The 120,802-nt window shown below is 44.4% G+C and overlaps 3 protein-coding genes across 6 annotated transcripts; 2 read left to right on the forward strand and 1 right to left on the reverse strand.

Annotated features, from left to right (window-relative positions):
• Window positions 1-654: 654 nt before the first annotated feature.
• Window positions 655-28,293, reverse strand: rab10 (RAB10, member RAS oncogene family). Its single transcript, XM_029774716.1, has 6 exons — window positions 27,606-28,293; window positions 21,011-21,071; window positions 15,103-15,241; window positions 7,008-7,097; window positions 1,136-1,237; window positions 655-845 (listed from the first exon to the last, which is right to left on the reverse strand). The coding sequence occupies exons 1-6, from the start codon at window positions 27,730-27,732 to the stop codon at window positions 759-761; spliced, it is 606 nt and encodes a 201-aa protein (XP_029630576.1). The 5' UTR covers window positions 27,733-28,293; the 3' UTR covers window positions 655-758.
• Window positions 28,294-33,104: 4,811 nt separating this feature from the next.
• On the forward strand, window positions 33,105-67,500 carry kif3ca (kinesin family member 3Ca). 3 transcript variants are annotated; one of them, XM_029775028.1, is made up of 9 exons: window positions 33,105-33,308; window positions 35,156-36,358; window positions 55,376-55,477; window positions 57,480-57,602; window positions 62,847-62,965; window positions 65,515-65,640; window positions 66,841-66,940; window positions 67,068-67,219; window positions 67,322-67,500. In XM_029775028.1, the coding sequence occupies exons 1-9, from the start codon at window positions 33,162-33,164 to the stop codon at window positions 67,407-67,409; spliced, it is 2,160 nt and encodes a 719-aa protein (XP_029630888.1). In that variant the 5' UTR covers window positions 33,105-33,161; the 3' UTR covers window positions 67,410-67,500. The 3 variants fall into 3 exon arrangements, with proteins under 3 accessions (XP_029630888.1, XP_029630710.1, XP_029630797.1); XM_029774850.1 differs by lacking the exon at window positions 33,105-33,308 and having other exon boundaries at window positions 34,649-36,358; XM_029774937.1 differs by lacking the exon at window positions 33,105-33,308 and having other exon boundaries at window positions 34,649-36,358; window positions 65,515-65,631.
• A 1,452-nt stretch (window positions 67,501-68,952) lies between these two features.
• On the forward strand, window positions 68,953-112,270 carry LOC115207710 (microtubule-associated protein RP/EB family member 3). Of its 2 annotated transcripts, XM_029775242.1 has the most exons (5): window positions 68,953-70,132; window positions 99,796-99,905; window positions 100,021-100,166; window positions 110,055-110,096; window positions 110,164-112,270. In XM_029775242.1, the coding sequence occupies exons 2-4, from the start codon at window positions 99,800-99,802 to the stop codon at window positions 110,085-110,087; spliced, it is 285 nt and encodes a 94-aa protein (XP_029631102.1). In that variant the 5' UTR covers window positions 68,953-70,132; window positions 99,796-99,799; the 3' UTR covers window positions 110,088-110,096; window positions 110,164-112,270. The 2 variants fall into 2 exon arrangements, with proteins under 2 accessions (XP_029631102.1, XP_029631018.1); XM_029775158.1 differs by lacking the exon at window positions 110,055-110,096.
• Window positions 112,271-120,802: the final 8,532 nt, after the last annotated feature.

Raw genomic sequence — 120,802 nt, forward strand, 5'->3', positions numbered from 1 at the left:
CATAACCCACTAGTGTACAAAATGTTAATTCTACATTTTTTTTCTTCTCTTTTTTATTTTTTTACCAGGCGGCCTCAGCCAAAGATTAAAAAGTTGACTGACTTTCACTCTCATTTTGCAAATAAACAGGAAACATGATTTATCTTTTTATCAGAAACAAACTGATCTTTAGAAAGCTAAGAACATAGAGAATGTGTGGGGGGGACCAGACAAGTGAAGTGGTTTATTTCCAGGGGAGGAGAGAGAGGGGGGGGGGGGCAGGAGAGAGAGAAGAGAGAGGAGAGAGAGGAGAAAGAGGAGAGAGAGGGGGGGGGGCAGGGGAGAGAGAGAGAGAGGACAGAGGAGAGAGAGGAGAGAGAGAGAGAGGAAGAGGAGAGAGAGGAGAGAGGGAGAGAGAGAGAGAGAGAGAGGAGAGAGAGGAGAGAGAGAAAGGAGAGAGGAGAGAGAGAGAGGAGAGAGAGAGAAGAGAGAGGAGAGAGAGAGGAGAGAGAGGAGAGAGAGAGAGGCGGGGAGCAGGGGGAGAGAGAGAGGGAGAGAGAGAGGAGAGAGAGGAGAGAGAGGAGAGAGAGGAGAGAGAGGAGAGAGAGGAGAGGGCAGGGGAGAGAGAGAGAAGAGAGAGGAGAGAGAGGAGAGAGAGAGAAGAGAGAGGAGAGAGAGAGAGGGCAGGTGTTATGACAACAGAGAGAGGGGATGAGTGTTAGAGAGTTTGCTATTAGAGATAGAGGTCAGTGTGTGAGAGGGAGGGACAGAGGGCCGTTCTAACTGCAGCACTTGCTCTTCCATCCTGTGACTCCACTCCCACCGCTGATGTCCACATTCTCACTGTTGGGCTCTTTGACGGGCGTCTGCAACACACACCCACGTCACACACACATTATACATAAACATTACTTACACCACCATCATCACATATACATTATACATACAAAACATTACTTACACCACCATCATCACATATACAGTACCAGTCAAAGATTTGGACACACCTACTGATTCATTTGGACTATTTTCTACATTGTTGAATAATAGTGCAAGACATCAAAACTATGAGTAGGTGTGTCCAGACTTTTGACTGAAAGGTGTACACACACACACACACGTGTACACACGTGCTGCAGATACACACACCACCAACCTTTCTGAGGATGTCTTCTGCTAGTGTGAGGAAAGCCTTCTCAATGCTGATGTTGGCCTTGGCACTCGTCTCAAAAAACCTAATACCATGTTCCCTGGCAATCTGAGAGAGAGAGCGAAAGAGAAGGACAGGACTGTTTTATTTACTATAACTCAAATGTATTGGAAGGGAAACAAACACGTGCTGCATGTTGCAGTAGACCTTCAGAATAATAGAATAATGCAAAACATATCCTTGCCTATCCAGCGAAGAAAACGATGCTAGCCCACTGAATGAATGACAAATGGACGGAATGGCCGATAACTGTGCAAGTTTAGTTCACAATCTAATTTAAAATGAGGCCTAACTGAATGATGAGGTTGATTTAATATAGAACAACAACAGTGTAATGAGGTTGATTTAATGTAGAACAACAACAGTGTAATGAGGTTGATTTAATGTAGAACAACAACAGTGTAATGAGGTTGATTTAATGTAGAACAACAACAGTGTAATGAGGTTGATTTAATGTAGAATAACAACAGTAATGAGGTTGATTTAATGTAGAACAACAGTGTAATGGAGGTTGATTTAATATAGAATAACAACAGTAATGAGGTTGATTTAATGTAGAACAACAGTGTAATGAGGTTGATTTAATGTAGAACAACAACAGTGTAATGAGGTTGATTTAATATAGAACAACAGTGTAATGAGGTTGATTTAATATAGAACAACAGTGTAATGAGGTTGTGTTATGCCTATTTATCAGCGTTGGCGCTCATGTTAATCATTTGACAGCTCGCCTTGAGGAATGATAATGTTATCTTTTACGTTTTACTTTGTAAAAAGAAGCTGTTTCAGGACGGCTTGATTTATTGTAATTCCACTACTAATCTAATTTATTGTAAGGAAATGATTTACTGTAATTCCACTACTAATCTAATTTATTGTAAGGAAATGATTTACTGTAATTCCACTACTAATCTAATTTATTGTAAGGAAATGATTTACTGTAATTCCACTACTAATTAGTTTATTGTAAGGGAAATGATTTACTGTAATTCCACTACTAATTAGTTTATTGTAAGGAAATGAACACAGGCTACGTGTTGCTGTAGGCCTTTAGAATAATGAAAAACATATCCTTGATTTTATCCAAGTTGGTGAGCGGGAATCAAACGATGCCAGTCAGCCTGCACAACCAGCCAATCAAAACTACACCGAAACCAATTTCACACATAAAAAGAGTTAGCCTATAGACAAGATTAAAAATGGACAATAATCTGATGAGTGACAATATTATCAGTTGTCAAATTGTACACAAAGAGATGGGTGCATCTTATAAATGACAGATGCAGAGAAAGGAGCATCGCTTTATCAAATCCTCCTTCAAAGTCACGTGCAGATAAACCATTGTGATTTCTATATAGAATCTGAAAGAGCATATTCTGCCTTTTCTATGACACTTACCTTCGTGAAATAACTCATAATTCAATAGGTGCAGCTCTATTTCCCAAAGTCACTTTTTCCAAGAATATCCCTGCATTCAGCAAATTACCACTCCCGCAGCAGCATTGCATTGGCTACTAAGCAAACATTTGTAACATAATAGATGTAAAATATGCTATTTCTATATGCAATTCATTCTTTACAGTTGTTCATGCAATGGTGCTTTTGTTTAGGAATTCAGCAAAACATTTCACCAAACTGGACGGTTATAATATAATCTTTTTCATTTCTACTTTGTCAAACGAAAGTAGTTCCCTGAACTCCTATCGGATCTTGTAGTCATGGCAGATAATATTCCAATTTTTGGTGACTTTAATATTTACATGGAAAAGTCCACAGACCCACTCCAAAAGGCTTTCGGAGCCATCATCGACTCAGTGGGTTTTGTCCAACATGTCTCTGGACCTACTCACTGCCACAGTCATACTCTGGACCTAGTTTTGTCCCATGGAATAAATGTTGTGGATCTTAATGTTTTTCCTCATTATGCTGGATTATCGGACCACCCCATTTTATCACGATTGCAATCGCAACAAATAATCTGCTCAGACCCCAACCAAGGAGCATCAAAAGTCGTGCTATAAATTCTCTGACAACCCAAAGATTCCTAGATGCCCTTCCAGACTCCCTCTGCCTACCCAAGGACGTCAGAGTACCAAAATCAGTTAACCACCTAACTGAGGAACTCAATTTAACCTTGCGTAACACCCTAGATGCCGTCGCACCCCTTAAAACATTAGTCATAAGAAACTAGCTCCCTGGTATACAGAAAATACCCGAGCCCTGAAGCAAGCTTCCAGAAAATTGGAACAGAAATAGTGCTACGCCAAACTGGAAGTCTTCCGATTAGCTTGGAAAGACAGTACCGTGCAGAATCGATGAACCCTCACTGCTGCTCGAGCATCCTATTTTTCCAAATGAATTGAGGAAAATAAGAACAATCCAAAATGTATTTTTGATACTGTCGCAAAGCTGACTAAAAAGCAGCAGCAGCATTCCCCAAGAGAGGATGGCTTTAACTTCAGCAGAGATAAATTCCTAAACTTCTTTGACGAAAAGATAATGATCACTAGAAAGCAAATTACGGACTCCTCTTTAAATCTGCGTATTTCTCCAAAGCTCATTTGTCCTGAGTCTGCACAACCCTGCCAGGACCTAGGATCAAGGCAGACACTCAAGTATTTTTAATACTATATCTCTTGACACACTGATGAAAATAATCATGGCCTCTAAACCTTCAAGCTGCATACTGGACCCTATTTCAACTAAACTACTGAAAGAGCTGCTTCCTGTGCTTGGCCCTCCTATGTTGAACATAATAAACAGCTCTCTATCCACCGGATGTGTACCAAACTCACTAAAAGTGGCAGTAATAAAGCCTCCCTTGAAAAAGCCAAACCTTGACCCAGAAAATATTTAAAAAACTACTGGCCTATATCAAATCTGTCATTCCTAACAACATTTTTTGAAAAAGCTGTTGCGCAGCAACTCACTGCCTTCCTGAAGACCAACAATGTATACGAAACGCTTCAGTCTGGTTTTAGACCCCATCATAGCACTGAGACTGCACTTGTGAAGGTAGTAAATGACCTTTTAATGACGTCAGACCGAGGCTCTGCATCTGTCCTCGTGCTCCTAGACCTTAGTGCTGCTTTGATACCATCGATCACCACATTCTTTTGGAGAGATTGGAAACCCTAATTGGTCTACATGGAAAAGTTCTGGCCTGGTTTAGATCTTATCTGTCGGAAAGATATCAGTTTGTCTCTGTGGATGGTTTGTCCTCTGACAAATCAACTGTAAATTTTGGTGTTCCTCAGGGCTCAGTTTTAGGACCACTATTGTTTTCACTATATATTTTACCTCTGTGTGATGTCATTCGAAAACATAATGTTAACTTTCACTGCTATGCCGACGACACACAGCTGTACATAGTGTGAAGGTAGGCTTCCCTGTGGCTCAGTTGGTAGAACATGGTGTTTGCAACGCCAGCATGGTGTGTGCAACGCCAGGGTTGTGGGTTCGATTCCCACGGGGGGCCATTACAAAAAAAATAAAATGCATGAAATGAAATGTATGAAATGTATGTATTCACTACTGTAAGTCGCTCTGGATAAGAGCGTCTGCTAAATGACTAAAATGTAAAATGTACATTTTGATGAAACATGGTGAAGCCCCAAAATTGCCCTCACTGGAAGCCTGTGTTTCAGACATAAGGAAGTGGATGGCTGCAAATGTTCTACTTTTAAACTCGACCAAAACAGAGATGCTTGTTCTAGTTCCCAGGAAACAAAGAGATCTTCTGTTGAATCTGACAATTAATCTTGATGGTTGTACAGTCGTCTCAAATAAAACTGTGAAGGACCTCGGCGTTACTCTGGACCCTGATCTCTCTTTTGAAGAACATATCAAGACTGTTACAAGGGCAGCTTTTTTCCATCTACGTAACATTGCAAAAATCAGAAACTTTCTGTCCAAAAATGATGCAGAAAAATGTATACATGCTTTTGTCACTTCTAGGTTAGACTACTGCAATGCTCTACTTTCCGGCTACCCGGATAAGGCACTAAAACGTCAGTTAGTGCTAAATACGGCTGCTAGAATCTTGACTAGAACCAAAAAATGTGATCATATTACTCCAGTGCTAGCCTCCCTACACTGGCTTCCTGTTAAGGCAAGGGCTGATTTCAAGGTTTTACTGCAAACCTACAAAGCATTACATGGGCTTGCGCCTACTTATCTTTCCAGTTTGGTCGGACATACCTACACATACGCTACGGTCACAAGACGCAGGCCTCCTAATTGTCCCTAGAATTTCTAAGCAAACAGCTGGAGGCAGGGCTTTCTCCTATAGAGCTCCATTTTTATGGAATGGTCTGCCTATCAATGTGAGAGAAGCAGACTCGGTCTCGACCTTTAAGTCATTATTTAAGACTCATCTCTTCAGTAGGTCCTATGACTGAGTGTAGTCTGGCCCAGGAGTGTGAAGGTGAACGGAAAGGCACTGGAGCAACGAACCTCCCTTGCTGTCTCTGCCTGGCCGGTTCCCCTCTCTCCACTGGGATTCTCTGCCTCAAACCCTATTACAGGGGCCGAGTCACTGGCTTACTGGTGTTCTTCCATGCCGTCCATGGGAGGGGTGCGTCACTTGAGTGGGTTGAGTCACTGACGTGGTCTTCCTGTCCGGGTTGCCCCCCCCCGGGTTTGTGCCGTGGCGGAGATCTTTATGGGCTATACTCGGCTTTGTCTCGGATAGTAAGTTGGTGGTTGAAGATATCCCTCTTGTGGTGTGGGGGGGCTGTGTTTTTGCAAAGTGGGTGGGGTTATATCCTGCCTGTTTTACCCTGTCTGGCGGTATCGTCGGACGGGGCCACAGTGTCTCCCGACCCCTCCTGTCTCAGCCTCCAGTATTTATGCTGCAATAGTTTATGTGTCGGGGGGCTAGGGTCAGTCTGTTATATCTGGAGTATTTCTCCTGTCTTATCTGGTGTCCTGTGTGAATTTAAGACGGCTCTCTCTAATTCTCTCTCTTTCTCTCGGAGGACCTGAGCCCTAGGACTATGCCTAAGGACTACCTGGCCTGATGACTCCTTGCTGTCCCCAGTCCACCTGGTCGTGCTGCTGCTCCAGTTTCAACTGTTCTGCCTACGGCTGTGTAACCCTGACCTGTTCACCGGACGCGCTAACTTGTCCCAGACCTGCTGTTTTCAACTCTCTAGAGACAGCACGAGTGGTAGAGATACTCTGAATGATCGGCTATGAAAAGCCAACCGACATTTACTCCTGAGGTGCTGACCTGTTGCACCCTCAACAACTACTGTGATTATTATTATCTGACCCTGCTGGTCATCTATGAACATTTGAACATCTTGGCCATGTTCTGTTATAATCTCCACCTGGCACTGCCAGAAGAGGACTGGCCACCCCTCATAGCCTGGTTCCTCTCTAGGTTTCTTCCTAGGTTTTGGTCTTTCTAGGGAGTTTTTCCTAGCCACCGTGCTTCTACACCTGCATTGCTTGCTGTTTGGGGTTTTAGGCTGGGTTTCTGTACAGCACTTTGTGACATCAGCTGATGTAAAAAGGGCTATATAAATACATTTGATTGATAGAATTATACAAAACATATAATTGACTATCTAAACAAATAACTATTGTTGTTATTTTGTTTAAATATATATATATATATATATATATATATATATATATATATATATATATATATTTCCACGATTGGAGCTTACGTTTGCTGTACATTGCAGGTTGACATGCATCTGATGCAGACGCTGAAGGCGACGCCTGGCAACGTTCTCTGACAGGCTGACAGGCCAGGCGTGTCTACTGTGAATACAACATGGAGGCTATGGAAATGATAGTTTCTCACCTGCTCTCCCTTGGCTTTCGGTACCACCCTCTTGTCTTCCATGTCACACTTGTTGCCTAGCAGCATTCGCTCCACGTCCTCGTTGGCATGCTGAAACACATATTACAGACAAACTTACCCCAACACATCACATCGCACACTGACCCCGACGCATCACAGTACAGACTAACCCCATCCCAGTACAGACTAACCCCATCCCAGTACAGACTAACCCCATCCCAGTACAGACTAACCCCATCCCAGTACAGACTAACCCCATCCCAGTACAGACTAACCCCATCCCAGTACAGCCTAACCCCATCCCAGTACAGCCTAACCCCATCACAATACAGACTAACCCCATCCCAGTACAGACTAACTAACCCCATCCCAGTACAGACTAACTAACCCCAACACAGTACAGACTAACTAACCCCAACACAGTACAGACTAACTAACCCCAACACAGTACAGACTAACTAACCCCAACACAGTACAGACTAACTAACCCCAACACAGTACAGACTAACTAACCCCAACACAGTACAGACTAACTAACCCCAACACAGTACAGACTAACTAACCCCAACACAGTACAGACTAACTAACCCCAACACAGTACAGACTAACTAACCCCAACACAGTACAGACTAACTAACCCCAACACAGTACAGACTAACTAACCCCAACACAGTACAGACTAACTAACCCCAACACAGTACAGACTAACTAACCCCAACACAGTACAGACTAACTAACCCCAACACATCACGTAGCACAGACTGACCCCGTCATATTACAGACTAACCCCACATCGCGTCGCACAAACACTGAAGCATCGCCCTCTGAATTGCGGCATTGAACGCTTTAGCAGAATTCTCTCTTCACAGCTATATAACGTGTGTGTGTGTGTGTGTGTGTGTGTGTGTGTGTGTGTGTGTGTGTATACACTACCATTCAAAAGTTTGGGGTCACTTAGACATGGCCTTGTTTTTGAAAGAAAATCCGTTTTTTTCTTACATTAATATAACATTAAATTGATCAGAAATACAGTGTAGACACTTAACTTCTTTGGGATAGGGGGCAGTATTTTCACGGCCGGATAAAAATTGTACTCGATTTAAACTGGTTACTACTTCTGCCCAGAAACTAGAATATGCATATAATTAGTAGATTTGGATAGAAAACACTAAGGTTTCTAAAACTGTTTGAATGGTGTCTGAGTATAACAGAACTCATATGGCAGGCAAAAACTTGAGAAGATTCCATACAGGAAGTGCCCTGTCTGACAATTTGTTGTCCTTCTGTTGCATCTCTATCGACATTACAGCATCTGTGCTGTAACGTGACACTTCCTAAGGCTTCCATTGGCTCTCTAAAGCCGCCAGAAAGTGGAATGACGTGTCTGCTGTCTCTGGGCAAAGTACAGCAGCTCTGTTTGTGAGTGGTCAGCCTGGGGACAGTGAGACTGAGATGCGCGGTCACGAGACTTCTCCATTTTATTCTTTCAGCCTTTGAATGAATACAACGTTGCCCGGTTGGAATATTATCGCTATTTTACGAGAAAAATAGCATAAAAATATATTCTTAAACAGCGTTTGACATGCTTCTAAGTACGGTAATGGAATATTTAGCATTTTTTTGTCACGAAATGCGCTCACGCGTTACCCTTCGGATAGTGACTTGAAAGCATGAACAAAACAGAGGTATTTGGATACAACTATGGATTATTTGGAACCAAAACAACATTTGTTGTTGAAGTAGAAGTCCTGGGAGTGCATTCTGGCAAAGAACAGCAAAGGTAATCCAATTTTTCTAATAGTAATTCTGAGTTTAGGTGACCCCGAAGTTGGCGGATGTCAAAATAGCTAGCCGTGATGGCCGAGCTATGTACTCAGAATATTGCAAAATGTGCTTTCGCCGAAAAGTTATTTTAAAATCAGACATAGCGATTGCATAAAGGAGTTCTGTATCTATAATTCTTAAAATAATTGTTATGTATTTTGTCAACGTTTATCGTGAGTAATTTAGTAAATTCACCGGAAGTTTTCGGTGGGTATGCTAGTTCTGAACATCACATGCTAATGTAAAAAGATGGTTTGTGATATAAATATGAACTTGATTGAACAAAACATGAATGTATTGTATAACAATGTCCTAAGAGTGTCATCTGATGAAGATCATCAAAGGTTGGTGCTGCATTTAGCTGTGGTTTGGGTTTATGTGACATATATGCTTGCTTGGAAAATGGCTGTGTGATTATTTGTGTCTATGTACTCTCCTAACATAATCTAATGTTTTGCTTTCGCTGTAAAGCCTTTTTGAAATCGGACAATGTGGTTAGATTAACGAGAGTCTTATCTTTAAAATGGTGTAAAATAGTTGATTGTTTGAGAAAATTGAATTGTGGTATTTTAGTTGGTTTTGTATTTTGCGCCGTGCAATGCCATTGGCTGTTGGCTAGGGGTTCCGCTAGCGCAACGTCTGTCCTCAACAGGTTAAAACTGTAAATGATTATTGTAGCTGGAAACAGCAGATTTTATATGGAATATCTACATAGGCCCATTATCAGCAACCATCACTCCTGTGTTCCAATGGCACGTTGTGTTAGCTAATCCAAGTTTATCATTTTAAAAAGGCTAATTGATCATTAGAAAACCCTTTTGCAATTATGTTAGCACAGCTGAAAACTGCTGTTCTAATTAAAGAAACAATAAACCTGGCCTTCTTTAGACTAGTTGAGTATCTGGAGCATCAGCATTTGTGGGTTCGATGACAGGCTCAAAATGGCCAGAAACAAAGAACTTTCATCTGAAACTCATCAGTCTATTCTTGTTCTGAGAAATTAAGGCTATTCCATGCGAGAAGTTGCCAAGAAACTGAAGATCTCGTACAATGCTGTGTACTACTCCCTTCACAGAACCGCACAAACTGGCCCTAACCAGAATAGAAAGAGGAATGGGAGGCCCCGGTGCACAACTGAGCAAGAGGACAAGTACATTAGAGTGGCTAGTTTGACAAACAGACGCCTCACAAGTCCTCAACTGGTAGCTTCATTAAATAGTACCCGCAAAACACCAGTCTCAACGTCAACAGTGAAGAGGCGACTCCAGGATGCTGGCCTCCTAGGCAGAGTTCCTCTGTCCAGTGTCTGTGTTCTCCTGCCCATCTTAATCTTTTATTTTTATTGGCCAGTCTGAGATATGGCTTTTTCTTTGCAACTCTGCATAGAAGGCCAGCATCCCAGAGTCACCTCTTCACTGTTGACGTTAAGACTGGTGTTTTGCGGGTACTATTTAATGACATGCAACAATGTTGATAACAGTGCTATTTTCACTTAGCTTCTTAATATAAATGACACTATTAGTTTGTGTTTCTTACATCAGCAAACAGCTAGTTTGTCTTTTCTTAGCAAGTTGCCCTAAATCTTGTGAGATGCTAATTGTTAGCCGCTAATGCTAATACATGTACTGAGTAAGAGCAAACGTAGCTAGCTAATTCAGCCTGATAATACCAGTGATGGTGTAGACCTAAATCGGCATGTTGTTTGTGCAACAATATCTACTAAATCAAAGAGGAATATGCAAAGCAAGAACATGTTAGCTACATGAAGTAGCTAAGAGAAAACATGCAATGTAGCCAACGTTTATAGAGTCCCCTAGGAAACACTTAAACACTTTGTGACATGGTAGGAACTAATTACTCCTCGCTGGCATTTTAATCCGTTGTCATCTCAAACACTGTATTCAAAGTGCCCACCTTTATATTAGTACTATAGAATAGTCATTCTATTTCCATGATTCCTCATTCTATTTCCATGATTCCAACAGTTTGGCTTTAATTCGGAAGTCATTTGCAACATTTGGTTAAAAATAAATCCTAGATTATTTGCCCATATCGTAGCAGTGTGGAAATTCTCTTCATTGAGCAGTGGTGGAAAGTACTTAAGTAGTACCTGAAAGTATTTTAACTTTTTTGGTATCTGTACTTTATTATTTTTATTTCTGACAACTTACTTTTACTTTACTACATTCCTAAAGAAAATACTGTACTTTTTACTCCATACATTTCCCCTGACACCTAAAAGTATTCGTTACATTTGGAATGCTTAGCAGGGCAGGAAAATGGTCCAATTCACACAAGAGAACATCTCTGGTCATCCCTACTGCCTCTGACCTGGCGGACTCACTAAACAGAGAACATCCCTGGTCATCCCTACTGCCTCTGATCTGGCGGACTCACTAAACAGAGAACATCCCTGGTCATCCCTACTGCCTCTGATCTGGAGGACTCACTAAACACAAATGCTTTGTTTGTAAATGATGTCTGAGTGTTGGAGTGTGTCCCTGGCTATCTGTAATGATGATGGAGTGTTCCCCTGGCTATCTGTAATGATGATGGAGTGTTCCCCTGGCTATCTGTAATGATGATGGAGTGTTCCCCTGGCTATCTGTAATGATGATGGAGTGTTCCCCTGGCTATCTGTAATGATGATGGAGTGTTCCCCTGGCTATCTGTAATGATGATGGAGTGTTCCCCTGGCTATATGTAATGATGTCTGAGTGTTGGAGTGTTCCCCTGGCTATCTGTAAATGATGTCTGAGTGTTGGAGTGTGCCCCTGGCTATCTGTAATGATGTCTGAGTGTTGGAGTGTTCCCCTGGCTATCTGTAATGATGGGTGAGTGATGGAGTGTTCCCCTGGTTATCTGTATAGATGTCTGAGTGATGGAGTGTTCCCCTGGTTATCTGTATAGATGTCTGAGTGATGGAGTGTTCCCCTGGTTATCTGTATAGATGTCTGAGTGATGGAGTGTTCCCCTGGTTATCTGTAAATGATGTCTGAGTGATGGAGTGTTCCCCTGGCTATCTGTAATGATGTCTGAGTGTTGGAGTGTGCCCCTGGCTATCTGTATAGATGTCTGAGTGATGGAGTGTGCCCCTGGCTATCTGTAAAGATGTGAGTGATGGAGTGTTCCCCTGGCTATCTGTATAGATGTCTGAGTGTTGGAGTGTTCCCCTGGCTATCTGTAATGATGTCTGAGTGTTGGAGTGTGCCCCTGGCTATCTGTAATGATGTCTGAGTGTTGGAGTGTTCCCCTGGCTATCTGTAATGATGTCTGAGTGATGGAGTGTGCCCCTGGCTATCTGTAATGATGTCTGAGTGTTGGAGTGTGCCCCTGGCTATCCGTACATAAAAATAAAAATGCAATCTGGTTTGCTTAATAAGGAATTTGAAGTTATTTATACTTTTATTAATTCAGTATATTTAAAACCAAATACTTTTAGACTTTTACTCAAGTCGTATTTTACTGGGTGACTTTCACATTTACTTGAGTAATTTTCTATTAACAAATCTTTACTTTTACTCAAGTATGAAAATTGGGTACTTTTTCCACCACTGCAATTGAGTGCAGGAAATGCAGAAATGATAAAAGTGCTGAAATTTGTTTTGGTTGAAATTCAATTGAACAGTATAAGCCAATCAGAATGTATGTGTTGCCACCGTAGGATCACTCGCTACCCATAAAGCCCCCCGGGATCACTCGCTACCCATAAAGCCCCCCGGGATCACTCGCTACCCATAAAGCCCCCCGGGATCACTCGCTACCCATAAAGCCCCTTGGGATCACTCGCTACTCATAAAGCCCCCCGGGATCACTCGCTACCCATAAAGCCCCCTGGGATCACTCACTACTCATAAAGCACCCTGGGATCACTCACTACTCATAAAGCACCCTGGGATCACTCACTACTCATAAAGCAAATGTAAAACTTTTAATATTCAACTCAAAACAACGTCAAACCATCCCATTTTTTTTTTTTGTAATTGCGTGATGTAATATTTTGTCCATATCGTCCAGCCGTAATTGAGCCTATAATCAAACCCACAAATGCTGATGCTCCAGACACTGAACTAGTCCAAAGGCAGCCAGTTTTATTGCTTCTTTAAAATCTGCACAACAGTTTTCAGCTGTGTTAACATAATTGTAAAAGGTTTCCTAATAATCATGTAGCCTTTTAAAATGATAAACTTGGATTAGCTAACACAACGTGCCATTGGAACACAGGAGTGATGGTTGCTGATAATGGGCCTCTATACGCCTATGTAGATATTCCATTAAAAATCAGCCGTTTCCAGCTACAATAGTCATTTACAACATTAACAATGTCTACACTGTTTTTCTCTCTCGCATATATATATATATATATATATACACACACACACACACACACACATACATACATATACATACACACACACTTACACACACACACTTTTAAGTCGGAGGTTTACATACACTTAGGTTGGAGAAACTAAAACTTGTTTTTCAAACATTCCACATATTTCTTGTTAACAAACTTTAGTTTTGGTAAAATCGGTTAGGACATCTACTTGGTGCATGACAAAATACATTTTTCCAACAATTGCTTACAGACAGATTATTTCACAGATTATTTCTTCTGACCACAATTCCTGTTGGTCAGAAGTTCATATACAATAAGTTGACTCCGCCTTTAAATAACTTGGAAAATTCCAGAAAATGATGTCATGGCTTTAGAAGCTTCTGATAGGCTAATTGACATAATTTGAGTCAATTGGAGGTGTTCCTGTGAATGTATTTCAAGGCCTACCTTCAAACTCAGTGGCTCTTTGCTTGACATCATGGGAAAATCTAAAGAAATCAGCCAAGAGATCAGAAAAAAAAAATGTAGACCTCCACAAGACTGGTTCATCCTTGGGAGCAATTTCCAAACGCCTGAAGGTACCATGTTCATCTGTACAAACAATAGTACGCAAGTATAAACACCATGGGACCACGCAGCCGTCATACCGCTCAGGAAGGAGACGCGTTCTGTCTAAAAGAGATGAACGTACTTTGGTGCAAAAAGTGCAAATCAATCCCAGAACAGCAGAGGACCTTGTGAAAACGCTGGAGGAAACAGGAACAAAAAGTATCTATATGCACAGTAAAACGAGTCCTATATCGACATCACCTGAAAGGCCGCTCAGCAAGGAAGAAGCCACTGCTCCAAAACCGCCACAAAGTCAGACTACAGTTTGCAACTGCACATGGGGACAAAGATCGTACTTTTTGGAGAAATTTCCTCTGGTCTGATTAAACAAAAATAGAACTGTTTGGCCATAATGACCATCGTTATGTTTGGAGAAAAAAGGGGGAGGCTTGCAAGCTGAAGAAAACCATCCCAACCGTGAAGCTCGGGGGTGGCAGCATCATGTTGTGGGGGTGCTTTGCTGCAGGAGGGACTGGTGAACTTCACAAAATAGATGGCATCATGAGGTAGGAAAATTATGTGGATATATTGAAGCAACATCTCAAGACATCAAATGAAAGTTTCTTTGTCACATGCGCCGAATACAACCTTATAGTGAAATGCTTACTTACAGGCTCTAACCAACAATGCAAAAAGGTATTAGGTGAACAATAGGTAAGTAAAGAAATAAAATAACAGTAAAAGACAGTCAGGAAGTTAAAGCTTGGTCGCAAATGGGTCTTCCAAACGGACAATGACCCAAAGCATACTTCCAAAGTTGTGGCAAAATGGCTTAAGGACAACAAAGTCAAGGTATTGGAGTGGCCATCACAAAGCCCTGACCTCAATCCTACAGAAATTTGTTGGCAGAGCTGAAAAAGCGTGTGCGAGCAAGGAGGCCTACAAACCTGACTCAGTTACACCAGCTCTGTCAGGAGGAATGGGCCAAGCTTGTGGGAAGCTTGTGGAAGGCTACCCAAAACGTTTGACCCAAGTTAAACAATTTAAAGGCAATGCTACCAAATACTAATGTAAACTTCTGACCTACTTGGAATGTGATGAAAGAAATAAAAGCTGAAATAAATCATTCTCTCTACTATTATTATGACATTTCACATTCTTAAAATAAAGTGGTTATCATAACTGACCTAAAACAGGGAATTTTTACTAGGATTAAATGTCAGGAATTGTTAAAAACTGAGTTTAAATGTATTTGGCTGAGGTGTATGTAAACTTCCGACTTCAACTGTGTATCTATCGATCTATATGTGTGTGGGAATGTGCGTGTGTGTATAATGTGTGTGTGTGTGTGTGTGTGTGCGTGCGTGCGTGCGTGCGTACCTCATCGATGTTGCGGAGCCACTTGCTGATGTTCTCGAAGCTCTTGGCGTTGGTGATGTCATAGACCAGCATGATGCCCATGGCGCCTCGATAGTAGGACGTGGTGATGGTGTGAAACCGCTCCTGGCCAGCTGTGTCCCTGTTAAACACATGATATATAAACCTCTCCTGACCAGCTGTCCCCCTGTTAAACACATGATATATAAACCTCTCCTGACCAGCTGTCCCCCTGTTAAACACATACACAGTTGAATTTGGAAGTTTACATACACCTTAGCCAAATACATTTAAACTCAGTTTTTCACAATTCCTGACATTTAATCCTAGTAAAAATTCCGTCTTAGGTCAGTTAGGATCACCACTTTATTTAAAAAATGTGAAATGTCAGAAAAATAGAAGAGAGAATGATTCATTTCAGCTTTTATTTCTTTCATCACATTCCCAGTGGGTCAGAAGTTCACATACACTCAATTAGTATTTGGTAGCATTGCCTTTTAAATTGTTTAACTTGGGTCAAACGCTTCGGGTAGCCTTCCACAAGCTTCCCACAATAAGTTGGGTGATTTTTGGCCCATTCCTCCTGACAGAGCTGGTGTAACTGAGTCAGGTTTGTAGGCCTCCTTGCTCGCACACGCTTTTTCAGTTCTGCCCACAAATTTTCTATAGGATTGAGGTCAGGGCTTTGTGATGGCCACTCCAATACCTTGACTTTGTTGTCCTTAAGCCATTTTGCCATAACTTTGTAAGTATGCTTGGGGTTATTGTCCATTTGGAAGACCCATTTGCGACCAAGCTTTAACTTCCTGACTGATGTCTTGAGATGTTGCTTCAATATATCCACATAATTTTCCTCCCTCATGAAGCCATCTATTTTGTGAAGTGCACCAGTCCCTCCTGCAGCAAAGCACCCCCACAACATGATGCTGCCACCCCCGTGCTTCACGGTTGGGATGGTGTTCTTCGGCTTTCAAGCACCCCCCTTTTTCCTCCAAACATAACAATGGTCATTATGGACAAACAGTTCTATTTTTGTTTAATCAGACCAATTCTCAAAAAAGTACGATCTTTGTCCCCATGTGCAGTTGCAAACCGTAGTCTGGCATTTTTAATGGCGGTTTTGGAGCAGTGGCTTCTTCCTTGCTGAGCGGCATTTCAGGTTGTCGATATAGGACTCGTTTTACTGTGGATATAGATTATTTTGTACCCGTTTCTTCCAGCATCTTCACAAGGTCCTTTGTTGTTCTGGGATTGATTTGCACTTTTCTCACCAAAGTACGTTCATCTCTAGGAGACAGAACGCGTCTCCTTCCTGAGCGGTATAACGGCTACGTGGTCCCATGGTGTTTATACTTGCGTACTATTGTTTGTACAGACGAACGTGGTACCTTTAGGCGTTTGGAAATTGCTCCCGAGGATGAACCAGACTTGTGGAGGTCTACAATTAATAAATAAAAGCTGAAGTAAATCACTCTATTATTCTGACATTTCACATCCTTAAAATAAAGTGATCCTAACTGACCTAAGACAGGGAATTATTTTAAATGTATTTGGCTAAGGTGCATGTAAACTTCCGACTTCAACTTTATATACAGATACACAGTTGGATACCTGCTCATTCAAGGGTTTTTCTTTATTTCTACATTGTAGAATAATAGTGAAGACATCAAAAATTATGAAAAAACACATATGGAATCATGTTGTAACCAAAAAAGATTATTCAAAGTAGCCACCCTTTGCCTTGACAGCTTTGCACACTTCTTAACTTGTTGGGGATAGGGGGCAGTATTTGCACAGCCGGATAAAAAAACGTACCCAATTTAATCTGGTTACTACTCCTGCCCAGTAACTAGAATATGCATATAATTGTTTGATTCGGATAGAAAACACCCTAAAGTTTCTAAAACTGTTTGAATGGTGTCCGAGTATAACAGAACTCATTTGGCAGGCAAAAACCTGAGAAGGTTTCATGCAGGAAGTGGCCTGTCTGACAAGGTGTTGTTGTTCTTGCTTCTGTTTATTGAAGAGTCAGGATCTTAGCTGTAACGTGACACTTCCTACGGCTCCAATAGGCTCTCAAAGCCCGGGAAAAACCTGAACGATGACGAGGCAGCCTCTGGCTGAAACACATTATCGCCTTTGCCAAGTGGCCCATCAGAGGACAAAGGGCTTAGGCTCGTGCCCGAGTCGACCCAGTGATATATTTTCTTTCGGCTGTTTACCTAATTGCAGATTCCCGGTCGGAATATTATCGCTTTTTTACGAGAAAAATGGCATAAAAATTGATTTTAAACAGCGGTTGACATTCTTCGAAGTACGGTAATGAAATATTTAGAAATCTTTTGTCACGAAATGCGCCGTGCGCGCGACCGTTATTTACCATTGGGATAGTGTCTAGAACGCACGAACAAAACGTTGCTGTTGGAACATAACTATGGATTATTTTGGACCAAACCTACATTTGTTATTGAAGTAGAAGTCCTGGGAGTGCATTCTGACGAAGAACAGGAAAGGTAATCAAACCTTTCTAATAGTAAATCTGACTTTGGTGAAGGCTAAACTTGGTGGGTGTCTAAATAGCTAGCCCTGTGTTGCTGGGCTATCTACTTAGAATATTGCAAAATGTGCTTTCATCGAAAAGCTATTTTAAAATCGGACATATCGAGTGCATAGAGGAGTAATGTATCTATAATTCTTAAAATAATTGTTATGCTTTTTGTGAACGTTTATCGTGAGTAATTTGGCAAATTGTTAGTAAATTCGCCGGAAGTTTGCGGGGGGTATGCTAGTTCTGAACGTCACATGCTAATGTAAAAAGCTGTTTTTTGATATAAATATGAACTTGATTGAACAAAACATGCATGTATTGTATAACATAATGTCCTAGGTGTGTCATCTGATGAAGATCAAAGGTTAGTGCTGCATTTAGCTGTCTTCTGGGTTTTTGTGACATTATATGCTAGCTTGAAAAATGGGTGTCTGATTATTTCTGGCTTGGTACTCTGCTGACATAATCTAATGTTTTGCTTTCGTTGTAAAGCCTTTTTGAAATCGGACAGTGTGGTTAGATAAAGGAGAGTCTTGTCTTTAAATAGCTGTAAAATAGTCATATGTTTGAGAAATTGAAGTAATAGCATTTCAAAGGTATTTGAAAATCGCGCCACAGGATTCAACTGGCTGTTACGTAGGTGGGACGAATTCGTCCCGCCGGTCCTAGAGAGGTTAAACGCTTGGCATTCTCTCAAGCATCTTCCTGAGGAATGCTTTTCCAACAGTCTTGAAGGAGTTCCCACATATGCTGAGCACTTGTTGACTGCCTTTCCTTCACTCTGCGGTCCAACTCATCCAAATTGAGTCGAGGTCAGGTGATTTGTGGAGGCCAGGTCATCTGATGCAGCACTCCATCACTCTCCTTCTTGGTCAAATCGCCCTTACACAGCCTGGAAGTGTGTTGGGTCATTGTCTTGTTGAAAAACAAATGACAGTCCCACTAAGTGCAAACCAGATGGGATGGCGTATCGCTGCAGAATGCTGTGGTAGCCATGCTGGTTAAGTGTGCCACGAATTCTAAATAAATCACAGACAGTGTCACCAGCAAAGCACCATCACACGTCCTCCTCCATGCTTCACGGTGGGAACAACACATGCGGAGATCATCCGTTCACCTACTCGGAGTCTCACAAAGACACGGTGTTTGGAACCAAAAATCTCAAATTTGGACTCAAGAAAAAAGAACAGATTTCTACCGGTCTAATGTCCAATGCTCGTGTTTCTTGGCCCAAGCAATTCTCCTCTTCTTATTGGCGTTCTTTAGTAGTTTTTCTTTGTTGCAGCAATTCGACCATGAAAGCCTGATTCACGCAGTCTCCTCTGAACAGTTGATGCTGAGATGTGTCTGTTACTTCAACTCTGTGAAGCATTTATTTGGGCTGTAATCTGAGGCGAGTAACTCTAATGAACTTATCCTCTGCAGCAGAGGTAACCCTGGGTCTTCCTTTCCTGTGGTGGTCGTCATGAGAGACAGTTTCATCATAGCGCTCGATGGTGTTTCCGACTGCACTTGAAGAAACTTTCAAAGTTCTTGACATTTTCTGGAATGACTGACCATGTCTTAAAGTAATGGACTGCCATTTCTCTTTGCTTATTTGAGCTGTTCTTGACATAATATGGACTTGGTCTTTTGCCAAATTGGGCTCTCTTCTGGATACCACCCCTACCTTGTCACAACACAACTGATTGGCTCAAACGCATTCAGAAGGAAAGAAATTCCACAAATTAACTTTTAACCAGGCACATCTGTTAATTGAAATGCATTCCAGGTGACTACCTCATGAAGCTGGTTGAGAGAATGCCAAGAGTGTGCAAAGCTGTCAAGGCAAAAGGTGGCTACTAAAATATATTATTATTTGTTTAACCCTTTTTTGGTTACTACATGATTCCATATGTGTTATTTCATAGTTTTGATGTCTTCACTATTATTCTACAACGTAAAAAATAGTAAAAAATAAAGAAACCCTTAAATGAGTAGGTGTCCAAACGTTTGACTGTTACTGTTACTATATAAAATAACTAAATACACATTACTTGTGTGTAAATGAGAAAAAGGACAAGGGGCCTAAATGCCTTCTGAATGCACTGTATATAGTGGGTGTGTTTGTCACTAGGACAGAGCTCCAGAGTTCCTCTGTGGAGATGGGAGAACCTTCCAGAAGGTCAACCATCTCTGCAGCACTCTACCAATCAGGCCTTTATGGTAGAGTGGCCAGACGGAAGCCAAAAGGTACCTAAAGACTCTCAGACCATGAAAAAAAACAAGATTCTCTGGTCTGATGAAACCAAGATTGAACTCTTTGGCCTGAATGCCAAGCGTCACTTCTGGAGGAAACCTGGCACCATCCCTACGGTGAAGCATGGTGGTGGCAGGATCATGCTGTGGGGATGTTTTTCAGCGGCAGGGACTGAGAGACTAGTCAGGATCGAGACAAAGATGAACGGAGCGAAGTATAGAGAGATCCTTGATGAAAACCTGCTCCAGAGTGCTCAGGACCTCAAACTGGGGTGAAGGTTCACCTTCAAAACAGGACTACAACCCTAAGCACACAGCCATGACAACACAGAAGCGGCTTCGGGACAAGTCTCTGAATGCCCTTGAGTGGCCTAGCCAGAGCCCGGACTTGAACCCGATCTCTGGAGAGACCTGAAAATAGCTGTGCAGCGATGCTCCCATCCAACCTGACAGAGGTTGAGAGGATCTGCAGAGAAGAATGGGAGAAACTCCCCAAATACAGGTGTGCCAAGCTTGTAGTGTCATATATAAAAAGACTTGAAGCTGTAATCGCTACCAAAGGTTAAAGTACTGAGTAAAAGGTCTGAATACTTATGTAAATGTGATATTTACATTTTTTATTTTACCCTCAGAACAACCTCAATTCATCAGGGCATGGACTCATCAAGGTGTTGAAAGCGTTCCACAGGGATGCTGACCCATGTTGACCCCAACGCATCCCACAGTTGTGTCAAGTTGGTTGGATGTCCTTTGGGTGGTGGACCATTCTTGAGCACGGAAAACCCAGCAGCGTTGCAGTTCTATACACAATCCTGTGCGCCTGGCACCTACTACCATACCCCATTCAAAGGCACCTAAATCTCATCTTGCCCATTCACCCTCTGAATGACACAAATACACAATCCATGTCTCAAGGTTTAAAAAGTCTTCTTTAACCTGTCTCATCCCCTTCATCGACACTGATTTAAGTGGATTTAACAAGTGACATCAATAAGGGATCATAGCATTCACCTGGTCAGTCTATGTCATGGAAAGAGCAGGTCTCCTTAATGTTTTACTCAGTGTAGCAGGTGGTGATGGCGTTGACCCGCGCCGATGCATCCCTGTTAAACCTCCTCCACTCACCATATCTGTAGTTTGATCTTCTTTCCTTGGAGTTCAACAGTTTTGATCTTGAAGTCTATTCCTGGAAAACACACAGAAACAAAACAAACGCACATTAATATAGAGCAGAGCCCCTTAAAAAGGTCTGTTATAGACCCAACTCATCTTAGAAAGAAAATGGAAATAATAGATCTGTCACTCAACGCAAACAAGTCTGATAAGCATTATCCCTTCTATGTGCAATTTTTCTATGCTTCCCCAGAAGTTTACAATTTTAGAAACCAGGAAATGTAGTATTTAATACAGGCATCCTTTAAAAGCAGGAATGTCAACAGTAGGGCTGTCCAACTCAAAAAACAAAACATTGGCAGATGGAAAGTAGTCTTTTGAGCAAGCGCAAAATGTTTAAGTGTATTTTTCATATATAGACCTGTGTTTTACTTAAAATCAATTATATGCACAGAGATTGTTTGACAAAATAATTCAGACCCAAATGACTCAAGGGAGGGAGCCAGAGACCTGCTACCGACCAGCCTCCTACCTCCTGAAGTTGCCAGTAATAAGCTACGACCAGCCTCCTACCTCCTGAAGTTGCCAGTAATAAGCTACGACCAGCCTCCTACCTCCTGAAGTTGCCAGTGATAAGCTACGACCAGCCTCTTACCTCCTGAAGTTGCCAGTGATAAGCTACGACCAGCCTCCTACCTCCTGAAGTTGCCAGTGATAAGCTACGACCAGCCTCCTACCTCCTGAAGTTGCCAGTAATAAGCTACGACCAGCCTCCTACCTCCTGAAGATGCCAGTGATAAGCTACAACCAGGGGTCGGCAAACTGTTTCAGTCAAGTGCCAATTCACCAAACCATTTCTACTGATCTGCATGCCAGTTAGGGTTTTCATATGGATGTTTTCGTCGAACAGTTTCATTTCATTTATAATAACGTCTTCGTATCTCAAAATTATTGTTATGTGGTTAATAAAATATTCTAAATGAGAATTAAACAAATATAAAAAACTTCTATTGCCAACTCTGTAAAAACAGCCTACATAAAGCAAACAAATAAAAACATTGCAGCCTGCAAGTCGAAAATATGCTGATGAAAATAAATATGCTATAAATCACATTTGGATCTGTTGGGGCGGTATGCGAATTGGAGAGGGTATAAAGGTTTCCGGGATGATGGTGTTTGTGAGAGCCATTGCCAGCCTTTCAAAGCACTTTATGGTCATCTACCTGAGTGCTACAGGGCAGTAGTCATTTAGGCAGGGTTACCTTCACATTCTTGGGCACAGGGACACTGTTGGTCTGCTTGAAACATGTAGGCATTACAGACTCGGTCAGGGAGAGGTTGAAAATATCTGTGTAGACACTTGACAGTTGGTCAGCACATGCTCTGAGTACATGCCCTAGTAATCCGTCTGGTCCCTCGGCCTTGTGAATGACCCGTTTAAAAAGGTTTTGCTCACATCGGCTACAGAGAGCGTGATCACACAGTCATCCGGAACCGCTGGTGCTCTCATGCATGGTTAAGTGTTGCTTGCCTCGAAGCAAGCATGAAAAGCATTTAGCCTTCCATGCTCCCGAGTGGCGCAGCGGTCTAAGGCACTGCATCCCAGTGGAAGAGGCGTCACTACAGTCCCTGGTTCGAATCCAGCCTGTATCACATCCGGCCGTCCCATAGGGCGGTGCACAATTGGCCCAGTGTCGTCCGAGTTTGGCTGGGGTAGGCTGTCATTGTAAATAAGAATTTGTTCAGTCTTCATCGACCTGGCCAAGGCTTTCAACTCTGTCAATCATCGCATTCTTATCGGCAGACTCAACAGCCTTGGTTTCTCAAATGACTGCCTCGCCTGGTTCACCAACTACTTCTCAGATAGAGTTCAGTGTGTCAAATCGGAGGGCCTGTTGTCCGGACCTCTGGCAGTCTCTATGGTTGTACCACAGGGTTCAATTCTCAGGCCGACTCTCTTCTCTGTAAACATCAATGATGTTGCTCTTGCTGCTGGTGATTCTCTGATCCACTTCTACGCAGACAACACCATTCTGTATACTTCTGGCCCTTCTTTGGACACTGTGTTAACTAACCTCCAGACAAGCTTCAATGCCATACAACTCTCCTTCCGTGGCCTCCAACTGCTCTTAAATGCAAGTAAAACTAAGCGATCTTCAACCGATCGCTGCCCGCACCCGCCCGCCTAGCATCACTACTCTGGATGGTTCTGACTTAGAATATGTGGACAATTACAAATACCTGGGTGTCTGGTTAAACTGTAAACTCTCCTTCCAGACACACATTAAGCATCTCCAATCCAAAATTACATCTAGAATGGGCTTCCTATTGCAGTATTTGTGTATTATTTCTTACACTGTTACCCCAGGAAATCTTAAGTCTTATTACGTACAGCCGGGAGGAACTATTGGATACAAGAGCAACGTCAACTCACCAACACTACGACCAGGAATACGACTTTCCTGAAGTGGATCCTCAGGTGCATGTTCATTAAATTGTTTATGGTTCATTGAACAAGCATGGAAAACAGTGTTTAAACCCTTTACAATGAAGATCTGCAAAGTTATTTGGATTTTTACGAATGATCTTTTAAAGACAGGGTCCTGAAAAAGGGACGTTACTTTTTTTGCTGAGTTTATCTCCGTTAATTCCCAAATATTCCCACAGAAATTTTCCACCTCTTAATATTCCCCAAAATGTGCAACCTTATATATATATATATATATATATATTGATTTGTTTAACACTTTCTTGGTTACTACATGATTCCATATGTGTTATTTCATAGTTGATGTCTTCACTATTATTCTACAGTCGTGGTCAAAGGTTTTGAGAATGAGTCAAATATTAATTTTCACAAAGTCTGCTGCCTCAGTTTGTATGATGGTAATTTGCATATACTCCAGAATGTTATGAAGAGTGATCAGATGAATTGCAATTAATTGCAAAGTCCCTCTTTGCCATGCAAATGAACTGAATCTCCAAAAAACATTTCCGCTGCATTTAAGCCCCGCCACAAAAGGACCAGCTGACATCATGTCAGTGATTCTCTCGTTAACACAGGTGTGAGTGTTGACGAGGACAAGGCTGGAGATCACTCTGTCATGCTGATTGAGTTCGAATAACAGACTGGAAGCTTCAAAAGGAGGGTGGTGCTTGGAATCATTGTTCTTCCTCTGTCAACCATGGTTACCTGCAAGGAAACACGTGCCGTCATCATTGCTTTGCACAAAAAGGGCTTCACAGGCAAGGATATTGCTGCCAGTAAGATTGCACCTAAATCAACCATTTATCGGGTCATCAAGAACTTCAAGGAGAGCGGTTCAATTGTTGTGAAGAAGGCTTCAGGGCGCCCAAGAAAGTCCAGCAAGCGCCAGGACCGTCTCCTAAAGTTGATTCAGCTGCGGGATAGGGGCACCACCAGTACAGAGCTTGCTCAGGAATGGCAGCAGGCAGGTGTGAGTGCATCTGCACGCACAGTGAGGTGAAGACTTTTGGAGGATGGCCTGGTGTCAAGAAGGACAGCAAAGAAGCCACTTCTCTCCAGGAAAAGTATCAGGGACAGACTGATATTCTGCAAAAGGTACAGGGATTGGACTGCTGAGGACTAGGGTAAAGTCATTTTCTCTGATGAATCCCCTTTCCGATTTTTTGGGGCATCCGGAAAAAAAACTTGTCCGGAGAAGACAAGGTGAGCTTTACCATCAGCCCTGTGTCATGCGAACAGTAAAGCATCCCGAGACCATTCATGTGTGGGGTTGCTTCTCAGCCAAGGGAGTGGGCTCACTCACAATTTTGCCTAAGAACACAGCCATGAATAAAGAATGGTACCAACACATCCTCCGAGAGCAACTTCTCCCAACCATCCAGGAACAGTTTGGTGATGAACAATGCCTTTTCCAGCATGATGTAGCACCTTGCCTTAAGGCAAAAGTGATGACTAAGTGGCTCGGGGATGAAAACATCAATATTTTGGTGCCATGGCCAGGAAACTCCCCAGACCTTAATCTCATTGAGAACTTGTGGTCAATCCTCAAGAGGTGGGTGGACAAAAAAAAAAAAAGCACAAATTCTGACAAACTCCAAGCATTGATTATGCAAGAATGGGCTGCCATCAGTCAGGATGTGGCCCAGAAGTTAATTGACAGTATGCCAGGGCAGATTGCAGAGGTCTTGAAAAAGAAGGGTCAACACTGCAAATATTGACTCTGCATCAACTTCATGTAATTGTCAATAAAAGCCTTTGACACTTATGAGATGCTTGTAATTACACTTCAGTATTCTATAGTAACATTTGACAAAAATATCTAAAGACACTGAAGCAGCAAACTTTGTGGAAATTAATATTTGTGTCATTCAACTTTTGGCCATGACTGTACAATATAGAAAATAGTAAAAATAAAGAAAAACCCTGGAATGAGTAGGTGTGTCCAAACTTTTGACTGGTACTGTATATACATACACACAACCAAAAGTATGTGGACACCTGCACAAACGTCTCAATTCCAAGATCATGGGTATTAATATGGAGTTGGTCGCCCCTTTGCTGCTACAACAGCCTCCACTCTTCTGGGAAGGATTTCCACTAGATGTTGGAACATTGCTGTGGGGACTTGCTTCCATTCAGCCACAAGAGCATTAGTGAGGTTGGGCACTGATGTTGGGAGATTAGGCCTGGCTCGCAGTCGGCGTTCCAATTTATCCCAAATGTGTTCCATGGGGTTCTTCCACACCAATCTCGACAAACCATTTCTGTATTGACCTTGCTTTGTGCACAGGGACATTGTCATGTTGAAACAGGATAAGGCCTTCCCCAAACAGTTGCCACAAAGTTGGAAGTACAGAACTGTCTAGAATGTCATTGTATGCTATATTCTATTTAGTTAATTTATTTAAAAAGGCAAGTCTGCGTGAAGATGTCCCTTCACTGAAAGTAAGGGGCCTAGACCAAACCATGAAAAACAGCCTTGACCATTAATCCTCCTCCACCAAACTTTACAGTTGGCACTATGCAGTCGGGCAGGCAGAGTTCTCCTGGCACCACCAAACCCAGATTCGTCCTTCGGACTACTAAATGGTGAAGCGTGATTCATCACTCCAGAGAACACGTTTCCACTGCTCCAGAGTCCAATGGCGGCGAGCTTTACACCACTCCAGCCGATGCATGGTGATCTTAGGCTTGTGTGCGGCTGTTTGGCCATGGAAACCCATTTAATTATGCTCCCGACGAACAGTTCTTGTGCTGACGTTTCTTCCAAAGGCAATTTGGAAGTCGGTAGTGAGTGTTGCAACCGAGGACACGATTTTTACGCGGTACATGCTTCAGCACTCGGCGGTCCCATTCTGTGCGCTTGTGTGGCCTACCACTTCACGGCTGAGCCGGTGCTGTTGCTCCTAGACATTTCCACTTCACAATAACAGCACTTACAATTGACCGGGGGGCAGCTCTAGCAGGGCAGAAATTTTACGAACTGACTTGTTGGGAAGGTGGCATCCTATTTAGGTGCCACTTTGTAAGTCACTGAGCTCTTCAGTAAGGCCATTCTACTGCCGTTTCTATGGAGATTGCATGGCTGCGTGCTCAATTTTATACACCCATCATCAACAGGGGTGTCCACATACTTTTGGCCATGTAGTGTATATGTTTCAATTTTCAAACTAGTTTTCATTGCATGTGAAAACACAGAATCCTACTAATTACTCCACGTGCTTAAATTACATCACTTTTGTTTTGAGCTGACATTGGTGTGGGCTTCTAACGGGCACCTGGCTCACTGTCCGGTTGGCAACCCGGTTCCAAAACACGTCTACCCGGGCGCACAGGCCACATTAATCGAATCACCTCGGCTAAACCCCGCCCATCTCTGCAATTTCTCTTCTTAAAATCTGATTTTAAAACCTCACCATAATCTTAACCACACGGTTAACCTTATGCCAAACCCCAACCTTAAATTAATTCCAAAAATAAATGATGTTTGCATGAAATTTTTACGACATAGGCAATTTTGACTTTGTGGCTGTGGTAATTAGTGACAACCCTGATGCCGGCCTGGCATGCCAGCATTTCTAGATACATAGTTACACCAGTTAGCTACTTGGGAGGAAAAACTAAGAGGTTTACAATAGTCAAATGCAGCTAATTTCTTTAAAACTAGACTAATTAGTTGGCAGTCGGTAGCATGGCTATACCACGTATGTAGACAAACAAATGGCGTTAAGTGAAACTTTAGCAATAACTACTTCAAGGATAATACACCCGAACAAACGGGCTAGCTTGACTGGCATTGTGTAATTGTAACGTTTAACTAACCATTTAGTACACTAAAGTTAGCTAGGTAGTTATTGGTGGCAATCACTTGAGTTTAGCAAACTTGCCTGTGCCTTTTTTGTTAGCAGCTAGGTAGCTAACAAGCTATGTAACGTTAGCTAGCTAGCTAGCTAGCATCTTCACACTTTACGTGGCTAAAGTTAGCTAACTTAACTAGCTAGCTAGCATCTTCACACTTTACGTGGCTAAAGTTAGCTAACTTACCTAGCTAGCTAGCTACCGGTGGTTGAAAACAGCTGTTCCCCGGGAGTGTTGACACCCCATGTCCCGGTAACTCACCTATGGTGGAGATAAAGGTGGTGTTGAAGGCATCGTCTGAGAATCGGAACAACACGCAGGTCTTCCCCACGCCAGAGTCTCCGATCAGGAGGAGTTTGAAGAGCAGGTCGTACGTCTTCTTCGCCATTGAGAAAGTAGATGTGTTCGCCAGACAGACGAGAAGAGATCTACCGCAGGTCTAGAGCCAGCCCGTATATCTGCTGTATTATCTGCGTGTAATGTTGATATGTTGATGTCCAAGTTAGTTTGATAGTTAACTAAATATCGCGAGGGAGGGGTAGAGTGTCGCAACAGTATCCGACGAGTAGCTAATGTTATTTCCAAAACAGAACCGTTTCTCTTACCGCATGAGCATTTAAAAAATAAAAAAACAACAACAAATATATTCTCCCGTGTGATTCCCCTTTTTCCACTTTCTTTCTCTCACCCTGCCGAGACAAAATGGCTCCTCCGACTTACTCTTTCTTCAAACTACCACGGAGCTCATTAAATGATCGGCATACCCCGTCATTCCAAACATTTTGGGACTCTCGATCAAGAACAATTATAAAAAATTTGGAGGTCAAATTACCGATCTTATCACATTATTTGTTTTGTCAATGATTAGCCGAAACAGACTGTCGCCTTCGAATACAGCCACCTCGGCGACACCCTAGTTTACATACACGCCTACTTCCAACCGCTATGGTCAAAAATCCGCTCGGTGATTGGCTCTGGGAACTGCTTGTCAAATATACCGCTGAACCCGATTGGTCAGATTGTCAACTGTCAAGGGGTGGTTGACATGTAAGGACGGAAAATGTTTTTTGCATGGCCATTCCGGATCTTTCAAGGCTCAGACTCTCAGTTCATTTGACTGGTGGAACGTAAACTGTTTGATCCAAAATGGCCGCCGATTTTTCGTTTTGGCTGCCGGTGGCAGATATCTGTATGTAATGACGAGATGCCAATGTCTCTATCCTAACAATGGGAGATGTTGTCCAATGGCGGGAAGGTATGCGACAAGTTTAGGTCCAAAATAAGCCCATAGAAACGCAAGATTTTGTCCAGAGTGAAACCTCTCGCTTTGTCTCTTCCTCTGGGCAGGGTGTGTTGGCTGTTTTGGTGGCTGGCCAGACATTGGGTTGAGGTTAGGCCAGAGGTTTGACATCCCATTTGCTAGTCAAGCTGAATGATGTCATAAGTTATCCTGTAAATGGCACTGTGGTTTTCCATAACTCTAAATTCTGCTACTATAGTACAGTTTCGGTACTTTCCACAGGGCACAGACTTTTAGTATTATTCAGTCCAATAATAACACATCAAACATAACAGGGATATTTGTAATTTCCATCTTTTCTAAACAGACTGGAGTGGCAGCGGTTAGCGGTTTGCTAGCTGCCGTGATCCAGATGAAAGGGTTCAGAGTTTGCGGTAGGAATCCAGGAATATGGAGAGAAAAATAGGCCCGGTATGCTCAGGTTTGAAATGCGTTGTACGAACTGGCAAGATTACATGGGATTCCCTGTGGCTCAGTTGGTAGAGCATGGTGTTTGCAACACCAGGGTTGTGGGTTTGATTCCCACGGGGGGCCAGCACAGAAGAAAATAAATGTATGAAATTGTATGAAATGTATGCATTCACTACTGTAAGTCGCTCTGGATAAGAGCGTCTGCTAAATGACTAAAAGGTAAAAATGTAAATGGATGGAGAGGTTGGTATTGCTGCTATGACAACACTGTAATGGGATGGAGAGGTTAGTATTGCTGCTATGACAACACTGTAATGGGATGGAGAGGTTAGTATTGCTGCTATGACAACACTGTAATGGGATGGAGAGGTTGGTATTGCTGCTATGACAACACTGTAATGGGATGGAGAGGTTAGTATTGCTGCTATGACAACACTGTAATGGGATGGCGAGGTTGGTATTGCTGCTATGACAACACTGTAATGGGATGGAGAGGTTAGTATTGCTGCTATGACAACACTGTAATGGGATGGAGAGGTTAGTATTGCTGCTATGACAACACTGTAATGGGATGGAGAGGTTAGTATTGCTGCTATGACAACACTGTAATGGGATGGAGAGGTTAGTATTGCTGCTATGACAACACTGTAATGGGATGGAGAGGTTGGTATTGCTGCTATGACAACACTGTAATGGGATGGAGAGGTTAGTATTGCTGCTATGACAACACTGTAATGGGATGGAGAGGTTGGTATTGCTGCTATGACAACACTGTAATGGGATGGAGAGGTTAGTATTGCTGCTATGACAACACTGTAATGGGATGGAGAGGTTAGTATTGCTGCTATGACAACACTGTAATGGGATGGAGAGGTTAGTATTGCTGCTATGACAACACTGTAATGGGATGGAGAGGTTAGTATTGCTGCTATGACAACACTGTAATGGGATGGGGAGGTTAGTATTGCTGCTATGACAACACTGTAATGGGATGGAGAGGTTAGTATTGCTGCTATGACAACACTGTAATGGGATGGAGAGGTTAGTATTGCTGCTATGACAACACTGTAATGGGATGGAGAGGTTAGTATTGCTGCTATGACAACACTGTAATGGGATGGAGAATATTTAGAGGTTTTCATGGAGCTGTTTGTCTTGTTTCTGTTGACCACATCTTTGAGATTAGAGGATTTTTATGTGGTGATTTTAGGATTTTTTTTATTTCACCTTTATTTGACCGGGTAGGCTAGTTGAGAACAAGTCCTTTATTTAATCAGGTAGGCCAGTTGAGAACAAGTCCTTTATTTAACCAGGTAGGCTAGTTGAGAACAAGTTCTCATTTACAACTGCGACCTGGCCAAAATAAAGCAAAGCAGTGTGACACAAACAACAACACAGAGTTACACATGGAATAAACAAACATACAGTCAATAATACAGTAGAACAAAAGAAAACAAAAAGTCTATATACAATGAATGCAAATGAGGTAAGTTAAGGCAATAAATAGGCCATGGTGGCGAATTAATTACAATATAGCATTTAAACACTGGAATGGTAGATGTGCAGAAGATGAATGTGCAAGTAGAGATACTGGGGTGCAAAGGAGCAAGATAAATAAATAAATAACAGTATGGGGATGAGGTAGTTGGATGGGCTATTTACAGATGGGCTATGTACAGGTGCAGTGATCTGTGAACTGCTCTGACAGCTGGTGCTTAAAGTTAGTGAGGAAGATATGAGTCTCCAGCTTCAGAGATTTTTGCAGTTCGTTCCAGTCATTGGCAGCAGAGAACTGGAAGGAAAGGTGGCCGAAGGAGGAATTGGCTTTGGGGGTGACCAGTAAGATATACCTGCTGGGTGGCGTGCTACAGGTGGGTGCTGCTATGGTGACCAGTGAGCTGAGATAAGGCGGGGCTTTACCTAGGAGAGACTTGTAGATAACCTGTAGCCAGTGGGTTTGGCGACGAGTATGAAGCGAGGGCCAACCAACGAGAGTGTACAGGTCGCAGTGGTGGGTAGTATATGGGGCTTTGGTGACAAAACGGATGGCACTGTGACAGACTGCATCCAGTTTGCTGAGTAGAGTGTTGGAGGCTATTTTATAGATGACATCGCCGAAGTCGAGGATCGGTAGGATGGTCAGTTTTACGAGGGTATGTTTGGCAGCATGAGTGAAGGATGCTTTGTTGCGAAATAGGAAGCCATTTCTAGATTTAATTTTGGATTGGAGATGCTTAATGTGAGTCTGGAAGGAGAGTTTACAGTCTAACCAGACACCTAGGTATTTGTAGTTGTCCACATATTCTAAGTCAGAACCATCCAGAGTAGTGATGCTGGACAGGCGGGCAGGTGCAGGCAGCGATCGGTTGAAGAGCGTGCACTTAGTTTTACTTGCATTTAAGAGCAGTTGGAGGCCACGGAAGGAGAGTTGTATGGCATTGAAGCTCGTCTGGAGGTTAGTTAACACAGTGTCCAAAGAAGGGCCAGAAGTATACAGAATGGTGTCGTCTGCGTAGAAGTGGATCAGAGAATCACCAGCAGCAAGAGCAACATCATTGATGTATACAGAGAAGAGAGTCGGCCCGAGAATTGAACCCTGTGGCACCCCCATAGAGACTGCCAGAGGTCCGGACATTGTTTAATACTAATGTTCTGTATTATGTAATGTTTCATGTTCTGTGTGGACCCCAGGAAGAGTAGCTGCTGCTTTCGCAAAAGCTAATGGGGATCCTAATAAAATACCAAATCAGCTTCTTGATATGCCACACCTGTCAGGTGAATGGATTATCTTGGCAAAGGAGAAATGCTCACTAATAGGGATGTAAACACATTTTTGCCCAAAATTTGAGAGAAATAAGCTTTTAGTGTGAATGAAACACTTCTGGGATCTTTTATTTCAGCTCATTAAACATGGGACTAACACTTTGCATGTTGACTTCATATTTTTGTTCAGTGTTGTTCTTTTGGATCTTTGGAGGAGCGGGAGGGGTGGAGCTTAGCTACTGTACAATAGGGTATTGGAGGAGAGGGAGGGGTGGAGCTTAGCTACTGTACAATAGGGTATTAGAGGAGAGGGAGGGGTGGAGCTTAGCTACTGTACAATAGGGTACTGGAGGAGCGGGAGGGGTGGAGCTTAGCTACTGTACAATAGGGTCTTGGAGGAGCGGGAGGGGTGGAGCTTAGCTACTGTACAATAGGCTATTGGAGGAGCGGGAGGGGTGGAGCTTAGCTACTGTACAATAGGCTATTGGAGGAGACGGAGGGGTGGAGCTTAGCTACTGTACAATAGGGTATTGGAGGAGCGGGCGGGGTGGAGCTTAGCTACTGTACAATAGGGTATTGGAGGAGAGGGAGGGGTGGAGCTTAGCTACTGTACAATAGGGTATTGGAGGAGAGGGAGGGGTGGAGCTTAGCTACTGTACAATAGGGTATTGGAGGAGAGGGAGGGGTGGAGCTTAGCTACTGTACAATAGGGTCTTGGAGGAGCGGGAGGGGTGGAGCTTAGCTACTGTACAATAGGGTATTGGAGGAGACGGAGGGGTGGAGCTTAGCTATTGTACAATAGGGTCTTGGAGGAGCGGGCAGGGGTGGAGCTTAGCTACTGTACAATAGGGTATTGGAGGAGACGGAGGGGTGGAGCTTAGCTACTGTACAATAGGGTATTAGAGGAGCGGGAGGGGTGGAGCTTAGCTACTGTACAATAGGGTATTGGAGGAGATGGAGGGGTGGAGCTTAGCTACTGTACAATAGGGTATTAGAGGAGAGGGAGGGGTGGAGCTTAGCTACTGTACAATAGGGTATTAGATGAGTGGGAGAGAAGAATGTGAATTATTATTGATTTTTACATGAATGGGTGTAACATGGATCTATGATAATAATGTTAACAGACTATTATAGGGAAGAACTCAATTTCCCATGGTCCCCTTGTTGCCTTCTGCAGTGATGTGGGGTGTGTGTGTGTGTGTGTGTGTGTGTGTGTGTGTGTGTGTGTGTGTGTGTGTGTGTGTGTGTGTGTGTGTGTGTGTGTGTGTGTGTGTGTGTTCTCGTTCATCCCAGAAGCAGGCTCTCAGTAGCACACACAGTATCTCCGCTCTGCAGCTCCAGACATGAGGAAGAAGGATTATGGTAAATCCGTTGAAGAGTGTTTTGATTTACCGGGACGTGTGAAGGCGGAGCTTGCTTTGTTACGGATTGAACCCCCTACGGACAGACAGAATGCACCGGCACCGCAACGGAACCGTCGCCCAGGCGCGGTGAGAGGTCGTAATTAGGCTATTTATCTCTGTACTGAGCGACAGCTAGGCTGATTACGGAGCTAATACCACCGGGTAACGCGATCCATTCTGTGGATTAAATCATTACTGTTGCCGGTGAGAAACACACGGATGGATAGAATTAAAAATGAGAGTATAACATCTAAAAATTATTATATAATAATCGATATGAGAAGGCCTGGATGCCAGAGAGATTCTAGTTGAAAACAGACATAGAGAATTTTAGAAAATACATAAATAAATGTGTTTTAACTGAGAGACCAGCGACAGGTTACGATTATAAATATTATTAATATGATTAATTAACTGGCTAATGTAATGTTATTGGTAAAAAGGCTAAATTAAGGTTAGGCCTTTTTGTATACAGGTTCATTTACCCCACTAGGTCTGTAACAAGGAAGGACTTGAATAAGGCCCATTGTTAGATTATAGCCTTGCTGTTACTATAGTCATATAGGCCTACTGAATTATTGTAGCATTACTGTAATAGTGGATCACTTTATTTTACTGTTGGACTACAGAAATAACCAGTCAGTTCATTAGTAATAATATGATAAGAACATAGTAACTGCTCGAGGCCTATGAATTTGTTTAATTTGCACCATTTGGCACCATTCTATTGAAGGCAGTATCAGAAGGCATACAATAACAGATCAGATATCCCAGTCAGATCAATGCCTGATCAATTCACAGGAAACAGCATCCAGTAAGGAGAAAGATATGATATAATTGTAGATATTAATCTATAATATATAGTAATATAATAACTCATAGTCCTGATAGTAATAGATAATAACTCATAGTCCTGATAGTAATATAATAACTCATAGTCCTGAAAGTAATAGATAATAACTCATAGTCCTGATAGTAATAGATAATAACTCATAGTCCTGATAGTAATAGATAATAACTCATAGTCCTGATAGTAATATAATAACTCATAGTCCTGAAAGTAATAGATAATAACTCATAGTCCTGATAGTAATAGATAATAACTCATAGTCCTGATAGTAATAGATAATAACTCATAGTCCTGATAGTAATATATAATAACTCATAGTCCTGATAGTAATATAATAACTCATAGTCCTGAAAGTAATAGATAATAACTCATAGTCCTGATAGTAATAGATAATAACTCATAGTCCTGATAGTAATATAATAACTCATAGTCCTGAAAGTAATAGATAATAACTCATAGTCCTGATAGTAATAGATAATAACTCATAGTCCTGATAGTAATAGATAATAACTCATAGTCCTGATAGTAATAGATAATAACTCATAGTCCTGATAGTAATAGATAATAACTCATAGTCCTGATAGTAATATATAATAACTCATAGTCCTGATAGTAATAGATAATAACTCATAGTCCTGATAGTAATAGATAATAACTCATAGTCCTGATAGTAATAGATAATAACTCATAGTCCTGATAGTAATAGATAATAACTCATAGTCCTGATAGTAATATAATAACTCATAGTCCTGAAAGTAATAGATAATAACTCATAGTCCTGATAGTAATAGATAATAACTCATAGTCCTGATAGTAATAGATAATAACTCATAGTCCTGATAGTAATAGATAATAACTCATAGTCCTGATGTCGAAGGTGAAGAGTAGTGAGACGGTCAAGGTAGTAATCCGCTGTCGCCCGTTAAACCGGAAAGAGGAGGCGGCAGCGGCTGGTGGAGTGGGCGGGATCGTAGAAATGGACATGCGTCTGGGTCAGGTGGTCTTACGGAACCCTCGTGGTCCGCCCGGCGAGCCGCGTAAGACGTTTACGTTCGACTCTGTGTACGACCCCTCGTCTAAACAGCGCGACCTTTATGATGAGACGGTGCGGCCGCTGATCGATTCCGTCCTAGACGGGTTTAACGGAACCATCTTCGCCTACGGCCAGACGGGTACCGGGAAGACCTACACCATGCAGGGGGTGTGGCTAGAGCCAGAGAGGCGGGGCGTCATCCCCAACGCCTTCGAACACGTCTTCACCCAGATCTCCCGCTCCGCCGCCGACCGCCAGTACCTGGTCAGAGCCTCTTACCTGGAGATCTACCGAGAGGAGATCAGGGATCTTCTGGATCCCAACGTGCACGCCCCTCATGTCCCCAACGTGCACACTCACTCCCACCGCACCCTGGAGCTGAGAGAAAGCCCGGAGAGCGGCGTGTATGTGCGTGACCTGACGTCGTGCGTGTGTAAAAGCGTGAAGGAGATACAGGAGCTGATGAACGTAGGGAACCAGGTGCGCTCGGTGGGAGCGACAGACATGAACGAACACTCTTCCCGTTCCCACACCCTGTTCCTCATCACGGTGGAGTGTTCCCTGCCGGGGCCGGACGGACGGCAGCACATCAGGGTCGGCCGGCTCAACCTGGTTGACCTGGCGGGCAGCGAGCGGCAGGCCAAGACGGGCGTCCACGGAGAACGCCTGAAAGAAGCTGCCAAGATCAACCTGTCTCTGTCGGCGCTAGGCAACGTGATCTCAGCCCTGGCAGACGGGCGTAGCGCACACGTTCCTTACCGGGACTCTAAACTGACCCGGTTATTACAGGATTCCCTGGGAGGGAACGCCAAGACGGTGATGGTGGCTACGCTAGGCCCCGCCCCCCAACACTATGAGGAGACCCTCACCACGCTACGCTACGCTAACAGAGCTAAAAACATCCAGAACAAGCCAAGAGTTAACGAAGACCCTAAAGACGCCCTGCTCAGAGAGTTCCAGAAGGAGATCGCACGGCTCCGTGCACAGCTCAGCCACAGGGAAGGGAGGGGCAAACACAGGAAGGAGGATGGAGAGGAGGGCTGGGACGGAGAGGGGGATGAGGAGGGAGAGGAGGAGGTGGAGAAGGAGAGGACGCTGCAGGAGGAGAGGCTGGAAGAGGAGAAGGAAGCCATCAGAGAAGACGGATCACTATTGGCTGAGGAGAAGCAGAGGCTTCTAGGAGAGAAGGAGAGGATGATGGGAGATCTGAGGAAGGAGCGGGACGCCACCGAGCAGCTGACTGCCAAGTACAAGGTACCGTGTACACACACACACACACACACAGTGTTGAGTCAGCGTAATCCCAGTGTGTCAGATTTAAGGCTGGTGGTTAATCTGATGATCTGGAGATTAGGTCTATCACTACAACACTCCCCACTACACCCTAATTACTACACAGTGTTCTGAACCTAACCCTGATTAATACACAGTGTTCTGAACCTAACCCTAATTACTACACAGTGTGTGTTCTGAACCTAACACTAATTACTACACAGTGTTTGTTCTGAACCTAACCCTAATTACTACACAGTGTTCTGAACCTAACACTAATTACTACACAGTGTGTGTTCTGAACCTAACCCTAATTACTACACAGTGTGTGTTCTGAACCTAACCCTAATTACTACACAGTGTGTGTTCTGAACCTAACACTAATTACTACACAGTGTTTGTTCTGAACCTAACCCTAATTACTACACAGTGTTTGTTCTGAACCTAACCCTAATTACTACACAGTGTTTGTTCTGAACCTAACACTAATTACTACACAGTGTTCTGAACCTAACCCTAATTACTACACAGTGTTCTGAACCTAACCCTAATTACTACACAGTGTGTGTTCTGAACCTAACCCTAATTACTACACAGTGTTCTGAACCTAACCCTAATTACTTCACAGTGTTTGTTCTGAACCTAACCCTAATTACTACACAGTGTTCTGAACCTAACCCTAATTACTACACAGTGTTCTGAACCTAACCCTGATTACTACACAGTGTTTGTTCTGAACCTAACACTAATTACTACACAGTGTTTGTTCTGAACCTAACACTAATTACTACACAGTGTTCTGAACCTAACACTAATTACTACACAGTGTTCTGAACCTAACCCTGATTAATACACAGTGTTCTGAACCTAACCCTAATTACTACACAGTGTTCTGAACCTAACCCTAATTACTACACAGTGTTCTGAACCTAACCCTGATTACTACACAGTGTTTGTTCTGAACCTAACCCTAATTACTACACAGTGTTTGTTCTGAACCTAACCCTGATTACTACACAGTGTTCTGAACCTAACCCTAATTACTACACAGTGTTTGTTCTGAACCTAACCCTAATTACTACACAGTGTTTATTCTGAATCTAACCCTAATTACTACACAGTGTTCTGAACCTAACCCTAATTACTACACAGTGTTCTGAACCTAACCCTAATTACTACACAGTGTTCTGAACCTAACCCTAATTACTACACAGTGTTTGTTCTGAACCTAACCCTAATTACTACACAGTGTTCTGAACCTAACCCTAATTACTACACAGTGTTCTGAACCTAACCCTGATTACTACACAGTGTTTGTTCTGAACCTAACACTAATTACTACACAGTGTTCTGAACCTAACACTAATTACTACACAGTGTTCTGAACCTAACCCTGATTAATACACAGTGTTCTGAACCTAACCCTAATTACTACACAGTGTTCTGAACCTAACCCTAATTACTACACAGTGTTCTGAACCTAACCCTAATTACTACACAGTGTTCTGAACCTAACCCTAATTACTACACAGTGTTTGTTCTGAACCTAACCCTAATTACTACACAGTGTTCTGAACCTAACCCTGATTACTACACAGTGTTTGTTCTGAACCTAACCCTAATTACTACACAGTGTGTGTTCTGAACCTAACCCTAATTACTACACAGTGTTTGTTCTGAACCTAACCCTAATTACTACACAGTGTTCTGAACCTAACCCTAATTACTACACAGTGTTCTGAACCTAACCCTAATTACTACACAGTGTTCTGAACCTAACCCTAATTACTACACAGTGTTCTGAACCTAACCCTAATTACTACACAGTGTTCTGAACCTAACCCTAATTACTACACAGTGTTCTGAACCTAACCCTAATTACTACACAGTGTTCTGAACCTAACACTAATTACTACACAGTGTTTGTTCTGAACCTAACCCTAATTACTACACAGTGTTCTGAACCTAACCCTAATTACTACACAGTGTTCTGAACCTAACCCTAATTACTACACAGTGTTCTGAACCTAACCCTAATTACTACACAGTGTTCTGAACCTAACCCTAATTACTACACAGTGTTCTGAACCTAACCCTAATTACTACACAGTGTTCTGAACCTAACCCTAATTACTACACAGTGTTCTGAACCTAACCCTAATTACTACACAGTGTTCTGAACCTAACCCTAATTACTACACAGTGTTCTGAACCTAACACTAATTAGATCCAACATGGCGTAGCAGTCAGATGTGTGTTTGTCTTGTCCCGTGTCAGTAATTGTTTTCCTCGTTTTTTTTTCTCATATATATTTCATATATATTTTAATCTCACTTTCCATCTACGGACTGAATATACTCTCCAGCACCCCGCCTCACCCAATGTGGTACGGATCTGCTATTTTATACCCCCATCAGAGGCTAGCCAGTTAACTAGCTAGTAGTCAGTTAGCCACTGCTAGTGGTCTTCACCATTAACTCGGACACCAGCCAGCCTCAGCTCGGTCAATTCCTGCCAGTCTGGACAGCGCGATATCAACCCAGATCAAATCGGACTGCTTTTCTCTACCACATCTCCGGATTCCTACCGCAAGCTCTGGACCTTAACACCGGATCATCTCTGGACCATTCCACCTTTCCAGAAATAAGTCTCTCACCATTGCCGCTTGCTATAGACCCCCCTCAGCCCCCAGCTGTGCCCTGGACACCATATGTGAATTAATTGCCCCCCCATCTATCTTCAGAGTTCGTACTGTTAGGTGACCTAAACTGGGATATGCTTAACACCCCGGCCATCCTACAATCTAAGCTAGATGCTCTCAATCTCATACAAATTATCAAGGAACCCACCAGGTACAACCCTAAATCCGTAAACACGGACACCCTCATAGATATTATCCTAACCAACTCGCCCTCCAAAGACACCTCTGCTGTTTTCAACCAAGATCTCAGCGATCACTCCCTCATTGCCTGCGTCCGTAATGGGTCCGCGGTCAAACGACCACCCCTCATCACTGTCAAACGCTCCCTAAAACACTTCAGAGAGCAGGCCTTTCTAATCGACCTGGCCCAGGTATCCTGGAAGGATATTGACCTCATCCCGTCAATAGAGGATGCCTGGATGTTCTTTAAAAGTGCTTTCCTCACCATCTTAAATAAGCATGCCCCATTCAAAAAATGTAGAACCAAGAACAGATATAGCCCTTGATTCACTCCAGACCTGACTGCCCTCGACCAGCACAAAAACATCCTGTGGCGTTCTGCATTAGCATCGAATAGTCCCCGCGATATGCAACTTTTCAGGGAAGTTAAGAACCAATATCAAAATAAAATCAAATCAAATTTATTTATATAGCCCTTTGTATATCAGCTGAAATCTCAAAGTGCTGTACAGAAACCCAGCCTAAAACCCCAAACAGCAAGCAATGCATGTGAAAGAAGCACGGTGGCTAGGAAAAACTCCCTAGGAAAAACTCCCTAGAAAGGCCAAAAACCTAGGAAGAAACCTAGAGAGGAACCAGGCTATGAGGGGTGGCCAGTCCTCTTCTGACTGTGCCGGGTGGATATTATAACAGAACATGGTCAAGATGTTAAAATGTTCATAAATGACCAGCATGGTCAAATAATAATAATCATAGTAGTTGTCGAGGGTGCGACAAGCACGTCCGGTGAACAGGTCAGGGTTCCGTAGCCGCAGGCAGAACAGTTGAAACTGGAGCAGCAGCATGGCCAGGTGGACTGGGGACAGCAAGGAGTCATCATGCCAGGTAGTCCCGAGGCATGGTCCTAGGGCTCAGGTCCTCCGAGAGAAAGAAAGAGAGAAAGAGAGAATTAGAGAGAGCATATTTAAATTCACACAGGACACCGGATAAGACAAGAGAATACTCCAGATGTAACAGACTGACCCTAGCCCCCCGACACATAAACTACTGCAGCATAAATATTGGAGGCTGAGACAGGAGGGATCAGAAGACACTGTGGCCCCATCCGATGATACCCCCGGACAGGGCCAAACAGGCAGGATATAACCCCACCCACTTTGCCAAAGCACAGCCCCCACACCACCAATATACACAGGCAGTTAGGAAAGCTAAAGCTAGCTTTTTCAAACAGAAATTTGCATCCTGTAGCACTAATTCCAAAATGTTCTGGGACACTGTAAAGTCCATGGAGAATAAGCGCACCTCTTCCCAGCTGCCCACTGCACTGAGGCTAGGAAACATTGTCACCACCGATAAATCTACGATAATCAATAATTTTAAAAAGCATTTTTCTACGGCAGGCCATGCTTTCCACCTGGCTACCCCTACCCCAGCCAACAGCTCTGCACCCCCACATGGATCACCCCAGAGAACACTGCTTCTCCAGCTGCTCTGTCTTCATATGTTTTCTCTCGTAGTCCGAGAGCATCTGGTCTTCATGATGGTAGCACAGGGCTACTCATTTCTCCTAACTGGAGATTTTCTCTTTCTCCCTCTCTCACCTGTCCATCTCCACTCTCGCCTGTCCATCTCCACTCTCGCCTGTCCAGCTCCACTCTCGCCTGTCCAGCTCCACTCTCACCTGTCCATCTCCACTCTCACCTGTCCATCTCCACTCTCATCTGTCCATCTCCACTCTTGCCTGTCCATCTCCACTCTCACCTGTCCATCTCCACTCCCACCTGTCCATCTCCTCTCTCACCTGTCCATCTCCACTCCCACCTGTCCATCTCCACTCACCTGTCCATCTCTACTCTCCTGTCCATCTCCACTCTCATCTGTCCATCTCCACTCTCATCTGTCCATCTCCACTCTTGCCTGTCCATCTCCACTCTTGCCTGTCCATCTCCTCTCTCACCTGTCCATCTCCACTCTCACCTGTCCATCTCCACTCTCACCTGTCCATCTCCACTGTCACCTGTCCATCTCCTCAACTGTCCATCTCCTCTCTCACCTGTCCATCTCCTCTCTGACCTGTCCATCTCCACTCTCACCTGTGCATCTCCTCTCTCACCTGTCCATCTCCTCTCTCACCTGTCCATCTCCTCTCTCACCTGTCCATCTCAACTCTCACCTGTGCATCTCCTCTCTCACCTGTCCATCTCCTCTGTCAACTGTCCATCTCCTCTTCCACCTGTCCATCTCTTTATTTGAATTCCATGCTGTCACTTGTCCACTCAAGTAGCATACTACCATGCATCCCACTGCTGGCTTACTTCTGAAGCTAAGCAGGGTTGGTCCTGGTCAGTCCCTGCATGGCAGACCAGCTGCTGTTGGAAGCTGTGTTGGAGGGCCAGTAGCAGGCACTCTCCCCAGGGCAGTGATTGGGGACATTGCCCTGTGTAGGAAGCCATCTTTCAGATGGGACGTTAAACAGGTGGCCTGACTCTCTGTGGTCACTATAGATCCCATGGAGGGTGTCCTGACTCTCTGTGGTCACTATAGATCCCATGGAGGGTGGCCTGACTCTCTGTGGTCACTATAGATCCCATGGAGGGTGTCCTGACTCTCTGTGGTCACTATAGATCCCATGGAGGGTGTCCTGACTCTCTGTGGTCACTAAAGATCCCATGGAGGGTGTCCTGACTCTCTGTGGTCACTAAAGATCCCATGGAGGGTGTCCTGACTCTCTGTGGTCACTAAAGATCCCATGGAGGGTGTCCTGACTCTCTGTGGTCACTATAGATCCCATGGAGGGTGTCCTGACTCTCTGTGGTCACTATAGATCCCATGGAGGGTGTCCTGACTCTCTGTGGTCACTATAGATCCCATGGAGGGTGTCCTGACTCTCTTTTCAAACAACCGAAAGTGAGCAGGTGTAATCTGAATAAAGGGGAAAAGGCCCTTCTTGAACATAGGATGAGACATACGTACCAATTTACTAGAAAACCAGTTTGGATTTAAATGCAACTTTGACTGATGCCTTTATTGAGAGGTCTAATGCTTTAATATTTAATCATTTCTGCCCTCCGAATTCATATTCGTTATATAAATAGGCTCTTTTAATTTTATCTGGCTTGCCGTTCCAAATAAAATTGAATATTTTTGGTTCATATAATTTAAAAAGCAGGTCACTAGGTGTAGGCAAAACCATAAGCAAATAGGTAAACTGTGATATGACTAAAGAGTTAATCAGGGTGATTTTCCCCAAATAGACAGGTATTTTCCTTTCCATGGTAGCAAGATCTTATCTATTTTTGCTAACTTTCTATAAACATTTATTGGAGTGAGATCATTTCTTTCTTTTGGGATTTGTATACCGAGTGTGTCCACATCTCCGTCAGACCATTTAATTGGTAAACTACACGGTAATGTAACAGTTGTATTTTTTAGTGATCCAATACGTAATATAGTACACTGATCATAATTTGGTTTTAATCCAGAGATGATAGCAGAAGTATCTAGATCCTCTATGAGGCCGTGGAGAGATTCTAATTGTGGTTTTAAAAGAAAACATGAATCATCGGCGTACAATGACACCTTAGTTTTTAAGCCACGGATTTCTAATCCTAGGGGTAGGCCGTCTTTGTAAATAAGAATTTGTTTTTAACTGACTTGCCTAGTTAAATAAAGGTAATATTTTCTTTTTTTTTGAAGTTCAGATTTGGTCCGGCTCAGACCAAAAACCAATATCCGTGGAAGTGGAAATCAAGGCCGGTCCAGACTGCACAAAGAAAAGGCGGAGGCATCGATCCGTGCTTACTGAGGTGTACAGTGTTGCCTAAAATGGAACTTTATGAATGCCCATCCATGTGGTAGGCCCACCATTTGTAAAGCAGGCCATTGCATTAGCTTCATTAGTACTAATTCATGTGACTAGTCAAGTTGGCTATTTAAGCTCTGAATATCAACTACCTGACTTTATCGTGAGCCTATTTGCAATGTGTTTACACACCAGGAAATGCAGAAGTATTTTATTTTTCGCTATGATCAGCTTGTCAAAAATGTACGATACAAACTTGAAACCACTTTATCATGACAATGGGGTGAAATTCCTAGACAACAGTTGTGATTGTCCATATTGTCCATTTTACTTTGAGCTGTCCTGTTTTTAAGATATGTTTGCTAACGTGACAGCGCATTTTGTTGTTGTTGTTGATTGGTCGCTATTTAGGTTAGGCCATTTGATTTGAGAAACCTGCATAATGTAAAAAATAAAATAAAATCTCATTGTTACATGTTATCGCCAGCCTGTAGGCTACAGAAACGCCACAGAATAGATCTACTATATCCTTTATCTGCTACATGATTTATGTTAGATCATTTGTTTTAATGGAATGTTGGTGGAGCACTGCAGCGATGCGTCTCTCCAACAGCACCCTGGAGAAGCTGGTTGGTAATGGACAAGCATAATATTTTGCTCCCCTGCCTTTGACAAAGTGGGCACTGCTGCCTAATGAGCAGGCCGGATGTGTAAATAATCCTGCCTAATGAGCAGGCCGGATGTGTAAAAAATCCTGCCTAATGAGCAGGCCGGATGTGTAAATAATCCTGCCTAATGAGCAGGCCGGATGTGTAAATAATCCTGCCTAATGAGCAGGCCGGATGTGTAAATAATCCTGCCTAATGAGCAGGCCGGATGTGTAAATAATCCTGCCTAATGAGCAGGCCGGATGTGTAAATAATCCTGCCTAATGAGCGGGCCAGACGTATAAATAATCCTGCCTAATGAGCAGGCCGGATGTGTAAATAATCCTGCCTAATGAGCGGGCCAGACGTGTAAATAATCCTGCCTAATGAGCAGGTCAGACGTGTAAATAATCCTGCCTAATGAGCGGGCCAGACGTGTAAATAATCCTGCCTAATGAGCGGGCCAGATGTGTAAATAATCCTGCCTAATGAGCAGGTCAGACACCTAAGAACGAAAAACAAGGCCATCCGAAGAGGGCCCAACAGAGATACACGAGGAAGACCTTCAACACGTAAATACATCATTACATTACTTCTTATCCAAAGGAACGGCAGTTCGTGGAAAGGTATTAGTGTTACTGTGAGCGTAGTTTACAAATGTATCCAAGTGTTGCTTCTCTTTCTCTCGCTCTCTCTCTCTCTTTAAATCTCCATCTTGTGTAACAAGTGTCATGTTGTGTTGGTCCGCTAGGGACTTGTTGTCATCATATTAAGTTTCCAATCAATAACCTATACCGTGTGTGTGTGTGTGTGTGTGTGAATCTTATGTTATCATTTAGCTTGTTAGTGAATAAATAATCACATCAATTTGTGTGGTACGGAATGATCAGTGAGACCCGGGTTTGTGCAGATTTACGAGGTCTACGACATTCAGAATGAGACTGATATGAGGAAATGATGAATTAGTGACTGGTATGATATCTATATATTCTTGAGTTAATTCGGGAGATGGTAACTCATTAACTTCTTGCGGATTAGTGGGACGCTAGCGTCCCAAGTGCAATACACAAGTGCAATACATCAAAATAAAACTTAACTTGTTGTTAATCCAGCCTCCGTGTCAGATTTCAAAATGGCTTTACGGCGAAAGCAAACCATGCGATTATCTGAGGACAGCGCCCAGCACACAAATGCATAACAAATCATTTTCAACAAGAGAGTTGCGACACGAAAGTCAGAAATAGCGATATAAGATATGCCTTACCTTTGAAGATCTTCTTCTGTTGGCACTCCAAAAGGTCCCAGTTACATTACAAATGGTCTTTTTGTTCGATAAAGTCTTTCTTTATATCCATAAAACTCAGTTTAGCTGGTGCGCTTCAGTCAATAATCCACTTTGGTTTCCCTCCTTCAAAATGCATACAAAATGAATCCCAAACGTTACCAATAAACTTATCCAAACAAGTCAATCAACGTTTATAATCAAACCTTAGGTACCCTAATACGCAAATAAACTATAACATTTAAGACGGAGAATCGTTATTGTCTTTACTGGAGAAAAATACCAAAAAACGCGCTCTCATTCACACGCTTGGAAACACTACAGCCAAAATGGGAGCCACCTAGAAAAACTGCAATTTATGGCTAATTTTTCCAAAAACCAGCCTGAAACTCTTTCTAAAGACTGTTGACATCTAGTGGAAGCCCTAAGAACTGCAATCGGCCACGATTTCGCCCTATTATAAAAGTGCAAGCCATTGAAATCAGTGGTAGGATGAAATATTTTTTTGGGGGGTGGTTTGTCCTCGGGGTTTCACCTGCCATTTCAGTTCTGTTATACTCACAGACATTATTTTAACAGTTTTAGAATCTTTAGAGTGTTTTCTATCCAAATCTACCAAATCTATTATATGCATATCCTAGCTTCTGGGCCTGAGTAGCAGGCAGTTTACTTTGGGCACACTTTTCATCCGGACGTCAAAATACCACCCCCTATCCCAAAGAAGTTAAACAAACTTTTCCTGTGGTGCCCCAAATTCCTAATGAGTTAATTGTTACATGATTCATTTATTCAAGTAATAATTAAACGTAGTAGGTAATTATTCGATGAATGGCAGTTGTCGTGTCTTGACTACCATTAATGTGTTTGACTGTTATTTTATAAAATAATTACATACCACGTTCAATTATTACGCGATTCAATTAATCATATAACAATGAATTAAGTAGTAACAGGAAAGTTATTTAACAAGTTACTATCACCCGGCTAAACTCTAAAGAAATAAAAATCTCTTACATCAGTCAATTCATTCATTTTTATTTACCTTCAGTTTTCATTCTGAATGTCACAAAATTCTTGGATATCTGCACGAACCTGAACATAAATGATGAATCAGCGATATACATATTGGCTTAATTTTTTATTTACTAACTAACTAAATAAAAATGCAAATACTTTGCACATGAACAGCCGCTCATTCGAAATAATTGCAATGTACATATTTAGGTGTGTATATGTCTTTGCTGTCTCTCTGTTGAAAACACTCAATCCATCTACGGGGAGTAATTCGACAGGAAGTCTCTGGTTGTCCACCAGAGATCACCATGTCCTTTGTTGTTGTAGTAGATGTCGGAGAGTCTGTTAGAACGGTGCCTCCAGAGGTCTACCCCGCATAGTTCAGTGGGTTCTGTCCATTAAAATAGAGTTATCTATGGTGGTGAGAGTAAATTGTTCTTTGTCTTCTGTCGAGTTTCCTAGATTAACCTGTTAGGGCTAGGGGGCAGTATTTACACGGCCGGATAAAAAACGTACCCGATTTAATCTGGTTACTACTCCTGCCCAGTAACTAGAATATGCATATAATTATTGGCTTTGGATAGAAAACACCCTAAAGTTTCTAAAACTGTTTAAATGGTGTCTGTGAGTATAACAGAACTCATATGGCAGGCAAAAACCTGAGAAAATTCCATGCAGGAAGTGGCCTGTCTGACAAGTTGTTGTTCTTCTTGCCTCTGTTTATTGAAGACTGAGGATCTTTGCTGTAACGTGACACTTCCTACGGCTCCCATAGGCTCTCAGAGCCCGGGAAAAAGCTGAACGATATCGAGGCAGCCCCAGGCTGAAACACATTATCGCTTTTGACAAGTGGCCGATCAGAGGACAATGGGCTTAGGCGTGTGCCCGAGTCGACCCCATGCTTTATTTTCTTTCGTCTGTTTACCTAATTGCAGATACCCGGTCGGAATATTATCGCTTTTTTACGAGAAAAATGGCATAAAAATTGATTTTAAACAGCGGTTGACATGCTTTGAAGTACGGTAATGGAATATTTAGAATTTTTTTGTCACGAAATGCGCCGTGCTCGTAACCCTTATTTACCATTCGGATAGTGTCTTGAACGCACGAACAAAACGCCGCTGTTTGAACATAACTATGGATTATTTGGGACCAAACCAACATTTGTTATTGAAGTAAAAGTCCTGGGAGTGCATTCTGACGAAGAACACCAAAGGTAATCAAACTTTTCTAATAGTAAATCGGAGTTTGGTGAAGGCTAAACTTGCTGGGTGTCTAAATAGCTAGCCCTGTGATGCCGGGCTATCTACTTAGAATATTGCAAAATGTGCTTTCACCGAAAAGCTATTTTAAAATCGGACATATCGAGTGCATAGAGGAGTTATGTATCTATAATTCTTAAAATAATTGTTATGCTTTTTGTAAACGTTTATCGTGAGTAATTTAGTAAATTGTTAGTAAATTCGCCGGAAGTTTGCGGGGGGTATGCTAGTTCTGAACGTCACATGCTAATGTAAAAAGCTGGTTTTTGATATAAATATGAACTTGATTGAACAAAACATGCATGTATTGTATAACATAATGTCCTAGGGTTGTCATCTGATGAAGATCATCAAAGGTTAGTGCTGCATTTAGCTGTCTTCTGGGTTTATGTGACATTATATGCTAGCTTGAAAAATGGGTGTCTGATTATTTCTGGCTGGGTACTCTGCTGACATAATCTAATGTTTTGCTTTCGTTGTAAAGCCTTTTTGAAATCGGACAGTGTGGTTAGATTAACGAGAGTCTTGTCTTTAAAATGCTGTAAAATAGTCATATGTTTGAGAAATTTAAGTAATAGCATTTCTAAGGTATTTGAATAACGCGCCACAGGATTCCACTGGCTGTTACGTAGGTGGGACGATTTCATCCCGCCGGCCCTAGAGAGGTTAAAGTACTTAAACAGCTGCAGACTGAATGTTCTTGTGTCGTCTTCTTCTGTTTCGATAGAGAGTTTCAGAGTTTCTAACCAGAGTTTCAGAGTTTCTAACCATTCCGTACCTTTCGGCTCACGCTGTCGGTCACGCTGGTCTAATGTGGAGCTAGAATCATTTTACACGCCCGTAGCAACCTGGCAATTTACTAGTCTCTAGAGATTTAAATTTAATCATATGTTCCACAACATTTAGATGTGAATCTGATAACTGGAATGTATACATTTGTAGAGGTACAGTTATTTAGTTATACCGTCCTTAATGATATCACAAAACAACAACTGTTGGACGTGGTTATTCTTTAAATACCCACGGACCATTCCCAATGTTTGGATTACATAAATATTGTTTCATTATCAAGCCTTTTGGAATCTCCTTGTAACAAAATGTTTCTTTCCCCTCCATCCCACAGAGCCCAAAGGTAGAGTTTCTACAAGGTATTTACTACCGTCATAAAATGGCTAATTTCACCCCTCTCCCCCTCCCCCTCTGCGAGAGAGAGAGAGCGCTGTAGAGTGGACTCACTGCAACCTGATCCTTCAGATCCTCACAGCAGAGTTATGATACTAGTCTCTCAAAGCACTTCATTCCTCGAACACTACAGAGCCTATTTTACGACCTCCATAAAGCGCCCCCTCCTCCTCCTCCCCCTTCCCCTCTGTGGGAGAGAGAGCGCTGTAGAGCCACTGTAACCTGATCCTTCGTATCCTCACAGAAGAGTCATGACACAGTCATCACATTAATGATAGTCACGTGACCACAACTGTTTAATAAAACATGTTTCCTTGCCAACAAATTAAAGTTGAAATCATAAAACCAACTCCCTGAATCATTTGTTTCAGCAGTATGATTGTAGCTACTCACCTACTTCACCTCCTCTCCTCTTTCACCCTGCTGTTTCCTGTGGGTGATTACTCCTCCTCTCCTCTTTCACCCCTGCTGTTTCATGTGGGTGATTACTCCTCCTCTCCTCCCCTCCTCTTTCACCCTGCTGTTTCCTGTGGGTGATTACTCCTCCTCTCCTCCCCTCCTCTTTCATCCCTGCTGTTTCCTGTGGGTGATTTCTCCTCCCCTCCTCTTTCATCCCTGCTGTTTCCTGTGGGTGATTTCTCCTCCCCTCCTCTTTCATCCCTGCTGTTTCCTGTGGGTGATTACTCCTCCTCTCCTCCCCTCCTCTTTCACCCCTGCTGTTTCCTGTGGGTGATTACTCCTCCTCTCCTCCCCTCCTCTTTCACCCCTGCTGTTTCCTGTGGGTGATTACTCCTCCTCCCCTCCCCTCCTCTTTCACCCTGCTGTTTCCTGTGGGTGATTAGTCCTCCTCTCCTCCCCTCCTCTTTCATCCCTGCTGTTTCCTGTGGGTGATTACTCCTCCTCTCCTCCCCTCCTCTTTCATCCCTGCTGTTTCCTGTGGGTGATTTCTCCTCCCCTCCTCTTTCATCCCTGCTGTTTCCTGTGGGTGATTTCTCCTCCCCTCCTCTTTCATCCCTGCTGCTTCCTGTGGGTGATTACTTCTCTTCTATCACAGAACCAAAACAATAGCATCATCCATTACCCCTTAACTTCTCTGGGCTAGGTGGGACGTGACCGTCCCACACTATTCAACAGCAGGTGAAATAGCATGGCGCGAAATACAAAACAGCAAAAATCTCATAATTTCATTTTCTCAAACAATCAACTATTTTACACCATTTTAAAGATAAGACTCTCGTTAATCTAACCACATCGTCCGACTTCAAAAATACTTTACGGCGAAAGCCTAAAATTTGATTATGTTAGGACATAAACTTCACAAGAAAATGTAACGGTTGTCGTTGGGTAGAGAGGACCAAGGCGCAGCGGGTTGCATGTTCATCATTATATTTTATTAAATAAATGTGAACACAAGAAAACAAAGAACGACAGACCGACAGTTTCACAGGCTAATACTCACAGCAGTGCAAAATACAACTACCCACAAACTACAAACAAAACACAAACCTATATATTGGACTCTCAATCAGAGGCAACAGAAAACACCTGCCTCCAATTGAGAGTCCAACACCCAATTACCTAGACATAGAAATACAAAGAACTAGAATGAACCTAGAAATACAAAACATAGAACATAAACCAAAACCTTGAAAACATAAATAAAACACCCCTCTACAATACACATAACCCCCGAACCACATGAAACAAATACCCTCTGTCACGTCCTGACCAACCTACAAATACAAATAACCCCTATACTGGTCAGGATGTGACAGAAAATCCACACAGCCATTTTCCAAGCAAGGACATGCATCACAAAAACCAAAAGTGCAGCTAACCCTAACCTTTGATGATCTTCATCAGATGGCACTCATAGGACTTCATGTTATACAATACATGTATGTTTTGCTCGATAAAGTTCATATTTATATCCAAAAACAGCATTTTACATTGGCGCGTGATGTTCAGAAAATGTATTCCCACCAAAACTCCCGGTGAATGAGCACATCAATTTACAAAAATACTCATCATAAACATTGATAAAATTTACAACAGTTTTTGAAAGAATTATAGATACACTACTCCTTGACGCAACCGCTTTGTCAGATTTCAAAATAACTTTACGGAGAAAGCACATTGTTCAATATTCTGAGTACATAGCTCAGCCATCGAAGCAAGCTATACAGCTACCCGCCAAGTTCTGGCATCAACAAAACTCTGAATTAGTATTACAAATATTCTCTTACCTTTGCTGATCTTCGTCAGAATGCACTCCGAGGACTCCTACTTCCACAAGAAATGTTTGTTTTGTTCGAAATACTCCATATTTATGTCCAAATACCTCCGTTTTGTTCGTGCGTTCAGATCACTATCCAAAGGCATAACGCGCGCGAGCGCAGTACCAGAAACGAAAAGTCAAATAGTTCCATTACCGTTCATAGAAACATGTCAAACGATGTTTACAATCAATCCTTAGGGTATTTTTAAGATAAAACGTTGATAATATTCCAACCAGACAATAGCGTATTCATTACAGAGGAAAAAGGAGGGGCACGCTGGCGGGCTCGCACATCAAAGTCCTTTGTCCATAGGCAGTCCACTGAGCTACTGTTCTCTGCCCAGTAACAGGAGAATGATGGAAAAACTTTCTGAAGGCTGTTGACAGCCAATGGAAGCCTTAGGAAGTGCAACGTGACCCCACAGACACTGTAGTTTCGATAGGGATTCAAAAGAAGAACTACAATTCTCAGATTTCGACACTTCCTGGTTGGATTTTTCTCAGGTTTTTGCCTGCCATATGAGTTCTGTTATAGTCACAGACATCATTCAAACAGTTTTAGAAACTTCAGAGTGTTTTCTATCCAAATCTACTAATAATATGCAAATATTTGACTCTGGGCCCGAGTATTAGGCAGTTTACTCTGGGCACGCTTTTCATCCGAAAATGAAAATACTGTCCCCTATACCTTGACAGGTTAACCTGTCTGGATAGATATAACCCTAAACCTGTCTGGATACCTATAACCCTAAACCTGTCTGGATACCTATAACCCTTAACCTGTCTGGATAGGTATAACCCTTAACCTGTCTGGATAGATATAACCCTTAACCTGTCTGGATACCTATAACCCTTAACCTGTCTGGATACCTATAACCCTTAACCTGTCTGGATACCTATAACCCTTAACCTGTCTGGATAGGTATAACCTTTAACCTGTCTGGATAGATATAACCCTTAACCTGTCTGGATACCTATAACCCTTAACCTGTCTGGATAGGTATAACCCTTAACCTGTCTGGATACCTATAACCCTTAACCTGTCTGGATACCTATAACCCTTAACCTGTCTGGATACCTATAACCCTTAACCTGTCTGGATAGGTATAACCCTTAACCTGTCTGGATACCTATAACCCTTAACCTGTCTGGATACCTATAACCCTTAACCTGTCTGGATAGATATAACCCTTAACCTGTCTGGATAGATATAACCCTTAACCTGTCTGGATACCTATAACCCTTAACCTGTCTGGATAGGTATAACCCTTAACCTGTCTGGATACCTATAACCCTTAACCTGTCTGGATACCTATAACCCTTAACCTGTCTGGATAGATATAACCCTTAACCTGTCTGGATAGATATAACCCTTAACCTGTCTGGATAGGTATAACCCTTAACCTGTCTGGATAGATATAACCCTTAACCTGTCTGGATAGATATAACCCTTAACCTGTCTGGATACCTATAACCCTTAACCTGTCTGGATACCTATAACCCTTAACCTGTCTGGATAGATATAAATAACCCTTAACCTGTCTGGATAGGTATAACCCTTAACCTGTCTGGATAGATATAACCCTTAACCTGTCTGGATACCTATAACCCTTAACCTGTCTGGATAGGTATAACCCTTAACCTGTCTGGATAGATATAACCCTTAACCTGTCTGGATACCTATAACCCTTAACCTGTCTGGATAGGTATAACCCTTAACCTGTCTGGATACCTATAACCCTTAACCTGTCTGGATAGGTATAACCCTTAACCTGTCTGGATACCTATAACCCTTAACCTGTCTGGATAGATATAACCCTTAACCTGTCTGGATACCTATAACCCTTAACCTGTCTGGATAGGTATAACCCTTAACCTGTCTGGATACCTATAACCCTTAACCTGTCTGGATAGATATAACCCTTAACCTGTCTGGATACCTATAACCCTTAACCTGTCTGGATAGGTATAACCCTTAACCTGTCTGGATACCTATAACCCTTAACCTGTCTGGATAGGTATAACCCTTAACCTGTCTGGATACCTATAACCCTTAACCTGTCTGGATACCTATAACCCTTAACCTGTCTGGATACCTATAACCCTTAACCTGTCTGGATAGGTATAACCCTTAACCTGTCTGGATACCTATAACCCTTAACCTGTCTGGATAAGTATACTCATTGACCTGTATGGATAGGTATGACCATTGACCCCTAACCCGTATGTATAGCAATAACTGTTGACCCTTAACCTTTAACCTGTCTGGATAGGTGTCGGCAGTGGTAGTGCCAGGGAAGTGTGAGGGAGCGACACATGGCCTAGTGGACAGAAAAGATGGTGGATAAAATTAAGATGTCCCACTCATTTTTGAGCTCACGAGTGGCACAGTGGTCTAAGGCATGGCATCTCAGTGCAAGAGGCGTCACTTCAGTGCCTGGTTCGAATCCAGGCTGTATCACATCCGGCCGTGATTGGGAGTCTCATAGGGCGGCGCACAATTGGCCCAGCGTCGGCTGGGGTAGGCCATCATTGTATATAAAAATGTGTTCTTTAACTGACTTGCCTAGTTAAATAAAGGTTACATTTTAAAAAATGCAGTTTACCATATAATTTTTTTCTCACAGTTCAGGTCTGCTTAGTTCATTTACTTTATATGAACCAGAAAAAGGAAGAAGTGAGATGTTTCAAGAGAAGGAAGGAGAGAGGGATAGGCAGATAGAGAGGAAGGAGAGAGGGATAGGCAGATAGAGAAGGAAGGAGAGAGGGATAGGCAGATAGAGAGGAAGGAGAGAGGGATAGGCAGATAGAGAAGGAAGGAGAGAGGGATAGGCAGATAGAGAGGAAGGAGAGAGGGATAGGCAGATAGAGAAGGAAGAAGAGAGAGATAGGCAGATAGAGAAGGAAGGAGAGAGGGATAGGCAGATAGAGAGGAAGGAGAGAGGGATAGGCAGATAGAGAGGAAGGAGAAAGGGATAGGCAGATAGAGAGGAAGGAGAGAGGGATAGGCAGATAGAGAGGAAGGAGAGAGGGATAGGCAGATGGAGAGGAAGGAGAGAGGGATAGGCAGATAGAGAGGAAGGAGAGAGGGATAGGCAGATAGAGAGGGATAGGCAGATAGAGAGGAAGGAGAGAGGGATAGGCAGATAGAGAGGGAGAAAGAGGGAATGAGGGAGGGAGAGTAAGGGGGGTGAGTAGCAGAAAGATAATCACTAATCTCCATCTCTTAGCATGCTGAACTGCAACAGTGCAATATTGAAGAGTTAAGTGTGTGTTTTTCTGTCTGTATGTGCTGTGTTTTGACTGAGGGGTAGTGGAGAAAGCAGTCCCATGCATTATAGAACACAGACCCCTCTCTCTTTTCCTCGCTCTCTTTTTCTCTCTCTCCCTCTCTCCCTCCCGCTCTCTTTCCCTCCGTCTCTCCCTCTCTCTCTCTCCCCCTCCCTCTCTCTTTCCTTCCCTCTCTCTCTCTTTCCCTCCCTCTCTCTCCCTCTTTCCCTCCCTCTCTCCCTTTTTCGCTCCCGCACTCTCTCTTTCTCTCCTTCCCTCTCTCTTTCCCTCTCTCTTCCCCCTCTCTCTTTCTTCCCCTCTCCCTCCCACTCTCACTTTCCCTCACTTTCCCTCCCTCTCTCTCACTTTCCCTCCCTCTTTCCCTCTCTCGATCTCTTTTCCCTCCCTGTCTCTTTCTCTCCCTCACTCTTTCCCTCCCTCTCTCTTTTCCCTCCCTCTCTTTTCCCTCTAGCTCTCTCTCTTTCTCTCCTTCCCTCCCTCTACCTCTCTTTCCCTCCCTCTCTCTTTTCCTCCCCTCCTTCCCTCCCTCTACCTCTCTTTCCCTCCCTCTCTCTCACTTTCCCTCCCTCCCTCTCTCTCTCTCACTTTCCCTCCCTCTCTCTCTCTCTCTCTCTCACTTTCCCTCCCTCTCTCTCTCTCTCACTTTCCCTCCCTCTCTCTCTCTCACTTTCCCTCCCTCTCTCTCACTTTCCCTCCCTCTCTCTCTCACTTTCCCTCCCTCTCTCTCACTTTCCCTCCCTCTCTCTCTCTCTCTCTCTCACTTTCCCTCCCTCTCTCTCTCTCACTTTCCCTCCCTCTCTCTCTCACTTTCCCTCCCTCTCTCTCACTTTCCCTCCCTCTCTCTCTCTCTCTCACACTTTCCCTCCCTCTCTCTCTCTCACTTTCCCTCCCTCTCTCTCTCACTTTTCCTCCCTCTCTCTCACGTTCCTTCCCTCTCTCCTTTCCCCCAACTCTCTTTCCCTCTCTCTCTCTCTTTTCCCTCTCTCTCTCTTTTCCCTCTCTCTCTCTTTTCCCTCTACCTCTCTTTCTCTCTCTTTTTTCCTCTCACTCTCAGGAATTAACTAAGGAAACTGGAACACACACATATAAATTGCAACACAAAACAAAGAGCGTTTCAGTAGACTGCCACGTTTTCCAGTACCATCCCCTCTCTTCATAACAACTGCTCTGTACAGTATCTGTGTGTGTGTGTGTGTGTGTGTGTGTCGGAAGCTGATGGTATGTATGTATGTGTGTGTGTGTGTGTGTGTCGGAAGCTGATTGTGTGTGTGTGTGTGTGTGTGTGTGTGTGTGTGTGTGTGTGTGTGTGTCGGAAGCTGATGGTGTGTGTGTGTGTGTGTGTGTGTGTTGTGGTTGCTAGGCGATGGAGAGCAAGCTGCTGGTTGGAGGGAAGAATATCACGGATCACACCAACGAACAGCAGAAGACCCTGGAGATACGCAGACAGGAGATCGCTGAGCAGGTACACACACACACACACACACACACACACACACACACACACACACACACAAACACAAATAATTGCCTTAAAGGACAATTTGTGTTGTTGTTTTTTTATTCTTCTGGTTTGTCAACCTTATCTTCTTTGTCTATTTGTATGTATTATGGATCCCCATTAGTTCCTGCCAAGGCAGCGGCTACTCTTCCTGGGGTTTATTATGGATCCCCATTAGTTCCTGCCAAGGCAGCGGCTACTCTTCCTGGGGTTTATTATGGATCCCCATTAGTTCCTGCCAAGGCAGCAGCTACTCTTCCTGGGGTTTATTATGGATCCCCATTAGTTCCTGCCAAGGCAGCGGCTACTCTTCCTGGGGTTTATTATGGATCCCCATTAGTTCCTGCCAAGACAGCAGCTACTCTTCCTGGGGTTTATTATGGATCCCCATTAGATCCTGCCAAGGCAGCAGCTACTCTTCCCGGGGTTTATTATGGATCCCCATTAGTTCCTGCCAAGGCAGCAGCTACTCTTCCTGGGGTTTATTATGGATCCCCATTAGTTCCTGCCAAGGCAGCAGCTACTCTTCCTGGGGTTTAGTATGGATCCCCATTAGTTCCTGCCAAGGCAGCAGCTACTCTTCCTGGGGTTTATTATGGATCCCATTAGTTCCTGTCAAGGCAGCAGCTACTCTTCCTGGGGTTTATTATGGATCCTCATTAGTTCCTGCCAAGGCAGCAGCTACTCTTCCTGGGGTTTATTATGGATCCCCATTAGTTCCTGCCAAGGCAGCAGCTACTCTTCCTGGGGTCCAACAACATTAAGGCAGTTATATACAATAAAAATCATTACATGTCATTACCTTAAATAACACTTTTCACAACATGTGTATGCTGTCTGTGCCTGTGTTGAGGTGTCACCCAGGTTTCATCCAGAAGCGGCACTCCTAGTGGCCGGGGATTTTAATGCAGGCAAACTTAAATCTGTTTTACCTCATTTCTACCAGCATGTCACGTGCCAACCAGAGGAAATAAACTCTAGACCACCTTTACTCCACACACAGAGACTCATACAAAGCTCGCCCTCCATTTGGCAAATCTGACCATAATTCAAAAACTAAAGCAGGAAGTACCAGTGACTCACTCAATACAGAAGTGGTCAGATGAAGCAGATGCTAAGCTACAGGACTGTTTTGCTAGCACAGACTGGAATATGTTCCAGGATTCATCCAATGGCGTTGAGTACACCACCTCAGTCAGCAGCTTCATCACTAAGTGCATCGATGACGTCGTATCCACAGTGACTGTGCGTACATATCCCAACCAGAAGCCATGGATTACAGGCAACAGGGCGCACCGAGAAAAAGGCTAGAGCTGCCACTTTCAAGGAGCGGGACACTAATCCGGACGCTTATAAGAAATCCCGCTATGCCCTCTGACGAACCATTAAACAGGCAAAGTGTCAATACAGGACTAAGATTGAATCCTACTACGCCGGCTCTGACACTCATCGGATGTGGCAGGGCTTGCAAACTATTACAGACTACAAAGGGAAGCACAGCTGTGAGCTGCCCAGTGATACGAGCCTACCAGACGAGCTAAATGCCTTCGCTTCCAGGCAAGCAACACTGAAGCATGCATGAGTGCACCAGCTGTTCCGGACGGCTGTGTGATCACGCTCTCCGTAGCCGATGTGAGCAAGACCTTTAAACAGGTCAACATTCACAAGGCCGTGGGGCCAGATACATTACCAGGACGTGCAGTCAAAGCATGCACAGACCAACTGGCAAATGTCTTCACTGACATTTTCAACCTCTTCCTGACAGAGTCTGTAATACCTACATGTGTCACTCAGGGTTTAGTGCTGGTACCACTGCTGTGTTGAGGTGTCACGCAGGGTTCGGTACCACTGCAGTTCTCTTTACAGACATGTTATTATGTTTATGGTCTACAGTTCTAGAGAGAGTGACATCTAAATAAAGTTGTGTTTGTATTGTAGTGTTAATAAAGTTGTGTTTGTATTGTAGAGTCGTAGAGAGCGGGAGATTCAGCAGCAGGTGATGGTTCAGGATGAAGAGACTCTAGAACTCAGAGAAACATTCTCCTCCCTGCAACAGGAAGTGGAGGCCAAGACCAAGAAACTAAAAAAGGTAAAAACACACACACGAAGGGGAGACACACTTAAAGCACGGTATTGTTTCTCATTAACTGTATTGTTGTTGAAGTGTTTCAATAAAAGCAAAGAAAAGTGATATATACACATATCACACGCACACACCCATGTGCACGTCACTAATCAAATCAAAATCAAATTAAATGTTATTGGTCACATACACGTGATTAGCAGGTGTTATTGAGGGTGTAGCGAAGTGCTTGTGCTTCTAGCTCCGACAGCGCAGTAATATCTAACATACTACTCAACATATACCCAATACACACAAATCTAAGTAGGAATGAATTAAGACAACATACAGGTGAAGTCGGAAGTTTACATACACTTAGGTTGGAGTCATTAAAACTCATTTTTCAACCACTCCACAAATTTATTTTTAACTATAGTTTTGGCAAGTCGGTTAGGACATCTACTTTGTACATGACACAAGTCATTTTTCCAACAATTGTTTACAGACCAATTATTTCACTTGCAATTCACTCTATCACAATTCCAGTGGGTCAGAAGTTTACATACACTAAGTTGACTGTGCCTTTAAACAGCTTGGAAAATTCCTGTTTGGCCATAATGACGATCGTTATGTTTGGAGGGAAAGGGGGACGCTTGCAAGCTGAAGAACACCATCCCAACCGTGAAGCACGGGGGTGGGCAGCATCATGTTGTGGGGGTGCTTTGCTGCAGGAGGGACTGGTGCACTTCACAAAATCGATGGCATCATTAGGGAGGAAAATTATGTGGATATATTGAAGCAACATCTCAAGCCATCAGTCAGGAAGTTAAAGCTTGGTCGCAAATGGGTTTTCCAAATGGACAATGACCCAAAGCATTCTTCCAAAGTTGTGGCAAAATGCCTTAAGGACAACAAAGTCAAGGTATTGGAGTGGCCATCACAAAGCCCTGACCTCAATCCTATAGAAGATTTGTGGGCAGAACTGAAAAAAGTGTGTGTGAGCAAGGAGGCCTACAAACCTGACTCAGTTACCAGCTCTGTCAGGAGGAATGGGCCAACATTCACCCAACTTATTGTGGGAAGCTTGTGGAAGGCTACCCGAAACGTTTGACCCAAGTTAAACAATTTAAAGGCAATGCTACCAAATACTAATTGAGTGTATGTAAACTTCTGACCCACTGGGAATGTGATGAAAGAAATAAAAGCTGAAAGAAATAATTCTCTCTACTATTATTCTGACATTTCACATTCTTAAAATAAAGTGGGGATCCTAACTGACCTAAGACACGGAATTTTTACTAGGATTAAATTTCAGGAATTGTTAAAAACTGAGTTTAAATGTATTTGGCTAAGGTGTATGTAAACTTCCGACTTCAACTGTACGTATAGACGAGCGATGTCAGAGCGGAACGGACTAAGATACAGTAGAATAGTATAAAATACAGTATATACATATGAGATGAGTAATGCCAGATATGTAAACATTATTAAATGACTAAGATACCGTAGAATAGCCAAGTAAAGCCCCGTCGGCCAAACCCTCCCCTAACCCGGACGACACTGGGCCAGTTGTGTGCCGCCCTGTGGGACTCCCGGTCACGACCGGTTGTGACACAGCCTTGGATCAAACCCCAGGCCGTAGTGACGCCGCAACACTGCGATGCAGTGCCTTAGACCGCTGCGCCACACGGGAGTTGAATTCATTGGTTGATCATACCTAATGACCATGACGGATTCATGTGATCCTTCCTTAAACCCATAGAAAGTCCCACCCAGTTGACTACTTCAAAATGGTGAAAGTCCTCAATGTTGCTGCCCATGTTAAGATTGGCTTTTGGCCGCTAAAGGACTCTATCCATCCCTGTGGGATAACATCAGTTAGCTGTTAGCGACTCTATCCATCTCTGTGGGTTAACATCAGTTAGCTGTTAGCGACTCTATCCATCTCTGTGGGTTAACATCAGTTAGCTGTTAGCGACTCTATCCATCTCTATGGGATAACATCAGTTAGCTGTTAGCGACTCTATCCATCTCTGTGGGATAACATCAGTTAGCTGTTAGCGACTCTATCCATCTCTGTGGGATAACATCAGTTAGCTGTTAGCGACTCTATCCATCTCTGTGGGATAACATCAGTTAGCTGTTAGCGACTCTATCCATCTCTGTGGGATAACATCAGTTAGCTGTTAGCGACTCTATCCATCTCTGTGGGTTAACATCAGTTAGCTGTTAGCGACTCTATCCTTCTCTGTGGGATAACATCAGTTAGCTGTTAGCGACTCTATCCATCTCTGTGGGATATTATCAGTTAGCTGTTAGCGACTCTATCCATCTCTGTGGGATAACATCAGTTAGCTGTTAGCATGCTGGCTAAAGGTAATCACATCCCAGATATGACATCACACATCCTGACTGCAGGTCACATGACTACTGAACTTGAGATTAACATTCATCCATGAACCCTTACGCTACCCTGGCTCGTGTTCCGACACCGTATGATGACCTACGACCTCTCTACTAGACCAATGAGAGGGTGGGAGCCTGCTGGGGGAATGGACAGAGTTCTACTGTGTTGTAGCTCTATGCTAAGCTGCAGTGTGTCTGTTCTACTGGTTGTAGCTCTATGCTAAGCTGCAGTGTGTCTGTTCCATCTGTTGTAGCTCTATGCTAAGCTGCAGTGTCTGTTCTACTGTGTTGTAGCTCTATGCTAAGCTGCAGTGTGTCTGTTCTACTGTGTTGTAGCTCTATGCTAAGCTGCAGTGTGTGTTCTACTGTGTTGTAGCTCTATGCTAAGCTGCAGTGTGTGTTCTACTGTGTTGTAGCTCTATGCTAAGCTGCAGGTGTCTGTTCTACTGTGTTGTAGCTCTATGCTAAGCTGCAGTGTGTCTGTTCCATCTGTTGTAGCTCTATGCTAAGCGGCAGTGTGTCTGTTCTACTGTGTTGTAGCGCTATGCTAGGCTGCAGAGTGTCTGTTCTACTGTGTTGTAGCTCTATGCTAAGCTGCAGTGTGTCTGTTCTACTGTATTGTAGCTCTATGCTAAGCTGCAGTGTCTGTTCTACTGTGTTGTAGCTCTATGCTAAGCTGCAGTGTGTCTGTTCTACTGTATTGTAGCTCTATGCTAAGCTGCAGTGTCTGTTCTACTGTGTTGTAGCTCTATGCTAAGCTGCAGTGTGTCTGTTCTACTGTGGTGTAGCTCTATGCTAAGCTGCAGTGTCTGTTCTACTGTGTTGTAGCTCTATGCTAAGCTGCAGTGTCTGTTCTACTGTGTTGTAGCTCTATGCTAAGCTGCAGTGTGTCTGTTCTACTGTGTTGTAGCTCTATGCTAAGCTGCAGTGTCTGTTCTACTGTGTTGTAGCTCTATGCTAAGCTGCAGTGTGTCTGTTCTACTGTGTTGTAGCTCTATGCTAAGCGTCTGTTCTACTGTGTTGTAGCTCTATGCTAAGCTGCAGAGTGTCTGTTCTACTGGTTGTAGCTCTATGCTAAGCTGCAGTGTCTGTTCTACTGTGTTGTAGCTCTATGCTAAGCTGCAGAGTGTCTGTTCTACTGGTTGTAGCTCTATGCTAAGCTGCAGTGTGTCTGTTCTACTGTGTTGTAGCTCTATGCTAAGCGTCTGTTCTACTGTGTTGTAGCTCTATGCTAAGCTGCAGAGTGTCTGTTCTACTGGTTGTAGCTCTATGCTAAGCTGCAGTGTCTGTTCTACTGTGTTGTAGCTCTATGCTAAGCTGCAGAGTGTCTGTTCTACTGGTTGTAGCTCTATGCTAAGCTGCAGTGTCTGTTCTACTGTGTTGTAGCTCTATGCTAAGCTGCAGTGTGTCTGTTCTACTGGTTGTAGCTCTATGCTAAGTTGCAATGTCTGTTCTACTGTGTTGTAGCTCTATGCTAAGCTGCAGTGTGTCTGTTCTACTGGTTGTAGCTCTATACTAAATTGCAGTGTCTGTTCTACTGTGTTGTAGCTCTATGCTAAGCTGCAGAGTGTCTGTTCTACTGGTTGTAGCTCTATGCTAAGCTGCAGTGTGTCTGTTCTACTGTGTTGTAGCTCTATGCTAAGCGTCTGTTCTACTGTGTTGTAGCTCTATGCTAAGCTGCAGAGTGTCTGTTCTACTGGTTGTAGCTCTATGCTAAGCTGCAGTGTCTGTTCTACTGTGTTGTAGCTCTATGCTAAGCTGCAGAGTGTCTGTTCTACTGGTTGTAGCTCTATGCTAAGCTGCAGTGTCTGTTCTACTGTGTTGTAGCTCTATGCTAAGCTGCAGTGTGTCTGTTCTACTGGTTGTAGCTCTATGCTAAGTTGCAATGTCTGTTCTACTGTGTTGTAGCTCTATGCTAAGCTGCAGTGTGTCTGTTCTACTGGTTGTAGCTCTATACTAAATTGCCGTGTCTGTTCTACTGGTTGTAGCTCTATGCTAAGCTGCAGTGTGTCTGTTCTACTGTGTTGTAGCTCTATGCTAAGCGTCTGTTCTACTGTGTTGTAGATCTATGCTAAGCTGCAGAGTGTCTGTTCTACTGGTTGTAGCTCTATGCTAAGCTGCAGTGTCTGTTCTACTGTGTTGTAGCTCTATGCTAAGCTGCAGAGTGTCTGTTCTACTGGTTGTAGCTCTATGCTAAGCTGCAGTGTCTGTTCTACTGTGTTGTAGCTCTATGCTAAGCTGCAGTGTGTCTGCCCTACTGGTTGTAGCTCTCTGCTAAGTTGCAGTGTCTGTTCTACTGTGTTGTAGCTCTATGCTAAGCTGCAGTGTGTCTGTTCTACTGGTTGTAGCTCTATGCTAAGTTGCAGTGTCTGTTCTACTGGTTGTAGCTTTATGCTAAGCTGCAGTGTCTGTTCTACTGTGTTGTAGCTCTATGCTAAGCGTCTGTTCTACTGTGTTGTAGCTCTATGCTAAGCTGCAGAGTGTCTGTTCTACTGGTTGTAGCTCTATGCTAAGCTGCAGTGTCTGTTCTACTGTGTTGTAGCTCTATGCTAAGCTGCAGAGTGTCTGTTCTACTGGTTGTAGCTCTATGCTAAGCTGCAGTGTCTGTTCTACTGTGTTGTAGCTCTATGCTAAGCTGCAGTGTGTCTGTTCTACTGGTTGTAGCTCTATGCTAAGTTGCAGTGTCTGTTCTACTGTGTTGTAGCTCTATGCTAAGCTGCAGTGTGTCTGTTCTACTGGTTGTAGCTCTATGCTAAGTTGCAGTGTCTGTTCTACTGGTTGTAGCTCTATGCTAAGCTGCAGAGTGTGTTCTACTGTGTTGTAGCTCTATGCTAAGCTGCAGAGTGTCTGTTCTACTGGTTGTAGCTCTATGCTAAGCTGCAGAGTGTGAAGGCTGAGATCCAGGACGTTAATGATGAGCACGTCAGGATTCGACAGGAGCTGGAGCAGACGCAGAACGACCTCACCAGAGAACTCAGATTCAAGTAAGATCAGATACACACACACACACACACACACACACACACACACACACACACACACACACACAGAAACACACAGAAACACACACACACACACAGAAACAGACACACACACACACAGACACACACACACACACACACACAGAAACAGACACACACACACACACACACACACACAGAAACACACACACACAGACACACACACACACACACACACACACACAGAAACACACACACACACACACACACACAGAAACACAGACACACACACACACACACACACACACACACACAGAGAGAAACAGACACACACAGAGAGAAACAGACACACACAGAAACAGACACACACACACACACAGAAACAGACACACACACACACAGACACACACACACACACACACAGAAACAGACACACACACACACAGAAACAGACACACACACACAGAAACAGACACACACATGATGTGAGTACAGTCAGCAATTGAGCCACATGTGTGTGCGTATTAATGTGTGTGTGTGTATTAATGTGTGTGTGTGTGTGTGTGCGTATTAATGTGTGTGTGTGTGCGTATTAATGTGTGTGTATTAATGTGCGTGTGTGTGTGTATTAATGTGTGTGTGTGCGTATTAATGTGTGTGTGTGTGCGTATTAATGTGTGTGTATGTGCGTATTAATGTGTGTATGTGTATTAATGTGTGTGTGTGTTAATGTGTGTGTGTGTATTAATGTGTGTGTGTATTAATGTGTGTGTGTATATTAATGTGTGTGTGTGTGTATTAATGTGTGTGTGTGTGTATTAATGTGCGTATTAATGTGTGTGTGTGCGTATTAATGTGTGTGTGTTTGTGTGTGTATTAATGTGTGTGTATTAATGTGTGTGTGTGTTAATGTGTGTGTATTAATGTGTGTGTGTGTGTATATTAATGTGTGTGTGTGTGTGTGTATTAATGTGTGTGTGTGTGTGTATTAATGTGCGTATTAATGTGTGTGTGTGCGTATTAATGTGTGTCTGTGTGTGTGTGTGTGTATTAATGTGTGTGTATTAATGTGTGTGTGTGTGTGTATTAATGTGTGTGTGTGCGTATTAATGTGTGTGTGTGTGTGTGCGTATTAATGTGTGTGTGTGTGTGCGTATTAATGTGTGTGTGTGTGCGTATTAATGTGTGTGTGTGTGTGTGTGTGTATGTGTATTAATGTGTGTGTGTGTTAATGTGTGTGTGTGTGTATTAATGTGTGTGTGTATATTAATGTGTGTGTGTGTATTAATGTGTGTGTGTGTGTGTGTGTGTGTGTATTAATGTGTGTGTATTAATGTGTGTGTGTGTTAATGTGTGTGTGTGTATTAATGTGTGTGTGTGTGTGTGTGTATTAATGTGTGTGTGTATATTAATGTGTGTGTGTATTAATGTGTGTGTGTGTGTATTAATGTGCGTATTAATGTGTGTGTGTGCGTATTAATGTGTGTCTGTGTGTGTGTGTGTATTAATGTGTGTGTATTAATGTGTGTGTGTGTATTAATGTGTGTGTGTGTGTGCGTATTAATGTGTGTGTGTGTGTGTCTGCGTATTAATGTGTGTGTGTGTGCGTATTAATGTGTGTGTGTGTGTGCGTATTAATGTGTGTGTGTGTGTATTAATGTGTGTGTGTGTGCGTATTAATGTGTGTGTGTGTGTATGTATTAATGTGTGTGTGTGTGCGTATTAATGTGTGTGTGTGTGTGTGTGTATGTGTATTAATGTGTGTGTGTGTTAATGTGTGTGTGTGTGTATTAATGTGTGTGTGTATATTAATGTGTGTGTGTATTAATGTGTGTGTGTGCGTGTATTAATGTGTGTGTATTAATGTGTGTGTGTGTTAATGTGTGTGTGTGTATTAATGTGTGTGTGTGTGTGTGTATTAATGTGTGTGTGTATATTAATGTGTGTGTGTATTAATGTGTGTGTGTGTGTGTATTAATGTGCGTATTAATGTGTGTGTGTGCGTATTAATGTGTGTCTGTGTGTGTGTGTGTATTAATGTGTGTGTATTAATGTGTGTGTGTGTGTGTATTAATGTGTGTGTGTGTGTGCGTATTAATGTGTGTGTGTGTGTCTGCGTATTAATGTGTGTGTGTGTGCGTATTAATGTGTGTGTGTGTGTGCGTATTAATGTGTGTGTGTGTGTATTAATGTGTGTGTGTGTGTGCGTATTAATGTGTGTGTGTGTGTGTGTGTGTGTGTATGTGTATTAATGTGTGTGTGTGTTAATGTGTGTGTGTGTGTATTAATGTGTGTGTGTATATTAATGTGTGTGTGTGTGTATTAATGTGTGTGTGTGTGTATTAATGTGTGTGTGTGTGTATTAATGTGTGTGTGTGTGTGTGTGTGTATTAATGTGTGTATTAATGTGTGTGTGCATTAATGTGTGTGTGTGTGTATTAATGTGTGTGTGTATTAATGTGTGTGTGTGTGTATTAATGTGTGTGTGTATTAATGTGTGTGTGTATTAATGTGTGTGTGTATTAATGTGTGTGTGTGTGTGTATTAATGTGTGTGTGTGTGTGTGTGTGTAGGTGTCTGATCATTGCGAACTTCATTCCTCCGGAGGAGAAGAATAAGATCATGAACAGACTGACCTTTGACCCTGAGGAGGACCAGTGGAAGTTCACACCCCTCGTTCCTGCAGAGAGGTCAGGAAGGTCAGGCTCTGTTACTGTAGACCATAAACATAATAACATGACTCTCTCTCTCTCTGTATCAGAGAGGTCAGGTTTGTGTCTGTGACTTTCTGTCTCTCTGTATCTGTGTCTCTCTGTGTCTCTCTGTATCTGTATCTGTGTCTCTCTGTATCTGTGTCTCTCTGTATCTGTGTCTCTCTGTATCTGTGTCTCTGTATCTGCGTCTCTCTGTATCTGTGTCTCTCTGTATCTGTGTCTCTGTATCTGTGTCTCTGTATCTGTGTATCTGTGTCTCTGTATCTGTGTCTCTGTATCTGTGTCTCTGTATCTGTATCTCTGTATCTGCGTCTCTCTGTATCTGCGTCTCTCTGTATCTGCGTCTCTCTGTATCTGTGTCTCTCTGTGTCTCTCTGTATCTGTGTCTCTCTGTGTCTCTGTATCTGTGTCTCTGTATCTGTGTCTCTCTGTATCTGTGTCTCTGCATCTGTGTCTCTGCATCTGTGTCTCTCTGTATCTGTGTCTCTCTGTATCTGTATCTGTGTCTCTCTGTATCTGTGTCTCTCTGTATCTGTGTGTCTCTCTGTCTCTCTGTATCTGTGTCTCTCTGTATCTGTATCTGTGTCTCTCTGTATCTGCGTCTATCTGTGTCTCTCTGTGTCTCTCTGTATCTGTGTCTCTCTGTATCTGTGTCTCTCTGTATCTGTGTCTCTCTGTATCTGTGTCTCTCTGTATCTGTGTCTCTGTATCTGTGTCTCTCTGTATCTGTGTGTCTGTATCTGTGTGTCTCTGTATCTGTGTCTCTCTGTATCTGTGTCTCTCTGTATCTGTGTCTCTCTGTATCTGTTTCTCTCTGTGTCTGTGTCTCTCTGTGTCTGTGTCTCTCTGTGTCTGTGTCTCTCTGTGTCTGTGTCTCTCTGTATCTGTGTCTCTCTGTATCTGTGTCTCTCTGTATCTGTGTCTCTCTCTGTGTCTCCAGTTAAGGTTATGGTCAGTCTAGCTGTATGGAGAAGGTACTGCTCTGTTTCAGCTGTTATGGTCAGTCTAGCTGTATGGAGAACAAGGTGCTTTCTGCATCTGTGAGTGTCCTTGTATTTGTGACCTCTGAAATGTTTGACTCTTGACTTTAATGTGATATGTGGATTTAAATAAAGTATTTCAAACTATTTTCTCTCTGTCTCTCTCCCTCTCTGTCTCTCTCTCTCCCTCTCTCTCCCGGTTCAGCCAGATGAAGAAGAGGCCGGTTTCTGCAGTCGGATACAAACGACCAATCAGCCAGTACGCACGGGTCTCCTTAGAGATGGGAGCCCACTCCAGATACCGGGTAAGTGTGTGTGTGATAGGGAGAGTCAATATGCTCTGTAGTTATGTAACCCAATTCTTAAAAAAAAAGCTTTGTTTCCTCCTTTATGCCTCTGTGTGTGCGTGCGTGCGTGCGTGCGTGCGTGCAGGCTGAGAACATCATGTTCCTGGAGCTGGACATGACTCATCCCACCATTGTCTCATTGGACCACCGGCCATTGGAGGTGGGGCCTATTTATAGCCCGACAGACACCGTTCCCTACAGGGAGCGAGCTGCACCTGTCCACATGTCACGATCCTGGTGAGACACACACACCTCCTCCAGATCACCTGTCTCTTTACCTGTCCTCGTGTGATGTCATATCCTGTCCCTGTGTGATGTCATATCTTCTTCCTGTAACAGGTGTCAGACCCCGCGAGCCATCACTTCCTCCACCTCCACCGTTTCCCTGGCGACCCATTCTACAGCCACGCCCACTGCCGCCCAGTGAAGAGCAGCCTGCCTCACTACCTATCCCTCTTTCCCCTCTCCCTCTCATATCTCCCCCTCTCCCTTCCATATCTCTCCCTCTCATATCTCCCCCTCTCCCTTCCATATCTCCCCCTCTCATATCTCTCCCTTCCATATCTCTCCCTTCCATATCTCTCCCTCTCATATCTCCCCCTCTCCCTTCCATATCTCTCCCTCTCCCATCTCCCCCTCTCCCTTCCATATCTCTCCCTCTCATATCTCCCTCCCCTCTCCCTTCCATATCTCTCCCTCTCATATCTCCCTCCCCTCTCCCTTCCATATCTCCCCCTCTCCCTTCCATATCTCTCCCTCTCATATCTCCCTCCCCTCTCCCTTCCATATCTCTCCCTTCCATATCTCTCCCTCTCCCTCTCCCTCTCATATCTCCCCCTCTCCCTCTCATATCTCCCCCTCTCCCTTCCATATCTCCCCCTTCCATATCTCTCCCTCTCTCCATATCTCTCCCTCTCCCATCTCTCCCTCTCATATCTCCCTCCCCTCTCCCTTCCATATCTCTCCCTCTCATATCTCCCTCCCCTCTCCCTTCCATATCTCTCCCTCTCATATCTCCCTCCCCTCTCCCTTCCATATCTCTCCCTTCCATATCTCTCCCTCTCCCTCTCATATCTCCCCCTCTCCCTTCCATATCTCTCCCTCTCTCCATATCTCTCCTTCTACCTTCCATATCTCTCCCTCACTCTACCTCTCCCTTCCATATCTCTCCCTCTCTCCATATCTCCCCCTCTCCCTTCTATATCTCTCCCTCTCTCCATATCTCTCCTTCTACCTTCCATATCTCTCCCTCTCCCTTCCTACACCTCTCCTTCCCTCCCTCCCTCCCTACAGGCTATGAACACTGAACTAAAGAAACAAGACGTTATGACCCACTGCCGCCCAGTGAAGAGCAGCCTACCTCACTACCTATCCCTCTTTCCCCTCTCTCCCTTCCATATCTCCCCCTCTCCCTTCCATATCTCCCCCTCTCATATCTCTCCCTTCCATATCTCTCCCTTCCATATCTCTCCCTTCCATATCTCTCCCTCTCCCTTCCATATCTCCCCCTCTCATATCTCTCCCTTCCATATCTCTCCCTTCCATATCTCTCCCTCTCCCCCTCATATCTCCCCCTCTCCCTTCCATATCTCTCCCTCTCCCCCTCATATCTCCCCCTCTCCCTTCCATATCTCTCCCTCTCCCCCTCATATCTCCCCCTCTCCCTTCCATATCTCTCCCTCTCCCCCTCATATCTCCCCCTCTCCCTTCCATATCTCTCCCTTCCATATCTCCCCCTTCCATATCTCTCCCTATCTCCCATATCTCCCTCCCTCTCCCTTCCATATCTCTCTCCCTTCCATATCTCTCTCCCTTCCATATCTCTCATCTCCCCCTCATATCTCTCCCCCTCATATCTCCCCCTCTCCCTCTCCATATCTCTCTCCCTTCCATATCTCTCATCTCCCCCTCATATCTCTCCCCCTCCCTCTCCATATCTCTCCCTCTCCCTCTCCATATCTCTCCCTCTCCATATCTCTCCCTCTCCATATCTCTCCCCCCTCTCCCTTCCATATCTCTCCCTTCCTACTTCTACACCTCTCCTTCCCTCCCTCCTTCCCTCCCTACAGGCTATGAACACTGAACTAAAGATACGCGACGTTATGACCTGTCTACCTACAGGCTATGAACACTGAACTAAAGATACGAGACGTTATGACCTGTCTACCTACAGGCTATGAACACTGAACTAAAGATACGCGACGTTATGACCTGTCTACCTACAGGCTATGAACACTGAACTAAAGATACGCGACGTTATGACCTGTCTACCTACAGGCTATGAACACTGAACTAAAGATACGAGACGTTATGACCTGTCTACCTACAGGCTATGAACACTGAACTAAAGATACGAGACGTTATGACCTGTCTACCTACAGGCTATGAACACTGAACTAAAGATACGAGACGTTATGACCTGTCTACCTACAGGCTATGAACACTGAACTAAAGATACGAGACGTTATGACCTGTCTACCTACAGGCTATGAACACTGAACTAAAGATACGAGACGTTATGACCTGTCTACCTACAGGCTATGAACACTGAACTAAAGATAAGAGACGTTATGACCTGTCTACATACAGGCTATGAACACTGAACTAAAGATACGAGACGTTATGACCTGTCTACCTACAGGCTATGAACACTGAACTAAAGATACGAGACGTTATGACCTGTCTACATACAGGCTATGAACACTGAACTAAAGATACAAGACGTTATGGCCTGTCTACCTACAGGCTATGAACACTGAACTAAAGATACGTTATGACCTGTCTACCTACAGGCTATGAACACTGAACTAAAGATACGTTATGACCTGTCTACCTACAGGCTATGAACACTGAACTAAAGATACGAGACGTTATGGCCTGTCTACCTACAGGCTATGAACACTGAAGTAAAGAAACGAGACGATCGATGGTAATAGTAGTTTCTCCTCTGATTTCAATAATCAAGGATCAGGTTTGTGTTCTGAACTCTCAAGGAATCGCTGCTGCATTCCGGATCAAAGTGAGATTGAGGAACTCCTGAAACTTTTGTTTTGGCTCAGAGAAATGCCGATGCCTACTTCAAACATCATCGTTCCCGCGAGCGTCTCATTGGAATGGATGTTGATGAGATCCACAACATGGTTCAGTGTGGTGAGTTATTGGTGTGGAACTAATGTGTTCTGAGCATCTTTTCAGCTAAGTTGACTAAAACTGAGAGATCGGATGAGAGGGGAGGGTGGAGGTACGGCAATGTGGGGAGAGAGGGAGAAGTGGGGTGGATGTGGTTGCAGCTATGTGGGGTGGGGGGGGCATGCCATGTGGGGTGGGGGGGCATGCCATGTGGGGTGGGGGGGCATGCCATGTGGGGTGGGGGGGCATGCCATGTGGGATGGGGGGGCATGCCATGTGGGGTGGGGGGGCATGCCATGTGGGGTGGGGGGCATGCCATGTGGGGTGGGGGGGCATGCCATGTGGGGTGGGGGGGCATGCCATGTGGGATGGGGGGGCATGCCATGTGGGGTGGGGGGGCATGCCATGTGGGGTGGGGGGGCATGCCAGGTGGGGGGGCATGCCATATGGGGTGGGGGGGCATGCCATGTGGGGTGGGGGGGGCATGCCATGTGGGGTGGGGGGGGCATGCCATGTGGGGTGGAGGGGCATGACATGTGGGGTGGCATGCCATGTGGGGTGGGGGGGGCATGCCATGTGTTGTGGGGGGGGCATGCCATGTGGGATGGGGGGCATGCCATGTGGGGTGGGGGGGCATGCTATGTGGGGTGGGGGGGGCATGCTATGTGGGGTTGGGGGGCATGCCATGTGGGGTGGGGGGGCATGCCATGTGGGGTGGGGGGGCATGCCATGTGGGGTGGGGGGCATGCCATGTGGGGTGGGGGGGCATGCCATGTGGGGTGGCATGCCATGTGGGGTGGGGGGGCATGCCATGTGGGGTGGGGGGGCATGCCATGTGGGATGGGGGGCATGCTATGTGGGGTGGGGGGGCATGCTATGTGGGGTGGGGGAGCATGCCATGTGGGGTGGGGGGCATGCCATGTGGGGTGGGGGGGGCATGCCAGGTGGGGGGGCATGCCATATGGGGTGGGGGGGCATGCCATGTGGGGTGGGGGGGGCATGCCATGTGGGGTGGGGGGGCATGCCATGTGGGGTGGAGGGGCATGACATGTGGGGTGGCATGCCATGTGGGGTGGGGGGGCATGCCATGTGGGGTGGGGGGGGCATGCCATGTGCGATGGGGGGCATGCCATGTGGGGTGGGGGGGCATGCTATGTGGGGTGGGGGGGGCATGCTATGTGGGGTGGGGGGGCATGCTATGTGGGGTGGGGGGGCATGCCATGTGGGGTGGGGGGGCATGCCATGTGGGGTGGGGGGGCATGCCATGTGGGGTGGGGGGGCATGCCATGTGGGGTGGGGGGCATGCCATGTGGGGTGGCATGCCATGTGGGGTGGGGGGGCATGCCATGTGGGGTGGGGGGGCATGCCATGTGGGATGGGGGGCATGCTATGTGGGGTGGGGGGGCATGCTATGTGGGGTGGGGGAGCATGCCATGTGGGGTGGGGGGCATGCCATGTGGGGTGGGGGGCATGCCATGTGGGGTAGGGGGCATGCCATGTGGGGTGGGGGGGCATGCCATGTGTTTTTATTGGCATGTGTGTATGTCAGTGGAGGCTTCTCAGAGGAAGGGGAGGACCATCCTCCCCAGTGAATTTCATATAAAAATATAAGTATTCCTTTTTAGATAAAACTGTACTAAATAAGCTATACTAAATATATTCACGTCACCAAATAATTGATTAAAATCACACTGTTTCACCATGAAGATCTACAGTTGCTTCAACAGCACCTTCTTGGGCAGCACCATGGTGTAGCAGGAGGACAGCTAGCTTCCATCCTCCTCTGGCTACATTGACTACAATACAAAACCTAGGAGGCTCATGGGTTCTCACCCACTTCCATAGACTTACACAGTAATTATGACAACTTGCAGAGGACGTCTTCCAACCTATCAAGAGCTCTTGCAGCGTGAGCTGACATGTTGGATGGCTCGAGTTTGACGTGGAGGGAGTACAGGGCTTAGCATGTCTCTCTCTCTCTCTCTCTCTCTCTCTCTCTCTCTCGACGTGGAGGGAGTACAGGGCTTAGCATGTCTCTCTCTCGAGGAGGCAAAAAATAGATTTTGGCTTGGCAAAGTTGAACATTTTCAGAAGGAGTCAGGTAATTGGTTAATAAGGGAGGAGGAATTGGAGAGAAAGAGAGAGGAGGTTGAAAAGACGGTAGAGGATGGGTTTGAGTCTAGCAATAACAAAAGGAGAGAGCATGTCCAGGAAGATTGGTGTCAAGTTCAAAACAGACTGATGGCAGTTTGAGTTCTGGAGGTGAAATGGAAAGGGGGTAGGAGGCGTTGTGAGGAGTTCTGCGACGCGGATCCAGTGGGGAGCGTGCTGAAACAGAGTTGACCTTCTTTTTGAGCTTTGTAAGTAATGTAAGGATATATGAGTTATGCTGTTAGATATTATTTTGTGCCAAATACACTGTAGTGTTATAGGTGTTTATGGGCATGTAGCAGCAGTATGTAGCAGGGACATTAGTAAGATGGCGCCCGGGAAGAAGGCAGATGTTTTACGTGCTCCCAACCGATTGGTTTTTTTTATTCGTTTATTTGCGTTGTTTGTAACTTATTTTTTTTACTTATTTTGTACATAATGTTGACGCTACCGTCTCTTATGACCGAAAATAACTTCTGGACATCAGGACTGTGATTACTCACCACGGACTGGAAGAATCCTTTTTTTCCTTTAACGAGGCTGACGAGCCCAACGCGAATGATATCCTGCTTTCTCAGGAACAGGCCCAGATCCCAGTGATTTGCATGAAGAGGCGGCGGTGAAAAAGGGGCCGGAGGGCGGGGCTGCCTTCTGAGAATTTGTAGGCGATCGAATAAACCTCCACTTCCTTCCATTCTGCGAGCAAACATGCAATCTTTGGATAATAAAATAGATGACCTACGCGGAAGATTAAACTACCAACAGAACATTCAAAACTGTAATATCTTATGCTTCACGGAGTCGGGGCTGAACGACAACAATATCAACATACAGCTGGCTGGTTATACGATGTACCGGCAGGATAGAACAGTGGCGTCTGGTAAGACATGGAGCGGCGGACTATCTATTTTTGTAAATAACAGCTGGTGCACGATATCTAAGGAAGTCTCGAACTATTGCTCGCCTGAGGTAGAGTATCTCATGATAAACTGTAGACCACACAACCTACCTTGAGAGTTTTCATCTGTATTTTTCGTAGCTGTTTACATACCACCACAGTCAGAGGCTGGCACTAAGACAGCATTGAATGAGCTGTATTCCACCATAAACGCTCACCCAGAGGTGGCGCTCCTAGTATCTGGGGACTTTAATGCAGGGAAACTTCAATTAGTTTTACCAAATTTCTATCAGCATGTTAAATGTGCAACCAGAGGGGGAAAAAAACTCTGGACCACCTTTACTCCACACACAGAGATGCATACAAAGCTCTCCCTCGCCCTCCATTTGGCAAATCTGACCATAATTATTTCCTCCTGATTCCTGCTTACGAGCAAAAATTAAAGCAGGAAGCACCAGTGACTAGATCAATAAAAAAAGTGGACAGATGAAGCAGACGCTAAGCTACAGGCCTGTTTTGCAGCACAGACTGGAATATGTTCTGGGATTCTTCTGATGGCATTGAGGAGTACACCACATCAGTCATTGGCTTCATCACTTAGTGCATTGATGACGTCATCCTCGCAGTGACCGTACGTACATACCCCAACCAGAAGCCATGGATTACAGGCAACATCCAAGCTAAAGGCTAGAGCTGCCGCTTACAAGGAGCAGGACTCTAATCCGGAAGCTTATAAGAAATCTCCCTATGCCCTCCGACGAACCATAAAACAGGCAAAGCATCAATACAGGACTAAGACTGAATCGTACTACACCGGCTCCGACGCAGGGCTTGCAAACTATTACAGACTACAAAGGGAAGCACAGCCAAGAGCTGCCCAGTGATACGAGCCTACCAGGCGAGCTAAACTACTTCTATGCTCACTTCGAGGCAAATAACACTGAAATATGCATGAGAGCACAAGCTGTTCCGGAAGACTGTGTGATCACGCTTTCCGTAGCCGATGTGAGTAAGACCTTTAAACAGGTCAACATTCACAAGGCCTCAGGGCCAGACGGATTACCAGGACGTGTACTGCGAGCATGCGCTGACCAACTGGCAAGTGTCTTCACTGACATTTTCAACCTCTCCCTGTCCGAGTCTGTATTACCAACATGTTTTAAGCAGACCACCATAGTCCCTGTGCCCAAGAACACTAAGGTAACCTGCCTAAATAACTACCAACCCGTAGCACTCACGTCTGTAGCCATGCAGTGCTTTGAAAGGCTGGTCATGGCTCACATCAACACCATTATCCCAGAAACCCACTCCAATTTACATACCGTCCCAACAGATCCACAGATGATGCAATCTCTATTGCACTCCACACTGCCCTTTCCCACCTGGACAAAAGGAACACCTATGTGAGAATGCTATTCATTGACTACAGCGCAGCGTTCAACACCATAGTGCCCTCAAAGCTCATCACTTAGCTAAGGACCCTGGGACTAAACACCTCCCTCTGCAACTGGATTCTGGACTTCCTGACGTGCCACCCCCAGGTGGTAAGGGTAGGTAACATCACATCCACCACTCTGATCCTCAACACGGGGGCCCCTCAGGGGTGCGTGCTCAGTCCCCTCCTGTACTCCCTGTTCACTCATTACTGCACGGCCAGTCACGACTCCAACACCATCATTAAGTTTGCAGATGAGACAACAGTGGTAGGCCTGATCACCGACAACAACGAGACAGCCTATAGGGAGGAGGTCATAGACCTGGCCGTGTGGTGCCAGGACAACAACCTCTCCCTCAACGTGATCAAGACAAAGGAGATGATTGTGGACTACAGGAAAAGGAGGACCAGGCACGGCCCCATTCTCATTGACGGGGCTACAGTGGAGCAGGTTGAGAGCTTTAAGTTCCTTGGTGTCCACATCACCAACAAACTAACATGGTCCAAGTACACCAGGACAGTCGTGAAGAGGGCACAACAAAACATATTCCCCCTCAGGAGACTGAAAAGATTTGGCATGGGTCCTCAGATCCTCAAAAGGTTCTACAGCTGCACCATTGAGAGCATCCTGACTGGTTGCATCACTGCCTTGTATGGCAACTGCTCGGCCTCCGACCGCAAGGCACTACAGAGGGTAGTGTGAACGGCCCAGTACATCCCTGGGGCCAAGCTTCCTGCCATCCAGGACCTCTATACCAGGCGGTGTCAGAGGAAGGCCCTAAAAATGGTCAAAGTCTCCAGCCACCCTAGTCATAGACTGTTCTCTCTGCTACCGCACGGCAAGTGGTACCGGAGCACCAAGTCTAGGTCCAAGAGGCTTCTAAACAGCTTCTACCCCCCAAGCCATAAGACTCCTGAACACCTAATCAAATGGCTACCCAGACTATTTGCATTGCCTCCCCCCTTTACACCGCTGCTACTCTCTTGTTATCATCTATGCATATTCACTTCAATAACTCTACATGTACATATTACCTAAACTAACCGGTGCCCCCGCACATTGACTCTGTACCGGTACCCCCTGTATATAGCCTCCACATTGACTCTGTACCGGTTCCCCCCGTATATAGTCTCGCTATTGTTATTTTACTGCTGCTCTTTAATTACTTGTTACTTTTATTTTTTAATTCTTATCCATATTTTTAAAACTGCATTGTTGGTTAGGGGCTCGTAAGTCAGCATTTCACTGTAATGTCTACACCTGTTGTATTCAGCTTATGTGGCTAATGAAATTTGATTTGATTTGATTTGAACAGATTCCAAGATGTAGGAAGTGTGCAGAAGCATATGGGACAGAGGAATGTGAAGTTTCAGTGAAAGAAGTTGTGTGTGTCAACTGTACGGGTGCCCATGTTGCTGGGGATCGGAAGAGTCCGGTGTGACAGAGGCAGGTTAAGGTGGCCAGGGTCAGAGTAGTCTAGAAGATATGGTATGCTGAGGCAGGTTGAGGTGGCCAATGTCAGAGTAGTGCAGAAGATGTGGTATGCTGAGGCAGGTTGAGGTGGCCGAGGTCAGAGTAGTGCAGAAGATGTGGTATGCTGAGACAGGTTGAGGTGGCCAGGGTCAGAGTAGTCTAGAAGATGTGGTATGCTGAGGCAGGTTGAGGTGGCCAGGGTCAGAGTAGTGCAGAAGATGTGGTATGCTGAGGCAGGTTGAGGTGGCCAGGGTCAGAGTAGTGCAAAAGATGTGGTATGCTGAGGCAGGTTGAGGTGGCCAGGGTCAGAGTAGTGCAGAAGATGTGGTATGCTGAGGCAGGTTGAGGTGGCCGAGGTCAGAGTAGTCCAGAAGATGTGGTATGCTGAGGCAGGTTGAGGTGGCCTTGGTCAGAGTAGTGCAGAAGATGTGGTATGCTGAGGCAGGTTGAGGTGGCCGAGGTCAGAGTAGTCCAGAAGATGTGGTATGCTGAGGCAGGTTGAGGTGGCCAGGGTCAGAGTAGTGCAGAAGATGTGGTATGCTGAGGCAGGTTGAGGTGGCCAGGGTCAGAGTAGTGCAGAAGATGTGGTATGCTGAAGCAGTGAAGGAAGTATAGGAGGGTGGATCAAGGCTGTGGGTTTCTGAGAGGATCCCTGTGAATAGTAGATCTGTGCTAGAACAGAGGGATCGGCCAATGAGTGATATACAGTACCAGTCAAAAGTTTGGACACACCTACTCATTCCAGGGTTTTTCTTTATTTTTCTACATTGTAGAATAATAGCGAAGACATTAAAACTATGAAATAACACATATGGAATCATGTAGTAACCAACAAAGTGTTAAACAAATCAATATATATTTTATATTTGAGATTATTCAAAGTAGCCACCCTTTGCCTTGATGACAGCTTTGCACACTCTTGGCACCAGCTTCAGCTGATGTGAGTACTACGGAGTGGTAATAATTCAGGCAGGTTACCTTCGCTTTCTTGGGCACAGGGACTATGGTGGTCTGTTTGAAACATGTTGGTATTACGGACTCGGTCAGGGAGAGGTTGAGAGGATGAAAATGTCAGTGAAGACACTTGCCAATTGGTCCGCTCATGCTTTGAGAACATGCCCTGGTAATCCATCTGGCCCGCGACTTTGAATGTTGAAAGCGTGATCACACAGTCATCTGGAACAGCTGGTGCCTTCATGCATGCTTCAGTGTTGCTTGCCTCGAGCATAAAAGGCATTTAGCTCGTCTGGTAGGCTCACATCACTGGGCAGCTTGCGGCTGGGTTTCCCTTTGTAGTCTGTAATATTTTTCAAGCCCTGCCACATCCGACGAGCGCCAGAGCCGGTGTAGTAGGATTGAAACGCTTTGCCTGTTTGATGGCTCATCTGAGGGCATAGCAGGATTTCTAATAAGTGTCCGGATCAGTGTCCCACTCCTTGAAAGCGGCAGCTCTAGCCTTTAGCTCAGTGCGGATGTTGCCTGTAATCCATGGCTTCTGGTTGGGAAGTATAGGTAGGGTCACTGTGGGGATGACGTTGTCGATGCACTTAGTGATGAAGCCAGTGACTGATGTGGTGTACTCCTCAATGCCATTGGAAGAATCCCGGAACATATTCCAGTCAAAACAGTCCTGTAGTGTAGCATCCACTTCATCTCACCACTTTTTTATTGATTTAGTCACTGGTACTTCCTGCTTTAGTTTTTGCTGATAAGCAGGAATCAGGAGGATAGAATTATGGTCAGATTTGCCAAATGGAGGGCGAGCTTTGTATGTGTCTCTGTGTGTGGAGTAAAGGTGGTCTAGAGGTTTTTTTTCCTCTGGTTGGCACGTGACATGCTGGTAGAAATGAGGTAAAACTGATTTAAGTTTGCCTGCATTAAAGTCCCCGGCCACTAGGAGCACCGCTTCTGGGTGAGCATTTTCTTCTTTACTTATGGCCTTATAGAGTTGGTTGAGAGTGCTCTTAGTGCCACCTCCGCTTTGTGGTGGTAAATAGACGGCTACGAATAATACAGATGAGAACACTCTTGTAAATAGTGTGGTCTACAGCTTATCATAAGGTACTCTACCTCAGGTGAGCAATACCTCGAGACTTGTATAATATTAGACATCGCGCACCAGCTGTTATTGACAAATAGACACACACCCCCAGATGTAGCTCTGTTCTGCCGATGCACGGAGAAGCCAGCCAGCTCTATATTATCAAATCAAATCAAATGTATTTATATAGCCCTTCTTACATCAGCTGATATCACAAAGTGCTGTACAGAAACCCAGCCTAAAACCACAAACAGCAAGCAATGCAGGTGTAGAAACACGGTGGCTAGGAAAAACTCCCTAGAAAGGCCAAAACCTAGGAAGAAACCTAGAGAGGAACCAGGCTATGAGGGGTGGCCAGTCCTCTTCTGGCTGTGCCAGGTGGAGATTATAACAGCACATGGCCTAGATGTTCAAATGTTCATAAATGACCAGCATTGTCAAATAATAATAATCATAGTAGTTGTCGAGGGTGCAACAAGTCAGTAACACAAGAGTAAGTGTCAGTTGGCTTTTTCATAGCCGATCTTTGAGAGTATCTCTACCGCTCCTGCTGTCTCTAGAGAGTTGAAAACAGCAGGTCTGGGACAGGTAGCACGTCCGGTGAATAGGTCAGGGTTCCAACAGGTCTGGGACAGGTAGCACGTCCGATGAACAGGTCAGGGTTCCATAGCTGCAGGCAGAACAGTTGGAACTGGAGCAGCAGCACGGCCAGGTGAACTGGGGACAGCAAGGAGTCATCAAGCCAGGTAGTCCTGAGGCATGGTCCTAGGGCTCAGGTCCTCCGAGAGAGAGAAAGAAAGAAAGAGAAAGAGAGAATTAGAGAGAGCATATTTAAATTCACACAGGACACCGGAAAAGACAAGAGAAATACTCCAGATGTGACAGACTGACCCTAGCCCCCCGACACATAAACTACTGCAGCATAAATACTGTAGGCTGAGACAGGAGGGGTCAGGAGAGGTAGGATATAACAGGGCCAAACAGGTAGGATATAACCCCACCCACTTTGCCAAAGCACAGCCTCCACACCACTGGAGGGATATCTCCAACCACCAACATACCATCCCGGGACAAGGCCGAGTATAGCCCACAAAGATCTCTGCCATGGCACAGCCCAAGGGGGGGCGCCAACCCAGACAGGAAGACCACGCCAGTGACTCAACCCACTCAAGTGACGCACCCCTCCCAGGGACGGCATGGAAGAACACCAGTAAGCCAGTGACTCAGCCCCCATAATAGGGGTAGAGGCAGAGAATTCCAGTGGAAAGAGGGGAAACCGGACAGGCAGAGACAGCAAGGGCGGTTCGTTGCTCCAGCCTTTCCGTTCACCTTCACACCCCTGGGCCAGACTACACTTAATCATAGGACCTACTGAAAAGATATGTCTTTAGTAAAGACTTAAAGGTTGAGACTGAGTCTGCATCTCTCACATGGGTAGGCAGACTATTCCATAAAAATTGAGCTCTATAGGAGAAAGCCCTGCCTCCAGCTGTTTGCATAGAAATTCTAGGAACAATTAGGAGGCCCGCGTCTTGTGACCGTAGCGTACGTGTAGGTATGTACGGCAGGACCAAATCGGAAACATAGGTAGGAGCAAGCCCATGTAGTGCTTTGTAGGTTAGCAGTAAAACCTTGAAATCAGCCCTTGCCTTAACAGGAAGCCAGTGTAGGGAGGCTAGCACTGGAGTAATATGATCAAATTTTTTGGTTCTAGTCAGGATTGTAGCAGCCGTATTTAGCACTAACTGAAGTTTATTTAGTGCTTTATCCGGGTAGCCGGAAAGTAGAGCATTGCAGTAGTCCAACCTAGAAGTAACAAAGGCATGGATTAATTTTTCTGCATCATTTTTGGACAGAAAGTTTCTGATTTTTGCAATATTACGTAGATGGAAAAAAGCTGTCCTTGAAACAGTCTTGATATGTTCTTCAAAAGAGAGATCAGGGTCCAGAGTAACGCCGAGGTCCTTCACAGTTTTATTTGAGACGACTGTACAACCATCCAGATTAATTGTCAGATTCAACAGAAGATCTCTTTGTTTCTTGGGACCTAGGACAAGCATCTCTGTTTTGTCCGAGTTTAAAAGTAGAAAATTTGCAGCCATCCACTTCCTTATGTCTGAAACACAGGCTTCTAGCGAGGGCAATTTTGGGGCTTCACCATGTTTCATTGAAATGTACATCTGTGTGTCATCTGCATAGCAGTGAAATTTAACATTATGTTTTCGAATGACATCCCCAAGAGGTAAAATATATAGTGAAAACAATAGTGGTCCTAAAACGGAACCTTGAGGAACACCGAAATGTACAGTTGATTTGTCAGAGGACAAACCATTCACAGAAACAAACTGATATCTTTCCGACAGATAAGACCTAAACCAGGCCAGAACTTGTCCATGTAGACCAATTTGGGTTTCCAATCTCTCCAAAAGAATGTGGTGATCGATGGTATCAAAAGCAGCACTAATATCTAGGAGCACGAGGACAGACGCAGAACCTCGGTCTGACGTCATTAAAAGGTAATTTACCACCTTCACAAGTGCAGTCTCAGTGCTATGATGGGGTCTAAAACCAGACTGAAGCGTTTCGTATACATTGTTTGTCTTCAGGAAGGCAGTGAGTTGCTGTGCAACAGCTTTTTCTAAAATTTTTGAGAGGAATGGAAGATTCGATATAGGCCGATAGTTTTTTATAATTTCTAGGTCAAGATTTGGCTTTTTCAAGAGAGGCTTTATTACTGCCGCTTTTAGTGAGTTTGGTACACATCCGGTGGATAGAGAGCTGTTTATTATGTTCAACATAGGAGGGCCAAGCACAGAAAGCAGCTCTTTCAGTAGTTTAGTTGGAATAGGGTCCAGTATGCAGCTTGAAGGTTTAGAGGCCATGATTATTTTCATCATTGTGAGATATAGTACTAAAACACTTTAGTGTCTCCCTTGATCCTAGGTCCTGGCAGAGTTGTGCAGACTCTGGACAATGGAGCTTTGGAGGAATACGCAGATTTAAAGAGGAGTCCGTAATTTGCTTTCTATAGATCATGATCTTTTCCTCAAAGAAGTTCATGAATTCATCACTGCTGAAGTGAGAGCCATCCTCTCCTGGGGAATGCTGCTTTTTAGTTAACTTTGCAACAGTATCAAAAAGACATTTCAGATTGGTCTTATTTTCCTCATCTAAGTTGGAAAAATAGGATGATCGAGCAGCAGTGAGGGCTCTTCGATACTGCACGGTACTGTCTTTCCAAACTAGTCGGAAGACTTCCAGTTTGGTGTGGCGCCATTTCCGTTCCAATTTTCTGGAAGCTTGCTTCAGAGCTCGGGTATTTTCTGTATACCAGGGAGCTAGTTTCTTATGACAAATGTTTTTAGTTTTTAGGGGTGCAACTGCATCTAGGGTATTGCGCAAGGTTAAATTGAGTTCCTTAGTTAGGTGGTTAACGGATTTTTGTCCTCTGGCGTCCTTGGGTAGGCAGAGGGAGTCTGGAAGGGCATCAAGGAATCTTTGGGTTGTCTGAGAATTTATAGCATGACTTTTAATGCTTCTTGGTTGGGGTCTGAGCAGATTATTTGTTGCGATTGCGAACGTAATAAAATGGTGGTCCGATAATCCAGGATTATGAGGAAAAACATTAAGATCCACAACATTTATTCCATGTTACAAAACTAGGTCCAGAGTATGACTGTGGCAGTGAGTAGGTCCAGAGACATGTTGGACAAAACCCACTGAGTCGATGATGGCTCCGAAAGCCTTTTGGAGTGGGTCTGTGGACTTTCCATGTGAATATTAATGTCACCAAAAATGTGAATATTATCTGCGATGACTACAAGGTCCGATAGGAATTCAGGGAACTCAGTGAGGAACGCTGCATATGGCCCAGGAGGCCTGTAAACAGTAGCTATAAAAAGTGATTGAGTAGGCTGCATAGATTTCATGACTAGAAGCTCAAAAGACGAAAACGTCGTTGTTGTTTTTTTTGGGGTAAATTTAAATTTGCTATCATAAATGTTAGCAACACCTTCGCCTTTGCGGGATGCGTGGGGGATATGGTCACTAGTGTAACCAGGGGGTGAGGCCTCATTTAACACAGTAAATTCATCAGGCTTAAGCCATGTTTCAGTCAGGCCAATCACATCAAGATTATGATCAGTGATTAGTTCATTGACTATAACTGCCTTTGAAGTGAGGGATCTAACATTAAGTAGTCCTATTTTGAGATGTGAGATATCACAATTTCTTTCAATAAATGGCAGGAATGGAAGAGGTCTTTATTCCAGTGAGATTGTTAAGGCGAACACCGCCATGTTTTGTTTTGCCCAACCTAGATCGAGGCACAGACACGGTCTCAATGGGGATAGCTGAGCTGACTACACTGACTGTGCCAGTGGCAGACTCCACTAAGCTGGCAGGCTGGCTAACAGCCTGCTGCCTGGCCTGCAACCTATTTCATTGTGGAGCTAGAGGAGTTAGAGCCCTGTCTATGTTCGTAGATAAGATGAGAGCACCCCTCCAGCTAGGATGGAGTCCGTCACTCCTCAACAGGCCAGGCTTGGTCCTGTTTGTGGGTGAGTCCCAGAAAGAGGGCCAATTATCTACAAATTCTATCTTTTGGGAGGGGCAGAAAACAGTTTTCAACCAGCGATTGAGTTGTGAGACTGCTGTAGAGCTCATCACTCCCCCTAACTGGGAGGGGGCCAGAGACAATTAATCGATGCCGACACATCTTTCTAGCTGATTTACACGCTGAAGCTATGTTGCGCTTGGTGGTGACCTCTGACTGTTTCATCCTAACATCGTTGGTGCCGACGTGGATAACAATATCTCTATACTCTCTACACTCGCCAATTTTAGCTTTAGCCAGCACCGTCTTTAGATTAGCCTTAACGTCGGTAGCCCTGCCCCCTGGTAAACAGTGTATGATCGCTGGATGATTCGTTTTAAGTCTAATACTGCGGGTAATGGAGTCGCCAATGACTAGGGTTTTCAATTTGTCAGAGCTAATGGTGGGAGCCTTCGGCGTCTCAGACCCCACAACGGGAGGAGTAGAGACCAGAGAAGTTTCGGCCTCCGACTCCGACTCGCTTAATGGGGAGAACAGGTTGAAAGTTTCTGTCGGCTGAATAAGCGACACCGGTTGAGCATTCCTACAGCGTTTCCCTCCAGAAGCCATGAGAAAGATGTCCGGCTGCGGGGACCGTGCGAGGGGATTTATACTAACATTACTATCTGTACTTACTGGTGGCACAGACGCTGTTTCATCCTTTCCTACACTGAAATGACCCTTGCCTAACGATTACGTCTGAAGCTGGGCTTGCAGCACAGCTATCCTTGCCGTAAGGCGATCGTTCTCCTGTATATTATAAGTACAACGGCTGCAATTAGAAGGCATCATGTTAATGCTACTTAGCTTCGGCTGTTTGAAGTCCTGACGAACCATGTCCAGATAAAACCTCCGGGGTGAAAAAGTTGAGTGAGGGAAAAACAAAAAATATACGGTAATGAAAAAGTAAAAACCGTGAGGTAGTCAGGTAGCAAAGTAAGATCGGCAACAAAACGCACAGCAGCACGTAAACAAGTCTGCAAGTTGTGACCGGAAACAGGAAGTCAACAGTAACTATGGCTTTTAATGAGTATAGTGTTAGTAGGGTAATGAGGTGTATTAAAGTATGTATTGAAGTGGTGTGGAATGGTTGGTGGGGTCCCTCCTACCAGGTCCAGTCCCTGTATTGAAGTGGTGTGGAATGGTTGGTGGGGTCCCTCCTACCAGGTCCAGTATTGGCCATCACAGCTACAGCTTCCAAGGCTACAAGGAAGAGCAGAAGGTGTCTTCTGACCCGGTAGAGGCATTTTCACAGTTGCTCACAGTTGGAGTCAAAGCGGCCTGAGACCCCAAGGACTGTGAAATACTGTAAGAGAATTGAAGACTGTTCTGTACAACAGAGGTTTTTCCAGCATCTCCATTGAGAGAAATCTGCATCCAGCAGGAGCAGAGGACACACTGGAAAACAGGTCACAGGTCAGGGATCCCTCCAATAGGAGAACAGGGGCCAATAGGAGAACAGGGGCAGGGCTAGGTTGACCAGGTGAAGCAGGTAGATTGATCTACACAGCTGTATCACATTCACTAATGATTCCACATCATTTAACCTCTCACCTCTCACCTCTTACTTATACACTAATGATTCCACATCATTAATCTCTCACCTCTCTTACTTATACACTAATGATTCCACATCATTAATCTCTCACCTCTCTTACTTATACACTAATGATTTCACATCATTTAATCTCTCACCTCTCTTACTTACACACTAATGATTCCACATCATTAATCTCTCACCTCTCTCACCTCTCTTACTTACACACTAATGATTCCACACCATTAATCTCTCACCTCTCTCACTTACACACTAATGATTCCACATCATTAAATCTCTCACCTCTCTCACTTACACACTAATGATTCCACATCATTAATCTCTCACCTCGACTTCTTATAAACAAATTATTTCACATAATTTAACCTTTAACCTCTCCTACTGGGGCGGCAGGTAGCCTAGGAACAGTGGGTTAACTGCCTTGTTCAGGGGCAGAACGACAGATTTTTACCTTGTCAGCTCGGGGATTCAATCTAGCAACCTTTCAGTTACTAGTCCAACGCTCTAACCACTAGGCTACTTGCTGGTTACTAGTCCAACACTCTAACCACTAGGCTACCTGCTGGTTACTAGTCCAACGCTCTAACCACTAGGCTACCTGCTGGTCAATAGTCCAATGCTCTAACCACTAGGCTACCTGCTGGTTACTAGTCCAATGCTCTAACCACTAGGCTACCTGCTGGTTACTAGCCCAACGCTCTAACCACTAGGCTACCTGCTGGTTACTAGTCCAATGCTCTAACCACTAGGCTACCTGCTGGTTACTAGTCCAACGCTCTAACCACTAGGCTACCTGCTGGTTACTAGTCCAACGCTCTAACCACTAGGCTACCTGCTGGTTACTAGTCCAACGCTCTAACCACTAGGCTACCTGCTGGTTACTAGTCCAACGCTCTAACCACTAGGCTACCTGCTGGTTACTAGTCCAACGCTCTAACCACTAGGCTACCTGCTGGTTACTAGTCCAACGCTCTAACCACTAGGCTACCTGCTGGTTACTGGCCCAACGCTCTAACCACTAGGCTACCTGCTGGTTACTAGTCCAACGCTCTAACCACTAGGCTACCTGCTGGTTACTAGTCCAACGCTCTAACCACTAGGCTACCTGCTGGTTACTAGTCCAACGCTCTAACCACTAGGCTACCTGCTGGTTACTAGTCCAACGCTCTAACCACTAGGCTACCTGCTGGTTACTAGTCCAACGCTCTAACCACTAGGCTACCTGCTGGTTACTAGTCCAACGCTCTAACCACTAGGCTACCTGCTGGTTACTAGTCCAACGCTCTAACCACTAGGCTACCTGCTCGTTACTAGTCCAACGCTCTAACCACTAGGCTACCTGCCGCATGAGGAAATTAAATAAAACAAATTGAGGATTAATATTGTTTAGCCAAAAAGGATTTCAATTTTATACTTGGTAGATTTAGATATATTTTTTTTAATTGCACATTACATTTTCATATTTTTGTCACAAATAATGTGATCACAATAATGTAGTACAAATACAAATGTGAACTTTGATTTAATCTTTTAACAATTTCCTTTCTCGATATGGCCGTGTTCTCTGGAAGGCCACTGAACAAGAACTGTCAACTTGAAAATGCAAACTGGAGTTTTGCATTTAAATGTGGTCATTGACATAAAAAATAATGATTCAAACAAATTATTAATTTATCATGATCAAATTAGATTTTTTTAGGCAGCTATATATACACTGCTCAAAAAAAATAAAGGGAACACTTAAACAACACATCCTAGATCTGAATGAAATAAATAATCTTATTAAATGCTTTTTTCTTTACATAGTTGAATGTGCTGACAACAAATCACACAAAAATAATCAATGGAAATCCAATTTATCAACCCATGGAGGTCTGGATTTGGAGTCACACTCAAAATTAAAGTGGAAAACCACACCACAGGCTGATCCAACTTTGATGTAATGTCCTTAAAACAAGTCAAAATGAGGCTCAGTAGTGTGTGTGGCCTCCACGTGCCTGTATGACCTCCCTACAACGCCTGGGCATGCTCCTGATGAGGTGGCGGATGGTCTCCTGTGGGATCTCCTCCCTGACCTGGACTAAAGCATCCGCCAACTCCTGGACAATCTGTGGTGCAATGTGGCGTTGGTGGATGGAGCGAGACATGATGTCCCAGATGTGCTCAATTGGATTCAGGTCTGGGGAACAGGCGGGCCAGTCCATAGCATCAATGCCTTCCTCTTGCAGGAACTGCTGACACACTCCAACCACATGAGGTCTAGCATTGTCTTGCATTAGGAGGAACCCAGGGCCAACCGCACCAGCATATGGTTTCACAAGGGGTCTGAGGATCTCATCTCGGTACCTAATGGCAGTCAGGCTACCTCTGGCAAGCACATGGAGGGCTGTGCGGCCCCCCAAAGAAATGCCACCCCACACCATGACTGACCCACCGCCAAACCGGTCATGCTGGAGGATGTTGCAGGCAGCAGAACGTTCTCCACGGCGTCTCCAGACTCTGTCACGTCTGTCACGTGCTCAGTGTGAACCTGCTTTCATCTGTGAAGAGCACAGGGCGCCAGTGGCGAATTTGCCAATCTTGGTGTTCTCTGGCAAATGCCAAACGTCCTGCACGGTGTTGGGCTGTAAGCACAACCCCCACCTGTGGACGTCGGGCGCTCATACCACCCTCATGGAGTCTGTTTCTGACCGTTTAAGCAGACACATGCACATTTGTGGCCTGCTGGAGGTCATTTTGCAGGGCTCTGGCAGTGCTCCTACTGCTCCTCCTTGCACAAAGGCGGAGGTAGCGGTCCTGCTGCTGGGTTGTTGCCCTCCTACGGCCTCCTCCACGTCTCCTGATGTACTGGCCTGTCTCCTGGTAGCGCCTCCATGCTCTGGACACTACGCTGACAGACACAGCAAACCTTCTTGCCACAGCTCGCATTGATGTGCCATCCTGGATGAGCTGCAATACCTGAGCCACTTGTGTGGATTGTAGACTCCGTCTCATGCTACCACTAGAGTGAAAGCACCGCCAGCATTCAAAGTGACCAAAACATCAGCCAGGAAGCATAGGAACTGAGAAGTGGTCTGTGGTCACCACCTGCTGAACCACTCTTTTATTGGGGGTGTCTTGCTTATTGCCTATAATTTCCACCTGTTGTCTATTCCATTTGCACAACAGCATGTGAAATGTATTGTCAATCAGTGTTGCTTCCTAAGTGGACAGTTTGATTTCACAGAAGTGTGATTGACTTGGAGTTACATTGTGTTGTTTAAGTGTTCCCTTTATTTTTTTGAGCAGTGTATATTATTATATATATTACATTGTTAGTGATTACTGCATTGTTGGGTCTGCTATATATATATATATAAAGCAGCCCCAACAATGCAGTAATCACTAACAATGTAATACTAGAAAAAACAAAGTAGATAAGAACACTAAGCGTACTATATACAGGGTTAGTTCCAGTACCATATTAACAATGTACAGGGATACTGGAGGGATGGAGGTAGATATTTATAGGGGACAGGGATACTGGAGTGATGGAGGTAGATATGTATAGGGGGAAGGAGACAGGGATACTGGAGTGATGGAGGTAGATATGTATAGGGGGAAGGGGCCAGGGATACTGGAGTGATGGAGGTAGATATGTATAGGGGGAAGGGGCCAGGGATACTGGAGTGATGGAGGTAGATATGTATAGGGGGAAGGAGACAGGGATACTGGAGTGATGGAGGTAGATATGTATAGGGGACAGGGATACTGGAGTGATGGAGGTAGATATGTATAGGGGAAGGAGGCAGGGATACTGGAGTGATGGAGGTAGATATGTATAGGGAGAAGGAGACAGGGATACTGGAGTGATGGAGGTAGATATGTATAGGGGGAAGGAGACAGGGATACTGGAGTGATGGAGGTAGATATGTATAGGGGGAAGGAGACAGGGATACTGGAGTGATGGAGGTAGATATGTATAGGGGACAGGGATACAGGAGTGGTGGAGGTAGATATGTATAGGGGGAAGGAGACAGGGATACTGGAGTGATGGAGGTAGATATGTATAGGGGACAGGGATACTGGAGTGATGGAGGTAGATATGTATAGGGGGAAGGGGACAGGGATACTGGAGTGATGGAGGTAGATATGTATAGGGGGAAGGAGACAGGGATACTGGAGTGATGGAGGTAGATATGTATAGGGGGAAGGAGACAGGGATACTGGAGTGATGGAGGTAGATATGTATAGGGGGAAGGGGACAGGGATACTGGAGTGATGAGGTAGATATGTATAGGGGGAAGGAGACAGGGATACTGGAGTGATGGAGGTAGATATGTATAGGAGACAGGGATACTGGAGTGATGGAGGTAGATATGTATAGGGGACAAGGACACTGGAGTGATGGAGGTAGATATGTATAGGGGGAAGGAGACAGGGATACTGGAGTGATGGAGGTAGATATGTATAGGAGACAGGGATACTGGAGTGATGGAGGTAGATATGTATAGGGGACAGGGATACTGGAGTGATGGAGGTAGATATGTATAGGGCACAAGGACACTGGAGTGATGGAGGTAGATATGTATAGGGGGAAGGAGACAGGGATACTGGAGTGATGGAGGTAGATATGTATAGGGGGAAGGTGACAGGGATACTGGAGTGATGGAGGTAGATATGTATAGGAGACAGGGATACTGGAGTGATGGAGGTAGATATGTATAGGGGACAGGGATACTGGAGTGATGGAGGTAGATATGTATAGGGGGAAGGAGACAGGGATACTGGAGTGATGGAGGTAGATATGTATAGGGGGAAGGGGACAGGGATACTGGAGTGATGGAGGTAGATATGTATAGGAGGAAGGGGACAGGGATACTGGAGTGATGGAGGTAGATATGTATAGGGGGAAGGAGACAGGGATACTGGAGTGATGGAGGTAGATATGTATAGGGGGAAGGGGACAGGGATACTGGAGTGATGTAGGTAGATATGTATAGGGGGAAGGGGACAGGGATACTGGAGTGATGGAGGTAGATATGTATAGGGGACAAGGACACTGGAGTGATGGAGGTAGATATGTATAGGGAGAAGGGGACAGGGATACTGGAGTGATGGAGGTAGATATGTATAGGGGGAAGGGGACAGGGATACTGGAGTGATGGAGGTAGATATGTATAGGGAGAAGGGGACAGGGATACTGGAGTGATGGAGGTAGATATGTATAGGGGAAGGTGACAGGGATACTGGAGAGATGGAGGTAGATATGTATAGGGGGAAGGAGACAGGGATACTGGAGTGATGGAGGTAGATATGTATAGGGGACAGGGATACTGGAGTGATGGAGGTAGATATGTATAGGGGGAAGGGGACAGGGATACTGGAGTGATGGAGGTAGATATGTATAGGGGACAGGGATACTGGAGTGATGGAGGTAGATATGTATAGGGGGAAGGGGACAGGGGTACTGGAGTGATGGAGGTAGATATGTATAGGGGGAAGGGGACAGGGATACTGGAGTGATGGAGGTAGATATGTATAGGGGACAGGGACACTGGAGTGATGGAGGTAGATATGTATAGGGGGAAGGAGACAGGGATACTGGAGTGATGAGGTAGATATGTTTAGGGGGAAGGAGTCAGGGATACTGGAGTGATGGAGGTAGATATGTATAGGGGACAAGGACACTGGAGTGATGGAGGTAGATATGTATAGGGGACAAGGACACTGGAGTGATGGAGGTAGATATGTATAGGGAGAAGGGGACAGGGATACTGGAGTGATGGAGGTAGATATGTATAGGGGACAGGGATACTGGAGTGATGGAGGTAGATATGTATAGGGGGAAGGAGACAGGGATACTGGAGTGATGGAGGTAGATATGTATAGGGAGAAGGGGACAGGGATACTGGAGTGATGGAGGTAGATATGTATAGGGGAAGGAGACAGGGATACTGGAGTGATGGAGGTAGATATGTATAGGGGGAAGGGGACAGGGATACTGGAGTGATGAGGTAGATATGTATTGGGGGAAGGGGACAGGGATACTGGAGTGATGAGGTAGATATGTATAGGGGGAAGGGGACAGGGATACTGGAGTGATGGAGGTAGATATGTATAGGGGGAAGGGGACAGGGATACTGGAGTGATGGAGGTAGATATGTATGGGGGTAAGGGGACAGGGATACTGGAGTGATGGAGGTAGATATGTATAACTCGAAGGGGACAGGGATACTGGAGTGATGGAGGTAGATATGTATAGGGGACAGGGATACTGGAGTGATGGAGGTAGATATGTATAGGTGACAGGGACACTGGAGTGATGGAGGTAGATATGTAAAGGGGGAAGGAGACAGGGACACTGGAGTGATGGAGGTAGATATGTATAGGGGAAGGAGGCAGGGATACTGGAGTGATGGAGGTAGATATGTATAGGGGACAGGGATACTGGAGTGATGGAGGTAGATATGTATAGGGGGAAGGAGACAGGGATACTGGAGTGATGGAGGTAGATATGTGTAGGGGACAGGGATACTGGAGTGATGGAGGTAGATATGTATAGGGGGAAGGGGACAGGGATACTGGAGTGATGGAGGTAGATATGTATAGGGGGAAGGTTACAGGGATACTGGAGTGATGGAGGTAGATATGTATAGGGGGAAGGGGACAGGGATACTGGAGTGATGGAGGTAGATATGTATAGGGACAGGGATACTGGAGTGATGGAGGTAGATATGTATAGGGGGAAGGGGACAGCGATACTGGAGTGATGGAGTTAGATATGTATAGGGGACAGGGATACTGGAGTGATGGAGGTAGATATGTATAGGGGGAAGGAGACAGGGATACTGGAGTGATGGAGGTAGACATGTATAGGGGACAGGGATACAGGAGTGATCGAGGTAGATATTTATATGGGACAGGGATACTGGAGTGATGGAGGTAGATATGTATAGGGGGAAGGAGACAGGGATACAGGAGTGATGGAGGTAGATATGTATAGGGGACAGGGATACTGGAGTGATGGAGGTAGATATGTATAGGGGGAAGGGGACAGGGATACTGGAGTGATGGAGGTAGATATGTATAGGGGGAAGGTGACAGGGATACTGGAGTTATAGAATAGATGCAGTGCATTCAGAAAGTTTTCAGACCCCTTGACATTTTTAACATTTTGTTACATTACAACCTTATTTTAAAATGGATAAGACCCTTCTCCCCCGATTGCTCAGTTTGGCCGGGCAGCTATCTCTAGGAAGAGTCTTGGTTTTTAAGAATGATGGAGGCCCCTGTGTTCTTGGGGAACTTCAGTGCTGCAGAAATGTTTTGGTACCCTTCCCCAGATTGCAAACTTTTCTAAAAACCTGTTTTTGCTTTGTCATTATGGGATATTGTGTGTAGATTGATGAGGAACATTTCCAATTTAATATATTTTAGAATAAGGCTGTAACGTAACAAAATGTGGAAAAAGTCAAGGGGTCTGAGTACTTTCCGAATGCACTGTACACAAAATACCCCATAATGACGAAGTGCAAACAGATTTTTTTGAAATTTTTGCTAATTTATAAAAAAAAAATCAAAAAAGAAATACCTTATTTACATAAGTATTCAGACCCTTTGCTATGAGGCTCTAAATTGAGCTCAGGGGCATCCTGTTTCCATTGATCATCCTTGAGATGTTTCTACAACTTGATTGGAGTCCACCTGTGGTAAATTCAATTGATTAGACATGTTTTGGAAAGGTACACACCTGTCTATATAAGGTCCCACAGTTGACAGAGCATGTCAGAGCAAAGACCAAGCCTTGAGGTCGAAGGAATTGTCCGTAGAGCTCCGAGACAGGATTGTCGAGGCACAGATCTGGAGAAGGGTACCAATAAATGTTTGCAGCATTGAAGGTCCCCAAGAACACAGTGGCCGCCATCATTCAATTCACTTTATTGGCATGACGTAACAATGGACATATTGCCAAAGCTTATTTTGGATATTTACAATATAAAAATGAGAATCAAAATTGTCAACGGGACAACAGTAACAACAATAACCAAGGGTCAAAATAACCAACACATTCAACAATAACAATAGCCATACAGTAGAGGACATGTGCAGGTCGATTGTTCTGTCAGACACTGTCCCTCAACTTATCGCAGGCAGCAATGTAGTGCGCTGCCAACACACAGCTCTCTGCGTCCTCCCCCAACAGGACGGGTAGCCTATCCTCATCAGAGAGGTCTTTGAAACCTTGAATAAGGGTTTCAAATTTGGGAAAGTGACACTAATTGTTTTATATTTTTAACATTTTGTCAAGAAATGCAGCTATGTCTCAGGTTCTGCTGTGGCTGCACAGCCTTTCCTCTACAGGGAGCCAGGTTTTCCTGTGTCTACCCTTCTCGATGGCAAGGCTGTGCTCACTGAGCCTGTACTTTGTCAAGGTTTTGATCAGTAACCATGGTCAAATATTTAGCCACGGTGTACTGATGATTTAGGGCCAGATAGCACTGCATTTTGCTTTGTGTTTGTGCTTGTGTTTCCCAATAAGCAATGTAGTTTTGTTTTGACTGTGTTGTAATTTGGTTTATTCTGATTGATTGGATGTTCTGGTTCTGAGGCTTCAGTGTGTTAGAACAGGTTTGTGAACTCAGCCCCAGGACCAGCTGGATGAGGGTCCTGAGGCTTCAGTGTGCTAGTAGAACAGGTTTGTGAACTCAGGACCAGCTGGATGAGGGTCCTGAGGCTTCAGTGTGTTAGTAGAACAGGTTAGTGAACTCAGCCCCAGGACCAGCTGGATGAGGGTCCTGAGGCTTCAGTGTGTTAGTAGAACAGGTTTGTGAACTCAGCCCCAGGACCAGCTGGATGAGGGTCCTGAGGCTTCAGTGTGTTAGTAGAACAGGTTTGTGAACTCAGGACCGGCTGGATGAGGGTCCTGAGGCTTCAGTGTGTTAGTAGAACAGGTTTGTGAACAGCCCCAGGACCAGCTGGATGAGGGTCCTGAGGCTTCAGTGTGTTAGTAGAACAGGTTTGTGAACTCAGCCCCAGGACCAGCTGGATGAGGGGACTCTTTTCTTTGCTCAGCTCTTGGCATTGCAGGGCTTGGTAATGATATGAGAGGGGGTCACTGTATTTTAGATGTTTCCAAAACTTAATTGCTCTTTTTTGAGTTTTTATTATTAGTGGATATTGGCCTAATTCAGCCCTGCATGCATTGTTTGTAGTTTTCCTCTGGACATGTAGGAGAATCTTACAGAACTCTGCATGTAGGGTTTCAATGGGGTGTTTGTCCCATTTGATTAAATCTTGTTTTGTAAGTGGACCCCACACTTCGCTACCATAGAGTGCAATTGGTTCAATGACATATTCAATTAGTTTTAGCCAAATTTTAATAGGTATTTCAATTTTCTTTTTAATGGCGTAGAATGCCCTGCGTGCTTTCTCTCTCAGTTCATTCACTGCCTCATTAAGTTGTCCAGTTGAGCTTATTTTTAAACCTAAGTAATTGTAGTGTGTACAGTACTCTATGTATTTAAACCTCAGTAATTGTAGTGTGTACAGTACTCTATATATTTAAACCTCAGTAATTGTAGTGTCTACAGTACTCTATATATTTAAACCTCAGTAATTGTAGTGTGTACAGTACTCTATATATTTTGTACCAGTTGAGAACTTTGGTCTAATTCCCTGAGATCTGGATCTTCTCTGGAAAATCATTATTTTAGTCTTTTTGGGGTTTACTGCCAGGGCCCAGGTCTGGCAGTACTGCTCTAGCAGGTCCAGGCTCTGCTGTAGGCTATGTGCTGTGGGGGTTTACTGCCAGGGCCCAGGTCTGGCAGTACTGCTCTAGCAGGTCCAGGCTCTGCTGTAGGCCAGGTGCTGTGGGGGTTTACTGCCAGGGCCCAGGTCTGGCAGTACTGCTCTAGCAGGTCCAGGCTTTGCTGTAGGCCATGTGCTGTGGGGGTTTACTGCCAGGGCCCAGGTCTGGCAGTACTGCTCTAGCAGGTCCAGGCTCTGCTGTAGGCCATGTGCTGTGGGGGTTTACTGCCAGGGCCCAGGTCTGGCAGTACTGCTCTAGCAGGTCCAGGCTCTGCTGTAGGCCAGGTGCTGTGGGGGTTTACTGCCAGGGCCCAGGTCTGGCAGTACTGCTCTAGCAGGTCCAGGCTCTGCTGTAGGCCAGGTGCTGTGGGTGACAGCAGGCACAGGTCATCTGCGAAGAGTAGGCATTTCACTTCTGAATTGTGGAGACTAACACCAGGGGCTGAGGATTTTTCTAGAATAGTGGCCAATTTGTTGATGTAAATATTGAAGAGTGCAGGGCTCAGATTGCAACCCTGGCGAAGGCCCCGCCCCTGGTTAAAGAATTCAGTTCTTTTCTTACCAATTTTAATGCTGAACATATTGCCAGTATACAATGATTTAATTATGTCATATGTTTTTTGTTGTTTCATTCTTAATTGGAAGAAGTTTGGAACCACCAAGAGTCTTCCTAGAGCTGGCCGCCTGGCCATACTGATCAATCGGGGGAGAAGGGCCTTGGTCAGGGAGGTGACCAAGAACCGATGGTTACTGACAGAGCTCCAGAGTTCCTCTGGAGATGGGAGAACCTTCCAGAAGGACAACCATCTCTGCAGCACTCCACCAATCACGCCTTTATGGTAAAAAGGCACATGACAGCCTGCTTGGAGTTTGCCAAAAGGCACCTAAAGGACTCTGACCATGAGAAACAAGATTCTCTGGTCTGATGAAACCAAGATTGAACTCTTTGGCCTGAGTGCCAAGCGTCACGTCTAGAGGAAACCTGGCACCATCCCTATGGTGAAGCATGGTAGTGGCAGCATCATGCTGTGGGATGTTTTTCCATCAGCAGGGACTGGGAGCCTAGTCAGGATTGAGGGAAAGATGAACAGAGCAAAGTACAGAGAGATCCTTGATGAAAACCTGCTCCAGAGCACTCAGTACCTCAGACTGAGGTGAAGGTTCACCTTCCAACAGGACAATGATCCTAAGCACACAGCCAAGACAACACAGGAATGGCTTCGAGACATGTCTTTAAATGTCCTTGAGTAGCCCAGCCAGAGCCCGAACTTGAACCTGATCGAACATCTCTGGAGAAACATGAAAATATCTGTGCAGCGACGCTCCCCATCCACACTGACAGAACTTGAGAGGATCTGCAGATAAGAATTGGAGAAACTCTACAAATACAGGCGTGCCAAGCTTGTAGCATCATACCCAGCCTAAAACCCCAAACAGCAAGCAATACAGATGTAGAAGCAGGTGATGCAGCCAGTCAAGGTGCTCTCAGTGGTACAGATGTAGAACCTTTTCAGGATTTGAGGGCCCATGCCAAACCTTTTCAGGATTTGAGGGCCCATGCCAAACCTTTTCAGGATTTGAGGGCCCATGCCAAACCTTTTCAGGATTTGAGGGCCCATGCCAAACCTTTTCAACCTCTTGAAGACTGTGCGCATGTGTGGACGATTTAAAGTTCTTAGTGATTTGGACGCCGAGGAACTTGAAGCTCTCAACCCCCAATTTCCTGTAGTCCATGATCTGCTCCTTGTATTAAAATTGTATAAGAAGTTGTTGTTCAGGCCCCACACTGCCAGGTCACTGACCTCCTCCCTGCCGGCTGTCTCATTGTTGCCGGTGAATCAGGTCTACCACCATCCTGTCGTCAGCAAACTTGATGGTGTTGGAGTCGTGCCTGGCTACACAATCATGGGTGAACAGGGAGTACAGGAGGGGACCAAGCATGTACCCCTTAGGAGCCCCCGTGTTGAGGAGCCCCAGTCAGGATGTCCAGGATACAGTCGCAGGGAGGTGTTTAGTCCCAGGGTCCTTAGCTTAGTGATGAGCTTTGAGGGCACTATGGTGTTGTATGCTGAGCTGTAGTCAGAAAAACATCATTCTCATGTAGTTGTTCCTTTTGTCCAGGTGGGAAAGGGCAGTGGGGAGTGCAATAGAGATTGATCCGTTAGGGCGGTATGCAAATTGTAGTGGGTCTAGGGTGTCTGGGATGATTGTGCTGATGTGAACCATGACCAGCCTTTCAAAGCATTTCATGGCTACAGATGTGAGGGTTATGGGGAGATAGCCATTTAGGCAAGTTACCTTGGCGTTCTTGGGCACAGGGACTATGGTGGTCTGCTTGAAACATGTAGGTATTACAGACTGGGTCCGAGAGAGATTGAAAATGTCAGTGAAGACACTTGCCAGCTGGTCAGCGCATGAATATGCGTCCTGGTAATCCATCTGGCCCTGTGGCCTTGTAAATGTTAACCTGTTTAAAGGGCTTACTCACATTGGCTACGGATCACACAGTTGTCCGTAACAGCTGGTGCTCTAATGCATGGTTCATTTTTGCTTGCCTCGAAGCATAGAAGGCATTTAGCTGGGTCACCTATTTATACTGAGAAGTGCAACCCTAACATTCTGACTGGAGGTATCTCTGATCTACCTCTATAGACTGACACAGACTGACTAGAGATATCACTGATCTACCTCTCTATAGACTGACACACAGACTGACTGGAGATATCACTGATCTACCTCTCTATAGACTGACACACAGACTGACTGGAGATATCACTGATCTACCTTTCCATAGACTGACTGGAGATATCACTGATCTACCTCTCTATAGACTGACTGGAGATATCACTGATCTACCTCTCTATAGACTGACTGGAGGTATCACTGATCTACCTCTCTATAGACTGACTGGAGATACCTCTGATCTACCTCTCTATATCAAATCAAATCAAATCAAATTTATTTATATAGCCCTTCGTACATCAGCTGAAATCTCAAAGTGCTGTACAGAAACCCAGCCTAAAACCCCAAACAGCAAGCAATGCATGTGAAAGAAGCACGGTGGCTGGGAAAAACTCCCTAGGAAAAACTCCTGAGAAAGGCCAAAAACCTAGGAAGAAACCTAGAGAGGAACCAGGCTATGAGGGGTGGCCAGTCCTCTTCTGGCTGTGCCGAGTGGATATTATAACAGAACATGGTCAAGATGTTAAAATGTTCGTAAATGACCAGCATGGTCAAATAATAATAATCATAGTAATTGTCGAGGGTGCAACAAGCACGTCCGGTGAACAGGTCAGGGTTCCGTAGCCGCAGGCAGAACAGTTGAAACTGGAGCAGCAGCATGGCCAGGTGGACTGGGGACAGCAAGGAGTCATCATGCCAGGTAGTCCTAGGGCTCAGGTCCTCCGAGAGAAAGAAAGAAAGAAAGAAAGAGAGAATTAGAGAGAGCATATTTACATTCACACAGGACACTGGATAAGACAAGAGAATACTCCAGATGTAACAGACTGACCCTAGCCCCCCGACACATAAACTACTGCAGCATAAATACTGGAGGCTGAGACAGGAGGGATCAGAAGACACTGTGGCCCCATCCGATGATACCCCCGGACAGGGCCAAACAGGCAGGATATAACCCCACCCACTTTGCCAAAGCACAGCCCCCACACCACTAGAGGGATATCTACAACCACCAACTTACCGTCCGAAGACAAGGCCGAGTATAGCCCACAAAGATGTCCGCCACGGCACAACCCAAGGGGGGGGCGCCAACCCAGACAGGAAGACCACGTCAGTGGCTCAACCTACTCAAGTGACGCACCCCTCCCATGGACGGCATGGAAGAACACCAGTAAGTCAGTGACTCAGCCCCTGTAAAAGGGTTAGAGGCAGAGAATCCCAGTGGGAAGAGGGGAACCGACAAGGCAGAGACAGCAAGGGCGGTTCGTTGCTCCAGCCTTTCCGTTCACCTTCACACTCCTGGGCCAGACTATACTTAATCATAGGACCTACTGAAGAGATAAGTCTTCAGTAAAGACTTAAAGGTTGAGACTGAGTCTGCGTCTCTCACATGGGTAGGCAGACCATTCCATAAAAATGGAGCTCTATAGGAGAAAGCCCTACCTCCAGCCGTTTGCTTAGAAATTCTAGGGACAATTAGGAGGCCTGCGTCTTGTGACCGTAGCGTACGTGTAGGTATGTACGGCAGGACCAAATCGGAAAGATAGGTAGGAGCAAGCCCATGTAATGCTTTGTAGGTTAGCAGTAAAACCTTGAAATCAGCCCTTGTCTTAACAGGAAGCCAGTGTAGGGAAGCTAGCACTGGAGTAATATGATCAAATTTTTTGGTTCTAGTCAGGATTCTAGCAGCCGTATTTAGCACTAACTGAAGTTTGTTTAGTGCTTTATCCGGGTAGCCGGACTGACTGGCGGTATCACTGATCTACCTCTATAGACTGACTGGAGATATCCCTGACCTACCTCTCTATAGACTGACTGGAGATATCACCGATCTACCTCTATAGACTGACCCAGACTGACTGGAGATATCACTGATCTACCTTTCTATAGACTGACACAGACTGACTGGATATATCACTGATCTACCTCTCTATAGACTGACTGGAGATATCACTGATCTACCTCTATAGACTGACTGGAGGTATCTCTGATCTACCTCTATAGACTGACTGGAGATATCACTGATCTACCTCTATAGACTGACTGGAGATATCTCTGATCTACCTCTCTATAGACTGACACACAGACTGACTGGAAATATCTCTGATCTACCTCTCTATAGACTGACTGGAGATATCACTGATCTACCTCTATAGACTGACTGGAGATATCTCTGATCTATCTCTATAGACTGACACAGACTGACTGGATATATCACCGATCTACCTCTCTATAGACTGACCCAGACTGACTGGAGATATCACTGATCTACCTCTCTATAGACTGACTGGAGATATCACTGATCTACCTCTATAGACTGACACAGACTGACTGGAGATATCACTGATCTACCTCTATAGACTGACTGGAGATATCACTGATCTACCTCTATAGACTGACTGGAGATATCACTGATCTACCTCTATAGACTGACTGGAGATATCTCTGATCTACCTCTCTATAGACTGACTGGAGGTATCTCTGATCTACCTCTCTATAGACTGACTGGAGATATCTCTGATCTACCTCTCTATAGACTGACTGGAGGTATCTCTGATCTACCTCTATAGACTGACTGGAGATATCACTGATCTACCTCTATAGACTGACTGGAGATATCACTGATCTACCTCTATAGACTGACTGGAGATATCACTGATCTACCTCTATAGACTGACTGGAGATATCACTGATCTACCTCTCTATAGACTGACTGGAGGTATCTCTGATCTACCTCTCTATAGACTGACTGGAGATATCCCTGATCTACCTCTCTATAGACTGACTGGAGATATCACTGATCTACGTCTATAGACTGACTGGAGATATCACTGATCTACCTCTATAGACTGACTGGAGATATCACTGATCTACCTCTATAGACTGACTGGAGATATCTCTGATCTATGTCTATAGACTGACTGGAGATATCTCTGATCTACCTCTATAGACTGACTGGAGATATCACTGATCTACCTATCTATAGACTGACTGGAGATATCACTGATCTACCACTATAGACTGACTGGAGATATCTCTGATCTACCTCTCTGTGTGTGTTGCAGGGTAATGGCGGTGAATGTATTCTCCATCTCTTCGGCTCTGGAGAACCTGAGTCGTCATGAGATGCTGTCCTGGGTCAACGACTCTCTACAGCTCACCTACACCAAGATAGGTAACAGACACACACTCAATCATTAGAATTCAATTACATATATTCATAAACAACATATGCTAACTTAAAAAATACAGGTGTATTATTTAATCCCAACCTAGTCCTTTGTTTGTAGGTGCAGTGTATTGTCAGTTCATGGACATGTTGTTCCCTGGCTGTGTCCTACTGAAGAAGGTGAAGTTCTCAGCTCGGCTGGAACACGACTTCATCAACAACTTCAAGGTCCTGCAGGCCTCCTTCAAGAGAATGGGCGTAGACAAGGTACACACACACACACACACACACACACACACAACAAGCCCTCCTTCAAGAGAATGGGCGTAGACAAGGTACACACACACACACACACAACAAGCCCTCCTTCAAGAGAATGGCCGTAGACAAGGTACACACACACACACACACACACACACACACACACACACACACACAGAGAGAGTCTGTCCTCCTCCATTCTACCCCAGCAGTCTGTCCTCCTCCATTCCAGACCAGGTGTAGTAGACCTCACAGTGAAATGCTGAATACAACAGGTGTAGTAGACCTCACAGTGAAATGCTGAATACAACAGGTGTAGTAGACCTTACAGTGAAATGCTGAATACAACAGGTGTAGTAGACCTCACAGTGAAATGCTGAATACAACAGGTGTAGTAGACCTCACAGTGAAATGCTGAATACAACAGGTGTAGTAGACCTCACAGTGAAATGCTGAATACAACAGGTGTAGTAGACCTCACAGTGAAATGCTGAATACAACAGGTGTAGTAGACCTTACAGTGAAATGCTGAATACAACAGGTGTAGTAGACCTCACAGTGAAATGCTGAATACAACAGGTGTAGTAGACCTCACAGTGAAATGCTGAATACAACAGGTGTAGTAGACCTTACAGTGAAATGCTGAATACAACAGGTGTAGTAGACCCCACAGTGAAATGCTGAATACAACAGGTGTAGTAGACCTCACAGTGAAATGCTGAATACAACAGGTGTAGTAGACCTTACAGTGAAATGCTGAATACAACAGGTGTAGTCTACACCATCACAATAAATCCATATAATATAGTCACCACCTTCACAATAAATCCTTGTAATATAGTCTACACCATCACAATAAATTCATGTAATATAGTCTACACCATCACAATAAATTCATGTAATATAGTCTACACCATCACAATAAATTCATGTAATATAGTCTATACCATCACAATAAATCCATGTAATATAGTCTACACCATCACAATAAATCCATGTACTATAGTCTACACCATCACAATAAATCCATGTAAAATAGTCTACCTACACCTTCACAATAAATCCATGTAATATAGTCTACCTACACCATCACAATAAATCCATGTAATATAGTCTACCTACACCATCACAATAAATCCATGTAATATAGTCTACACCATCACAATAAATCCATGTAATATAGTCTACCTACACCATCACAATAAATCCATGTAATATAGTCTACCTACACCATCACAATAACTCCATGTAATATAGTCTACACCATCACAATAAATCCATGTAATATAGTCTACCTACACCATCACAATAAATCCATGTAATATAGTCTACCTACACCATCACAATAAATCCATGTAATATAGTCTACACCATCACAATAAATCCATGTAAAATAGTCTACCTACACCATCACAATAAATCCATGTAATATAGTCTACACCATGACAATAAATCCATGTAATATAGTCTACACCATCACAATAAATCCATGTAATATAGTCTACACCATCACAATAAATCCTTGTAATATAGTCTACACCATCACAATAAATCCATGTAATATAGTCTACCTACACCATCACAATAAATCCATGTAATATAGTCTACCTACACCATCACAATACATCCATGTAATATAGTCTACACCATCGCAATAAATCCATGTAATATAGTCTACCTACACCATGACAATAAATCCATGTAATATAGTCTACCTACACCATCACAATAAATCCATGTAATATAGTCTACCTACACCTTCACAATAAATCCATGTAATATAGTCTACCTACACCATCACAATAAATCCATGTAATATAGTCTACCTACACCATCACAATACATCCATGTAATATAGTCTACCTACACCATCACAATACATCCATGTAATAGTCTACACCATCACAATAAATCCATGTAATATAGTCTACACCATCACAATAAATCCTTGTAATATAGTCTACACCATCACAATAAATCCATGTAATAGTCTACACCATCACAATAAATCTATGTAATAGTCTACACCATCACAATAAATCCATGTAATATAGTCTACACCATCACAATAAATCCATGTAATATAGTCTACCTACACCATCACAATAAATCCATGTAATATAGTCTACCTACACCATCACAATAAATCCATGTACTATAGTCTACCTACACCATCACAATAAATCCATGTAATATAGTCTACCTACACCATCACAATAAATCCATGTACTATAGTCTACCTACACCATCACAATAAATTCATGTAATATAGCATACCTACACCATCACAATAAATCCATGTAATATAGCCTACACCCTCACAATAAATCCATGTAATATAGTCTACCTACACCATCACAATAAATCCATGTAATATAGTCTACCTACACCATCACAATAAATCCATGTTATATAGCCTACCTACACCTTCACAATAAATCCATGTAATATAGTCTACCTACACCATCACAATAAATCCATGTAATATAGTCTACACCATCACAATAAATCCATGTAATATAGTCTACACCATCACAATAAATCCATGTAATATAGTCTACCTACACCATCACAATAAATCCATGTAATATAGTCTCCACCATCACAATAAATCCATGTAATATAGCCTACCTACACCATCACAATAAATCCATGTAATATAGTCTACACCATCACAATAAATCCATGTAATATATTCTACACCATCACAATAAATCCATGTAATATAGTCTACCTACACCATCACAATAAATCCATGTAATAGTCTACCTACACCATCACAATAAATCCATGTAATAGTCTACCTACACCATCACAATAAATCCATGTAATATAGTCTACACCTTCACAATAAATCCATGTAATATAGTCTACCTACACCATCACAATAAATCCATGTAATATAGTCTACCTACACCATCACAATAAATCCATGTAATATAGTCTACACCATCACAATAAATCCATGTAATATAGTCTACCTACACCATCACAATAAATCCATGTAATATAGTCTACCTACACCATCACAATAACTCCATGTAATATAGTCTACACCATCACAATAAATCCATGTAATATAGTCTACCTACACCATCACAATAAATCCATGTAATATAGTCTACCTACACCATCACAATAAATCCATGTAATATAGTCTACACCATCACAATAAATCCATGTACTATAGTCTACCTACACCATCACAATAAATCCATGTAATATAGTCTACCTACACCATCACAATAAATCCATGTAATATAGTCTACCTACACCATCACAATAAATCCATGTAATATAGTCTACCTACACCATCACAATAAATCCATGTAATATAGCCTACACCGTCACAATAAATCCATGTAATATAGCCTACACCATCACAATAAATCCATGTAATATAGTCTACCTACACCATCACAATAAATCCATGTAATATAGTCTACACCATCACAATAAATCCATTTAATATAGTCTACCTACACCATCACAATAAATCCATGTCATATAGTCTACACCATCACAATAAAGCCACGTAATATAGTCTACCTACACCATCACAATAAATCCATGTAATATAGTCTACACCATCACAATAAATCCATGTAATATAGTCTACACCATCCCAATAAATTCATGTACTATAGTCTACCTACACCATCACAATAAATCCATGTAATATAGTCTACCTACACCTTCACAATAAATCCATGTAATATAGTCTACCTACACCACCACAATAAATCCATGTAATATAGCCTACACCATCACAATAAATCCATGTAATATAGTCTACACCATTACAATAAATCAATGTAATATAGTCTACACCATCACAACAAATCCATGTAATATAGTCTACCTACACCATCACAATAAATCCATGTTCTATAGTTTACACCATCACAATATATCCATGTAATATAGTCTACACCATCACAATATATCCATGTAATATAGTCTACCTACACCATCACAATAAATCCATGTAATATAGTCTACACAATCACAATAAATCCATGTAATATAGTCTCCACCATCACAATAAATCCATGTAATATAGTCTACCTACACCATCTCAATAAATCCATGTAATATAGTACACCATGACAATAAATCCATATAATATAGTCTACACCATCACAATAAATCCATGTAATATAGTCTACACCATCACAATAAATCCATTTAATATAGTCTACACAATCACAATAAATCCATGTAATATAGTCTCCACCATCACAATAAATCCACGTAATATAGTCTACCTACACATCACAATAAATCCATGTAATATAGCCTACCTACACCATCACAATAAATCCATGTAATATAGCCTACCTACACCATCACAATAAATCCATGTAATATAGCCTACCTACACCATCACAATAAATCCATGTAATATAGCCTAGCTACACCATCACAATAAATCCATGTAATATAGTCTACACCATCACAATAAATCCATGTAATATAGTCTACACCATCACAATAAATCCATGTAATATAGTCTACACCATCACAATAAATCCATGTAATATATCCTACACCATCACAATAAATCCATGTAATATAGTCTACACCATCACAATAAATCCATGTAATATAGTCTACACCATCACAATAAATCCATGTACTATAGTCTACCTACACCATCACAATAAATCCATGTAATATAGGCTACCTACACCATCACAATAAATCCATGTAATATAGTCTACCTACACCTTCACAATAAATCCATGTAATATAGCCTACACCATTACAATAAATCCATGTAATATAGTCTACCTACACCATCACAATAAATCCATGTAATATAGTCTACACCATCACAATAAATCCATGTAATATAGTCTACCTACACCATCACAATAAATCCATGTAATATAGTCTACACCATCACAATAAATCCATGTAATATATCCTACACCATCACAATAAATCCATGTAATATAGTCTACACCATCACAATAAATCCATGTAATATAGTCTACACCATCACAATAAATCCATGTACTATAGTCTACCTACACCATCACAATAAATCCATGTAATATAGGCTACCTACACCATCACAATAAATCCATGTAATATAGTCTACCTACACCTTCACAATAAATCCATGTAATATAGCCTACACCATTACAATAAATCCATGTAATATAGTCTACCTACACCATCACAATAAATCCATGTAATATAGTCTACACCATCACAATAAATCCATGTAATATAGTCTACCTACACCATCACAATAAATCCATGTAATATAGTCTACACCATCACAATAAATCCATGTAATATAGTCTACACCATCACAATAAATCCATGTAATATAGTCTACACCATCACAATAAATCCATGTAATATAGTCTACCTACACCATCACAATAAATCCATGTAATATAGCCTACCTACACCATCACAATAAATCCATGTAATATAGTCTACACCTTCACAATAAATCCATTATTTATTTTAGACAGGTCTAAAGAACCATGATATGTAGAAAATGTAGTCTATTTCAGAAGAACAGAATAGCATCCTCTGAGTTGTCCTTATGTTAGGTCCTGATCTGGCTATGCCATATGGCTGTGGGCGACTAGTTCATTTAGCAGGTCCTGATGTGGCTGCGCCATATGGCTGTGGGCGACTAGTTCATTTAGCAGGTCCTGATGTGGCTGTGCCATATGGCTGTGGGCGACTAGTTCATTTAGAAGACAAGATTTGCTTATAATTCCGAGGAATTATTTATATTATTTTATAGTGTGAAGAACACAATTGAACAAAGCTGAATAAAATATACATATTTTCTCAATGATTTGAGGGGGTACACACATGCGACTATTCTGTGTCGGGCGGTTAATAGGTCCTTCTATATGCTTAATGTAGAGTTAATGTAACTTTAGTTGTTTAACAAACATTGGGCTATATGTTTAGATTTTTAATACATTTCAAGGCTGCATGATGTGACTAATGATGATTTGATAAAAGTATCTTGAAAGGCATGAGCTCTGCTTAGTTTTTAGCGCAGGCTGAACACACTTCATCAGTCTCATTCACAATTTAACAAGCACTTGATAATGCCTCAAATTACTCGGCTGCATCCCCTATGTGTAGCCGTAATTCCCCCCCCAAAAAAGTATTTTGCGGCCGGTGGCCGTTTTGCCCTTGGGCTGAATATAATAATTCCGTTCTCCCGGTTGCCAATCGCCTTGCTCCGAAGCACCTCTCACTCACATGGCTCCCTCAGATATCTCAATTCTTATTAGCCAATGGCCGTCACGTGATCAGGTTATTTTCAGAGGTATCTCAGCTCCGAAGTAGGCTACAAGTGAAAAGACACATCGGGGACAAATTACAAGGAGCATATTGAAGATGCTACAACAACTGTCCACATTTACTTTTCATCAGCCAACAAGATGAGAAACAAAACCGCAAAAGCACTAGCCTGTATAAATCTACTACCCCCCCCCCCCCCCCCCCCCATAGTACAACAGTTGACCTATTCTGTGTGATAAATACATATTCCAAAGAGTCTGGGACAGTTCTGGGATGCGATACATCCCATAATAATACAACCACTGGCATCAAAACAACTTTTATCAATGAGCCTGACGGAACAGATCAGAACGTTTCGCTTAAAATGTTGATAAACTATTAGGCTATTTCTTCACATTATAAGCGCACATGGCAGTAGGCGTTAAGCGCGAATATACCAAAATGCAATAAATAAATAAGCGGGAAAAACACCATTCTCAAAAGTGAACGCAAATGCGATCATGGATGTAATGCTTTATTATAAAAAGGGTCATATTTATGGTGAAACTTATCTTTTCCAAACTTGAAACTCAGGCGCTGCCTAAGTATGCCAGGTAGGTTCTACACCGGTTATAATTGTATGAAGTTATTTGGCCACTTTAGTTGTGATAATAGGCCAGGCTACATGCGTATCAATACATACATGTGCGACTATGATTTGAAAAAGTTGGAGGGGGGAAAAAAAGGCATGAGCCGTTTCTTGCCTTACTGCACACAAGCTGGGCATCATTCACAAGTGATAATATACACTACATTACCAAAAGTATGTGGACACCTGCTCGTGGAACATCTAATCCCAACATCATGGGCATTAACATGGAGTTGGTCCCCCCCTTTGCTGCTATAACAGCCTCCACTCTTCAGGGAAGGCATTAATATGGAGTTGGTCCCCCCCTTTGCTGCTATAACAGCCTCCACTCTTCAGGGAAGGCATTAATATGGAGTTGGTCCCCCCCTTTGCTGCTATAACAGCCTCCACTCTTCTGGGAAGGCATTAATATGGAGTTGGTCCCCCCCTTTGCTGCTATAACAGCCTCCACTCTTCTGGGAAGGCATTAATATGGAGTTGGTCCCCCCCTTTGCTGCTATAACAGTCTCCACTCTTCAGGGAAGTCATTAATATGGAGTTGGTCCCCCTTTGCTGCTATAACAGCCTCCACTCTTCAGGGAAGGCATTAATATGGAGTTGGTCCCCCCCTTTGCTGCTATAACAGCCTCCACTCTTCAGGGAAGGCATTAATATGGAGTTGGTCCCCCCCTTTGCTGCTATAACAGCCTCCACTCTTCTGGGAAGGCATTAATATGGAGTTGGTCCCCCCCTTTGCTGCTATAACAGCCTCCACTCTTCAGGGAAGTCATTCATATGGAGTTGGTCCCCCCCTTTGCTGCTATAACAGCCTCCACTCTTCAGGGAAGTCATTAATATGGAGTTGGTCCCCCCCTTTGCTGCTATAACAGCCTCCACTCTTCAGGGAAGGCATTAATATGGAGTTGGTCCCCCCCTTTGCTGCTATAACAGCCTCCTCTCTTCTGGGAAGTCATTAATATGGAGTTGGTCCCCCCCTTTGCTGCTATAATAGTCTCCACTCTTCTGGGAAGGCTTTCCACTAGATGTTGGAACATTGCTGAGGGGACTTGCTTTCATTCAGCCACAAGCATTAGTGAGGTCGAGTAAGGCACTTAACCCTCTTCTTCTCACCTTCTGGATAAGAGCGTCTGCTAAATGACTAAAATGTAAACTAAAATGGGCACTGATGTTGGGTGATTAGGTCTGGCTCGCAGTTGGCATTCCAATTCTTCCCAAAGATGTTCAGTGGGGTTGAGGTCAGGGCTCTGTGCAAGCCAGTCAAGTTCTTCCACACCCATCTCGAGAAACCATTTCTGTTGGACCTCGCTTTGTGCATGGGGGCATTGTCATACTGAAACAGAAAAGGGTCTGCCACGAAGTTGGAAGCACAGAATCGTCTGTCATTGTATATGTTGTATCATTAAGATTTCCCTTCACTGGAACTAAGGGGCCCGAACCATGAAAAACATCCCCAGACCAGTATTCCTCCTCCTCCAAACTTTACAGTTGGCTCTATGCATTGGGGCAGGTAGCGTTCTCCTGGCATCCGCCAAACCCAGATTAGTCCGTCGTACTGCCAGGCGGTGAAGCGTGATCATCACTCCAGAGAACGCGTTTCCACTGCTCCAGAGTCCAATGGCGGTGAGCTTTACACCACTCCAACCAACGCTTGGCATTGCGCATGGTGATATTAGGCTTGTGTGCGGATGCTCGGCCATGGAAACCGATTTCATGAAGCTCCCGACGAACAGTTATTGTGCTGACGTTGCTTCCAGAGGCAGTTTGGAACTTGGTAGTGTTGCAACCGAGGACAGAAGATTTTGAGTAGCTACGTGCTTCAACACTCTGCGGTCACGTTCTGTGAATTCGTGTGGCCTACCACTTCGCGGCTGAGCCGTTGTTGCTCCTAGACGTTTCCACTTCACAATAACAGCACTTACAGTTGACCGGGGGGCAGCTTTAGCAGGGCTGAAATGGTCTTGCAAAGGTCGCATCCTATGACGGTGCCACGCTGAAAGTCACTAAGCTCTTCAGCAAGACCACTCTACTGCCAATGTGTCTTTGGAGATTGCATGGATGTGTGCTCGATTTTATACACCTGTCAGCAACGGGTGTGGCTGAAAGCCAAAACCACTCATTTGAAGTGGTGTCCACATACATACATACATACACACACACACACAAACTTATATTTTACAAGTAATAGGCTAATATCACCCATTATAATATTCTTGATTTTATCTTGTCTTTACATACTAAATAATGTGACATTAGTTTTGATTTAGAATGGAGCATTATGATGCACCTGTCTGGAAACAGGGAAAAATACATGTCATCTATGCACTTAAATAGCAAATGGAGGATGCTTCCCATGGTTCATTTTCATGCCAGCCAGGTAGGCTATACTCCTGTTGTAAAGATAAACAATGTGCTTAATATTAGGAAAGTTGAGAAATAAATATAGTAGGTCTGGCCTATAGAAAGCTGATAGGCACTCGCACATCTGAGCAGTCTTGTTGCAGGTGCATGGCAACAATTAAAGCAATTAAAACAGGATGAAAGAAACCGCACACTGCTCTTGATAGTATCACTGGTATTTAATAAGCTTACGTATCGGCCCAACGGCCTTCGTCAGAGCTTTTACAGCTCTGACGAATAGCCTACAGAAATGTTGCGCAACATGGGCTCTCATGAAGTGTTTGATTAGATTTTCCATTACATTTGTATTGATGTCAGAGTGATTAGAGGGACAGTAGTGTGCTGAGTACCAGGCAGATAGCTAGTTTAGTAGTCTACTAACGACCATCAGCAGCATCAGAGCTTAGAGAAGACTAGTCACCGTGACTAAACGGTCTCGTGGAATTTGACTGCCCGCCCGTGTGGCGGTAATACTGTCACCGTAACATCCCTAACCATGGCTCACTTTCTTCCTCTCCTCTCCCCCTCTCTTCCTCTCCCCCTCTCTTCCTCTCCCCCTCTCTTCCTCTCCTCTCCCTCAGGGCGAGGTTGAACTTCTCAGCCAACTTACCTGATAAATAAAGGTGAATAGAATAACTACACACACCCCCACCCAGCTATCCCCTGACTGCTGTCTGACCTGTGTTTCAGGACGGCTTTGTGGCGGCAGCGGATGAGGTAGAGGCGGCGCCACGTGGAATATTCCTCCGTTCTCTCCCCGGATCAGCGCTTCAATGTTCTCATCTCCTACCCCTATTTTATTACTAGCCTCCTCCCTCTTCCTCCCGTCTCCCATTTTCCCTTGTTCCCCCCTCCTCGCTCCCTCCTTCCGTCCTCCCCTCCAACATGTCAGGCTAACGCTGTACACTTAATCTGTATGGTTGGTGTTAGCAGGATGCTAGGCTAATGGCTAGCTCTGAACAGTTCATCTGTGTGGGAGTGTTAGCAGGATGCTATGCTAAAGGCTAATGTAAATTAGATGACAGGGTAGCACAGAGCATGGATCTATAGCGCCCTCTATCTGTAGAGGCAGGTAACAACAAAACTCACTAATCTCTGAACCCATAAAATTCTGTCAGGATTGTCTCAGATGAGGGGAGACTAAAGACTCACTGGTCCAGTTCAGCATCAGGGTTCAGTACCTACCATGTACATATGATCAGGGAGATCGTTGAAGAATCACTTTGGAAATGGACGTCGGGAAATGCCTTCAGAACCGGCCACTGGGGCAACAGTGAGCGTTATTACCCTCCAGTAGACGTGGGTTTTACCATGGCATTGAGGACAAGGGTGGTAGATGGGGGGGTAACTAACTAAACGTAACCCTTCATTTAAAAATGTTGACGTTTGGAGCAATGGGACAATACAACAGCAGAGTGTCAAAAACTACAGAAATTTGACATTTGGATAAACGTGGATGAATGCCTAGTTCTGCAGTGATGCTTGTTGCATATGATGTCATATCAGTCCCTGCATTAACAATATGGACCAGTACCAGAACCATCTCAGTCCATTAGGACTCAACATAATTCATAGGGCCAGCAGAGAGACAGGTCTGTTCAGTAGGGAGCAGAGAGACGGGTCTGTTCAGTAGGGAGAAGAGAGACGGGTCTGTTCAGCAGGGAGCAGAGAGACGGGTCTGTTCAGTAGGGAGCAGAGAGACGGGTCTGTTCAGTAGGGAGCAGAGAGACGGGTCTGTTCAGTAGGGAGCAGAGAGACGGGGCTGTTCAGTAGGGAGCAGAGAGACGGGGCTGTTCAGTAGGGAGCAGAGAGACGGGTCTGTTCAGTAGGGAGCAGAGAGACAGGTCTATTCAGTAGGGAGCAGAGAGACAGGTCTGTTCAGTAGGGAGCAGAGAGACAGGTCTGTTCAGTAGGGAGCAGAGAGACAGGTCTGTTCAGTAGGGAGCAGAGAGACAGGTCTGTTCAGTAGGGAGCAGAGAGACGGGTCTGTTCAGTAGGGAGCAGAGAGACAGGTCTGTTCAGTAGGGAGCAGAGAGACAGGTCTGTTCAGTAGGGAGCAGAGAGACAGGTCTGTTCAGTAGGGAGCAGAGAGACGGGTCTGTTCAGTAGGGAGCAGAGAGACAGGTCTGTTCAGTAGGGAGCAGAGAGACAGGTCTGTTCAGTAGGGAGCAGAGAGACAGGTCTGTTCAGTAGAGAGCAACATCCCAGGACATTCAGACAGAACCACACAGCCACCACATTCTGCAGGTTTTAACCTCCGAATTCCCCCTGGTTGTCTTTTTGTTTTGAATGAGTTATTTAACGTTAGCTTGGTGTGGCTAACAGGTTAATGTGAATCTATTTATTACCCTGAGAAAGTTTAATAAAATGTAAATGAACAAACACACTACTACACTGTATATACTAATGGGTGAATATTGAGTATTGATTATTAATGAATTGATTTGAAGTGGGGGGTTTTTTAGCAGCTGTTTTTGATTTGGAGTTTCTTCTTGTTGGAGGCGGGGCTTAAATGACTGACAGCTGTCAGGGTCAGCCCCCGGTTGTCATGGCAGACCTGTGACTGACAGCTGTCAGGGTCAGCCCCCGGTTGTCATGGCAGACCTGTGACTGACAGCTGTCAGGGTCAGCCCCCGGTTGTCATGGCAGACCTGTGATTGACAGCCCCCGGTTGTCATGGCAGACCTGTGATTGACAGCTGTCAGGGTCAGCCCCCGGTTGTCATGGCAGACCTGTGATTGACGTGCATCGTTGGAGTTTTATTGCGGAGGCTGAATAAACAGTGGGTTCAAAACCAGAAGGAACGCGACTGGTCGACTCTTACTGTAGACACACACACACACACACACAGGCATTGATTCAATCCGTATCACTTACAGCGTGATTGAAATGTAAAAGACAATGTATCTACGTCCGCAGACACTACATTCACAGCATAACCCTGTGTTGGCCCAATCAGACACTACATAATGCTGTGTTGGCCCAATCAGACACTACATAACGCTGTGTTGGTCCAATCAGACACTACATAATGCTGTGTTGGTCCAATCAGACAATACATAATGCTGTGTTGGCCCAATCAGACACTAAATAACACTGGGTTGGTCCAATCAGACACTACATTCACAGCATAACCCTGTGTTGGCCCAATCAGACACTACATTCACAGCATAACCCTGTGTTGGCCCAATCAGACACTACATTCACAGCATAACCCTGTGTTGGCCCAATCAGACACCTCATTCACAGCATAACGCTGTGTTGGCCCAATCAGACACTACATTCACAGCATAACCCTGTGTTGGCCCAATCAGACACTACATTCACAGCATAACGCTGTGTTGGCCCAATCAGACACTACATTCACAGCATAATGCTGTGTTGGCCCAATCAGACACTACATAACGCTGTGTTGGCCCAATCAGACACTACATTCACAGCATAACGCTGTGTTGGCCCAATCAGACACCACATAACGCTGTGTTGGCCCAATCAGACACTACATTCACAGCATAACCCTGTGTTGGTCCAATCAGACACCACATTCACAGCATAACCCTGTGTTGGCCCAATCAGACACTAGATTCACAGCAAAACCCTGTGTTGGCCCAATCAGACACTACATAACGCTGTGTTGGCCCAATCAGACACTACATAATGCTGTGTTGGTCCAATCAGACACTACATTCACAGCATAACCCTGTGTTGGTTCAATCAGACACTACATTCACAGCATAATGCTGTGTTGGTCCAATCAGACACTACATTCACAGCATAACGCTGTGTTGGCCCAATCAGACACTACATTCACAGCATAACGCTGTGTTGGTCCAATCAGACACTACATTCACAGCATAACCCTGTGTTGGTCCAATCAGACACTACATTCACAGCATAATGCTGTGTTGGCCCAATCAGATGCTGTGTTGGCCCAATCAGACACTACATTCACAGCATAACGCTGTGTTGGCCCAATCAGATGCTGTGTTGGCCCAATCAGACACTACATTCACAGCATAACGCTGTGTTGGCCCAATCAGACACTACATAACCCTGTGTTGGCCCAATCAGACACTACATTCAAAGTATAACGCTGTGTTGGTCCAATCAGACACTACATTCACTCACAGCATAACGCTGTGTTGGTCCAATCAGACACTACATAACGCTGTGTTGGCCCAATCAGACACTACATTCACAGCATAACCCTGTGTTGGCCCAATCAGACACTACATTCACAGCATAACTCTGTGTTGGTCCAATCAGACACCACATTCACAGCATAATGCTGTGTTGGCCCAATCAGACACTACATAACACTGTGTTGGCCCAATCAGACACTACATTCACAGCATAACCCTGTGTTGGCCCAATCAGACACTACATTCACAGCATAATGCTGTGTTGGCCCAATCAGACACTACATTCACAGCATAACGCTGTGTTGGCCCAATCAGACACTACATTCACAGCATAACCCTGTGTTGGCCCAATCAGACACTACATTCACAGCATAATGCTGTTTTGGCCCAATCAGACACTACATTCATAGCATAACGCTGTGTTGGTCCAATCAGACACTACATAACGCTGTGTTGGTCCAATCAGACACTACATTCACAGCATAACCCTGTGTTGGCCCAATCAGACACTACATAATGCTGTGTTGGCCCAATCAGACACTACATAACACTGTGTTGGCCCAATCAGACACTACATAACACTGTGTTGGCCCAATCAGACACTACATAACGCTGTGTTGGCCCAATCAGACACTACATTCACAGCATAACCCTGTGTTGGCCCAATCAGACACTACATTCACAGCATAATGCTGTGTTGGCCCAATCAGACACTACATAACGCTGTGTTGGTCCAATCAGACACTACATTCACAGCATAACCCTGTGTTGGCCCAATCAGACACTACATTCACAGCATAATGCTGTGTTGGCCCAATCAGACACTACATAACGCTGTGATGGTCCAATCAGACACTACATTCACAGCATAACCCTGTGTTGGCCCAATCAGACACTACATTCACAGCATAATGCTGTGTTGGCCCAATCAGACACTACATTCACAGCATAACGCTGTGTTGGCCCAATCAGACACTACATTCACAGCATAACCCTGTGTTGGCCCAATCAGACACTACATTCACAGCATAACGCTGTGTTGGCCCAATCAGACACTACATTCACAGCATAACCCTGTGTTGGTCCAATCAGACACTACATTCACAGCATTATGCTGTGTTGGTCCAATCAGACACTACATAACGCTGTGTTGGTCCAATCAGACACTACATTCACAGCATAACGCTGTGTTGGCCCAATCAGATACTACATTCACAGCATAACGCTGTGTTGGCCCAATCAGACACTACATTCACAGCATAACCCTGTGTTGGCCCAATCAGACACCACATTCACAGCATAATGCTGTGTTGGTCCAATCAGACACTACATTCACAGCATAACGCTGTGTTGGTCCAATCAGACACTACATAACGCTGTGTTGGTCCAATCAGACACTACATTCACAGCATAACCCTGTGTTGGCCCAATCAGACACTACATAATGCTGTGTTGGCCCAATCAGACACTACATAACACTGTGTTGGCCCAATCAGACACTACATAACACTGTGTTGGCCCAATCAGACACTACATAACGCTGTGTTGGCCCAATCAGACACTACATTCACAGCATAACCCTGTGTTGGCCCAATCAGACACTACATTCACAGCATAACGCTGTGTTGGCCCAATCAGACACTACATTCACAGCATAACCCTGTGTTGGTCCAATCAGACACTACATTCACAGCATTATGCTGTGTTGGTCCAATCAGACACTACATAACGCTGTGTTGGTCCAATCAGACACTACATTCACAGCATAACGCTGTGTTGGCCCAATCAGATACTACATTCACAGCATAACGCTGTGTTGGCCCAATCAGACACTACATTCACAGCATAACCCTGTGTTGGCCCAATCAGACACCACATTCACAGCATAATGCTGTGTTGTTCCAATCAGACACTACATTCACAGCATAACGCTGTGTTGGTCCAATCAGACACTACATAACGCTGTGTTGGTCCAATCAGACACTACATTCACAGCATTATGCTGTGTTGGCCCAATCAGACACTACATAATGCTGTGTTGGCCCAATCAGACACTACATAACACTGTGTTGGCCCAATCAGACACTACATAACACTGTGTTGGCCCAATCAGACACTACATAACGCTGTGTTGGCCCAATCAGACACTACATTCACAGCATAACCCTGTGTTGGCCCAATCAGACACTACATTCACAGCATAATGCTGTGTTGGCCCAATCAGACACTACATAACGCTGTGTTGGTCCAATCAGACACTACATTCACAGCATAATGCTGTGTTGGTCCAATCAGACACTACATAACGCAGTGTTGGCCCAATCAGACACTACATTCACAGCATAATGCTGTGTTGGCCCAATCAGACACTACATTCACAGCATAATGCTGTGTTGGCCCAATCAGACACTACATTCACAGTATAACTCTGTGTTGGCCCAATCAGACACTACATTCACAGCTTAATGCTGTGTTGGCCCAATCAGAAACTACATTCACAGCATAATGCTGTGTTGGTCCAATTGAAACGGTTTGTTGTAAGGAGGGGCACTGTACAAAACCAAGTCGTCAGTGATTGGATCGTCTCTAACCAATCGGTATCAAAGCAATTTACCAATTTTCAAACCGCCGCTTTACCCACGTGTTCTGGCCCAACCTCTCGGTTTCTGGACCAATCAGATGGTGCCTGAATGTGTTTGGGGAGGTGCTCAGATCTGGGTTGTGTTCAGTCCGTTTTTACATCCTGGAACAGAAACGGTGCAGTCAGCATGACCACTTCCCTTTAAACAGAGAGGCTGTCAGCATGACCACTTCTCTTTAAACAGAGAGGCTGTCAGCATGACCACTTCCCTTTAAACAGAGAGGCTGTCAGCATGACCACTTCCCTTTAAACAGAGAGGCTGTCAGCATGACCACTGCCCTTTAAATATGTCACTCATTGCTTCTAGCCACACCTCACTAGTTTTGTCTCACCTGGAATACTGTTCAGTCGTGTGGTCAGGTGCCACAAAGAGGGACTTTGGAAAATTACAATTGGCTCAGGACAGAGCAGCACGGCTGGCCCTTGGATAGGGTTAACGGCTGGCCCTTGGATAGGGTTAACGGCTGGCCCTTGGATAGGGTTAACGGCTGGCCCTTGGATAGGGTTAACGGCTGGCCCTTGGACAGGGTTAACGGCTGGCCCTTGGACAGGGTTAACGGCTGGCCCTTGGACAGGGTTAACGGCTGGCCCTTGGACAGGGTTAACGGCTGGCCCTTGGATAGGTTTAACGGCTGGCCCTTGGATAGGGTTAACGGCTGGCCCTTGGATAGGGTTAACGGCTGGCCCTTGGACAGGGTTAACGGCTGGCCCTTGGACAGGGTTAACGGCTGGCCCTTGGACAGGGTTAACGGCTGGCCCTTGGATAGGGTTAACGGCTGGCCCTTGGATAGGGTTAACGGCTGGCCCTTGGATAGGTTTAACGGCTGGCCCTTGGATAGGGTTAACGGCTGGCCCTTGGATAGGGTTAACGGCTGGCCCTTGGATAGGTTTAACGGCTGGCCCTTGGATAGGGTTAACGGCTGGCCCGTATTAGCCGGGATGTCCCTTATATTGCGCTAAATTGGTTTGTCCCGTATATTCATAATGTAATTTGTTGTTGTTCGGTCGGTTTGGCATATCAAGGAAATATGGACTAACCTGCAAAAAACAACGGGAAGCATAAAGACGTGTGTTAAAGCTGCCAGCGGTGACTCGACGAAAGCTTTCTGTACTTTATGCCGTGTTGAATTCTCAGTTGGCCAAGGAGGGGAGAATGACCTAACTCAGCGTGCATTTACAGAAATACACAAGGTCACACTAGCTAAAGGTGCATTCTTCGTCTACTGCGGAAACTGACAATGGGAAAACACCACTCCCGTTTACCAGTTATTGAGCAGTGCCAACAACCGCATTCTGAAAGCTAATTTCCCAGCTCACATAGCTCATAATGCCTGCGATCAGCCGTCAGTTTTACAGATCTACAGCCACCTATCAGTATCTGCCTCCCGAAGATAGGAACTGAGGGAATTTTTTTTGCCTTTGTTGACGTTGCGTGGCGTGAAATTCTGCGACATGTTTGCCCACGATGGCTCTCTCTTCATCCAGCTGTCGATCGTCTTCTGGCCAGATCTTACGTCATACTTCGGGTCCCTTGGGGAGACCTGTCCTGCGGCACGGAAGAGTATTTTGGAGTATGAAGAAAAAAAATGGAAGCTGCTGAGATTTATCTGTGCTTTTTTTTCCCCACAACGTGGGGTGTGTTTATGACCAACTGGTGAAAAAGCTGGAGGAAACAACGCTCTGCGTCACAGATGTTTACGAGGAAGTTCAAAATGAAGACGCTTCAGAGGAAATAGGACAGCTTTTTAAGGTTTACCAGACCAAGCAGCTGATGGACATTCAATTGTCAGCACAAAGGTCCAAGCAGCAACAGGACTTTGTGAAGTTCTATGACTCTGTCATTACATACATTGACAAGTGGTTTGATTTCTCACCAGAAAATGTAATGGTGAAACTGAAACCGATCGTCCTCCATGAGGAGCTCTCCTTCACTGACCTGGAGCAAGGTGGTGGTTGCCCTCAAACTGACAGAGACAGTCAGTATGGACCAACTCTATGAAGAGTTTTGTGCTAGCCGGGAGGAAATACAGAAAGCCAGACAGGATACCACAAAATCCACCAGTGAGAAGTGGGTGGCAGTTTTCTAAAACCTAGGGAAAGTCAACTTCATCCAACATGTTCAGGATTGTCTCATTTGTTCTGTGTGCCAGGCTCAGATGCCTTTGTAGAGAGGATTTTCTCTCTGATGACCATTAAATGGTCACATTCAAGAAACAAATGCAGCACATAAATGATCAAAAATGAACTTCTAATATCTGTGAATTGGCATGTAAGGACTTCTCTCTGGCGATTCAAATGACAAAGGACTGCTTGAATCAGTCAAGAACAGCATAAAATAAAGACTTGGTGACTCATGCCCCTCTTTTCCATTTTAAATGTTTTTTGTTGTTGTTGTTTTTTGCTGTAAAGTCCCAATTTGTGATTTCTTTGATCATTTATTTTGAGGTTTATTCACATAAGTTTACATAATGATACAGTTTTAGTAAAGCTATAAAGACGAAATGGAATATAAAAATGTTTTTCCTTTCCAATTGAATAAGAATATACACTGTATATTCATTCACACACCGCCCTGCCCACACCGCCGTACCCACACCGCCGTGCCCACACCGCCATACCCACACCGCCGTGCCCACACCGCCATACCCACACCGCCGCACCCACACCGCCGCGCTCACACCCCACACCGCCGTGCCCACACCGCCGTACCCACACCGCCGTACCCACACCGCCGTGCCCACACCGCCGTGCCCACACCGCCGCACCCACACCGCCGCGCCCACACCCCACACCGCCGCACCCACACCGCCGCGCCCACACCCCACACCGCCGTGCCCACACCGCCGTGCCCACACCCCACACCGCCGCGCCCACACTGCCGCGCCCACACCGCCGTGCCCTGCCCACACCGCCGCGCCCACACCGCCGTGCCCTGCCCACACCGCCGCGCCCACACCGCCGTGCCCTGCCCACACCGCCGCGCCCTGCCCACACCGCCGCGCCCACACCGCCGTGCCCTGCCCACACCGCCGCTTCCACACCGCCGTGCCCTGCCCACACCGCCGTGCCCACACCGCCGTGCCCGTGCCCACACCACCGTGCCCGCACCACCGTGCCCTGCCCACACCGCCGTGACACCCATCCATACTCCACAAGACATGCCACCAGAGGTCTGTCTAAACTACTGGCACACAGCTCAGACACCCATCCATACTCCACAAGACATGCCACCAGAGGTCTCTTCACAGTCCCCAAGTCCAGAACAGACTATGGGAGGTGCACAGTACTACATAGAGCCATGACTACATGGAACTCTATTCCACATCAGGTAACTGATGCAGCAGTAGAATCAGATTTAAAAAACAGATAAAAATACACCTTATGGAACAGCGGGGACTGTGAAGCAACACAAACATTGGCACAGACAAATGTACACATGGATGTTGTATTGTAAATATGTGATAGTGGAGTAGTGGCCTGAGGGAACACACAAAGTATTGGGGAAAGTGTTATTTAATGTAATGTCAAGTAATTGTTATTGTTCATAACTGCCTTAATGTTGCTGGACCCCAGGAAGAGTTGCTGCTGCCTTGTCAGGAACTAATGGGGATCCATAATAAACCCCAGGAAGAGTAGCTGCTGCCTTGGCAGGAACTAATGGGGATCCATAATAAACCCCAGGAAGAGTAGCTGCTGCCTTGGCAGGAACTAATGGGGATCCATAATAAACCCCAGGAAGAGTAGCTGCTGCCTTGGCAGGAACTAATGGGGATCCATAATAAACCCCAGGAAGAGTAGCTGATGCCTTGGCAGGAACTAATGGGGATCCATAATAACCCCAGGAAGAGTAGCTGCTGCCTTGGCAGGAACTAATGGGGATCCATAATAAACCCCAGGAAGAGTAGCTGCTGCCTTGGCAGGAAGTAACGGGGATCCATAATAAACCCCAGGAAGAGTAGCTGCTGCCTTGGCAGGAAGTAACGAGGATCCATAATAAACCCCAGGAAGAGTAGCTGCTGCCTTGGCAGGAAGTAACGGGGATCCATAATAAAACCCAGGAAGAGTAGCTGCTGCCTTGGCAGGAAGTAACGGGGATTCATAATAAACCCCAGGAAGAGTAGCTGCTGCCTTGGCAGGAAGTAATGGGAATCCATAATAAACCCCAGGAAGAGTAGCTGCTGCCTTGGCAGGAAGTAACGGGGATCCATAATAAAGCCCAGGAAGAGTAGCTATTGCCTTGGCAGGAAGTAACGGGGATTCATAATAAACCCCAGGAAGAGTAGCTGCTGCCTTGGCAGGAAGTAACGGGGATCCATAATAAACCCCAGGAAGAGTAGCTGCTGCCTTGGCAGGAAGTAACGGGGATCCATAATAAACCCCAGGAAGAGTAGCTGCTGCCTTGGCAGGAAGTAACGGGGATTCATAATAAACCCCAGGAAGAGTAGCTGCTGCCTTGGCAGGAAGTAACGGGGATTCATAATAAACCCCAGGAAGAGTAGCTGCTGCCTTGGCAGGAAGTAACGGGGATTCATAATAAACCCCAGGA

The sequence above is a fragment of the Salmo trutta genome, chromosome 1 (genome assembly GCF_901001165.1).
Source record: "Salmo trutta chromosome 1, fSalTru1.1, whole genome shotgun sequence".
Classification (NCBI taxonomy): domain Eukaryota; kingdom Metazoa; phylum Chordata; class Actinopteri; order Salmoniformes; family Salmonidae; genus Salmo; species Salmo trutta.

What these genes read in the sequence shown, in the direction of transcription:
- kif3ca (XM_029774850.1), top strand. Translation starts at nt 34,940, where the DNA reads ATGTCGAAGGTGAAGAGTAGTGAGACGGTCAAGGTAGTAATCCGCTGT. An exon ending in ACCAGAGAACTCAGATTCAA is followed by an intron (nt 62,966 to 65,514) that starts GTAAGATCAGAT and finishes GTGTGTGTGTAG; the next exon opens with GTGTCTGATCATTGCGAACT. An exon ending in CCTGCAGAGAGGTCAGGAAG is followed by an intron (nt 65,641 to 66,840) that starts GTCAGGCTCTGT and finishes CTCCCGGTTCAG; the next exon opens with CCAGATGAAGAAGAGGCCGG.
- LOC115207710 (XM_029775158.1), top strand. Translation starts at nt 99,800, where the DNA reads ATGGCGGTGAATGTATTCTCCATCTCTTCGGCTCTGGAGAACCTGAGT. An exon ending in GCTCACCTACACCAAGATAG is followed by an intron (nt 99,906 to 100,020) that starts GTAACAGACACA and finishes CTTTGTTTGTAG; the next exon opens with GTGCAGTGTATTGTCAGTTC. An exon ending in AGAGAATGGGCGTAGACAAG is followed by an intron (nt 100,167 to 110,163) that starts GTACACACACAC and finishes CCTGTGTTTCAG; the next exon opens with GACGGCTTTGTGGCGGCAGC.
- rab10 (XM_029774716.1), bottom strand. Translation starts at nt 27,732, where the DNA reads ATGGCGAAGAAGACGTACGACCTGCTCTTCAAACTCCTCCTGATCGGA. An exon ending in CACCTTTATCTCCACCATAG is followed by an intron (nt 21,072 to 27,605) that starts GTGAGTTACCGG and finishes TGTGTTTTCCAG; the next exon opens with GAATAGACTTCAAGATCAAA. An exon ending in AAGATCAAACTACAGATATG is followed by an intron (nt 15,242 to 21,010) that starts GTGAGTGGAGGA and finishes TGTGTTTAACAG; the next exon opens with GGACACAGCTGGCCAGGAGC.